We start from the raw sequence: 121,896 nt of genomic DNA on the forward strand, positions 1-121,896 counted from the left end.
AGGTGAATAGCGGTTATGCTCATTGTTCAGCCACATAACACATATTTGCAAATTTTGACATTGAAGCCGCAATTGTGGTTAGTGAAGAGGTTAGGCAGTTATTAATCTTCTTAGAGAAAGTTGGATCATAGACCAAACTTTATGCTATATTTATACTTCAGATAATGTCCGAATTGAAGTGTTGTTACTTATCTTCTGATCCAATGTATTACTAATATGTTGTATGTCGATATTCATCCTCTAACAATTAACATTATCCTTATTCATTGGTTAGAGCTTGATTAAAGGCTACTGAAGCCTTTATCGCTGGTAAGAAGTAACAAAAAGAAATAATAATAACTTGAACTATACTAAAAAAGAGTCATCGAAATCCAACTAGATATTAGTGGCATTACAAATGAAATTAGTCCTAGCCCATGTTCAATCTTTCAACCAAAACAAAAACGAAAGGAAACAAAACAAAAGATTTGAAAGCTAAACCGAAATTCATAGTTTTAAATCAATATTAATCTTCAAATCATTACATTGTTAAAACAAAATATCACATCTTTAAATTTATTTAGTTGTTTTTTTCCAATAATAATTAGTTAATAGAATACTTTCTAATATTTTCCACATAAATATAGTTGAATTAATAAAAGCATTATTTTTCTAGAAGTTGAAGGTCTGTATTTCTTCATTTTGAGTTGAACTAAAGACGCAAACTGTAAATTTAATAAAAAAACATAAAGGGCAATAATAAAATTTTCAGAAATCAAAAGAGTAATTTAACCTTTTTTTTTTCTCCTTTTTATCTCTCTTTGGTTTCTAAAATTTTACGATCTTGAAATAAAAATATTAAATATTGTTGGCGACCCCCGGAAATCAGTGGGCCACACCTTGCCATATATTTTCCTTTACATTCCTTTTCTCTTTTCTATTTTCAAGATTTGCGGCCGTCGACGAGTAGAGATCACACAGTTTGTAAAAAGACCTTTGACAAAAGGCCTTTGAATTACAACTCACAGAAAATTCTACCTCCCTCTCTCTTCATTATAATGTTTTGTAACAAGAATTATAAGGTCATTCTCTCCCCCGTAACACTTGTTTTCTCCGATGTTTAATGATTACGGTACTATAATTCTTTGTCATGTCTTATGGTTTACGACTCCACAAAAAAATTATTCTATTCTGTATCTCTCATTTATTCTCTATGTAATATACCCTACTTGTCAGAAGTTCAACGTTTATTAAAATATAAATCGCTTCATTATTATTGATAGAAAAGTTATATTATAGCGTGACCGACACTAGAAACTACTTCCAACGTAGTTTAGTGACCAATCTCGATCAATAACCTCTCCCTTTCAATCAGTATACAAAATTCGCACTTTTTTTATTTACCAAATGAGACTAGCTTTTAGTGGTCCAACCCATTTGCGAAACAAATTTCCAGTCCAATGTCGGTAAATTTGACACAGATGAAAAAGCATATATATAATTGAGATCTTCTGTACATGTCAAAGTGCCAGCCATTTTATGTATTGCATTAAAAAGTTTGTCGGACGATTAAAAGTTATAAAGCTTCATCATCTCTTTTTTGGATTTTTCTATGATGTAAAGTTTAGACTATGATCATTCGCAACATATTTGAATTTTGGAATAGATTATATCATTCTATTAAGTTTTATCATAATGTTAATGAAAAATGACCCGCTTACGGAGTTTACAGACACTTAGAAGATAGGTGATAATATCATGAGATTTGAATTTGTTTGGGGAAGGGAGTACCCTGGACACGTGGAGGACCCCTATTGGTGCTCCAAGATGGCTCATGAGTCATGCCCAGCTCGGACCGCCGAGATGGCCGCCACTAACGTCGACAAATGCTAAGTATGAGGGCCGAGGTGAACCTGGCCCAGGTCTGACCTACCGGGGAGATCGGTAGGGGCCGATGTGAGCAACTGTCAGCGGCGTGATTATCGGGTGTAACCGACGGTCCCGAGATTACCGAATGTAACCGTCGCGAGATTAGTGGGACTACCGCCCATAAGTAGAGGACCTCACTCCACGATCAGGTACGATGATTCTGGCCTCGAACTAAACTGAGAATCCGACCTATACTGACTTGATCGTCGGAGTGCTCACCTTTTTGTGCAGGTCCGCCCAAGCGTTCAGGTCGGTCCGGAGGCCGAGTTCGAGCTGCAATCTGGAACACACTGTTGTGCATATCCTTGCATAAACATTTGGCGCCGTCTGTGGGGACGACAATCTAAGTCATCCCAATTCTTTTAAACCAACACGCGAGCGAACATGGTTCAACCAGCGAACTCGACCAATACGACAGATCGAAGGACTCTAGCTGCCAGCGATGCCCACCAGAGGGAGGTCGGAGCAGCAGCAGTAGAGGGGCAAGGTCACGACGGCCTAGCAGCGGAACCCCTCCGCAGGTCGGCACGGATCACCGCGCCTGCCCTACCGCCTGCGCACCCGAGGACGTCCAAGGCCACCCGTGGCCGAGGTGGGACCTCTAAGAAGGGCGTCCGGGATCCAGCTCCGGCTCCAACAAGCGAGAACTTTGATGCGCTCAAGAGAGAGATGGAGGCAATGCGCACACAAATGCGCTCCATGGAGGAAATGTATAACGAAATGATGCTAGCTGCAGGCGCAGGGTCCCGATCTGAAAATCGAGTGACGCGCGTGGACGTACGCGAGCAAAGGGGTTCCCACCTCGGCCCAGCCGAGGAGGAACGTCCCGAAGACAATGAGAGCGAGGGGTACACTCGCCAGGGGGGAGACCTCCGTGAGCATCTCAACAGAAAGAGAGGCTCGTCTCTCCGAAAAGGGCAGTCACCATCCCGCTCACACAGGAGCTCCAACGAGCAGGCTGAATCCTCTCACAATCCCGCAAGGATAATCACAAGGGAGGAGTTCGACCAGCTGAGGGGGGAGCTCGATGCTCAGGTGGAGGCCTTAAAGGCCAAATGTGAGCAGAAAGACGATTCATTGAACGATGGCGACTTGGGAGAATCGCCTTTCACCTCGGACGTTTTGGAAGCACCAATCCATCCGAAGTTCAAAGCTCCTACCGTGAAGCCTTATGATTGGACGAAGGACCCCAAGGACTATGTTGAGGTCTTTGAAGGCCTCATGGACTTCCAAGCGGCATCAGACGCAATCAAATGCCGCGCCTTTCAGATCGCGCTTACTGGCAGCGCGCGATTGTGGTATCGGAGACTGCCAGCCAGGTCGATCTCGACCTACTCTCAGCTGAGAAGGGAGTTCCTCGCCCAGTTCTCTTCTCGGCACTATGACAAAAAGACAGCGACCCATCTCGCCACCATCAGGCAGAAGGAGGGTGAGACGTTGCGGGAATATGTCACCAGATTCCAGGAGGAGCAGTTGAAGGTTGCACACTGCTCCGATGACTCGGCCATGTGCTATTTCCTCACCGGTCTAGCCGACGAGGCCCTCACGGTGAAACTTGGAGAGGAGGCCCCGGCCACCTTCGCCGAGGTGCTTCAGAAGGCGAAGAAAATCATCGATGGACAGGAGCTACTCCGAACCAAAACCCGCCGACCAGAGCGAAAGATCGGCCGGGGCAGAAGTGGAAAAGATGTAGAAAGGGCAGATCCCAAGTCCAAGGACAAGGGATCCTTTTCCAGCGGCCGAACTGAGTATCGAAGGGCGGAGAACGGACCTACCAGGAGCCGACCTTACGAGCGCTTCACCTCGACCACGATTCCAATTTCCGAGATCCTAACGAACATCGAGGAGTCTGGAATGGAGAAACTACTCAAGCGTCCTGAGAAACTTCGGGGAGCCCCGGAGAGGCGCAGCAAGGACAAGTATTGCCGCTTCCATCGGGAGCACGGCCACAACACGTCGGACTGCTGGGAGTTGAAGAGCCAAATTGAGGATCTAATTCAAGACGGCTACTTCAAGAAGTTTGTGGGAAAGCCCAAGACCAGCTCAGCAGAGAAAAAGGAAGAGCGAAAGCGTTCAAGGACGCCACCCCGACGCACCGACCGACCTGCGGTCATCAATACCATTTTTGGAGGGCCAAGCGGGGGTCAGTCCGGACATAAAAGAAAGGAGTTAACCCGTGCAGCTAGGCGCGAGGTGTGCATCATCAGGGAGCAGGGGCCGACCTGCCCAATCACCTTCGACGGTGCAGACTTGGAGAAGGTCCACCTGCCCCACAATGATGCACTTGTGATTGCTCCTTTGATTGATCATGTGGTGGTCAGGAGGGTGCTGGTAGACGGGGGCGCATCCGCTAACATCCTGTCCTTACCGACCTACCTCGCCTTGGGATGGACGATGTCGCAATTGAAGAGGAGCCCGACACCGCTGGTTGGGTTCTCTGGAGAATCGGTTATCCCAGAGGGTTGCATCGACTTGTCGGTCACGCTGGGGCAGGACCAAACTCGGGTCACTCAAATGGCCGAGTTCGTGGTAATTGACGGTAGATCGGCCTATAACGCCATCTTTGGGCGACCCATCATCCACTCATTTCGGGCCATTCCCTCAACACTTCATCAAGTTTTGAAGTATCCCACCCCCAATGGCGTGGGCACGGTCCGAGGAGAACAGGCCGCTTCGAGGGAGTGTTATGCCTCCGCACTCAAAGGCTCATCGGTCTGCGCCCTCGAAACTCTCGCCGGCAGGGATGGGCCGCTCGAGTTCGAGGCCGACTTGCCGAGGAAGGAGTTTGCCGCACCCACTGAGGAGCTCGAGCTTGTTCCTCTGCTTAGTCCCGAGAAGCAGGAAAGCATAGGAACCAAGCTGGGGGCCACCGACAGAGAGGAGCTAATCCACTTCCTCAGATCCAACTCGGACGTCTTTGCGTGGTCCCATGAGGACATGCCTGGCATTGACCCGCGAATTATGACGCATCGCCTCAGCATAGATCCATCATTCCCACCTGTGAAACAAAAGAGAAGACCTATAAACAAGGAGAGGAGTGATGTAATTGTTGAGGAAGTTAACAAACTTTTGAAAGCTGAATACATAAGAGAAATTTCGTATCCCGAGTGGCTGTCCAATGTTGTATTAGTTAAAAAATCTAACGGCAAGTGGCGAATGTGCGTAGATTTTACGAACTTAAATAAGGCATGCCCGAAAGATTGCTTCCCACTGCCGAGGATTGATCAGCTCGTGGACGCCACAGCCGGGCACGAACTGCTCACCTTCATGGACGCCTACTCTGGGTACAACCAAATCAAGATGCATGTCCCAGATGAAGGTCATACCGCTTTCATAACAGACCAAGGTCTGTACTGCTACAAGGTCATGCCCTTCGGGTTAAAGAACGCAGGAGCGACCTACCAGAGAATGGTGAACAAAATGTTCGCCAAGCAGATCAGCCGGAATATGGAAGTGTATGTGGACGACATGCTTGTCAAGAGCAAGCAGTCTAAGTCGCATCTCTCCGACCTGGCAGAAGCCTTCGAGGTCTTGAGGGCATATCAAATGAAGCTCAACCCGGCTAAATGTGCCTTTGGAGTCTCCTCGGGAAAATTCCTCGGCTTCATGGTGAATAGCCGGGGAATCGAGGCCAACCCCGAAAAAATTAAAGCTGTGACCGAGATGGAGGCACCGAAGACGCTGAAGCAGCTTCAGGGTCTCAATGGCAGGATTGCGGCCCTGAGCCGGTTCATTTCAAGAGCGACAGATAAGTGCCTTCCTTTCTTCAAAATCCTACGAAAGAAAGGGCCGTTTGAATGGACAGCGGAGTGCGAGCAAGCGTTTCAGCAATTGAAGAGCTACCTCTGTTCGGCACCTTTGCTCGCCAAGCCCATGTCGAGGGACAAGCTCCAATTGTACTTAGCAGTGTCAGACAGTGCCGTCAGCTCGGTCCTAATCAGGCAAGAGGAAGCGCGACAAAACCCGGTCTACTACGCAAGCAAGGCTATGACCGAAGCCGAGACTAGGTACCCTCAGATGGAGAAGTTGGCTCTCGCTTTGGTCACCTCGGCCCGACGGCTCAGACCATACTTCCAAGCCCATACGGTGGTGGTGCTCACTAACTTGCCCCTAAAAAGCATCTTCCATAAGCCGGAAGCTTCTGGACGCCTAATGAAGTGGGCAATAGAGCTAAGTGAGTACGACATCCAGTTCGAACCCAGAACTGCTTTGAAAGGACAAGCAGCGGCAGATTTCATAGCCGAGCTCACACCACCTTCCGAGCTGAGCGAGTCCGACCTACCGTGGACAGTCTATGTCGACGGATCCTCCAATGAGAAGGGGTGCGGAGCCGGGGTCCTCTTGCTCGGACCAGGGGGCGAGCGATTTGAGTATGCCTTGCGGTTCGGCTTCCGGGCTTCTAACAACGAGGCTGAGTATGAAGCATTTATTGCCGGCCTGCAAATCGCTCGAGCATTGAGGGCCTCTTGTGTCAAGGTGTTCAGTGACTCCCAGCTGGTTGTGAGCCAGATCAAGGACGAGTACCAAGCCAAAGACACCCGAATGGAGAAGTATTTGGGCAAGGTCAGATCGTACCTCGCCCAGTTTCGAACTTACGAAGTAAGCCGGATTCCGCGAGCAGAAAATTCTAATGCTGACGCCTTGGCCAAGTAAGCATCGGCATACGAGACCGACCTGGCCAGGTCGGTCCCCGTCGAGATCCTAGATAATCCCTCGATCTTAGAGCCAGATCTGATGGAGATCGGCGCTCCAGAATCCTCATGGATGGACCCGATCGCGGACTTCATTAGGGGCAACTCACCACAAGACCCCAAGGAGCGCAGAAAGTTGGCAAGGCGGGCAGCTCGGTTCGTGGTCCGAGATGGGGCATTGTACCGACGTGGCTTTTCCCTGCCTCTGTTGAGATGCCTAACCCCTGAAGAGGGCCTGTACGTCCTCAGAGAGATCCACGAAGGAGTGTGCGGCAATCACTCAGGCGCCCGGTCGCTGTCAGCCAAAGTGATCAGACAAGGATACTATTGGCCGACCCTCAGCCAGGACGCCAAGAAGTTCGTTAGAACTTGCGACAATTGCCAACGCTACGGAACCATAATCCACCAACCTCCCGAGCTGCTCACCCCCATCTCGGCCCCGTGGCCATTCGCGCAGTGGGGGTAAGATATCATTGGTCCTTTCCCTTAGGGTTAGGGCCAGACCAAGTTCGCTGTGGTTGCTGTGGATTACTTCACCAAGTGGGCCGAGGCCGAAGCGCTCTCCCACATAACGGAATCCAAGGTCACGTCCTTCGTATGGACGAATATCATATGTCGCTTTGGTATACCGCAGGCCATAGTGACAGACAATGGGAAGCAGTTTGACAACGCCAAGTTCAAAGACTTTTGCAGCAAACTTGGCATAAGTCATCTTAGCTCGTCCCCCGCACACTAGCAAGCAAATGGGCAGGTGGAGGCAGTCAACAAGATCATCAAGCGAGGCATCAAACTTAGACTGGACTCCAAGAAAGGCAAGTGGGCCGAGGAGCTACCAGAGGTTCTATGGTCGTACCAGACCACCCAACGAGAGTCGACGGGTGAGACCCCGTTCTCCCTGACCTTCGGCTCCGAAGCTGTAGTCCCGGTTGAGATCGGCATGCCATCTGACAGAGTAGAGCATTACGAGCCTTCGACAAATGAGGAAGAGCTGCTCCTCAACCTCGACTTGTTGGAAGAAAGAAGAGCAATGGCCCAGCTACGCCTGGCGGAATATCAGGGCAGGATGGCCAGACATTACAATGCCCGCGTTCGACCTCGGGTCTTTCAGGTCGGACATCTGGTCTTAAGGAGGGTCCAAACGCATGTGGGTGCCCTTGATCCGGCCTGAGAGGGCCCATTTGAGATCAAGGGCATAGTCCGACCTGGGACGTACGTATTGGCCGATCTGAAAGGAGATGTCCTCGCGCACCCGTGGAACGCGGAACACTTGAAGCGTTATTATCCTTGAAATGCCAAAAGGGTTTTCAATGAATCTGTAACGACTGTTCCAAAAGCAATATGATCGGAATAAATGTGATGATTTAATTTCATGCTTCCGAGTTCGACCAGAAATTAAATGGGGGCCACGGACTCCCACGCGATCACATTCCAGCAGTTGGTTCAAATTCAATCCTCCGAAGCCTAAGGGTACGAGGTGCGATGCCAAAACCACTGACGAACTTAAAATTCAAACCTTCAAGGCAAAGGGGCGATGTGGAAAGTTCAAAATGATCAAGCCTCCGAACTTGGGGGTACGAGGAACGATATGAAGAATAGCTACGGACTTGGGATTTTAGCCTTTTAACCTTTTTTAAGTTAAGGGTGAAATGTTAAAAATCCAGAGTTGGTGCAATGTATTGAACATTAAGAGATTCAAGCTCAAACTTACAACTATTTTAACTAAAGGCGCGACCTCAAAGGTAAGAGGTGCGAGGTGACGTTGGCTGCAGTTCAAGAAAAAAGCAAAGAAAAGAGGTTGCCAACAACAAAGTAGAAACAAATGGGAGCCTCTTTATTGAATGAAGAGCAGAGCCAAGGCTTATAGACCTTGCAGCTCTGCCCTGACACTTACAAACAAAAAAGAAAAGGGAGGAAGAACAGCGAAAAGCCTCGTGAAGGGTGGCCGCCTAAGAGCCTGCTTGAGGAACGCCCTCTTGAGTGGAGCCGACCTGGTCCTCTTCGGGATCGGAGTAGTCAGAGTCCAGATCTCTGACATACTGATCCACCAACGCTTGGGGGCCAGGGGTGCCGCCAGGCCCAGACGCCCACTTCTCGACATACCTCCTTTTCAGACCGCTGAGATCGATCTGAAGGTCGGGCATGTCGGAAGCAATGCCCTTCATGAGGAACTTGAAGCCCGCGTCAGAGAAGTCTTTGGCAAATCCATCGAAGTCAGGATGTTGCCTAAACGATTCCTCCAATAGGACTCCGTTGCTGAGCCGCTCCTTCGTCGTCTCCAGCTCGGCAGTCGCATGCTCCAGCTCCTTATCCTTCGCTTCAAGCGCCTGGAGCATGTCGTCCTTCTCCTTCAGGAGCTGGAACTTCTCCTTCTCCAAGCCCCTGGTGATAGCGTGGGCAGCTCGGAGTTGGGCCTTGCGCCTGTCCTCTTCCTTCTTCAGTAGCTCGGCCTGAGACTCCACCTCGGCCTTCAAAGTCTCCACCTCAGAGTGAGCCTTCAGCAGCTCATCCTTCATGGTGGAGGAAGCAGCCTCTAAGGCAGCAGAGAACTCCTCTTTCTCCCTCGCTGCCAGAACCTCCCTCCCATCCAGCTCGGCCTTTACGGCCAGAGCCGATTGAATGGAAGCAACGAACGCCTGAGAAACGGTACAAGGAAAAAGTTAGACCAAACTACCTGTTGGGCGAAATTAAGCAAAAATGGGGACGCTAGTCTTACCTCGGCGGCGTAATCGATGGTCCTCTGCAGAACGGACCCAGGGTTGCTCACAAATTTGGACGGCCTCCTTAGGCAGCGGTCCAAACTTGCAGCTGAGATGCGGGACACCTGGTCCCTCATCCCGGAACTTGACGGCTCAATTCTGAACCGTGCCGTCACGTCGGACGTCCCGCCCATCCTGGCCGCAGGATCGTCCACCCGATCTGCGAAACTTGCAGGCAAGACCCTGCAAGCTCCGACCTCCGAGGGGGAGATCGCCTTCTTTTTCTTCCTTCTTCGCTTCAGAGGGGCTTCCTCCCTCACCTCCTCGCCCAAAGGCGGGGCGTCCACCGCCTCGGTCTGATCCCTGGGGCGCTTCTCCCTCGAGAGACCCTCAGAAGACTCCAGCTCGATCACTAGGGCTGGATCTTCCGAGGCAGGTCCTGCCACGGCAGGGGTGGCAGGTTTCGAACTCTGGGCGGCCTCAAGAGCATGGGCTCGGCCCTTGGACTTGCGCTTCACGCCGCTTGCAAATCCGCAAACCATGGCTGCGAAATAAAAGCAGGGGTCAACACAAGGTTAAAGGAAAAAGGGGGGAGGCAAGCTCGGCATACCAAGTTCAGAGTTCGGGCTTGAAGATTCAATGGGACGAACTGCAGGGTTGTAATCTAGCAGCCCGGACTCAAGCAGCAGCTCGTCGGTCACCAAGGTTCCGACCTTCCTACCCCTCGGAAAGCGCTCCTTGTAGTATTTCAGCGTGTCGAAGGAGGCTTGCATAAGCTCGGGGACTGGTCGGATTGAAACTGCACGAAGACAAAATCCGAGTTAGACCTGAATAACAGAAAAGAAAATTGCGAAAAGCAAGAACTACTCCATACCTAGGTTCCCAAACCTAGTGGGGACGTCAAAGAAGGAACGACCTGACTCGTCTTTTGCGAGCCATTCCCCGGAAGCGTAGAACCACTTCCTCACTCATCCCTTGATGGAGGTCGACCCCTTAACTATACCGCCTGCGCCTTTCCTTGCGCACATATAGAACCGACCGGGCTTCTTAGCTATCCTTTTTGCTTCGAAGCACGCGAGGAGCTGGTCTACGTCCAACAGCTCGGCCTCCTCACTATCCCGAGCTCGTAGCCAAAAAAGGATGGCCAAAGCGAAAATGACACCCTACCCATTGGGGGCCACTTGAGCCGGAGCCAACCCAGTCCGGAAGAGAAATTCTTGGACAAAAGGGTGAAGGGGAAGTCTGAGGTCGTACTCAAACATTTTGAAGTAGAGAGTGACCCATCCCTCTGGAGGATTGTCAGCTCTCTCCCCCTCCTCCGGAAGCCTGAGGAGGATGTTCTCAGGGATGGAGAACCCCCTACGAAGGGATCCGAGGTAGTGCTCAGGTATCCTGGAAGGGTATTCCAAACCCTGACCTGAAGTGGAGGCGTCACTATCCTCCCCGTCATCGGAGAGTCTAAAGTTTTCTACCTCCTCGAGCTCAGACTCTAACCTACGAGCTAAGTCGGATCCTAAGTTGCTGCTAAAAGAGGACGACATGGCAACTACGTTCGAAAGAGAGAGGGAAGAGACCGACCTACCAAGGGTTCGAGCTGCCTTCAGATCGAACTCCAAGAATTCAGGGAACGTAAGGTATGACCTGAAGGATTGGGGGCATTTATAGCCCGTCGGAAGAATTTCCCCACCGTACACGTGTAATCAACGAGCGGCTAGGATCCTCCCTGAGATCCGAAGTGTCGGAATATTTGAATATTCCGACGATAAATCTTCCGCGACGGTTGTATTTTCCCACGAATAGGAAGTCGCCATGTGTCCAAAGCAAGTCGAATGAACTTCTCTGCCATGTCGAGATCGGACCAGACAGAGAGGGGGCCAATGTTTGGGGAAGGGATTACCCTGGACACGTGGAGGACCCCTATTGGTGCTCCAAGATGGCTCATGAGTCATGCCCAGCTCGGACCGCCGAGATGGCCGCCACTAACGTCGACAAATGCTAAGTATGAGGGCCGAGGTGAACCTGGCCCAGGTCTGACCTACCGGGGAGATCGGTAGGGGCCGATGTGAGCAACTGTCAGCGGCGTGATTATCGGGTGTAACCGACGGTCCCGAGATTACCGAATGTAACCGTCGCGAGATTAGTGGGACTACCGCCCATAAGTAGAGGACCTCACTCCACGATCAGGTACGATGATTCTGGCCTCGAACTAAACTGGGAATCCGACCTATACTGACTTGATCGTCGGAGTGCTCACCTTTTTGTGCAGGTCCGCCCAAGCGTTCAGGTCGGTCCGGAGGCCGAGTTCGAGCTGCAATCTGGAACACACTGTTGTGCATACCCTTGCATAAACAGAATTCATTCCCTGTTAATTAATCCTGGCCTCTTTGGACAATGAGTCACTCATGATGGTTGATGTATCGCTTATTTGATGTGTGTTACAATGTAAAAGTTAATATATGATACAATTTATTTATTTTTTAAAAAAATATGAAATATGATATATATGCAAGCCATTAAGGTATCGTTCTTGTTTCTTGTTTCGGTTTTATCATTTTTATTAAAGAACAATATAATTACATGGCCCAATTACATCCATGAATTCAAGCAATATTTATATTTATGTGTTATAATAAATTGGAACGGAAACAAAAAAAGAAACTTGTTTTTTATTGTTTTCACAATTTCTATATAATTTTGAGAATATTTCTAAAAAATTAAAAACAAGAAACATAATTAATTACAAAATACTTATATTTCTTGATAAAATTGAAAACGAAAAACAGAAACATCATGAGACCTTAAATTGTGTCTTTAAACCTCAAAAATGTAAAACGTAAAATTTGCAATTATATTAATATTAGCAAGGGATTCTCTTCAACATTATATAAATATAGAGGAAAAATTACACTGTATTGTGGTAATCATTAAATTAAAGCTTAATTTATTAAGCTTTTAGTTTAAAAGATTTTGAGACTTTCAAATTTTTATATTGTAACTCATTTCCTCCCTCTCCCTATTTCATATTAATTACTAAGATCGTAAATCAAAATTATACCCTATACGCTCTAGCTTATTATACTGGGATTTATTGGTAATTTGATGTAGTATTAAAACATACAAATTTAAGCTGAAATTGTGTAAATATCATTTCCTTTTCATTTAATTTTAGTAGTTCTACCATGTTGAATCCTATCATTTGAGAACCTTAAGAATAGTATATATTTAATAATTAAGTATATTAGGATGATCAAACAAATTTTAACAAAACTTTAGACATCTTCCAATAAAATAACATGACCCGACACATAAATTTCGGACAATAGTAAAGACAAAAATGAAAGCGGTCGATGACAATCCATTTGATGAGTTACATGTAAATATGTTAATTATCAAATGGTGACTATCAATTAATTGCCGAAATTTATATTAATTCCTGGCCACATACCCTCACAAAATTATTAAGATGAAATTAAAAAAGAATTAAAAATTGAAAAAGAAAACATAACCAAAAAAATAATCCTATGATAAGTTGCAATCGACCCGTCATTAATTACTGTCGCCAACTATTTAGCCATGCATAAGATACGGGATAAAAGATTTGCCGACTCTTGAAGCCGACACCTGCTTGGTAAGGTTCCACGAGACGGACCAATAGGATTGTGCCGACACGACTCAGGTTCCGTTTCCGTTATGTAACTTTTCTACGTGATAGACGAAAGCCATCGCCCAACGTTTTGCCGTCAGATCTCTGGGGTCACCATCGCGGTGACGATAAGAAATTGACTTTCAAGGTAAACTGAAGAACGTGGCGGTAAAAGATTGGACGGTGATATGGTCTTTACGGTGAGAACAGAAGTAGCGTATGGACCCCACTGGATTTGCGGGGTCCACCAGTGTCGGGATCCTTTGCCCCCAAACATCTTTTTGGTTTCGGGTCGTGGCGCACGTGTAATTGCCTTGCACACGTATTTGATCTGCAATGTCGACGTGGCCTCTCTGTTTAACCAAAAAGAATCAATAGACCATCGTTCAACCAAAAAATTTAGGTTTGTGGGTTTGGATAATTGTACCAAACCCAACAAGTAGAAAGTATTATAAATCGAGAGGAAACAACAATGCATGCACGGGTTCAAATACATGACCTTTTGTTATGATACCAAGTTAAGGATGACAATTAGAAGAGTGACTCCACTTAGATGTTACGTCCCTTGTCTTTTTCAACGTGAGATCCTTAACATGCTCTCTCGAGATGGTGCTTAGATTTATCAATCTTGGTTAAATCCTATTTTTGGACTATATGCTCGTTTAAGCATTTTAAACTCCGATATCATATTAAGAATAAAATAAATCATCACTCAACACAAAAATTTAAACTGATAGGTTGAGTAACATCTAACAAAAATATATCGAGAAAAGTATTTTTAATATCCACTTATAGGATGGGGATTCAAATCTTTTAGATTGATTTTGCTAAATTAAATTTAGATTGATATTAGTTTAGAATTTTATTCTTCTATACTTATTTAATTAATATTAATTAATATAACATTGAAGTCTTATGAATATATATCTATTGCTTCGAGAAAAATCATCATATGAAAATTCATTTCCTGGCATTCTATTGTAAGGAATGTATTATGTGTGCTTCTTTTGACTTTTAGCGAATATCTTAACGAGATAAGACAGTGATTTAGGGGTGGGGCAAGGATAGAGGAGTAAATCTAGGCTTTGACATACTCCATAATACCCTCATTTGAAAAATATATTTTCAAGTATATTGATTTGTCCGGAATATTTTTTTTTTATAAATAAATTTCAAATTGTTCACCGTCGATTTTGGACCCAATTCGAAATTAAAAATATGAAGTTTTGATTTTAGAAGGACAAACAATTGATCAATTCCAGTCCTGCCACGATATTTACGCATTTTTTCTTTTGGGTTTTTGCCACCTGCACATGGTGAATATTATATTTAAATACTTAAAATAAACAAATTAAGGTTTTATTGGATAACAATTCTATTTTTTTTAATTAGGATTGTTTTCTCAAAATTTTCACCTTTGTTCAACAAACATCTAAATTTTCAACAAAATTTTTAAAATAAAAACAAGTTTTCGTGAACTACTTATTTTTGTTTTCAAAAATTTTAGATTGGATTTTTAAAAATGATTTTTCAAAGTAGAATACATAGTTGTGTTCTAAATAATGGTTGTAAGTTTAATTTTTAAAAAATAATTATTATGAGATGTGGCATAATTTTTTAAGATAATAGAAAAGAGGATTTTTTTTATTACAACAATCATGAAGGTGAGAATTTGAATTCATGATCTCTTAGTACATATGTCGCTAAATTAAATTAAGCTCGCGTTGTGATAGAAAGGTGAGCTGTAGTTAAGCTAAAACATTAACTAACTTTTTTTTTTCTTTCAGTAGATTGAAGTTTCGAATCTAATAATTATTTTCTTAATATTATATATAAAAAGAAAAAAAATTATTGTGATAATTGGCTCCGTATCCAATCCATTTCCAGGGAAACCAAGGAGCAATTCAAGTTGGGCCTGTATGTTGCCCATTTGATAAAGATATAAGCCCATGATCATTTTGGGCTCAAAAGTGGAGTTTTGCACGAAATTCATTTGGGCTTTTAATTGGAGATTGAGAATGGAATGGAGTATTTGCTTTCAAGTTTCTACCCCTCGCTTGAAATAGGGATTCTTTTTAGTACTCAAAAATATATATTCTTTGCTCCATTCATAGATATTAATAAAAGAGAGAGAGAAATTGAGATATATTAGATTATACTTAAAATGGATTATTTTTTTAAGAATCTGTAGACTAAGATTCATTCTCCCCGACACGATTTTGTATTGATGTAGGATAATTTTATTACTATTTATATGTTGGGATTTTGTAGCAAGGAGAATGTGAAGAGAGATGGACTATCAGGTAAAACAAAAAACAAAACAAAAAAAGCAAAAAGAAAAAAGTAAATTATTAATTTTTATGTTGATTAGGAAACAAATTTATTAATAAAACTTAAAATATATAAAAATGTAATGATTTTTCTTTTCACTTACTTATCATTATTTTGCAAGTGATCTCTATCACTCTTGCGACTCGAGACTTTCAAATTCTAACATTATGGAGTTATTTATAAAAAAAAATTGTAATTAAAAAAGTTAAAAGGCCACATATTAAAGAATGATTTCTCTTTTTTGAGTACAAGAATGATTTGTTTTTATTCTACTACAAAAATTGAGAATATTATTTTTTTCATTCCATCATATTATTCAAATGTTTGTTTAATGTATTTGACTTTTTTTTTTTAATATTCTATGTGTGTCATTTTTTAAAATTATTTTATTATATGTAATTCGCTTCCGATTTTATTTTGTTTTGTTTTTTTTTATAATAAAAAAATAATCCATTGAATCGAATGGAAATCCCGTTTGTCCATGTTACAAAACACTAAAAATTGGCTTCTCTTCCTATCCCCTGAAAAGTGACAATAGATTGCTCCATAACAATCCATAAGGTGGATAATTTCTTCAATAATCCATCGAAGTGCAGCAAACTGGCTACCCTGAAAAATCAGTTTCAATTTGAATTGCATTTTTCTTCAACCCTTCTCTAATTGCTAGGGCTTCCAACATTTTGATATTGCTAGTTTCAACTTGTTTCTTTGTAAATATCGATTAATTTTATTGTAGGTACAGAACCCCACTCGATAAGCATACTTGCCTCCCACTCTTGTATTGTCCAACATCTAAATATGTTTTTGAGAGTGATCGTAGAATCAATGATTTTTGAAATAGAGATTTAACCATAATTGATTTAAGCAACATTTTGGAAATAGAATTAATCATCATACAAGTGATGTTAAAATATGTCTCAAAACACACCCCAATCTCAAAACATCTAATTATTCTTCAAGCTCGAGAGCTTGGACATATCTTCCCTCTATACGCCAATTACGATATGAAATTTATTATCTCATAACACGTGGTCCAATCAATACTCTCGTAGATCATCTTGTTTTGCATAACACAATGAATTTCTTACCTTGTGTAGCATATGAGATATTTATTTAGGAAAATTACAGTGATAGCAAAAATCTTTTATGTATTTCAAAATATGTCACCTATTTTTTAACAATTTTAAATATAACGTAAATTTTCACTTATATTAATAGTATATAAAATACTCATATCAGTATATCAGACACTCACATAGTATGTCAGATATATGTCATGTACATATTGTACATATTGACATTCATATCAATAGTATATCAGATGTATATCACATACATTTATCATTAGTCATATATATTATAGATATATTACATATGTATATCATTTGGGTAAAACTGTCATTTTAAGATTGGACCTCTGTTTTTTTAGAGTGTCATATTTGAAAAAACTAAATGTGTTTGTTATTTTACTCATTTTACTAAATGTTTTTATCATATTTGCAACTACCCTATTTTTTGTTTTGTGGGAGTATAATAAAACAACCATTGTGCCAACATGAACTTAACTAGCGTTAATTGACACCTGTCGTTGACGAATAAGTTGTAAGTTTGAATCTCCCGCTTCTCTTATTGTACTAACAAAAAATGAAAATAAAAATAAAACCATCATGATTAACCATGCCAATATCAATTAAAAATGATATAAGGTCCCTCACCCATGAAGAACCATTTATAGAAAAAATTATAGTGTAAATGAGAGACTAGGTAGACTAGTACTGATAAGAAAATGTTCTTAGCATTTTGTAGATTATTAGCTTCGATTGTTATGCTTGAAAAATCAATTTAATTAATGGCCAAAATTTGATAATGTTATTAAAAAAATAGAAAAAAAGAAGCAAGACCAAATGGATTTTTTAGATTAATTAATCGTTGAATTAATCAACTGCTAGTGCTATGCTAATGTTCTTCCTGTCAGATTTATTCTTTTTCACACTGTCACCCTTGAAAAGGAGCGAAAAACCTCTCTCCCTCTCTCCTTACCTTTCCATCGTTGTTGAAAATTCTCTTGTTCTTGTGAATTACAGATTTCTGGTAGCTATTTCTGTTTCGTTTCTATGGATTTTCCTTGAAAACGAAGCGAGGAATTTCTCTGTCGTCTCTTACATCCGACGGAAGCTAATCGTAAATCGTAATTGACGAGAAAGAGAGAGAAAAGCGAACTCCGACCCCACAATTTCTCCTCCGATTCTTACCTTCTCGTCGATTCTTTGCCTTTTCTCTGTTCAAAAGTTGCAACGATGTCCCGTTTATTCAGAGAGCGATCACGAGGAAGCTCAAGGAGGCATGGTTCGAGTTCGAGCTCAGTGCTAGTTGACACAACAACTAACACTACTTCGGCCGCCGCCGCTTCCACCAGCGCCGCTGCGACCTCCATAACCATGCCAGTTTATCCGATTGACGAGATCCCTTCGCCGTTCGGCGACTTAGGCCTGCAACTGTCCGACTCGGAGCTTCGAGTAACCGCGTACGAGATCTTGATTGGATCGTGCCGGAGCACCGGAGGGAAGCCGTTAACTTATATCTCGCAGTCGGAGAGGGGAGTTGACCGGTCGATGTCGACGGCGCCGTCGCTACACCGGTCGCTGACGTCGACGGCTGCGAGCAAATTTAAGAAGGCGCTAGGGCTTAAATCGTCGTCGTCGGCGAAGAAGAGGACAATCGGAGGCGATGATTCGGGAAGTCAAGGTCGAGCGAAATCGGGATTGACGGTTGGGGAGTTGATTAGGGTTCAGATGAGAATTTCAGAGCAGATTGATTCGAGAATTAGAAGGGCACTGTTGAGGATCACTGCTGGACAGGTACGTTTTGAAACTTGGAAGTGAAGTCGAATGTTCTGCTTCGTGGGTTAGAAAGTTTCGGGAAGTGACATGGAAAACATAACTTTCCCCCCCTTCTGCTTCGTAATTCGTTTTGATGATAGATTATTGCTTGTCTTAGCAGCTTCCCGTGGAAAAAAGACGCGATTGTGATTAATTTGGATGAGAAGCTTTTGTGAACGTGTGTTATTACTATTTTCCTATATGCTTTGGAAATGCTTAGTATATTTAGCAAATGCATCTTTATTACATTATTTGAGGATTATGGATTCAAGAGTTTAGCCATTTGGGTGGCTTTTGTGGTAAAAGATACCAAGGCCGCCTCGAGATGAAAACTTGATAATTTAGAACTCTTTTAATCTCCCAGAGCTTGTTTCAAAGTAGACCAACCCGGTCTCAAAATCTGGTCCTAGAGTAGATGAAGCCTCCTAGGGGTCTATAGGTAGGCCATGGGCATAATGCAAATAGTGGAGTCCTCCAATACAAAGAGCCATGAGGCATTTCTGTATGTTGCAATCCATCTTTTATGCCATGTGTTAACGCTCCTTGTACTTTTGTCAGCTTGGAAGACGCATAGAGTCGATGGTTCTGCCCCTTGAGCTCTTTCAACAGCTCAAGGCCTTGGACTTTCAAAACAGTGAAGAATACATGGCTTGGCAAAGGCGGTATTTAAAGGTTCTTGAAGTAGGACTTCTATTGCATCCTCACATGCCGCTAGAAAAGACAGGTGATGCTCCAAAACGTTTTCGGCACATTGTTCGTGGTGCTATGGAGAAACCCATTGATGCAGGAAAGAACTTTGAAACAATACAAGACCTCCGAAGTATCGTGTTGTCTCTTGCTTGTAGATCAGTTTGCGAGTCTGATCCAAGCACGTGCCATTGGGCAGATGGGTTCCCTTTAAATCTCAGGCTCTACCAAACGCTGTTAGAAGCTTGTTTTGATGCTAATGATGCAACTTCTATCATTGAAGAGGTTGATGAGGTCTTGGAACACGTTAAGAAAACTTGGGTGGTGCTTGGTATGAACCAGATGCTGCATAATCTTTGTTTCTCGTGGGTTTTATTCAATCATTATGTTGGCACGGGGCAGGTGGCTAGTGACTTGTTATTTGCATCCAAAAGCCTGTTGGCTGAAGTTGAGAACGAGGTTGAGTCCTTCAAGGATCCTATTTATTCAACCATCCTGAATGCCACTCTTAGTTCGATTCTGGTTTGGACGGAGAGAAAGCTTATTGCATATCGCAGCGACTTTCACAGTGACAATATTGAGTGTATGCAAAACCTAGTTTCTATTGCAGTGTTATCGTCCGAGTTAATGCAAAATGGTCACAACCATGATTGGAAGAAGGTAGAAGTTGATGTGGCTTATAACAAGGTTGATAAATATATACGATCGTCACTTCAAACGGCTTTTTCTAAGGCAAGTGTGATCAGTTAAAGATTCTCTCCTATTAATTGACTTTGTTTAACTCTCTAAGGGAATGCTTGGGTTAAAGTTATTTTAGTTTGGATTTATGAAACTTGAGGTTGGAAATCTAAATTTGAATTTGTGTGATCTTTGTTGGAACTGTATAATGGAATAGGCTATAGAAACTTGATTTTATGTAACGGTTGTCTTTTTCTTTGTCTTGAAATTTTTTTGTTATGCTTTGGCAAGCCAGCTTCCTTTTTCCCTGCTTCATGCATTGTCACTGAAGACTCTTCTTGTCCTCATAACAGAAAATGGAGCAGGTGAAATCAAGCAAGTATTCCTCTAAAAACCAGAAAAGTCCAGTTCATGTTCTTTCCGTCCTTGCACAAGACATGAGTGAACTGGCCTTTGACGAGAAGGCGATGATTAGTCCGATATTGAAGGAATGGCACCCTAATGCAGCAGGAGTAGCCGTGTCAACACTTCATTCTTGTTATGGGAAGGAACTGAAAAAATTCATTTCGGGTATCGGTGAACTGACGCCTGATGCTATTGAAGTGCTGAACGCAGCTGATAAATTGGAGAAGGATCTCGTACAGATCGCAGTAGGAGATTCGGTAGACAGCGAAGATGGTGGGAAGTCCATAATACAAGAGATGCCTCCTTATGAAGCTGAAGCGCTAATTGGGAACCTCGTGAAGTCGTGGATCACTATGAGAGTGGACAGGTTAAAGGAATGGATTGGTAGATTCCTTCAACAAGAGGTATGTGGTTGTGACATATCTGGCTGTTATATAGATTTAGATTGGTGGTAGTTCTGTATATTGGAAATGGTTTGCCTCTAAATATAGGTCTATAGACTGGGGATAAACTCTGGCAGTTACATATTTGTACATTTTACTATACTTTTCATATTGATATTGAACTATCATTTATGAACACTTTTGATAGGTGTGGAACCCACGTGCAAACAAAGAGCATATTGCTCCTTCTGTCGTTGAAGTTCTACGAATTGTCGATGAAAGTTTTGAAGCATTTTTTCTGTTACCGATACCGCAGCACGCATCGTTGCTTCCTGATCTAATGACTGGTCTTGATAAATGCTTGCAGCAGTACATACTTAAGGCAAAATCTGGCTGCGGTGAGTGTCCTATTTTTACTACAGCAAGATTTTTTATTTTTTATTTTTAGAACTTAAAGGAAGTTATTGATCTTGTACAACCATCAAATGGATATTATATCTTTTCAGGTTCTCGAAGCACCTATATTCCTGCTCTTCCTGCTTTAACTAGATGTTCGAAAGGATCAAAGTTCGGCGTGTTTAAAAAGAAGGAAAAATTGCAAACAGGTCAGGGTAGAAAAACCCAATTTGGGATCACAGGCATGGACAACTCTTTGTCGATACCTCAGCTATGCGTTTGTATCAATTCTTTGCACCATATTCGGAGCGAGCTGGAAGTTCAGGAAAGAAAAGCAATTGCCCGTCTTAAGAATCTCGATTCTACTTACACAGATGCTGTTAGGAACCAAGCTGGGAAATGGTTTGAGCTCTCGGCGTCTTCATGTGTGGAAGGGATAAGGCAACTATGTGAAGCAACAGCATACAAAGTTGTATTTCATGATCTCAGTCAATTTTTATGGGATGGCTTATATATACGGGAAGTTGCATCTTCAAGGATTGAGCCATTCCTTCAGGAGCTTGAGCAATATTTAGAAACTATTTCATCAACAGTTGTCCATGACAGAGTCAGAACGCGAGTTATAACTGACGTGATGAAAGCCTCTTTAGAATGTTTTCTTTTGGTTTTACTTGCTGGGGGACCGTCTCGTACTTTCCTTAAGCAAGATTCAGAACTAATAGAGGAGGATTTTAAGTTTCTTACAGATCTATTTTGGTCTAATGGGGATGGACTGCCTGCTGATTTGATTAGTAAACATGCAGGAAACGTTAAGGGAGTTATCGATCTATTTTGTTCAGACTCAGAAAGTCTAATCGAACAGTTCAAATGTGCAATGGTGGAATCACATGGCACTCAAGCTAAATCCAGGCTTCCTTTGCCACCAACTTCTGGCCATTGGGGTCCAACCGAGCCGAACACCCTTCTCCGTGTCTTGTGCTATCGCAACGATGAGATAGCTGCAAAGTTTCTCAAGAAGACTTACAATTTGCCCAAAAAACTATGACAGATTTGCTGACGAACTTACCAATGTAAATGATTCTCTTCAAGATTAGAGCTGGAATAGAATTCCATGCCTCACCAATCCAATGATATACTGTACATAGAAGGCAGCCTTGTGCCAATTGTGGCAACAAGTTATGAGTTCGTGCATTGAAATTTACGGTCCTCAGAGAGAACATTCTTGCTTGATATCGTCGTAGGAAAGTGCAGTTTCTTGCATCCACAGTCCCGGTGCGAGATATGCAGACTTTTGTTCCTCTGGATCCTTACAGTTACAGCCTGTTCTATACATAGTTAGGTAAAAGGACAAAGAACACAGCATACTTGGTGAGGTTCCTCTGCTTTCTTCAACCATCTGATTGTGACACACTTCTTTTTAACATACATATCTCATACCACACCGTAAGAAATGACACACAAACTTCAACTTTAAATAGGGAGTTAATTTTCTTCTTTTGGCAGTTGTAATCTGATACTGATGATTTTTGTGTTTCCCTCCCCTGTATGTTCATTGATTGAAGTGTATGTCGTGAGTTTTTAGTTGTATATTGATTTAGGCTTGTAGATTTGTAGAAGAATGAGAAGGAAGATGGTGCATTTTGGGCTGATTATATTCATATTTGAGAACAGCGTGATTTTAAATCTTTCCCCACCTGCTTCGAACCAATAAATCATGTGCATTGAGATGGAAAATTTGTTAAATGTTGTAGATTGAGATTGTATACGTTTTTATGACAATAGTTTCTTCCTCTCTTGTGCTTCATTATTATTATTATTTGTAGTACATGTATAGCATTTGAACTTCCGACCTCAAAGGAAGAAGTAGATGCGTTAAACTATTTCGGACCTCAAATGAAGCAGTAGATGCGTTGAGTTATTTCAGGTTGGTTAATGGATGATTGATTTAAATATTGATTCATATCATCGATTAATATAGATATTATAATAGTTGTTCTAAAAATTAAAAAAATTATAATAATTTAATTTTTAGTTCCATTAAAGGTGTGAGAATTTGAGATGTTTTGATTAGTTGAGTTATGTTTATATAAGTAATCCTAATAAAATTTAAATACTATTCTGTTCCTTTTAAAATGTTCATTTTTTCCACTTACTTTTAACTTCTGCTTATTTTAGTTTACGTACTTTTAAAACATTTTCCCACTTATTTTTAACTTCTGCTTATTTTATTTTATGTACTTTCAAAACATTCATTAAAAAACTGATAATTTTAGTCTCTATTTGTAAAATTTTAATCTACATTTGGTCTTTATAATTTGAAAAACTAATAATTTTAGTCTCTATTTGTAAAATTTTAACTACATTTGGTCTTTATAATTTAAAAAACTGATCATTTTAGACTTTATTTGTAAAATTTTAATCTACATTTTGTGCATAATATAAATTTTTTAATACAAATTTAAGATTATATTTTAAGAAATTTAGTAAAGGTAGTTTCATGCTAAAATTTGGATTGAAATAAAATAGATGAAAGTAACAATCAAAATTAAAAAAAAAAAGTCAAATTTTTAAGAGTATAAAGACTAAACAAACGTATGTTGTAGTTGAAAATTTTATAAAAATTATTCAAATCACTTGCACAAAAAAAAAATTAAAAAAAATCATGAATGTTAGAGAGAAAAAGGGAAAAGGAAAACACATCCATAAAATTTGGTCATTTTGGACGTATGCTAGCTCTATGGTCAATAGTATCCTATACCGTTTTAGATTTCTACGAGTAGGATTTTAGTTTAATTTTGAATTTACCTTTACTTATTTCATTTTCATTTATAGTTTTTTTTAATATAAAATAGTTATTTCCATAAATTAATATCACAATCCTTTAATTAATGTGGGTCTCATATTAATTGTCAATTCAAATCTCTTAATTCACCCCTTCAAATCCTTCCAAAAAGATTGATTTTCTTTATTTATCAATATTATTAATTAAAAAATATTCAAATATCATGATCCTCATTTCTTCCAATTTCTGCTACATAAAACTAGAGATATAAATAATACATAAAACAATAGAACCAGAGATATAATATACGAGTATATAGTTCTGATTTCTCTGATTATGTGGTTCTATTTCCGTATGATATATATATTTATGTATTGTTTTATTTCTTCCGATTTCTCGATATTGTTCTATTTCTGTAGGATATATATTATATCTCTAGTTAAATGATACATAAAACAATAGAACAAAAGATATAATATATGAGTATATAGTTCTGATTTCTCTGGTTCTATTTTCGTATGATATATATTATATCTCTAGTTTTAAGAACTAATTTAAACAATAGAACCAGAGAGCAAGAGATGAACCTCGATTCTGTCCAAAATTTACACCTAAATATAGCATAAACTACGATATAATGGGAATCGATGGACTGAAATGCTCACGCGATGGAGGCCGGAGATGAAATTAGATGTTACCGTATAATTGAGCCGCCTGAGACAAAGGGAGACATCAACGATGTTACCGTATAATGGTAACCAACGGAATTAGATGCGACGGAGGCTGGCGGTGAAATGTTCTGCAAACAAAGAAATCAGAATCGCCAGAGACACGACGATGTTGTAGAAATGATCCGATATTTTTGTTAGGATAAGTGTAAATTGTATACTTTTTCACCATTCTACGTAATTAGGACTCTTAAATACTCTTAAATAGACGAATTATAATGGAAAACACCAGCCGTGGAAGGGTACAAATGGAAACTAAAAAAGTGAGGAAAAAAGCGGAATATCGTATAAAGAAAGGGGTAATAACGAGAATTCAAGAAGGGGCGGCGTCGAAGGTTGGTGCGTGAACTGCAGCATATATATATATAGCTTGCCCATTACCCCAAGCCGGAATTTCCGTCTCAGCGAACCCAAGTTCTCGCTGAGGATCGAACCAAAAACCATATCTCTCTTTCTCATTCCTTCTCTTTTCTCTCTGCTCAACCGAGGCCATCGCTGGAAGCTCACCTTCTTTACTCACGGAGCCGTCGCCGATCTACGCCTTTCGGCGTCTATTTCCTAGTTGCAGAAACAAAGTCGGTTTCCGCGTCTGTCGTGTTTCAGAGGTTCGCTACCTGTAAGTTTCATTTGTTTCGTGATTGATGGATTTTGAACTGGAATCTGGAAACAGGATAGTGTTATTCTTGTCTCTGATGGTGAGAATTATTGTGCTATAAGCTGTTTCTTCTCTTTTCCTTCATATTCGTGTGGAACGGAGAGATTATTTTAGCATTCCGAAGATCTATTTAATAATCGATCAAGAATGTTTTCTCCGTGAATTCGAAGTCATTGAGTTGAACATTGATGGTGTTTTTTTGTCTCTACTGGTGAGAATCGTGATTTCTTATGCTATAAGTTCTTCTTTCTCCTTTCTTCCTTCATATTCGTGTGGAGCTGGAGATTTTATTCTAGTATTCTGAACTCTGAAGGTCTATTAGTATTTTACAGTCGATAAAGAATGATTTCTATATGAATTTTCGGAGTCATTGAGTTGAATATTGATGGTTTGATTCTTGCTTCTGGTGATGAGAATCGTAATTTGATTTCTCATGCTATAAGCTATTGCTTCTCTCTTACTTCATATTCTTGTGGAACTGGAGATCTTGTTCTAGCGTTCTGATGAACTATTCGTATTTTAAAATCGGTAAAGAATAATTTATCTATGAATTTGGAGTCGTTGCGTTGAATATTGATGGTGTTATTCCCGTTACTGGCAGTGCGAATTGTAATTTATTATGCTATAAACTATTTCTTCTCTTGCTTCATATTAGTATGGAACTGGATCTCAAATTCTAGCAGTCCGAAGATCTTACTGTCTTCTAGAATCGATAGAGTATGATTTCTCTAACTTTGGACTCATTGATTTGAATATTGAAGATTCTTGGCATGCCAATAATTTCTGGCGTTTTATTTTATTTAACTTTTTCATCGATTATCTTGATTATGAAGTTGACTTCCAAGTTTATTTAGTTGGAATTAAAGTAGTGTGAAATGCAACTAAGTACTCTTTAACAAAGAACTCTCATAAATTGTATAGAAGACAAGTCCAATTTTGTTACAGTAAGAATAGTTTTTAAGTTTTAATCTCCTTCGCCTACTTAGAATCAATAAATTTATAGTCACAATCTCACCTCAGGTTTCAAGTTTTGAAATTCTATGGAAGTCAAACAATTTGGCAGACATCTGATTGACAGTTTCTCTTTGTAATTGTTGTTTATTGCATCAATGTCTCGACCTTTGGCTAGGGTTATATCAAGCTGGAAACTGATGTTTTTTCAAGCTTCTTTTCAAATGAATTAACCATTGGATTGAGCTGATGATCTTATTCTAGAATTTTAATGATTTATTCGTATTTTAAAATTGATTATAATTGAATTCTCCATGAATGCAGAGTCATTAAGTTGAACATTGAAAGGCCCTTGCCTGCTCTTCTTTTTTTTTCTTTTTTTTTGAAAAAAACTCTGTCATCAATTATCTGATCCTGAATTTGATTCCAAATTTCTCTGATTGGAAATAAAAAGTCTGTAACTAAATAATCTTTTATAAACAATCCTCAGAAATTGGTTATAAACGCAGGTCAAATTTTGTTATAGTTAGGTGAGGTTTCTCGTTCCAATTTCCTTCTTCTACTTAGAATCAATGAATTTATAATCGCGACTCACATCAATATTCGGTCACATTAGTTTCAAGTTTTGAAATTCTGTGCAAGTCAATCAATTTGGTAGCCATCTGGTTGATAATTTCTCACTTCTTCTATTGTAATTGTTGTATATTGCATCAATGTCCCAACCATTGGCTAGTTTTATATCAAGCTGGAAGCAAATGATCTTTTGATTTGACCCTTGGATTGGCCAAGGCCCCAAGCAGACTAACCCCTTGGGTTTTACTTGCTACTAAAACAAAATTAAATTAATTCAAAGGTTTTATACATAAGTTGTATCAGAAGCGATTGATGAGAACATCCTACTTAAAAATTAAATTGGGTTAATTTCATTGGAAATGTCAACAGAGTTTTCTGTTAAGGTAGTATTTATTGAAATAAGTTATCCTCCCACCTTATTTGCACCTGTTTTTGCGAGTGAACTAGAAACTTTTCCCCTCTTTTCCCTTATAGATTGAAACTTATTATTCTGGGAAGCTCTCAGCTTCTTCATTTTTTGCTAGCAACTATTATTGGTCAGAATTGAATGGATTCTCTCAAATTTAAAGCCCCTTGTTAGTGAGAGATCCTTTTTACTGCAGAAGTAAATTCTGGTCTGGGTTAATGGTATTTTAGATCAAGGTGTTTGTTAGTTTTTTCACTTTCAACAAATAATAACATTTCATACCAATTGATATTTTAGTCTCTGCAGATCCTTTTAGTTAGGCAAAAATCATGGCAACTCTGAAAGACCTTCTTCCTGCTGTAAAGTCAACGACTGTAATGCACTATGATCACTCAAATGATCCATGGTTCAAGCAGCGGTTTAGTACATCAGAAGCAGAGCAAACTTCTGTTATCAAACCCATTCCTGTGCCACCTTACTTGAAGCGTAGTGGATTTGTTCCACGGAAAGTAGAGGATTTCGGAGATGGTGGTGCATTCCCAGAGATTCACATTGCTCAATACCCACTTGACATGGGTAGAGACAAATCATCAAAGCCTGGATCAAAGATCCTTCCTGTTACAGTGGATGCTCGTGGAAATGTTGCATATGATGCTATTGTCAAGCAGAATGAAAATTCTAAAAAGATTGTCTACTCGCAGCATAAAGACCTCATTCCAAAGATTTTGAAAAATGATGAAGACCATGATGAGGAAGAAGATGAAGAGTTGCAGAAAGAGATTGAAGAAACGACCGAGGAAACAAAGTCTGCACTCGAAAAGATAGTTAATGTCAGATTGAGTGCAGCTCAGCCTAAAAATGTACCCAAACAATCATCGGATTCAAAGTTTATCAAGTATAAGCCATCTCAGCAATCAGCTGCTTTTAATTCAGGTGCCAAGGAGAGAATAATTAGAATGGTGGAGATGCCAGTAGATCCACTTGAGCCTCCAAAGTTCAAGCATAAGCGTGTTCCTAGAGCTTCTGGTTCTCCGCCAGTGCCTGTCATGCATTCCCCACCTCGTCCCGTCACCGTGAAGGATCAACAGGATTGGAAGATACCACCTTGTATTTCAAATTGGAAAAATCCAAAAGGTTATACAATCCCACTTGATAAGCGCCTTGCAGCTGACGGGAGAGGCCTTCAAGAAGTCCAAATTAATGACAATTTTGCAAAGCTATCTGAAGCACTGTACGTTGCAGAACAGAAAGCTAGAGAAGCAGTTGCAATGAGATCGAAGGTTCAGAAAGAAATGCTCATGAAACAGAAAGAGAAAAAGGAGCTGGAGCTCCGTGCTTTGGCTCAGAAAGCTCGGTCTGAGAGGACTGGAGCTGCACCTCCTTCTGCGATTCCTTATCCATCTGAGAGGAGCGCAGAAGATGCTTCTGAGGTGAAAGGGGATTTCGAGCGTGTAAGAGAAAAAGAGAAGGATTTACCAAGGGAGACGCGGGAAGAAAGGGAAGAGCGGTTGCAGCGCGAGAAGATTCGTGAAGAACGACGTCGAGAGAGGGAAAGGGAAAGAAGGTTAGAGGCCAAAGATGCAGCAATGGGGAAGAAGAGTAAGATTACAAGAGATAGAGATCGTGATATCAGTGAGAAGGTTGCACTTGGTATGGCTTCTACTGGAGCAGGTAGAGAAGGAGAGGTTATGTATGACCAGAGGCTATTTAACCAAGATAAAGGAATGGACTCTGGATTCGCCACTGACGACCAGTACAATATATACGACAAGGGCTTATTTACTGCTCAACCAACTCTTTCAACCCTTTACAGACCCAAAAAAGATGCTGATTCCGATATGTATGGAGGTGCTGATGAACAGTTGGACAAGATTATGAAGACTGATCGCTTCAAACCCGACAAGTCGTTTTCGGGCACTGCAGAAAGGTCTGGACCTAGAGACAGGCCAGTTGAGTTTGAAAGAGAGGTCGAGGAAGCCGATCCATTTGGACTTGATCAGTTCTTGACTGAAGTGAAGAAAGGTAAAAAAGCTATGGATAAAGTTGGCAGTGGCGGGACGATGAGAGCCAGTGGTGGTTCTTCGACGCGAGATGGTTATGATGGTGGCTCCGGTAGAACTCGCATTGGGTTCGAAAGAGGGCATTAGGAGGTACAATGCAATCAGTTTTATCATGTATTTTGACCTTTTATTGAGTGCCATTTTTTTACCCTATTTGTTTTCTGTATGCTTTTTCTTCTTGCGTTGGAAGATCTCTTACTCATCTGGATTGAGTTTCGTTGCGACAGGTGGAAAAGTTGGCATACTGATCAAGGGAATAATTTTCGGAGAAAATGGTGCCAAATTTTTCACATGTATATCTTAGATGCCTTGAGGTGACTTTTTCAATCTTTATCAATTTATCATTCACGAGATAATTTTTTCATGCATTTTTTGAATGATTTAAGATATTTCTGGTCTAGTTTAAAAACACAAAATTACGATTTTCTTTTCAAAATTTCAGGAAGAGTTGTTATAGATTAAGTTGGATGTATTAGTGAATTTTCATTTTCATCTGACGTTATTTTAATTTTATTTTTGTGTATTGCGATCTTTACTTTACACTTGAGATTTGAATCGGCCTAGGGAACAAACAATTGAGATTTGAATGTCACTTTTTTTTTTCTCTTTAATTTTCGATTGAAAATTTGTTACCTTCTTTAATTATTTGCTTATCTTCTTCTTTGTCGATCACAGGTGAAACGGTTCATTTAGGAAAAAAAAAAGGAACATAGAACCTACGCTGGATTTTCCTTTCCGATTCTCTTGCTTTGATTTATTAACCGAAAACCCTATTCGTGAGAGAGTAATGATGAAAAAGAATGATCGACGACGACCGCCACCAAATAATAAATTATTAAGAAAAATAGGAGAAAATGAAAGCTACCGAATCATGGATTTTGGAGGGCAAACACGTCGACAGGTATTCTCTTTCACCCATTTTGAAGCACATATAATAAAAATTCGACTTTTAAATGTTTGATAAGATTTTTGTTTCTGGTCTTTTATCTCCTGTTTATAGTTTTATTTTCGATGTCTCTCACTTTTTTCTATTTTTGAAAACTATGCTTGTTTTCTTCAATTTCTATGAATATTTATAACATAAGAAGGCAATAAGAGTTTATTAAGATAGCAAGTTACTACGTGAACCTAATATCTGAAAGACACAAATGAAATTTATTAATATCATTTAAGGAAAAGGAAACTTATAGAAATTAATTTTATTGAAGGATTAATTTTGTAGAGAGAAATAGAATACTTTAGTGAGAAACACGATAAAAATAAACATGATGTTGGGGGAGCGGGGGCTTGATTATAAGGTAAGGGCAAAGTCGAGAGAAATAAATGCTCAAAACATGAAGTTGGGGGAGCGGGGGAAGTATTTTTAGTCTCTAAATTTGCATAAAAATTTTCTATTCAATTTGTTAAATTTGCTGTCTTATTTGTTGACTTTGGTTTTGTATTTAAAAAATTAATAAAAGTGAATCTATTAATCACTTCACTTAACAAAAATTTTGAAGTGAGAAAAATAAGGTACAGAAGTATATGAGAGAGACATTGTTGAAAGAAAGTGGGCTACCTATCGTGTCGGAAAAAAAAAGATTTCGAGAAGTAGAAAATTTTTTATTTTTAAATTCACTTCTAATTTCATAAACATCTTTTCAAAATCTTAGAACTGGAAATTTAATGGACCACGAATCAACCATTCAACAAAAGAATCTGAAGTTATAAAATTCGACACCCAATTCTAAATATTTATCCATTTAGAAATGTACTCTGCTCAGTTAAATAATAAATAAAATACGTATTATTCTGTTAAATATCTCTTACTTTTCTGTATTTTTTTTCCTACCCAGCGAAAACAAAAATGATTTTTTATTCACCAAAACCCTGGACTCAAAACAGCATCTAATCTCCAACTAATTACATAATCAATTTATGATAATTAAAAGAAGAAAGTTTTTGTGACAGAGAGCATTCACCTGAACCAGACCAAGTTAGGTTGCATTCTCGCATTTGACAGCAATTCGTAGCACTTTTACGTCTCTGCCCTTAGTCTTGTGGCTTCTGCTGCTGTTTTCCTTTGTGTGCCAAGGGGCAAGAATGACATTTTCAGCTAACCCATTCAGAAAAATTCACAAAGACATTTAAACTTGAAACTGACTTCAATCCTCTAAAATTTTCTTAGAGATACTTTTAGACACAGCTGGGATATCGTTATCTCTACTAACTCTCAAATCTCAAACTTTACAAGAAGTGTTTGGAACTGTTCGAACAAGATTAGAACAAGGTTTTGCACTCAAAATAACATGCAAAATTTGGTCGGATAAAGAAGAAATCATTTAAGAGCAAAGCAACAATAAATATTGGTAAAGGAAAAGAGAGCAGGGCAGAAATCAACAAACGAATATTGTATTGCCCCCTCCTGTATAACATTTGATTGATAATTTACCTGCTGAACAGACCCACAAGAAAGAAAAATAATTAATAAATTGCGAAAATGGCCGATTTGGCTTCACTAAAACAGTGAAAGAGCGGATAGTGGAGTAAGTATTACTTGCATATTATGGCTGTCACAACAAGAAGTTGGCTGCTGCTCTCAGAAGTTCTTGGTAAAGACCTCCGAATCAATTTGCTGAATGTTCGGAAAAATCTGTCTTAGTCTGGCGAAATAGTTGGGAGACTTTGCCTGCAAACAGTGACGATTTTAAATTTAGATGGTGTCAAAGAAAGTTGAATATGTCTAACAACTTGGACGAAAATTCCAAATGCAGAGGTCCATCAATATGAATAGCTGCAGGATATTACATCGAATAAAAATTTTAAAAACTGATTTTGAAATCTCAATTTTTTTAAATGAAAAAACGAACCAATTTTTTAAAATGAAAATCTCAATTAATGGTTCTCATTAGCCTTTATTTCTTTGACCAACCCCGCAAGAGAAATCCTAGCTTAAGAGGAGATGCAGGGCATTCTCTATTATTTTAGATTTAAGAAAAATATCAGATACATGCTGATACATGAGGTATAGCATATACGACACAAAACTTCTATTTGATCCATTAAATTCCTGTTCTGAGTCCTCTCATGTAAATTATAAGATAACTAGATAACAATTTCAGATAGCTGATTATAAATAGAGTGAGTAGATGTAGCAAGCATGCCAAATAGAACAATAATTACGCATAAACCTATCAGGGAATAATTACTAAGAGAAGTTGCCAAATTGATTAATTCAAATAAAGCTCATTTGATAATCATTTTTTTTTTAATTTTCCGTTTCCTAAAAACAGGCTTGTTCAGGAACAATTTCTTTGTCTGTATGCATTTTTAAACTGTTTTTAAAATCCTAGTAAAATTTTAAGAACTAAAAATACTAGTCTACAAAGTTTAATAATTTTCAAAAGTGTCTTTAAAAATAAGAAAATTAAACAAATAATTATCGGTCAATAGCTTTATTCTTTAAAAACCAAAAACTAAAATAACTTTTTATCAAATAAGGTCTCAGACACTTTTTCCTCAGAAGTTAAAAAGCTGAAATACGGAATATAAAGAAATGTAGACCAAAAAGAGATTATCACACAAGTGAAGCACCAACGAGCCAGAAGCAATTAGTCGATGAAACATTAACCAGTTTGGAAACTTACACATGGATTGTTCTCAAGGTAGATGGTTGTGAGCTTCTGTCTTGAACCAGCAACATCCTCAGAAATGCTTTCAAGTGATTCTATTTGGTTGTCGTTAAGCCACAAATCTTCTAAACTGGAAAGATAGATCCAATGAGGAGACCGGATTATCACCCTAAAAAAGTTAAGCATGTTGTACAAGACGGAGCTAGGGAATTCGTGATACCATGTCAGATTTTGAATGTCACTCACACTCGTTAACTTATTTGATGAAACATCCAATATACGAAGATTGACTAAGGTTGACATGCTTTCAATTTTTGAAATTCCATTATGGCTCAGATATAGTTCTTCCAAAGCAACACAGTCCTGGAAAGTTGGGGCAAACAACGAAGATAAAAGTTCACATTGAATGCAGCAGGAGGTTTATCTTGCAAGTGCAACAACAAACATTTGCCACATTCAGTTATCATCATACCTCAAATCCTGTCATTGAAGTCAAACGATTGCTCTGTAAACTAATTTTCTTGAGACATTTTAGTCCGCAGAGGTTAACTGCCTTGATCCGGTTACGACCTAACCAAAGCTCCTGTAAATTGGTCAAGTTTTTCAAATTCTCCATTACCTGTCAAGCAGCACAGGAACTTCAATCGCAATACTATTATTCAAGAACCTTCATATCTGTTGAGCAGAAACAAACTAAATTCTCATTCATTTACTTCTTCAGGACTCTTATTTTTGAGCTTTTTTGTTTCACCATGTGCATTGCGCCTTCAATATATAAAGAATACTGTATGAAATAGTAAAGCATGGATGATCATATATACACTTCATAATATACCTATGACTACTAGTTGTAATTACAGCTCATAAAAACTCATATTGTAGACTAGTTGATACAGCATAGATTAGATATAGAGAGCAAACCCGCAGTCTATTGGAACCAAGCTCAAGAATCCGCAACTGCTGGAAGTGGTCTAGCTCTTCGATTCTAGCAACTTCATTCTTAGATACATAAAGTTCCTTCAGTGAATTGGAGACCTTGGATAAGCCATGTAACGAAGTGATTTCGTTGAAAGAAACATCAAATATCAAAAGCCTCTTGTATATGCTCGCATCAGGTATTTTCGTCATTTGATTGTCTCTAAGAACAAGCTCCTGCAACAACGAAGATAAAAACAGCAAGGTGTTGGATTATTCTGGAGTTGTATCACTCTAACGATCATCAAGCGACATTTTCGATAATATGATTAAGTGAAAACAATCACATAGCAACATAATAATATAGATATAGCTTTAAAACTCACACTGTACGCAGTCGACAGCAAAGAATATACATAAGGAGCTCTCTAAATTGAAATGCGAAGCAATATTCCACCAATTCCGAAGTATTTTTCTAAAACCGAACACGAAGAGGAACGATTGAATACCTCGAGACCTGACAGTGCGTTCCAGCGAGAAAGCGATTCAGCGGCAGCATCATTGATCAGATTCTGACGAATAGAGAGCTTCTTCAGGTTCGAGAGCTCTCCAATTCGAGAGTCCAAACTCGAAAGTCGATTCGCCGTCAGGTCCAACTCCGTTAAACTAGAAGGCAGCTCGATAGAGTCGAGGTCGTGGAGCTGAAAGCTGGTGAGATCTAGAACCGTAGAATTGAGATCATCCTGTATCGTCGGATCATCCGCCTTCGATTCCGGAATCGGCGATGATTCTGCTACAGCGTCCATGCAAAACCTAGAAATTGCAGACCGGGGAGAAGCTGAAGCTTGTGTCGCAGAGAAAATGGAGCTTCTGCTTTCTTCTGATTGATCGGAATTCTGGGTTTGCGTTCAAGAAACGACCTCTTAAATTCTTAACGAAGGGATCGGGCCCCGCAGGCCTCACAGTTTGGGCTTCAATAGCGAATCGGTGTGGGGGCCCAATTCGTGACGATGGGCTTTTTAAAATCAGATCAAGGCACTACAAGGCCCAAGCTTCTTCTTTGGGCCATGGCTTATGAAGGCATCTTGGGCTTTATTTCAATTTGCCTATACTTGGACATTTGTGTTTATTTAGATCCTGAGTTTAAAAAGTTTTACCTACTCCCTTGTATTTTGAATGAAATTTTATTTTCATAATATTATTAACTAAATGAAAGGATGGTATGATATGTCTGATTAGATAAATGTTAACTAATTTATTACGACATGAATCACAAAGTTCAGAAGGGAGTGGACAATTGGATAAAATTGAAAAATTTCATCCATCAAATAAATTTTATACAGTACTTTAGAAAAATTAAAACATGTACAGAAAGAGAGAATCGGTAACAATCATATTTCCAAGTCTATACATGGAAGGGCTTAAAACTTTTTCTTTTGATCTATGATTTATTAAGGAATTTTGAACTTTGTTTTATCTTAGTTCTTTACGAATGCAACAAAGGTGAGGGATTGAACTCTTATCGAGTTTTTCTTTTAATATTTTATCTGATCTTTACCAATTGACTTGTTGTCTTTGCCAATAGATTTCAACATGTTAAATTTTTAAATCAAAATACTTTGAAACACGTATAGAATTCCTTTTTTTTTGTCAAATTAAAATTTGTTACTTAAGACCATAGAATATATCGTACATAGATATAGATATTAGAGGACTATAATTTAGAAATTCTAATTAGAGTATTATCAAGAGAGATTAGAGAATGCATTCAATGCTATATAGTTCTTAAAATATAACATGTTCACGTTACCTCAATTTAAATTTTCAATTACACGTAACTTAGATTCCTTGAGAGTTATATATTCAAATGTCTCTATAATGCATCACTATTCATTGATGGATAAATGAAAAGGATTTGTCTATGACTCATCAAAGATACTTGATGTGAATTGTGTAAATTGTGATTATTCGTGTGTAGACTAAAATAACAAGAATTTGATCTCTCCATCATGACTTCGCTACTACCAAGATCATGGCAAGTTTATTTGCTATAAACACTACTTAATTATTTTTTTTAGAAAATAATTCTTATTTAAAATAATTAGCTCATCTTTTATTTTTACTTTTTTGTCATGCCTATATCAAGTTTTTTCCTTTCTTTTTTTAAGTACAATAAATTGGGGTGGAGATTCGAACTTATAACCTCTTAATTAGAGAAATGTACCCATTAAGTTAAGTAACTAACCTATTCAAATATGAATACTTGCAATTTATGGTGCATCGCCATAAAATCAAGACCAAATTTAAGTACATCTTGATTGGGAGGAAATATAGACATCGTGAGACCTTTAAGAAAGTTTGAATGTAGAAATATATATGTCTGGTCTACATGTTTAAAATAAAAGATGGACCACCGAATAGTTAGAAATCAAATATCATTAATAAGGTCATTCTTTAATCTTTAATTAATTGTGGTAGCAAAATCATCAAAATAGATAAAATAATTCAGTTCGTTTTTTTTTCTTTTTTATTTAAGAAATAAAAATGTATGGTTTCTTTGATTCTGTTCTTTTCTATATTGCAGGATTAAGTTAAAAAAGATAATTGAACATGCCACTGAGTAATATTGGGGAGGATTTGGACCATTTTTGTTCTTCTTTCTTGCCACTCGAACTTTGAAAGATTGATAACTAAGTTAAAAAGATAATCGAACATGCCACGAGCACCTCGACATCCCCATGTCGATATTGAGATATTCGACACGTCGACATGTTGCAACGTATCGTTCGAAATTTAAAACCCTGATCACAGATACATGGATCTCCTTCTTTGATATTATTTTGTCTTCTTGAATTTTCATAATTGTTGTGAGGTTGGGTTTGTTCCATCATATTATATAACACTATATATATGGAGGGAGAGAGAGTTGGGAGGTCAATATCACAATTAAAATTGAGATTTTATTATTATTAATTATTATTATTATTTGGCGCTAATGCATTAAGATTGATTTTTTCTCCAAGAAAAAAAAAAGATTGAAAATTACAGCTGTTTTGATTATTTACAATTATTACACAAGGAGACAACAAAAACAAAGAAATAGAGATATGTTTTCATAAGGCATTATTTGCATTAGATTAAGTTTTGTCGTGCTTAAATAACTCAAAGAAAGTAACTTGTGGTATATTTATTTCGAGTATATCAAATAAGTTTGAAATCTTATCCCTACCTGAAAATAATTTAATTTTGTTATTGATTATTTTGTTTTAACAATCAAGTTTATATACTTTTTTTTGGTTTAAAATTTTTAATAATAATTTGAAGTTTTGCCAAAAATAGTTGTGAAAAACTTATTTTTAACTTTTGAAATTTAGCAAAAATTTAATGTTTTCTTTAATGTGGTTTTTTTAAAGAATATAATTGTAAGTATTCGAATATTCGATATACAAGAGAGGTTATCAGTATCTTAACCAGTTGCATTATAATTAAATTGACTGTAAAATTGTAATTATTAGCCTCATTCAACTAATATTCTATAAGAGCACGAAAATCGAAAAAATCAAATTAGATAAAGATAAAGTGAGGTGCATATGTTAATGGAATATATTACAATTGATAAGTCTATCAAATTCTATTTTTAATATTGCTAAAGTGAAAGGTAAAAATCAAAAAGGGGTATGTCACAAATGAAATATTTATTAAAATAAATAAATATAAACAATATAATATTTCTTATTGATTGCTTTTAAATTTATTTCCTCTGAATTTATTAGTGAAAAGCTAGGAATCTCTAGCTAATGGAGATTGCTTTACAATGAGTTTCCAACAAAAATTTGACTTTGGTCTCTCTTTGGAAGCATGCTTAGCCAAGTAATGATGATGTCCCAAATAAGTAACAGTTTGGTTTCTCTTTACCCTGAAAAAGTTAGCACTTTAATGAAAGAGCCAAGTTGTTATCCAAAGTTGAATTGCTCAATAATTATATCATAATGTTGCATTAATAAAAAAAAAGTGTATTACCTTCATGATGGTTTTTGCCTTTTGGTTAATTGATTGTGATTGAATTGGCTGGTGGAAGCCAATCCTCTAGTAGTGTTTGGATAGTTTTTCTCTTTTTATTTATTTATTTCTTTTGGAAAGCACTTTAAAAAATTAAGATTAAGATTAAATATAATTAGTTTTAAGTTTTTATGATCCTAGTTTAATGGTAGAAGAGTAGATGCTCTATTCGAATTCTTGGTTAAGAATATAAATAAAAGAAAAAGAAAAACATTATTTTAATACTTTAATATTTGTATTTTAGCTTTTTGTAATGTTTAAATACTATTTTGGGCCATCATATTTCAAGGAAAAAAAAACTATTTTGGGGTCGTGTGTTGTTAGCTTTAGTTCATCTTGGTACTCAAAACTTTTATTTTGGTCTCTTTAATTTTAATTTTTGTTCTCTTATACTCTCAAAACATCCATTTTAATCGATATGCTTTAAAAAAATTACTAATTTGATTTTTGTTTACAAAATTTTAACACAAAATTTATACACCGTAGAAATCCTTAAAGATAAATTTATAACTACATTTCAAGAAATTTAGTACCATATTGAAATTATGATATGGAAAGAAATGACATAAAAATATAAATAGAATCAAAATGGTAATTTTTTAAAATTACATGAAACTAAATAACCAAAGCTAGAAATACATGGTGGTGAAGTTTAGACTATAAAAAGCACTCTTTTTATGACGTCTCTAGGTTGTTTCTTGAAATTATGCTATGTGTTTCGAGATTATAAATTTATTGAAATGTAGAAATCAACTGTTTAACTGAACTAACGTGTTATACTTTTTATATGCAATGCGTTGAAATTGGCTGAACATGTTTTCAAACTTATCATTTGATCTTATCAAGAATTTGTACAATATGATTCATGATTATCCAATTTTCTCATAGATGACAGAAAAAAAAAACCCTTGCAAAAGACAAGTCTTTGTGGGGTTGCATGAATGGAATCGAGAATCCTATTTGAAATACAATTAGGAGAAAAAGCTTGTTTTCCCAAAATTTGTTTTGAGACGGAAAATAAATATTTTGCTCTAACTCGTCTCCTTTCTAATCCAAAATCTAATAATTATCAAATAAAAATTTTCTAAGATTTTTTTTTCTTTTTTTCAAAGAAAAATATATATATATATAGTAAAAAAAAAACTCTAAGAAATTAAATATGAAGAATGTGTTCATAATTCTCGTTATAGGTAGGTTATGAGTCTGCCACATAAGTAGGTTATGAGTCTGCCACATGGACCACTCATCTTAGAACATGAATTTAAACCTCAACTTAGTCACTTGGGGATAAAGTGGGACCGACAAAATTACTTAAAAGACAGTAGAAAGTAAAAGGATAATATCTTAAAAACCTGACTGACATGTTCTAAAGAAGGTTGATAAGAAATCTCATACACTAGACTATAAAATGTGGAGTCTCACATTTTTAAAGGCACGAAATCTCTAAATAATTTTATTAGGCTGGATTTAATTAATTTAAGTTTCATTCTACTTGACCGAAGACCACAGTAACATCTCGATGCCATCTCCAGATTTACTTGATCATGACTATTTCATTAATGAAATTTTCTTTTAAAAAAGAAACCACAAAAGATTCGAGAGATGCCTCGGGATCCTCCTCCACTGAAAATGAATATTAATTTATTTAAGAATATTCAGAGAACAAAAAAAAAATTAAATAAAAAAAATTAATAGTGAAAGTGGCCCCGCCAGCCAAACGGTCCTGCACGCATTTTTTACTTTATTATTATTATTTTTTTAAATACATATATCTTATACTTAGTGGGGAGAGAGAGGGAAAAAATGGTGGTTTTCCTTCTCTCTCCACAACTTCACATTCAAAGCCAGCTTTCACTCCCATAGTCCCATTATTTTGTTGCCCCTCCAAATCAAATTTTCAAAATTAACTTTCTTTTTTTATCATTATTATTTTTTTTCTACTTATCATTATCTTAATTTTAATTATCTATAATAAATAAATATTATGTCAGACCTTTTTTTAAGAAGAAAAAATTCATTCATGGAAAAATGTCTCAAGGACTACAAAGGAAGAGTTGTTCGTGTATTCAAAACTATCCATCAGATTTTTAAATACTAATGTCGCAAAGCTGTCTTCATGAAAGGATTTGCTTGCATGTTTCACTTGCGATTGGTGTAAGAAAAGACTACTTTAAGAAAATTCAACAAAACATCAATAATATCCTTTACACAAAGAATATATTTTGTATGGACTGAATGTATGATATTTTTTATTTAATAAAAACGATACTCAACAATTATTTGTATAGAAATGAAAGAAAATTGAATAGTCACAAAAATGAAGATTGCCTCAATCCAACCTCCTCAACTTCACATGAGGTAATTCTTAGTGTCTTATCTCATAAATTATACTCAAATTTATAACTCTATTCATATTTTTAACAAAAAATTAGCATCGAATATTTTACGTCTACAAATAATTAGACATATACTTCTATGGTTGTTTAGATTTTAAAAGACTTATAACAAAATTTAGTAAAAGATAAGAATGATTTCCTAAAAATAAAAAATAAAAAATAAGAATGATGGTCAAATATCTAGAACTATTTATAAATTAAGTTGAAATTGAGTCTAAAGTATATAGATAATAGAATTGCAATTAAACCTCTAGATTATGGACGAAAACCAAAAGTTGTCAAATTATAATGATTAAAATAAAAATGGAGATAAAAATTAAATTCAAATTTATATATAAATTCAAACTATATATAAATATATATATTTTAACTCCTAAACTTTCGTATATTTTCATCATTAACGTTTTCAAATAATTTAATTATGTAATAATGTTACATGAAATACTATTTTAATTTTTATAATTTAATTTTTTCGCTAATCATTGAACAAAAGCCAGACTTTTTTGAAAGGTTGAACAAAAACATACTACTATATAGGATTTAAATACCTATTTCATGTAAATATTTGTCCATAAACAGAAGATGTGTCTATTTGTAAATCTATTTAAATTTTAAATAATGAGAATATTCCCACCCCAAACAATAAATTTACATGTACTTAAAAGAAACGTCAATAACGGTATAACCGTATAAGTGCGACCTTTTTCTTGGTATGTATTCTATATTTTGCAATTGAAAATATTTTCAAACTTTCTAAATCTATGTTTATTTTCATCCTATTTATATAAATGTCTCTTAAATAGTTTTATTTTAAAGATTAGGACTGTATTGGCTTTCCTAAAAAATTTAGAAATCAAAACCCATAATATTTAATATGAATTTAAATAAACAAAAAAAATGGTTTAGCCATCATGGATGGAGTATAGAACTCAAACTTTTTCTTTCTAGGCATTATTTATCTGTCTAAATATCAAGATTAATAAATAATCGATTAAGATTAAAATATATCAATATTCATGAGTTTCATCTGAAAATCAATTAGTAAGAGAGGTCTCTTATCTTTTCACAATATGTCTCTCAAGATAGTCACTCTTTTGGGCTCACCAATCTTGATTTGGATGTTCGTTTGAGTTTATCGGACTCTGATATTTGTATCATCAAGTTCATCTAAAAATCAATTGACAATGAGAAAAGTAATAATTCAGTTATATATTTGTTATATCACTTAGGATATATATGTTTGGTAGAGAATTCGAACCTTGTTTATTTTTTCACTAAATCAAATGGGTTCAATGAATATCTATTTTGGCATTGTTGTTTTTGGATTATGTAATATAAACAGTGGAAATTCTGAAATTTTTTATTTTTTATTTTATATTTTTAGTCTTTTCAGATTTTAAATCTAAAACTTTAAAATAGGTTTTATTTAAAAAGATAAAAACTTTGATTAATACTTTATTTTATGTTACAAACTAATTTCATTTTAGTTAAAATTAAAACATATAAATATAAGATATTATAAATTATATAGTATTTTAAAATACAAATTCTAACCAAATTTATAACATTAATAACCAATTAATAATATTTTAGATGAAATTAAATATTTAATTAGTAACCAATTAATGACTTACTAATACATTACCAAACATCTTGAATTGATTTTTTTAAAATTCAAATTCAACTTTCAAATATGGTATCAAATATATATTTGAAAACAAAGAATACATCCATTAAATCCGTTGTTTTCAGATTTGATCACTAACCAAACACATCTTTTATCTTTTCAAATTCTCACATAATACAACAAAAACCTACCAGTTGTTTTATGCATTGGATGTCATTATTTCACAATAATTAGGATGAAAATGGATGGATGTGTGTTACGTTGGTGATCACACATACGATATTATGGAGTTTCAATGTCGTAGGCCGCCGTAACCAACCGGGCCCCACGGCGTCGTTCCACTAGCCGAAGACTTTAAACTCAAACCACCCACCATGAAAGACGATTTGGTATATTGTACTATATATATAAAATATTATTTAATTTCGTTTTCTTGGTGTCATGAATGATTAATATTTTTCTTTGAACGAAGAGACTTAATTATGGACAAAATCAATTCTAGCTATTATTTGGTGGCGCTGGAGAGAGAATTTCGTTCTAATTACGTATTTATTTATCTACGTATCTATAACAATAAACGATTAAGATGAGTAGTTGAGTCAACCTTACTCAACCATAATTGACATATATCTCCAACTAACAGATTGTAAGTTTAATCTTTATCTCCACATGTTATGAGAAAAAAAATAATTAAGATGAGTACAATCAGATAATAATATATCTAATAGAAATGAGTGTTGAATTTTAAAAAGTAGTGTGTGTTTATGTTGTCGACTAAAAAAACCCTGAATCTTTAGAAGAATTATTGAAATTATAATTCGTAAGTTATTCAATAATATTTAACTTTTATGTATTTTCCGATACTAAATATCGTAAAGTTAAAGTGGTTATTTCGTGAGATGAGTCGATGTGGGCACAAACTGACGTGGACACTGACAGATATCAATAGAAAAAAGTTTATTTAATAATAATTAAGTAACAATAACTATTTGTGTATAATTTGTATTGAAAAAGTAGAAAGAGTTAAATCTATAGGTTATGTCATACTACATAACCTTTTAACTCTGTGATAACAAGATTCACCTAGTTTTAATCTTTTCTTGGACTATATGATTCGGGCTTCAAATGTGTGACTCTCTATTTAATAAAAAAGTACGATATCAATAGATAGTCATAGTATATTTTGGAGCTACATAACTCCATTTTTTTTTAATATATGGTAGCCATAATTCACAATTGATCCTTATAATTAATTGCGTTAACATCAACAAACTAGCACTACATTTTTTCAAAATAAAAATGAGACAGTACCTTTTATTTTATATCAACGAGAAGGAGATGGAAGAGAATTTGAACCTCAACTTTAAGAGATTGTAATGGCTTAACCATTCAGCTAAATTGGCAAAACGAACTAGTACTTATTCAGTACGTCCCGCTTACTAATAAAAAAGATATGAAATGAAATATCGACTAATATGTATATTAATTAAATAGACTAAATGGAGCTATCTTTTATATTGTTACTTGTCAATTAATTATTGAATTAAATCTGACATGTATAACTTGAGAATTTAATAAGATTTAGGCATTGAAAGATAGAATTGAATTTCTTCTTCCCCATTCATTTTCAGGCTTCGAAGAATTAAAAATAGATTTTTATCTCAACTCTCAAACTGTTGCCTACTTTTAAATTAATTATAAAATAGTATTAATCTTGACTAACAATAACGCAACTTTCTCTTTCACATATATATTGGGTTCTTAACTTCTAACGATTACCAAAAATAATTCATACATAACATGCAGTAAATTGTAATCATAATTTCAACCTTAGAACAAACTATAATTGAAGTAATAATAAGAACAACAATAATATTAATTGATTTCCCCTAATATGTAAATGCATTAAAATAAAACAAACTCAAGATGTAAAATGAGAGAATTTCCAGTACAAAACTTGTACTAAATATTCAATACCATTTTAAATAGCAGTATGAGTCAGAAGAAAAACAAATTTATTAATTTTTATGTCATGAAATTATTTAAAATAATTATATAAAATTTTAGCAATACCATAATGTTTTTAAATATTTCCGTATAAATAAGTAGCTCCTCAATAATGTGACACGTGGTCAGCAGGGAAAAATTGTATCGTGACACGTGTCAGTTCGTTAGGTAATGCAATTCATTCCTGCCAACTTTCTCAAGCTGGCTGCTGAGGGCGGCGTGTGGTACAAAACGAAGCGGAGGGCATTCTCTAAGCTTTTATTAATTATATATATATATATTTATACGCGCTTGCATTTATGCTGGAAAATGAAGTGAGTTGGTGTCAAGTCTCTGCCCTATTGAATTTTGGGATTAAAATTTGCTTCACGTATTGAAATTATTAAGTAATTTGAAAGAGTATACATATTTGGTATGTTCTTAAATTTCACATTGATTATTTGAAGTTATTAAGGTGAATTGAAATTAATTGCATTTTGTCAAATATTATCATTTCTGGCAAATCATGTACCGGTAAATCTTGTCGACAAATAAATAAAGGGAAAAATATATGGTAAATTATATATATATATATATTTTTTTTTGAAGTGACTATTTGAAATGGATTTTTTTAGAAATAAAGTTTAGGTTTAAATCCTATTTTGATTTCTATATTTTGGACTTTGGTTTATTTTGATTCATGTATTTTCTAAATGTCAAATTATGTATTTTTCTATTTTCATTTAATTCCTACCCTTTAGATTTTGAAAACATTTGTTTCAGTTTGACAGCTTTCAAAGAGTGGTCATTTTGATATATTTGGTAAGATGTAGAAACTATTTCATACAAATTTATGGTTATTTCTTAATAAATATTTTATAGTAAATAAAAAACATTTTTATCATAATATTTACCCGATTACGTGATAAAATAATGTATTTTAAAATATTCCATCATTTATACATATATATATATATATTATATTTTAAAATATATATTATATGGTTTTTAATAAAGAATCTGACTTATTTTCGATTTTGTATTGTATCCTCTTTTTTGAATTAAAAAACGGGGTTTGCTGATTTTGAACTCTTTGGTCTTTAAATAAAAAATTAGTATTTGTTTATAAAAGTAAAAATTAGATTCCCTTCACTTCTAATGCGTAGATTTCCTTTTTTTGAGGTGCAAAAGGAAAAATAAGAAAACAAAAGCAAAATACAAAATTGCACTTTTTCCATAGTTGTCGTGTAATGTGTGTCAAAAGACTCAAAACCAACCTCTCTACGTCAGGTTCGGTTAAAACATAGCCTTTGCTACTTTTTTTCAGAGTTTTTTTCTTACCTTTTTTTCTTCAACATTATTAGTATCCAAAGTTAATCAAAGTAATTTTAGCCCAAAAGTTAATGTCTTAAAACTAATTTTAAAACGTATTGTTTTTTTTTTCAAAAAATTTTAAAACGTATTGTTATTGGCTGTTTCATAATATTTTTATTTATTGTTTCTTATTTTAAAATTTAAGTATTTGCTAATTGTTGTTTCTTTGTTTCTCATCTCTTTAAAAGATATGTTTGCAAAATTGTGTATATATATATATATATTTTAATTTTGTAGAGAAATTTTGGAAAGAACAAAATTAAATTTCTTGTATTTTGTTACTATTTCTATTTTTTTTAAACATAGACAAAATATTGTTTTATCATTCTTTACCTACAAAATGCATAATCGATATTAAAAAGTAATAACAACATTAAATATTTAATTTAAAATTTTAGTTTCCATATAAAATTTTTAATTTTTGAATTTAAAATTTTAGAGAAAAAGTAAAAGAAATTGTTACCTTATTTTTCAATTAAAAGAATAAAGAAATCAAATATAATTATATCTTTTTGTTAGAAAAAAAATGTAATTATATTTTTATTTATTAAATGTTAAAAACCAGAATCTTAATTTGTTAACTCTTAATTATCTAAGACAAACATAAGAAATTATTTTCTTTAAAATTTTTATTTATTTTTATTCTCTTTGATGAAGTAACAAAATAAGAAATTGAGGAGATTGAATAAAATCGTAGGATTATAATGATCTTAATCTCCATTGATAAGTACTATATATATATATATATATATCTCCATTCATCATTTAACGAAAAAATAAATTGTATTTTAAAATTCAATTCATAACTAATGGAACTTCACGCATGTGCCAAAATTCAAAGATAAATAATTTTTTTAGTTCAACCCTAAAAATTGAAATCTCTCGTATTTTGGTTGAAAATATATACCTCAACTAATTATGTTAATTTATTAAAATTAAAAAACTAAACATGTAAATATTCACAAGTAAATAAAAAATTTGTTGCAAAAGTGAGAATAATTCAACGTTAATTGAAATATATCTCTAACTTTAGTTTGATCCTCACATTCACATGTAATACTAGAAAATAAAAAATAAAAAAAAATTTGTTGATATCCACCTTTTATTAAATCATTTTTTTAAAATGAAATAAATAATTATATACACACAATTTAGAGAATAAAATAAAATGTCAAAGATTTTTAAAGTAAAATGACATAAAAATATAATTTTGGGTGACAATTTCGAGAAGCTAATCATCTAAAACTTAAACTTGGAACTCATGTCACCTAGTAACTTGATTTTTGGGCAAAGGTTGATCATGATATATGTAATCATTGGGACACAAATCAAAGCAATCCGGAATTTTTGTTTCATATGGAAGGAAATTTCAATTTAATGTCATCTCAATTCTTTTAAGGAAAAAAAAAAACTCCCAAAAAGTATTACTTTATATTAGATATTTATTTCTTGGCTTTTCTTATTGAAACGGAAGACAACTCTCGCCCCCAACGCTCCGGCGTAGCGCGTGGAAAAGAACCAGAAATTTCAATTGGGTCTGTTCCCGCGGTTGAAGACACGCGCTAAGACCGAGAGTGGGCCACCCTTCCTCTCCAAGTACCACTCATCCCCTTTATATACCCTTCCCTGTAACCGCTCAAGATCAAGCGCTCCTCCATCGAGAAAAAGAAAAAGAAAAAGAAAAAAAGAAAAACTCTCTCTCTCTCATCCATTGGAACGAATTAGAACGAGGAATTGAAGAAGAAGGCGGAATTGTGAACTGATTGTGAATTCGCTGTATGTTCGAAATGGAAATTGAGGCGAATCGGCCGGCGGTGAAGAAGAAGCTGTGGAACGTGGTGCGAGCGATTGTATTTATGTTGAGGAAAGGGCTGAGTAAAAGCAAGATAGTGTTGGATCTTCATTTGATGATCAAACAGAGCAAAATCGTCGGAAAAGCGATAGCGAATCTGGTGGAGTTCCACCACGGCTCCGCCTTCAGTTGCCAGACGATCGACATCGCCAATTCCTACATCTCCACTCGCGATTACGAGTTCAGTTGCAGCAACAGTCCGGCGCCGGCGTATCCGTTCCGTTACTTCAATAAGCTTCGAAAACACCAAAACCACCACTATTTCTCCAAATCCTACCGCTACGACGATTTCTCCACCGTTACGGCCGTCCACAGAGTTCTGGATATTCTTCACAGCGATCAGAAGTCGGAGGCGTCGCCGTTAGTGCCGTTACCGGGATTCGGAAAGAGTCCGCGGTCAGTACGGCAGTTGCGCGTTACGGACTCGCCGTTTTCTCTGAAAGACGACGGCGATAGCCAGTTCGTCGACAAGGCGGCGGAGGAATTTATCAAGAAGTTCTACACGGATCTACGGCTGGAGAGAAGTTTAGCAACTTTCGAATCGCCGTATCGGAACACGCTGTGCCGATGAAGATATGAACAAGTTTTCCGATCGCCGTACGACGACGAACCTGCGGAATTTGCGACAGTTGAACATCATAAACGAACGTCGAATCGAATCACAATTCACACCAGTATTTGCCTCGAGAGACGTGATTGATCCTCAGCCATATCTGTTGAAGCTCTCGAGCAAATACAAATCTAACTAAGTTTAGATAATTTCTTCATTTTCTTTTTTCTTTTTCTTTTCCTCTCAAAGTAGTTTTACTAAAATTTAGCTTGGAATTTTAGATCTTAGAATTTTCATGTTTTTTCAGCCACTGAACCTAAAGGTTCTGTTTTAATGAGATGTGACAGCTTTTTTTTATTTACTTAATATATATGCAATTTGTCTAAGTTTTTATAGTTTTTGGTTAGATGTTGAGTTTGTTGGAAATTGATTTCGTTTTATATAACATGATTAATAAATAATTAACAAGCACGATTAAAATAGATTTTATGTAAGAGTGTAAATATTAAAACGAAACAATTGAAAGTATTGAAATTTCAAAAAATTAACATAAAATAATGATGAAATGAAAGTTCAAGCGTATTTGCTTTATTTTAGTTAGTAATGCTATAAATCTTGCGTTTAGCTTTCGAGAATTTAGTAGAATAATGCTAGTTTTATTTATTTATTATTATTATTATTATTATTTTTTTAGGAAAAGTGCTAAAAAATTAATAAATAGTATAACAATTTTCAAATGATTCCTTTTGTTTTATCTACTGGTTTTGAGGTAGAATGATTGAGGTAAAATGATTGAAAGTGATGTGCCCGGAATGATTTTAAGAAAGAAAATAGTATTTTTCTATTTGCAAAATAAAATACACCGAAGATGATATATGATATAATCTTTTTATGTAGTTTTGGATATCACTCCTATTTGATAGGAAAATACTCCGGTCCTAACATTAATTCTCAATATTTAAGACACCAATCTAAAACGAGATAATTTTTTATTTAAAAAATATTGAGAGCTGTCCATTTTGAATGGTAGTCAGTATTGAGATAGATCTTCGTTTGTTAAGACTCAAGTATTTTCCTATTTGATATATGAGATATTTGTTTTTTAATACAACAATGTATAAGGATGGAGGTTCAAACATACGACTTTTTAGTCGATGATACATTTTTTAACCAATATCTCAAGTAATAAGAGATTGGCACAATATCTTAAAGATATATATAAGAATTCACAACTCAATCTCTCCAACAAACAAATTGATGTTTATAAATCGAGACATAAACATAAAAGAAATATATAATTTTAAATTAGTCAAAAGTTCAAATTTTTACTAGAATGACATGGTTAAATTCAAAGTCAAACTTAAATGTAACATAAAATATATCGAGATTAACACAGAACGTGATCATGTGATGAATGATAAAATGATAAGATCAGTGATATACAATATATAACCCACTCTCTCATACATATAATTGATTTACCGTGAATAGTAGAACAACCTAACTATCAATTCCAACAAACTAACAAACACCCCCCTCAAGTCAATAGTAGTCAATAGAAAGAACAAACATTCAAGAGGCAGAAAACGTGAAACTATTAAATACTTGATGAGAATATCAACAATCCGAGAAGCAGCAAACAAATGATAAACACTTCGTCTTAATAGCAATAATTAATTAACCACATATGAAAGATAAAATTACTAGTGGGATATCTTAACACCCCGGGTAGAAGAACACACATTGAACTTTGTTTATGCAAGGATATGCACAACAGTGTATTTCAGATTGTAGCTCGAACTCGGCCTCCGGACCGATCTGAATACTGGGCGGACCTGCACAAAAAGGTGAGCACTCCGACGATCAAGTCAGTATAGGTCGGATTCCCAGTTTAGTTCGAGGTCAGAAATCATCGTACCTGATCGTGGAGTGAAGTCCTCTACTTATGGGTGGTAGTCCCGCTAATCTCGCGACGGTTACACCCGGTAATCTCGGGACCGTCGGTTACACCCGGTAATCTCGGGATCAACGGTTATACCCAATAATCACGTCGCTGACAGTAGCTCACATCGGCCCCCACCGAGCTTCCCGGTAGGTCGGACCTCGGCCAGGTTCACCTCGGCCCTCATACTTAGCATCTGTCAACGCTAGTGGTGGTGATCTCGGCCGTCCGAGCTGGGCATGACTCATGAGTCATCTTGGAGCACCAATAGGGGTCCTCCACGTGTCCAGGGTATTCTCTTCCCCAAACAAACTTGAATTTAAGAGATAGGAAAAAAATGTGAAACTGATAGAAAGCTAGAGAAAGTAGCAGACAAATGACAAACACTTCACTTTAATACGAGTAATTAACAACCGATAAAAATAGATTAGTAGTGTGGTATGTTAACAAAATGTACTAAGAAATCTAAAACTTATGCCATACTATATTTAAAAAAAAATATGAAAATTTATGACAAAAATGAAATTAAAATAAATTGGTCACATTTTAAGAATTTTCATATATATATAAATACCATGCAAATGTTGCTTTTTCATAGTTGTTGAAAGGTAGCCTTTGGATTTATTACAGGTCTCTTTAGTTTCTCTACTCTATAGAGTGATGTGTTCAATTTATTATAATTAGGTGTTCTAGTGGTTCTCATTCTTTTGCGTGGTTACAAGATGTCATCTATCCAACTTTTTTTCCTTCTTCTTTGCCCTAAAAACAATTTGAGGAGAGGGACATTTGAATCGACGAGGTGGTGTTAGAATTTATTAGATTTTATCTGTTGAGTCATAGACGTCACAGGTCGTTATACAAGATCCTCTTGTTCGCCCACTTGGCATAACTATTTAACCGTAACCATTTCAAATACTATTATATAACCATTACGTAGTGTTTGATCTGAAATTGTTGTAGTTTTGAATAATGAAATTCTACTTCGTATTCCATCTATTTAGATCACGTCGGTTTAAAAAAACAATTCAACTCGAACACGACAACACATGTCTCCTTTTTATGATAGCTACGTCATTTAAAGATGCATGCTAAATTCGCTTTTGGAGTCACATGTCTCATCATCAACTCTTCTATAAAGGATTTTCTTGTCCATCATGATTGTTTCATATCAACTTTTCTTTCAATGGATTATTAAATATTTGAATTTACAAAAAGTAATTATAAAAGGCAAATCTTACTATTTTAGCTTGCATGTAAACATTATTGTTATTCATTTAAATAGTAAAACTTTAAAATTTTGCACTTTTCCACCTAATGATTATTCATTAAAAGTAAGATTAAACATAATAATTATGAGTAAACACCAAGCAACAATGGAAAGCTAATTTTCAGATGTTTGACTTCTTACTCGACATGAGTGCAATTTAAGTTTAGCTAAATTTTGGCCAAAAGATGTAAGAATATTATTTTTCATTTTTCATTAATTTTGGCTTGGATAATGTGGATATTTAACTTTGTATATATATACACGTATATATATATGTATCAAGTGTAGAAAATAATATTACCCCGAGAAAAAGCTGGTAGAACAATATGTTTTTGTTTTTTATTTTTATTTTTTTAATACAAAAAAAAACATTTTAGTACAAATAGTTGTGCCTTTAACACTTCATGATTCTCTTGGTTAAAAGAAATAAGGGATTTGTATTGAGGGGGGTAGGAGATTCAAAATCCACCAAGTAACAAAACATTTTAATAGAAGGATATTGTTAAATTCATGAGCCAAATTTGAACTATAGTAATCTAGTGTTGTTACCAAATTTTAAAAGTGTATTTATTTATTATTTATATTTTTTTGCAAACTAAAGTGAAAGTGAAGTGATTTCAACTCTCCTTTCCTTTTCTTTCAGAACTGCAAATGAGAAGTGGGCTGGGCTGGTAGTCCAGCCCATTTGCATTGAGCAGTTGAGGGGTAATTGGGCCGATGAGCAGTGGGTTGATATCCAGCCCATTAATTCAGACAAGGCCTATGTTGACTTTGGTTTGTCACTATGCAGAAAAAGTAAAATGTAATCGACTAAAAACGATCGGTTGACATCATTTGTAGGCTAGTTTAAAATAATTTATTTTAAAACTAATATTTTTCAACTCAATGGTTAATATTGAAATATTCATCAAATCCAATCGATTATTGTAGATAAATGCTACCAAATAGACAAAGGTACATAAATATATTCAAAATAAAAAATTCTAACAAGATTTCTACCGATTACCTAACTTGTTTTTGCCATCTATTTCGTCAAATCAATTAAAAATTATGTAGTGAAAAGTTAACATTAATGTGATGTGATGTTATCTCAAATTTATGTTAATAAAAACCCAACAACATAAATTAAATTAATTTGTTAGAAATACGATATTAAATAAAACTTAGTATTCAATAATATAATCGAAACTCCTTCCAAATTTAAGATTGGAATTTGGATAGGCACAATAACCACAATTTAGGCTAAATTTATAATTTAATGAAATTTAAATTATTCCCATAAATTTATATTATTAATAAAATTGTAGTAATTATCTTTATATCAATTGGGGATGTAGCTCAGATGGTAGAGCGCTCGCTTAGCATGCGAGAGGAACGGGGATCGATACCCCGCATCTCCATTTGTTTTGTGGTTTCATTTTTTTATTTTTATTTTGACGATTTCTTTTGGTGACGTGGAAGGTATACATTGGTGGAACACGGAGGGCGCCAAAGTCGTTACAGCACATGATTATTCTGCCGCGTTTCCTTCGATTTCACTCGTCGATCAGAAGATTCAGAACAGGGTCCTCAACTAACGATTCTCTTCGTCGGAAATTCTCATTTTTCACGATCCTCCGCCGCACTCTGTTGCCGATTCTCAGAATTGCCGATAAACTAATTCCGCTGAAAATTCACCGCCATTGTGGTGCCTGTAGAGCTTACAGTGTCCTTTGGCGAAACAAGATTTCCGTTCGAGCTACCGGAACGTTTAGAATCTCATACTTCGGTTCATCCAATCTCCGGCCACCGCTTGGTAGGGCTTGGCATTGTTTCCGATCCGAGTTTCGGCTTCTTAATGGCTTCGTGGCTCAAAGCTGCTGAAGGTTCGAGGTTCTTCTGTTTCTCTTACATATATGTGCTCGAATTATCGTTCTGATCTGAAGCGTTTTTTCATTAATCTTGGATTCGTTATCAAATTAAAGCTACTACGTTTCCGCATAGATTCTGAAATTCCACGAATTTGAGTTTGATGTGTTACAGTGTGAGAATTATTGCCTGAGCAAAGATGTTTTAGAATTATTGTGATTGAAGAACGTTTTAATTCGGAGGCAAGTTTCCGATCTGATGCTGTAATTGAAAAGTTTCAGAGAGTACATTTTGTACCCCGCTTCTCCATTTCTAGGTCGTTTAAAGTAAGGCTCAGGCTTTTGGTACTGGGTTCACCTGGTTTGCAAAATAATGGATTTAGGTTTTTGTTAAGTTTCAACTATTGTTTGTTCTGATGGAATTATGTCGAGATCTCGCTCAACGTTAATTGTGAGCATCTAATGACAAGATCAAGATCGCATATGTAGCAAATTAAACATCTAATTTGGCACTTCTCTTTGTTTCGAATATATTTATGATGGTAGACAATCGGGGATTCCAGTTTCTCAGTAGTCCGCCTTGGGATTTAACATTCAGGTGGCGAACCATGGGTAGAAGTTTCATATGAATTAGCTGCTTCTGTGTTTTCTTTTAAAATAATTTTTTTTCTCGGGCATTTTTTTTTTCCTTCTTCTTCGTCTCTCTTTTTGGGGCAAAAGCCACCATTGAACGGTAGGAATTGTTACAATCACACACTAGCTACGAGATAATAATCATACTGATATAACTTAACTGAGCTATAATATCGGACTTGGGCGGGTGCAAGGGCCCTTGGTACGAGGGAGTAAAGTTCCTACTCCCAGTTATAAAAAAAGAAAAAGAAAAGAAAAATTAAGTTATAACATCAGAATTTAATTGCAGCGGTCTCATAAGTTCAATGGATAATTGCTTAAACTGAAAGTTTGACGGTGCTAGTGTGATAACCTCTATAGTTCGGGTTGGTTTTTAAATTTTTACGTTTTTTTTTCTTATTTCCCTTCTATATTTCTTACTAAAGGTACCTTTAATGAGAACTTATTTGTACTCTATTAATTGATTGTTACTATCGAGTGTTGGCTATAACTTTTAATTTCTGAATATCATCGAGATTTTATTTTCTGTTACATTAGTATTACTGTTGCACATACCTATGTTGATTTTGTGGAGGAAAGGAATTCACATTTCACGTTTTATAACTTGGAGAATTTATCCATATCTGTGGAGATAAAGAGAAACTGCAATCTAATGGTCATCACTTGAAGGTTAAGATTTTTCTGCTTTAAGAGCAAAAAGGTTTGAAGTCTAGTGCTTCACTCTTATTGTCTCTCGGAGCTGGACTTCTTAGTTCTTGAGGTGGGAATAGCCTCTCCAGGAATTTTAATGGGAGTGGGCCCATTGGTGGCACCCCAGTTATCGGAAAAGAAAATCATAAATTCCCATGAATGTCTCGATTTACTCATCTATTATCATAGCTTCCCCTTGCAAAGAAAATTCCTAAAAGTCATTTATGATTGTCAGGATTGTTTGAAGTTGTAGATCGAAGGGCAAAGCTTGTCGTCAGTGAGTTGTCAGAAGAGCAGTCCGATATTCAAACTCCTGGTATGCATCTTGATTTATGTCATTTATGTAAGAATTGATATTTTACTTCCTGTATGTAGGGCAACATTACTTTCCGTTGGAATTGTAGCTCCCTTTGGAATTGGGTTTTCTAGAATAATTTAATGACTACTGGTTAGGCCATAATTATTGAAGCAGATCTTCTTCAGAAGAACCAAGAATTTCGTTCAAAGATTATAACTGAAATTGATTTCTGGACTCGAAATGGTTTTTTACCTTCCCATAAGTAGTCATTTGTTGTGATAATATTGATCATATGAATCCTTTTCTTTTTTTCAACTACCGTTGGATGAAGCTTCTAATGGCCAAGGATCTCAAACCAAGAGGACAAAGTCAAAGAAAGAGGTGGGTTATGGCTCACTTGTTGGTGTCAAATAGTAGCATTATACATTATTTTCACGTCTTAAAATATATTTTGGTTCTACATTTGAATATTTTTAGGCAAAGAAACCATCCGCGAACGAACCTTCTAAAGCAAATGACACTGCAGAAGAGCAAACAAGCATATTATCATCACCGGCAGATGTGGGATCAGTGCCTGTACCTGGAACAGACGGAATTGTTTCTTTCAATGAAGACGACCGGACTGCTTCTGATAAGTCTTTGACCCAAGTAAACAAAAGGAAGCAAGATGACGATGACAATAATGTCCCTGAGCTAGACAGTCCTTCAACAGATGCCCTGGTAGTTGAAGCCGTAAAACAAATTCCTGATGGTGTGGATGCTTCAGCAGTTGTTGCTGATGTTGAAGTTACTGCACCAACTTCTAAAAATGAGGTAAATAATGTGAACGCCGTGGATGTTCAAGAGGAGAATTTCTCGTCAATACCCATTAAAGAGATTGAGGAGATTAAAAAGGATCATCAAGATGATGGGCAGAGTAATCCATTGGGAGGTGAAGAAACTATATCAAAGATAGATCAAGACACGTCTGAGTTGGCAACTACAGACTTCCAGGCTAATGGGGAAAATCAAACGAAAGATGATTCTAATAAGGTTCAATCACCAGTGAATCAAAAGGAACAAGAGAATAAAGCTGACCAGTCTTCAATGAAAATGCAGGACCAACTTGAAGAGGTATAATAGTGATTTTGTTTGTATGTAGTAGGATCGTATTTTTTGTTTTCTTCAGCTTTCACTGATCCTGTTTCTACTACTAGTTTTGTTAAAAGTTCATTTAGTTGGTGTGCAGGCACAAGGACTGCTTAAAACTTCTAGTTCCACTGGTCAGTCAAAGGAAGCAAGGCTAGCTCGGGTATGTTCTTGCGTCATGCCTCATTCTTGAACTTTTATGATGCAGATTTGGTCAGAATATGTCAGTTGTAGAATTTGGATTCCTCATGTAGCACGGGCTACATGATATATTTTGAACTAGCTGTTATCTTGTGTCATTTTGTATCCCTTGGATTTTACGATTGTCCTATATCATTATTGATATGATGATATTACAAAGGTAAAATTCCACAAAAGTGCATGTGGCTCAGAAAATCTTGACTGCATATCTAGTTAACAATCTCGGTTTGTAAGAATACAAATTTCAATCAGAACGGTTATCTTATATTAGTTACTTAAATAGCCAGACATCTGTTACTTTGTTGGATGATTTACCATTTTCTTATTGAGGCATAGGTCTGTGCTGGACTTTCGTCACGTCTTCAAGAATACAAGTCTGAAAATGCACAGTTGGAGGAACTCCTTATTGCAGAGGTGAGAGTTATCAGTTATCACATCTGGATTAGGTATTAAATGAACTCTTAAGCACCTTCTTATTGTTGAGAACTTATGCATTCAGTGTTCACGGTCTACACTAAACCTATTTTGGTATCAAATGAAATGTCTTTTATCCAAAAATAATATGTGCATTTGTGTATATAATGCTTTTTTTTTTTCTCTCTTTTTGGTAGTCAATAGTTGATGTATTCCATTAGCTTGTTTTAGTTTCAATGAAAGCACTCGTGTAGGGTGTTAATCAGTAAAGATTGGTTTTGATGGTAACCTGGCGAGTAATCATATATATATATTTTTCTTATTGGAATTTATTCATGATAGTCTAAACCATGCCCACAAGAATTAGTGTTTTCTATTGTTCTTGATACACTCCAGCCATTTCCCCCCTCCTTTTCACCACTTAAGTTTGTTCTTTGACAGAGAGAATTGAGTAGATCATATGATGCTCGCATAAAGCAGCTAGAGCATAATTTATCGGAGTCCAAAGGTGAAGTATCAAGAGTAGAGTCAAGTATGGTAGAAGCTTTGGCAGCAAAGAACTCTGAAATTGAGGCTCTTATTGGTTCCATGGATGCACTTAAGAAACAAGCTGCCTTATCGGAAGGAAATCTGGCCTCGATTCAGGTTTGTCATTTTCACTATGTTCTTTATGTGCTGATATGTTAGAGTATTAATGAACGCAAGAAATGGGAGAGGAGGGGAGCTCTTTGATCTCCCTTGGCTCGTATCTGTTGATTAATAAAATTGAGGCTGTATTTCCTCTATTGTCCTATTAATACTCTAACAAAGTTAAGATCTCAATTATATGGGGTTACAGCCTGCTCCTTTGATCATTGGGCCAGTCCTGGATGGTTTCAAGCATGGCTGTAAAATAAGTCATTTCACTTTTATTTATGCTAGTATTTTGCCATTTAGTCGTCCTTATAATACTTCATTATGCGAGACTTCTGCCTTGATTATTTTCTCATGCATTCAAAATCCCTTGATTATTTTCTCATGCATTCAAAATCTTGCTCGCCTTGTAATCGGAATACAATTTGGCTACTGGCAATGTTATCATTTAGTTCTATCATATGATTTTTCCAGGCAAATATGGAGTCAATGATTAGAAATAGAGAACTAACCGAGACAAGGATGATGCAAGTGAGCTAGTTCTCCACCTTTGTTTAATAATAATTTCTATATTTTTGTTAACCAAGAAAAGCCTTCTATTATTTGAATTTTTTTACTCGTTGGTCCTGATAAAGTTTACTCTTATAGGCTCTTAGAGAGGAGCTAGCTTCTGCAGAGCGTAGAGCGGAAGAAGAACGTTCTGCTCATAATGCTACAAAGATGGTATATATGCACAGGCCAATTGTGATCCATTTCGTGTTCGTGTGGTGTGTGTTTTCTCCAATTTTCTTCAAATAGATGATCTTTGGTGTCTTCAGGCTTCCATGGAAAGAGAAATGGAATTGGAACATAGAGCCGTGGAAGCTGCATCAGCTCTTGCAAGGATCCAGGTAAAGCACCAAGTCATCAAATTGAACTTGCAGCTCGTAGTCACATGCATTTTTATCATTAAATCTTAATAAAGGAACCTGAAGGTGGTATTTTGATGACTATTTTTTTTTTAAATTAAATTTTAATGGCTGTTCCATAAACCATTCAGATTTCAGTTCTAAACTGAATTTTTATATTTTGGATCTCTTTTTGGAAATTATTAGTATTTTTTTTAAAACACGTTTTTATTATTATCATTTTTTCTTCACGATACTATCATTTTCTCTCCCAAACTTACCTTTCTCTCTAACATATTTCCTTCTGCCAAAAGTTTCTCTTTTTGAATTTTTTCTCTGTATTCTCTCTCTCTATCATATATATTTTTCTTTAATTTTCGCACTCTAATCTTTTCTATTTAAAATTTCTCTCTGTAATTTTTCTCTTCTCTCTCTCTATCATATCTCTCACTAAGTAACAATCTCACCTTTGTATCACCTTTAATATGTATCCTTCTCGTTCCATGTGATTATTTGTTTTCCCTTATTAAGAGAGTAGCAGATGAGCGGACAGCTAAAGCAACAGAGCTTGAGCAGAAGGTAGCGCTGCTTGAGGTAAGATAGTTATAGATTATTTTTGTAATTATCATTATGAATCTGCATTTCTTAGTTCAACAGATTTAATCTTCATATAATTAGAAAGTTCCTTACTGTAGGTTGAGTGTTCATCTTTGAACCAAGAATTGCAAGATTTAGAAGCTCGTGCTCGCCGTGGACAAAAAAAGTCGCCTGAAGATGCAAATCAATTGATTCAGGTAAATATTGCCCGACTTTGAAGATGGTTTCTGGTATCCATCTTTTACTTCTATTCATCATGGCTGGCAACTTAACTTTTAGCGCTTGTATTGTTATGTAACTATATGAACAAATTCTTGCTCCATCATTTCTCATACATATTCTCTTTTCGAGTTATGCTTATATCTACAGATAGCTAACTGTGCCAATTGCAATACCAATTGTCTTTCAAGATTCATTTTTCATGCCCGTATTTTCTTGCAATAGCTGTTGTGTTGTTTCTCTCTAAATTGAAATTGTCTAATGTTAATCATCTCTTTTTCCCACCTTCCACTTTCGGACATCAAGATGCAGGCATGGCAAGAAGAAGTGGAACGTGCACTGCAAGGTCAGAGAGATGCTGAAATCAAACTATCTTCCATGGAGGCAAGTGTCTTAAGCTTTGTGTCTACTGTCTAAGACTCTGAGTGTTGGCCATTTAGTTGATTGAATTTAGTCTCTTCGGAGACATCCGATAAATTTGAATAAGTTAAATTGAATTAAGTGCAATGCCTTTGGCCTTGCCCTCTTTATCTACTCAATTTCAGGCTGAAGTGCAGAAAATGAGAGTTGAAATGGCTGCTATGAAGCGAGATGCTGAGCATTATTCACGTCAGGTTCGTTACTGCATTCTATAACTTGTACATGTTTTGCCAAGCAGACAATGCTCCATGGTTTGGAATATTATGGTTAGCATTAGCAGTTAGAATTACGATTACTGTAATTGTAAACCTAACAAAGTCATTGTTTTCACGTCTAGTGAATCTTGAGTTTCTTCTCATTTTATTGCATCCGTACGACTTTGGAGGTCATTTTTCCTATTTCTTTTTCCCTCAAATTCAAAGAGTTGTTATTATTATTACTATTCTTATTATAATAATAATGATGATGGTTTGTATGCTGTGACTTGGAGCACTTGATATTATTTGAAATACCTAGAAAATATGATATTCCTAAAGTAGAAACATAAACTGGAGGAACTATCTTTTCATGTGTAGTATATCTGCTATCAGAATCAACTCGGATGAAATCGAAAGCCTTTGATACTGATAAAATCTCATGATCTCACTGCATTAGTCTTGTACTGTTCCTTTAGGCTTTAGCTCATATTTAGATGTTTCTTTCTTTGTTCAATTTTGACTAACCAAATCATCAACTCACTGATTATAGTTTCAAATGACCAGGAGCACATGGAACTTGAGAAGCGTTATCGTGAACTGACCGATCTATTGGTAATGAGTTTAAGTGCCCATGTCCCCTATTTTTTCCATGAAAGAATGTCTGGAGTCTTACTTATATACGAAGTTACATTGTTATGGTAGTACTACAAGCAAACGCAGTTGGAAGCCATGGCTAGTGAAAAAGCTGCTGCTGAGTTTCAACTGGAGAAGGAAATAAATCGTGCTCAAGAGGCACAGGTCTGCCTCTTGGTGCTCTATACGTTTTCAAAAATAATCATTCCTTTTCTCCTATTCATTGTTCAAATAGTTTATTGAATCAGATTATAACTTGGCTGCATTATTGAAAAGGTAGAAGTAGAAAAAAGTAGAGTTTCACGTCGAGCTTCTGCATCTTGGGAAGAGGATTCTGAAATCAAATCTCTCGAGTATGTTCCTTGTCCTAAATTTTTACAGTTATTTGTAGATACTTGTACTTCAACCTAACTGTTTCAACTTTATAATCCTACAAAGAAATATAGTTTTCAAAATCGGACCCATTAAACATTTGAATGTTTTGATGTAAAAGGGTGGGTATAGCACGTGATATTACTTGCAGAAAATCAGGTTCTTGATTATGCAAAATTATTATATTTAATCACATGAAACTGTTCTATATCATAAAAGAATGAGGTTTCTTGTGACTTCCATAGCCGTCCCAAAACTGCTTTGTTACTTGAAGTAAAAGGTGAATGTAGGTCCACTTGTTGACAATTTTAATGAAGAATCTGGCGATTTCCAATTGTTTCGATTTCTTTAGTATTTCAACATCTTGCATTACTTGAAATTTCCCTTACAAAGTAATGATTTCAGGCCGCTCCCCTTGCATCATCGATATATGGCCGGGACGAGCATGCAGGTAAATCTCCTGTCCATTCCAATGCTTACCCTTTGTTTGCCGGGCTTTATCTTTACCTTCAACTTGCATCGTGCAGCTGCAGAAAGCAGCAAAACTGTTGGATTCAGGGGCAGTCAGGGCAACAAGATTTCTCTGGCGGTATCCCACTGCAAGACTCATACTACTCTTTTATTTGGTAAGAGTTTCTTTTGCCTTTGTCCAAAAAATGTCTGAAGTATGATTAATAAGGTTATTATCGGAGTCGGACTGTAACGTTGAAAATCTGTTTGCAGGTGTTTGTACATCTTTTCTTGATGTACCTATTGCATCGTTTGCAGGTATGTTTGGTATTCACTGACCTTCCTTTTCCAACCCCAAATCTCTTATCTGAATCTGGTTCTGGATATGTGAAGTTCGTGTAACATGTCATATGCATGTATCTACATCTTAGGTTAGAAGTCATGCGAGATGAAAGTGACATGCTTAGTTTTAAACGAGAAAAAAAAATATTTTGGGAGTAGCTACTTTAACTTTAGCCACTCATCATCAAATGAATGATGTCTTTTAAGGGTGTAAATGGGTTGAGTCAGTTTTTGGTCGAAATTGATGTCAGAGCCGATCTTTTATTAAAACTTTTTTTTTTTCTTTTCTTTTTGCAAAGGCTTTTCTAAAACATCGAATCAACCCACCAACCAACTCAAACCCACACAACAAACCCAAACCAAAAAAATCGAACTAAACAGACCGTGTCCAATAAGAAATGATTGTTTTCTTATACATTGAAAAACAAAACTGACGAATAAAATACTTCAAAGTTCAAACCAACTGAACGAAGACTTGGTTCAATCAGTCTCGTTGGCCTTTTTTTTCTCCCTCTACTGAACCCTCCCTAAATCTTAGGGAAATTCTAGTTACTCTTAGCATGATGATATTAGATCCGTACACATATATTTAACCTCGAAACGTGCTAAGTTTTGCAGGCGCAAGCGGATACTTTTGCTGCTAGAGAAGTTGCAGAGTCCATGGGGCTATCCCAACCCAAATTGACCATAAAAGACGAGTAATTGCATCTCCAACTTTTGTACAAGCAGGCAAATGACAGTAGATTGACGTGAAGAAATGAAAACTCAACTGAAAAGTTGAAGCCTGGGTTCTATTTATCTATTGTCAACTGCACAATGAATTGTTTACTTAAAAGAAAAAAAGAAATATACAATTTTAGTTGTTTATCAGAGAAGATAAAGGCAATTGGTTTAGAAATAGAGTGGCTGATACAGATGAAAGAAGTCGCATCGCATCGAAAATTTTCTTTATCGTTAATTTTAACAATAACTTAAATTTTTTTTTTCACGTTGTTTTGCTAGAAATGGGATCAGTTGACCACTGTCGATACTTGTACCTAGTAGAAAATATTGGATATTGTGAATCTAAAGTTTTCCATTTGATTTTATAAATTTATGAAATTGTGAGGATAAATGTCTATTCAGGGGATATTTAGCTTACATTGTACTTCTATTAGTTTGTATTTGAATTATCTGGAAGAATGATGATAATTTGGAAGAAACAAATTAACATATCAAGTTTATATATTCACCTTCATAACTTTATCTATATAAACCTTCGTGAGCAAAATGCCTCTTTAAAAGTCAATTTAACTATAAAATATTTTGGGAGTAGCTACTTTAACTTTAGCTACTCATCATCAAATGGGATCAATTTTCTTAAAAATGGTTTCTAAACTAAATAAAAATGGTTAGATCCGTGTGACATTTCATCTCCCAAACATCAACTATAAAAAAACTCATAGCATTTTGAGAAATATTTTATTTTTAAAACTATTAAAAAATTGTGACCAAGATTAGTAGAAACTAATGTTTTTGTGTAGAAGACAATCAACAAATTTTGTCATCTATTATAATACACTCAAAGAAAACAAGAAAGATACAACTTTTAAACCAAAAAGTTTCCACATATTTAAAATATTAAAGAACAACAATTTCGATGAAATATATTAGTAAATATTGATTTCTCCCTAAAGAGATCAATGAAATCTATTACAGACATTAGAGAATAGAGATCACTTGAAAATTACTTACATTTTATATAAGTAACTACAGCCCTTGAATCCGGTGTGGAGTTTTGGTCTATCTTCCTCAGCCATCCACCGTCTGCCTGTCCCTGTTAGACTTGGGCATTTACAAGTGACTTTATTATGTATCATATTACTTTACTAGCATTACTATTTTCATAACATTTCTATCAACTTTTATTCTTGATCCTTTCTGTATGTATTTAGATCAACATGAGTTTCTTGGTAACGCTGACTTAAATATGTCTTGCATAGAATCGGAGGAAACCTAACAATAGAATATTGTCATAAGAAAAAGAAAGAAAACTTAGAATATTATTTTCAATGTTCATTTACGAAAATGTTGTAGTTCAAGGCAATAAATCTTGAAGGGAGAGGTGACTAAGATGTGTAAACATAACTGTAAAATTTCAAAGCTTGATAAGTTTGAATAAATTTAATATTTTAATAGATAAAATTAAAGGAAAGAAGAGGAAGGAAACTAAGCCAAATTTAAAATAGAAACTGAGCGTAGGGAGGATCGAGTTGGTTTGCAACAGAGGAGTATATATTTTTTTAGTAAAAATTCTCAAATTATAAATTAAAGAAAGAGATTAAGAGGAATATTATTATGCCTCCATGAAACAGAAACAATGGAATGAAATGAAGAACAAAACAAAAGGAGGTAAACTAAATTTTACACAAAATATCTACTTACTTGGGAGGGTTTTTCTCTGACTTGCAAGTTGGCAAACATTCCACAAGACAATCATGACTAGGTTCCACAAAATATGCAATCTGCTCTCATAAAAAAAATAAAAATCTTACAATCAATATTCAGAGGAATTTCATGTAACATGCACCGTTGCTACTAATAGACAATGGTTTTTCTCTTCTTTTTTGTATATTTGAAAATCGCTTGACCAATCAGCTCCCATTTTTTTGCTATTTACCATTAAATTTTTATTTGATAGATAAGATTGAGAAACAGATTTCTCTTAAAAAAACTAAAAAACTATCAAATTTTTATCGATGGTTGGTATTAGGGATGGCAACGGAGCGGGGACGGGATTGGGATTCCCCGATTTTTTTTTATTTGTATTTTATCTTTTTTTAAAAAAATTTATAAATATTTTAATTCTTTAGAAAATATAACATTTTTTTATGGAATAACGTAAAATTTAATTAAATACAACTACAATATTTAAAAAAATAAAAAAGTATTTATAAAAAATAATATATATTAATATTATTTTATATATATAAAATAAAAATTAATAAAATATTAAACAGAGCGGGGACGAGGTGAGGAGATCTCCCCATCCCCGTCGGGGACCCCGATTAGGATCCCCGATTTGACCCCGTCACTAGTTTAATCGGGGATTTCCGACTCGACGGGTCATGTGGGTTTTTTTGCTATTCCTAGTTAACATAAAGATGGATGCTGATTGATAGGTATCTAAGTATTATTCTTTGAGGAGAGGAGACGACTCCGTTATTGATGAACTAAATAGTTTTGCAAAGTTTTGCAAGGCTTACAGAATATCTATCTTGACCATTCACCAGAACTCTGTGTAATGTGGACCTGAGATCGAACATAAGAAGAAAAAGAGTTAGGTTATGTTACATCCAAAAACAAATATTTAAAAGATGCTCAAGTGAAGTATGACTAATTAAATATTTACAACTTTCATTGTAACATTGAATGCAAATAAAAGCAACAACTCATATAGTCTCATTCAAGATTCTTGAAGGTATTAGGGAAGGCAAATAAATACATCATTATTGCATATTGAAAAACAATTTAAAGCATATGATCAGTTCATAAAATCTGAGAGAATATCACATTTGAAAGTTCATCATGCTTCAACATACATCTGGATTAAATGTTAATGACAAATAGACAAATGAAAGGTTGAAAATTTTTGTATCTTACTTGAATATGCAGTTGCTCCATCGCTCCAGCATGTCTCCAAGGTTCACCACAAACGCCCTGTTAAATACCATACAGACCGAAATCATGAAGCCAGAAAAACACAATATTTTTTGTTTGCTCATCTAAAAATAGCTTCCTTCTCTGTATTTTTGTCATTTTTTAAACTCTGGAGTGGAATTTTAGAACACGAGTATAATCTATGATGCACACTGAACAACTCTGTGCCATTTTCATGATCGTCTTTTCAAACTTTATACATGCAAGAATACTAAATGAAAATGATATCATCAAGCATATGATCAACTAGTTCATAATAATTCCATAGAACTCACCCTTTGAGTGGTGCTACATATTCCCATATCTGAGGTTTAGCATCTTTGTCCTTGCAAATCTGTTCTAATTGCAAATACTTTCAATGGCTAATCAAATCATATGGCATGCTGATGATGAGAACACAATGGAATTGCTTACTTGGAGACCGAGGTTCTCGTCTGTCGCCAAGAGTGTGATTAAACCATAGTCTGAATGAGCTCCAGCTCCAAATATTCCTTTTGAGGGTTCAGAAATTTGGGCTGATGCAGAAACAGGACAGTTTATGATTTATATATAGCCATAATATGCCACAGAACCAAGAGTGAAGAAAAATGTTCGTTTCACACCTTCATAGTGTAGTAGGCGCAAGACTGCAATTGGCTCACCAAGCATTTCTGGCTTGTCAAAAAAATCAATCTCAAGATCAAGCGCAAGAGCAATGATCCTTGAGATTGCTCTAGCAACCTCTCTGATTTCACATTTTTTATAAAAGAAATCAAGATATAAATATTTTTTAATTGATCTATTGGGTTATGCCAAGAAGAAAACGCTGAATATGTGAGTGGGGATTATAACTCACAACTTTTTTTTATCAAATATGGGTGCCTAAACTAAATATTAATAAATCAAGACGAGGGATTGGCAGAACTCTTATTACCATTGATCGGACGCTTTGCAGACTGGAATAACAACTCTATTTAAATAAATTTGTCTAATCACCAGAACGATAACATACAGTGCTTGTGTATGAAACTTCTCCATGATCTCCCTCCAGCCAGGTAACAAATCTAAAAGACCAAAAAAAACATATTGAGCGAAAGCCAATATACATGTACATTTTTTTTGCTTTGTTTTTGAGGGGATACCTTCTGCAGGCCAAATATTTGGACCATAAAATGGCCTTTCTCCATCTGGATCATCTCCAGGAATCTTCTCCTCGATTCCTATGTAATACCCCTCCTTGTAATCTCCTACTTAAATAGACAACAATATACAATTGAGAATATCAAATTCCAAGCATTTGAGGAAGAAAACTGTGCAGCAATTTTAATTTCTCTTTGCAGTGCTCATAGACGAATTGCGAATTGCAGAAAACATACTTGAGTGTAGGAGTGTAGCCTCTATGCTTCTCGTTTCTCAGAAGCTTCATTTTATTGCTTAGCGGCAGACTAAAAAGCTTTTTGCTCTGAGCAAAAACCTCATCCATAAATTCCTCCGCGATTCCGTGATTCACAGCATAGAAGAATCCGGTATCCAAACAAGCCTGAACGAATCAAGAGCTACTTCAATCAGTATACAAAGTTCGGTTTCAATTTCTGTGTAGAAACAAAAATCGAAATCGAAGATATCAACTACTTTCGTTATCAAATTGAAGATTACCTGTTTGAGTAACGAAACCGATTGATGAATATCTGAGCTCGAAAGGTCGATACGATTGAGAGCGAGAAATTTCGGAGCCGGATCATCTTCGGCCCGAATCTCCATGTTCGCCGAGAAAGTAAACTTGAATTGATAGATAAGCTATATTGTTTCACGAAGATGCCACATCAAATCTTCAGAAATGAACAACAATTTGACAGAAAAGAGAGCAAAAAGTTCAAAAGTAATCGAGCATTGTAATCTGTAATTGTGGGGCATGGTTTATGATTACCGAATTGAAACAGAACAAAATTTATAGCGGCGTTGGGCATCTTTAAATCAATTACATTATTGTAATGAGTCGCTACTTGCGTGGGCCGTGGAGTATAAACTTTAGGCTAAAGTACCAAAAAAACAAAAAAAACAAAAAAACAAAAAAACTCCAAAACCTTTTTATTTGTTTCTAAAACATCCTATTATTTCAAAAGTTTTAATACTAATTTCAATCTTTGCTAAACTTTTTAAAAATATGTAAGTTTAATTAGAATTTAACAAAAAATTCACATTGCAAAATCTAAAACAATATAATAATTAACGTGAGTTGTCTAGATTAAGTTTGAAAAGAAAAAAATATGGAAGAAGCTATCAATTTTTAAAGAGGGAATTAAAGTATAATTGAGTCGACAACGGAAAAGCAAGTTATCTTGATAAAATGAAGAAAAAATTTTGACAAAATTATGACATTAATTGTAAGTGTTGTTTAACCTTTTCGTTTAAATTATTAACTGATACTTACTTAAATAATATTTTTAGAACGTTAATAAAATGTGAAGGAACGTTAATAAAATGTGAAGGATAATATTGAAATTTTTGAAAAGATAGGATAATTTTTTAAACAAATGACAAAATCCATAGATTTAACTTAGAACATATTTAAGTTTAAATTACATAAAAGCTTTATCATTAAAAAAAATATAAAACATAATTACGTTTTGAAATATCAGCAAAGTTCAATTCGTCAAAGTATTTATTTCCCACTTAAAAAAATCTGAGTTTAAATTCATGCCTCCAAATGTTGTATTAAAGAAATAATAATAGACGTCAAATTTTTTTTCTTTTTTTTTCCCTTTTTCTTTCTTTCTTTCTTTCTTTCTTTTTTTTTTTTTTTGAGGAAAAAGTATTCAAGTTTTGTGGCTCTCCATGAAATATTGGGCCTGTTGTAGCTCAGCCCAACGGATTCTAATTTTTCAACCCACGAGCATCAAGAACCGATTTAATTTTTTTTAATAACGATTGTGCTTTACATTATTTCTAAAATTAGAACTTATTTAGAAGTGTTATTAGCTTGTATCAATCGATTAATTTAAATACTGTTTCAAAAATAACAATTAATTAACTTAAATACACAATTTAATAATTTTTAAAATATTGTGTCTTTGAATCAAACATAAGTTACTTGAATAGTCAAGTAATTTAATTAAATTATTACCATTATAAGTGAATAAATGTTCACAACATAATAACGAAACAAAACCACGTGATGATGGGATGAAGTCTACATCAGACATGAGTGAGATGGAGCTCACATACCTTTCTCTATGCAAGAGACAACATACTTCAGAATCTCCAACCTTAAATAACATATTAGAAAAATGTAGACTATCCGTATATGTTCTCACATGTTTCCTAGTAAAGTAATTAGGAAGTTACTCAATCGACTTTAGAGTTCTTACGATTGAGTTACCGAAAAGGAAGGTGTACTTTGTTAGTATAGGTAGTAACTATCAATTCTTTTAAGTCTGTTTTTAATCATGCTTTCATGGTCTCAGGATCGCTCTCATTCGGATGTGGTATCAGTTCATTCATGTACCCCTCCTTTCTAGTCGGGTCGTAAGGGATGCAGGGAAATACGGAGACGATTAAAGCCAAATCCAAATTCTGAATCCTGGTCCGAATCTTGGACCTGAGGCATTACACATAATCATTGCTGTCAACACCACCTGGATCTAAATATTAATTTTGACACAACAAACTAGTGTGTGAGGTCGATCGCCCTAACTAAGTTATCACAACCTTGAATCTAAACTTGGTAAAGTTCACATGTATTAGAATTATGCATCATAAATTAATTTCTCTTGAAGGAAACCTTATTTATTTATTAACCTAAATACTTTTCAAAATGAAATTTCAAAAAATTTACAAAAGTCTTCTTCAAAATATGTTTACTTTTATTTATAAAAATTGTGGTTATCTTACATTGTTGAAAATAATGAAAATTATTACAACCGTAGGGTTATGTTTGGAATATACCTTCAACAAAAGTCACATGTATTGAATGTTCTTTTATAAACCAGTGGCTTACAAATTCATCTTCTAATGAATACGACTCCTATAACATTGGACACGTAAGCTTGAACTATCAAATGAAGGTTTTTTTTTTTTTTTTTTTTTTTTTTTGTGTGGAGAAATTCAAACGAAGGATCATTATTGTGGAATTTCTCTCCTCTTTATTTTTCCAGCATGTAATTGTCATTAACAATATTTTTCTTCCACTGACAATTTTAGAATTTGTGTTATTTTTATTGTAGCTTTTTTTTTTACAAAATAATGTATTTTAAAAAATATTGAGTAAAAATATCCCATGTATATTAAAAAAAAAGGCACATTCACTAATTAAATATTAGTTAATGAATCTTTTCAAACTTGAAGTGAAATAGAGAGGAAAGACAGCTAGGCTAGTATTTTGTTTCATATTTTTTGCAAACTGCTTGTTTACAAAATATTTTTTCATACTCATTTTAAAATATAATTTACAAAAACAAAAAGATAATCTATCTTTGAATTATGTTTCATTATTGTTATGGTTATTAAATCGTAAGCATCAACATCAAGGTTCCAGATCCAAGTGGTAGTATCAAGGCCCATAGTTATTGTTCTCTAGAAATGATCACCGCATTTTAATAAACTAGGTAAACTTTTTAAATAAAAACAACCTATTTATAAGAATATCTTTTTCCTAGTATTTATATTAGATTTATACTTTCTTGATTTGATTAAACTTATAAGAAGTTTTTCTTTCCACTATTTGCAATCATTATTATGTTTTCTGAGTATTTATATTAGATTTATAATTATGTTTTCCGAGTATTTATATTAGATTTGTACTTTCTTGATTTGATTAACCTTATAAGAAGTTTTTCTTTCTACTATTTGCAATCATTATTATGTTTGATTTGACGAGACAACGTTAGTATATTTATATTATTTCAAATGTGTCTAAAAACTTTTAACCACAACCGCCTACTCCAACGTGCCACCTAATTATATTTTATTTTCATAACAATTACAAATAGCACTTCTATAATTTATAAATCAAACTTTTATGTTAATTAGCTTAAATTGATGTGTAAAACAGGCATCAATTATGTTGAAAATAATAGTAAAACTTAATCAATGACTATGATTTTTTTTTTTAATTTTACAAATTACATTTGGTGTTTTGAAACTACTTTTAACATATAAAAATAGGATTTATACAACCGATAAATCATAAAGATAAGATTCATAATCATTCACTAGATACTCTCCATTAATGGTACACAATTCAATCATTCATTTTTCTAGAACCTCTCGAGTATGTATAATTTTAAATTAATAATTTTGGATAAAAAATAACTTCTTTCAGTTTGCCCTTTTCCCTAACTTGAAGGGGCCGCCACCGCCACAATAATACAATTTTGGATACAAGTCACTCTTGACATTCTTGCCCACTTGATTGTGACACGTTGCCCCCACACACATCAATTTTATTTGACAAGACAGAGAGAAAAAAAAAACAAAAAACAAAAACAAAACAAAACAAAATTACAAAAAACACCCCGACAATAAAAGTTATTACAATACATTTAAAATTTCAATTTGGGCCCTTATCCTTTTAAATTTGTAAAATCAAAGAATTAAACTCTGTCCTTAGAGCTATGTCCACAAGTTCCTAATTTTTAAAATATGCGATTGCAATAATATTAAACATTTTCAACAAGTTACCTAAGTTTAGCTCGGCACTAATTGACGTCCCTCCATGATCAAGAATTTATAAGTTCGAATTCATCAAACATCTAGTCTCTATTAAAAAAAATATATTTTAAACATTTTAATCTAAAATTTTTCAATCTTTATCCTTATATTTACTATTTTATATTCCACACAAAAGAAATTAACCATTTTTGTCCAGACGTAAGTGTCATAATTAATCAAAAATGCAAAAATCATGTTAGGCCTAGTAATACTTTTTGAGACGTCTTGTTCATCTCTATTATGTTAAATTTGCGATCTAATACCAATGATGTGAGCATAACTCAACACACCTATTTTAGAACGGAGATTAAAGGAAAATTTTGCAGTCTAATTTAATTTTACATGGGCGAAGAGTCGCAAATCAGAATTATGATTATACACGATTTGATGGCGAACCTGATCACCAGAAGAAAGAGGTGTACAAAAAATTGAAATCTAGTGGGGAATGGAAGTGGAAGGAGGAGGAGGGGGTTCCACTCGGCGGCGGCAGAGGGGGCAGCAGTCGGCGACTGCGAGCCAGGAGGAGATGCAAGGCTCATGGTACACGTGTCCGCAGGGGATTTGCTTTCCGCCCTCGTCTGACCGGAAATCCTCGAAGCAAACGGCGCAAACGTCGGCCACCACCGTCGGCAAATCCGCTACAATAGAATCGGAGGAATTAGCCGCGGTGACGTGGCAGCAACCGAAGTCGTCGTCGCCGGAGAGAACCATGTCCAGGTCAAATAGAAGCTCCATTGGATACGCCGCCGCTAAGTTTCTTGTCGTCTCGGCCAACACAGCAACGGCAGCCATTACATAGAGAGAAAAACAGAGTGGTTTGGTTAACTATGGAGATGGAGCAGATACAACAGCTTCAACTGTGATTTCAGATTTGTGAGTTGAGTTCCACGGACTACACGCCTCATTTTATATCCATAAAAAATTTGACAAATAGTAGCCCGTAATTATTTTTTATCTTTATAAAAAATATAAATATCATGTGATGTAATATTTCTACAATTATTAGATTATTTTTAACAAAATACTAATCTATAATACAATCAAAAGTAAGATTGGTAATTGATATATGTCTCAAATTAAAGAGTCGTGAGTTTAATCTCCACTATGTATGTTCTATTAAAAATAGAAAAAATTACATAATATAAAGATATAACATTTTTTAATTACTAAGCTCTCCACCTCGTCGTATTCTGGAACAAATATCTAATTGTAACTAATTTAAATATAGAGATTAAATCTTTACTCTAAATATGTTTTTTTAACATAAATATGATCTTATTTTTTGGATGATAGGGTTGATGTTATCGAAGGGGTCTTTTTTAATTTAGGTATTATATGTAAATAAAATTGATTAGCACTAAATTCAGCTATTATTGTTGGACTTACCCAACCTAAAATTTCAAACTTCCTCTCCCTCTCAATCTATGCAAAGGAATTATGGATATTTGTCTTTAGTGTCTACTGGTCTGGACAAGTAGTAGGACGGATATTCATGTCGACAATAAAGTTACAGAGGTAGATATGGAGAATCGAGCTATGAGTCCACTTCAAATATGAAGCATCTCATATCGAAAAGATAAAAAATTTAACAAGATTACAAGATTAATAAAATATATGGCTTGTTCTTCTCATTGTCAATTAATTTTGAGATGGAACAAGGAGACGAAGTTAAATTCCGTGCCAATTTTATTCCACGTCCACCTTTTATGTACCTGATTAATTTTAAAATTATTTCTTTACCTTTTATTAATTATAAATAAAATACTAAACCTTTTCTAAAACTAATTGGTTCAACTAATAAATAATATAAATAATAATTTTAAAGTAAAAAAGTTTATTAATTATATATTGTAATACATATATATTTACTTAATTTATTTAAAAAAATAATTAAAAATAATAATTATTATTTTGATACAATATGTGGGGTGTGTGCTTTAACTATTTGAGCTATGCTCGGTTTGACATGAAATCAAAAGTTTTCTCATGGGAACCAAGCCTTATTCACTGATTTAGAAATTTTGGGGTTGGGAATGAGAATTAGAAATTCTAGCGAAGTTGATATGGTCGGTTTGGAAATGTTTTGATGTTTCATTTTTGTTTCCTCTTTTATAATAATAATATAGAAAAAGAATTACATGGCTCCAACCCAATTCTATGTTCAATAATGATAAAACAACATTTTTATATATGTTTTGAAATAAATTGGAAATGAAAATAAGAAATAATAAACTTTTTTTTATTCTTTCTAAAATTTCTATACAATTTTGAAAATGTTTCTTAAAAAATAAGAAACAAACAATATAAATAATAGTTAAATGCTTAGATTTCTTAATAAAATTTGAAAACGAGAAACAAAAAAACAAAAACCTTACCAAACAGACTCGAAGAATATATATCCTCAAGAATCCAATCCTATCATCAACTAGCTAGCTATGAATTGTTTAATAGTTCGTTAATAATAGAGTTTCAATTTAGTAAACGTAATTAATCCTCCATGAAATTTTAAGCAAGGATTTGGAAAAGGAAATCCACAATCTTCTCTCCTTGTAATTAAAGATTTTTTTTAGTACAATATGTGAGGTGAAGAATTAAATTTTTTCACGTTGTCTAGGTTGTATCGTGTTATGTTTTGTATTGTAGTATCGTGTTATGTTTTGTATTGTATACAACTTGATAGGGTCGTTTTCACTTCCAATCCAATAAAACAAAGCAACTATATATCATTACTTCTCTCTCACGAGGGCCAAATTCAAAGTGTGTTAATCTCCTTATTTACTTTTCTTGCATTTCTTAAAGAAGACTTTTCTTGCATGTTTTAGAGAAACTTTTGTTGAGAGAATTAGGAAAAACTAGCCATATATTTTAGTGGACAAATGTCAACACATGCCCCTGTTTATGGTAGGACGAGGTAGATCCATATCGATTGTAAAAGTCTCGAACATCTAATTTCATTCTCGAATATCATTTTGTGTCATAGTTCACACTATAGAATAACTATCTTCGTGTAAACAAGTTTAAATCGATTCAACTATCACATGTATTTGGTTTTTTATTAGAAGACTCTTTTCATTTTAAGACGCTCGTATCTCATCTAGAGTTCTTATCTCACACGTTTAAGGGTCAGCTTGTAACTCTCTACTATGCCAACAACAATATTATTCATTAAGTTTAAAGCTCCTATACCTCGATAAAAAAAACTCCCAGTAATGAACCTCTTTTATATATTTGGAAGACTTTAGATATAATATATCTACTTAATAATAAGCCTTTGTCACTAATGGAACGCTTGAGGCGAAACATGTCTATTAGTTTGTCTAGGTATTTGCCACATTATACACAAACTCAAATAAAAAATATATCTTATTAGTTATATCACCGTGCCAATATTTTGTTAATAATCATGTTAATGTTAACAACGAAGATTAAATAAACTTATATTAGATAAATACTAGAATACCTCAAACATATATGGAGACTAAGTTAATAATTTGGAGGACTTACCATTTACAAATAAAATTCAACCCCCATTTCTTCATTATTTTAGGAAAACAAATGGAGGAAAAAAAAAAAAGAAAGAACAAGAATAGAAAAATGCTCCAGTGTTCCCCTTATTAAGCTAACGAAAATACGACACGTCAGCAGGCATTCCTAACGACTTCTTCCTTTTATTGAGATCAACATATTCATTTGTCTCCATGTTTCTTATTTTAAAACAATTACTATTCTTCTTGAAAAACGCGAGGTTTGCGTTTAACTATACAAATGAGTCATTTCACCGAATTAATAATAAGTTAAAAATAATATTATGTTAATATTGGTACTATTTTATTGATATTTTGTGAAACTATTCATTCTTTATACCAATATAAAATACATGTTTTAAAATATCGATAAAAATATTAACGTACCGAAATAAATGTAATCCGTTAAATATATAAGATTGATTTTTATATGCATCTAAGCTGGCTATGACAAAGTTTGTCTTTGACCAACTTTGCCAATTACATTGCTTACACGTTGGATTCCTTCAATAATTTGAAAAAGTTTTTGGACATAAAAAAAGGAAAACGAAATCTTCCATCCAAGGACTTTTTCATAGCTTAATAGGCCTTTCTTTTCTTTAAATAGTAGAAAAATCAATGTAACAAATCAACAATTAATACAATTTCCTTATTTTCCGTGAAGAAAAAAAAATATTTTTTTTCTTATTCTTTTTTAGCTAGGCAAGAAGATTCAAACACAAAAATTGATAATGTCTCGATCGACTTGAACTATGTTTATGTCGGCAAACACATTTTGTAATTTAATTCTATTCCTTATCTATCTTCTCTATTTTCGTTGTAAAATTTTTATCTTTAATCATATCTTAATGAGTGGTCCTTGAGTAGATCCCACATTCATTCGATTGCATTAATGAGTCATAAGTTTATTTCTCAATATATATAGGTGGGTAGATAAAATTTAAATAAATGGGTAATAAATTATTAGTTTTTAGTAAAAACTTTTTTTCTTAATACAACATGGCCATGTGGGGTGTGAGATTAAACTCACAACTTTGGTGGAGATATATACCAATTATCGCACAACTATACTTGCTTTGACTATTTAAAACATTTAAAAATGATTGAGTTTTTTTTAGTATAACAAATTTGGAGATGTTGATTGAACATCCTAGAAAATAAGCAAAATACCATAATCATTGAACTAAAAAATGTTATTTATGAAATCTATGCCTTGAAAAGCTTGAATTTGTGTAATCTCCAAAACAACCATGCAAATTAAATTTATAATAACTTGTTTTAAATTTGGAATTTTACAATCAAAAGTTAACTCATAGTATAAAACTGTCGAAGTGAGCATAAGCTCATAATATAAAACTGTAACTTATATTTATACAACTTGTGCTAGCATATATAGTTTGGGACTAAAAAAGAAAAACTAATTAACGTGTATATATTTTTACCTTTTAACCCTAAGTGAAGATGAAACGTATTCTTAAAGGATTCTAAAAAATGAAGGAAAAAGAGAGAAAATTTTGAGGGAAGGAAGAATCATTGCGCCAGCGAAGGCCCATAACCATCCGTTGAATCAAAACCTTCAGCCATAGCCAAGCTTTTGAAAACAGCAATCAATGGCGTCGGAAAAATCCCATATGGATAAAACTCAAGTTTCAAATTAAGGGGAAAAAAAAACGAACTAACTAAACTTGTACGGTCTTCAGCGCCTCCGCCTTGTCGCCGGAGGAGATATGGCGGCGGCAGAGAGGGCAGCAGTCGCCGACGGAGAGCCACGAGGATATGCAAATTTCGTGGTAAACATGGCCGCAGCGGATCTGTTTACCGGATTCGTCCGGCCGGAAATCCTCCATGCAGACAGCACATATGTCGTCGGCGGTGACCGTCGGCAAGGCGGCGACCACCACTGATGGCGGCGCCGGGATGACGATGTCGTCGTAGTAGCCGAAGTCGTCGGCTCCGGTGAGAACGGTGTCGAGATCGAACATTTGTTCAATGTTGATGAAGCTTGCTGAAGCTGATCTCATGGTTTCAGCCATGGAGAAGTAAACCGGCGAAAGAGAGAGAAGAGAAAGATTCCGGCTTGCAATATTTTGCTTAGCTGCATATGAGTTACATATATTATTATACAAAATTGAAGGGAACCCCCACTTTGACTTTTTATGAGGTTAAATTAGGATGGTGAAGTATCTGTCGGTTCTTTTTTTTTTTTTTTTTTTTTTTTTAATTAGCCCAACACAACAACTTGGGTGGAGAAATTTATCAAATTACAAACTCAATGTGACGAGTATTTGTCGCTACCATCTTTATTTAAATGTGTCAAGTATATTTTAATCGGTTAAAATATATATCCTCCTTTAAAAGATTAAAGATTCGAATCTCCCCTCCGATATATTGTTGGACTAAAAAAAAAGAAGATATGCTAATTAAACTACAAAGAAGTAAGACTAGCGTGACAAAATAAGATAGAAGGAAAATATATTAATTTGATGGGACGAACAAGCATAAAACATTTCAAATCGATGAGTTTTTTTTTTTCCATCATGTATATTGTTTTATACAAAATACTTGGCTCATTGATTATTAATAAGGACATTATCCTTGCCACCATTAAATATTTTACATCTCATTATTATTATTATTTTGCATTTATCTCTATAGTTGTCAAACATTTTTAATGGTACGGTAATTAATTAAGGACAACATTGGTCTTAGTTGTAAGAAGTCAAGTATTCTCCTTATTTTATTCCATTGATCTAGTGTACTTATGCTCCTCGTTATTCTTCACTTACCTCCGACCGAAGAGTCGGGAGTGGCTCCATCCTTATACGTTGTACTAAACAAAAGTTCATATTAATTTTTTTTCGAAAATCAAAAGTCCATATTAATTAAGCAAATATTTAAGTAATTAATTATGAGATTAATATAAATTTATTAGAATAAAAAATTAAAAAATTTTATGGATTAAATAGAAATAATTATATTACGATTTAGAGACTAAATTTGTTATTTAACCGTTTCCAAAGGGTCAAATAGATTTATATGATATTTTTTATTTAACAAAAATGAATTTGGAAGTAGGGAGACAGTCTCCTTTGTCCTTTCTATTGCGGGGCAATAAAGCCGGGACGTTGATGAAAGAGATGTTACAAGTTACATTATTCAACTTGTTTACTCATTCATCGTATGTGTATATACTATTTTTATTTATTTATAATTTTTTTGTTTTTGAAAAAGATGTATGTATACTAATTTATTTTTAATTATAGATGAAAGTATATATATTGATTATATATAAATTTTTTTAATTAAGTTGTAAAAATATTGTGTTTAATATATATTACCTATTTCTAGCTCTTTAGAAGAGGGCTTATAAAGAGACTATGCATTACTTTGTAACTATCTTTTAACTTTGTTTTTTTTAGAACTTTCTATAAATTAACCTTTTCCAAAGCAAGAAAATATTGAAGGTGTAAATAAGTTAGTTTTATTTTAAAAGATAATTATAAGAAAAGTAATACCTTTAATAAAAATGAGACTTTAAAGTTTGAATCTCAATTTCATTATCATCTTTAATTTGTAAAAATCGTTGAAAAAGATACAATTATTATAAATAGCTGCAATTATCAATTATATACCAACACTTTGATACTATAGTATTACAATATTATTGTTTTTACTATCTCAAAGAGAAAAATTTACAAATACAATATTGTTTGAGAAAAAAATGTTTTTCTGACGCCAATGATTTTCAATATTAAAGTGAGGATAAATTCTAGAGGAAATATGGAGGGATAATGACAAGAAGTATCTTTTAATTGGCCAGTTTTTCAACTTGTATTGCAACATTCAAGTTGCCAATCGGAGCATATGAGATTTCAAAGTCAACTCCATGTTTTGTCCCCACATTAGTGTTGCTTTAAACAAACTCAATTATATTGATTTTATTTTGTATAATTTCCATTTCTTGCATTTATTTGCACAGTTAATGTTATCCATGAAGTGGTCCATATTATCCCATAATTGAAAGATTTTATTACTAGTAGGATAGTTAATACAATTTTTATAGATTATAATTAAATAATATCAGCTTGAACTTCAGCATAACTCAATCGATTAAGACATATATCATCAATAAAAAAAGTCGTAGATTTGAATTTCTACTTCCACGTAAAATATTTTATGCTAAAAAAAAAGAAAATTGAACATAATTTGAATTTTGAATACGACCCTCTCATTTGTAAAGTAATGTTTATAAAATGAAATTGTAGAGACCATACAATTTTAACATAAAAATTAAGCTTTAAAAAATTGCCTTTGATTTTGTCATCAGATTTTATTTTCTTGATTAAACAAAATGGTTGGACAACTTGAATTATTGGATACTGCTACATGACTATGTCAAATTGATATGGATGGGATATGCCATTGGATTATTAGACTTAGCTAAATTATTTATATATACTTTTAAAGAATATTTCCTTTGATTGTTTTTTGTTTCTTTTGAATTAATCTTTTGTTTTAGGCTGACAACAAAAGATGCTCATTATTTTAAGTTTAATTTCATCTGATTTTATCTTGACTAAACACTCTAAAAAAGATAGAAAATAACCTGGCGAGCAAATAGTTTCGTCCATGATGTTAAAAGATTATATTACTTACTAATTTATTTTAATTTTAATCTGGATGTTTAAGGAGTTTTATGTCCGTTCCTTAGTTTTTTTTAATAGTAAACTATAAATCTAATAAACCTAAGTTTTAAAAAGTTCTAATTACGTCCATAAACATTTTGGTTTTACTTAATTTTTGTTATTAACGCAACACTAAATAAATTTTGGTTGAATTGATGCTTTTAGCAAAATTTATTCAATTTGCACCAACTTAGCCCAATAATTAGTATGTCAAGTAAGTGTTTTTTGTTAAATTAATGGCAAAAAAATATGCACAAATATAATTTTAGAAAATAAAATAAATGTAACTGATACTTTATAAAATTTATTAAATATATATATATATATATATATATATTTTTGCGTTTTAGAAAAAGTTAGATATATTGTAAGTAAAAAATGTTCGATCTCAGAGTCTGAGATTAATGCCCTAAAGTAATAAAGAGACTTGCAAAAAATGTTGCACCTGGAATATGAACAAAAAGGTAACATCATATTGACAACAGATAAAGAAATACAAAAAAACACAACATACATCATAAACTAGAAAAGAAAAAATCCTATCAAAATTTGGGATCTAGAACGAACGCTATTCTACCAAATGGTAGTCATTCGTATAAACATTATTTTGAGCAAAATGTAAAATAATTAAAGTTGGACGAAAACACCACCATAGATTCTTGAATTATGTACTCTTCAAATATGAGATATAAAATCGGTTCAAAAAATCCTTCATACTCTACATTTACGTGAACAAATTCTATCAATATGACAAATCTGTACTACTCTATATCTCACAGACTTGTCGAGAAAACTTATAAAATTTAGACACTAAAAGAAATAATGAACTAAATTAAATAATTTAATCCAAAACAATAGTCAAACAATGACCACATATCTTGAAAAATAAAATTAATTTTTCTTAGAGATAAAAGGCCAAGCAGCGATCTTTGAACACAAAAATAAGCATCTTACATGCTTTCATTATTTAAACTATTTCAATAAAACTAATGAAAATATAAATGTTTAGTGAAAAGTCATACAAATTAAACAAAAAGATTATAATTTAAGAAAATAAATCAAAGAATCGACAATTTAATATTAACAACCATTACAAAATTTCAACTTTGAACCAAATTAGTCTCCAAGCCTTGATTAAACTACTAATTATAAGAGTTAGCAAAATAATTAAACACACAATAATGTTTAGATTACCAACGGGTCCGGTGCCTCAAACTTTCCAAAAAATAGTTAGTACGACGTGTAACTTCTATTATCCAATCAAGATGTGCCACGTGTGAGTTGAAATCTACCTCCAACAATGACTTTGTTTTTTGTTTCACCCAAAATACTTGATACCGATATAGACATAATTGTCTTCATCTATATACGATAGATCACTTTCTTTCCTAACTAATGTGAGATTTTGTTGGAATATTTTGCAACCCCAACAAAGTGTTGAACATGTGTTATATCAGTACCACATATGCCTTTGTCTCTTAGTATGAGCTTGACATGCATATAGAAATCTAGTATTGGTGTGTGGTGCTATGTCGAATATATTCTATGCCTACGCTACGACAACTTGTCAATGTCAAGTAGCTTTGTAACTGTTTTTACAAACCTATCCGTGCTCTTGCAATACCATTCAGTGTGCTTGACACTCTCCTCTTATTGTACATGCGAACTTCACATGTTTCTCTCTGATATGCCACATGACGCTTTATATTCACATGCCGCTCTATATTCACCCCAATAAATCACATTACTACTGGTTCGAATTCTATAATCAAAAACTCAAATCCCTATAAAATATTAGATATATCTACATTATAAAAATATAATCTTAATCCTTAAAACCAACCTCTATTTATAATTTAATCCTTAAGGTCAAAAATCAAAAATATAATCTTAATCCTTAAAACCAACCTCTATTTATAATTTAATCCTTAAGGTCAAAAATCTTTTTCTAAATTTTAATAAAATTTAAATTTAGTCCTCCATCTTCAATGAAAAAAGGGACATCAACTTATTCTTTTATTATCTAATACCTTGAATGCTCAACCCTTTTTTAATAAAACTTTATTTTAGTATTTCAATTGTTTAAAATTATTTTCTCACTAAAGAAAAAAAAAAGAGAAAAACGCTTACATATTTTTTCTTTTACAATTTATGTGCAAATTTTCATTTATATCATTGTTTTTTTTTTTTGAAAATCATTGAAAATACAATTTCTCGAAAACAAATTCCCCCCCAAAAGGAAGCATTGAAATGAAAAAGAAAAATCTCCGAGCAGCTAAGAAGATGCGGCGGTGCGACGGCGACAGATGGGTGAGCGGTAAGCCGGAACTGAGACCGACGGCAGTCTGCAAGATAGTTATTGAAATCATGCAGACGGGTTTTCATGTGGGCAAAAATCTGTGCTCTAGCTAGCTTAAAGACATTCAAATGATTGGTTACCAAAATCCTTGAATGAATATAACAATATCCCTGGTTGAATTACATGGTATGCTGGACTTAGTCTATTTTAAGAACGAGGAAAATATATTCCTATGAATCCAAAATCCTTCTACTTTTGGCATGATAATTATGTCTTAGATTGTAACGCCACGCTTTAACTTTTAAATTCTTATTATTGAGCCACTGAAAAGAAAGATGTATTTTATTAATATAGATAGTACCTATCCATTCTTTTACGTCTTTTTTAACCATGCTTCAATTCCATGATCTCCATATCCCTCTCATTTGGATGTGGTATCGGTTTATTTATATACTCCTTCTTTCTACTCGAACCTCACATGCCAGCTTCTGCCTTGGTTTTTTCCTTCTTCTTCTCTTTCACATTACTAGTTTTATGTTCTCCCTTTCTCTGTTCCTTCTCTAATTATTATTTACTATTGTTTTCCTTGTGAATAACAATAATGTGTAAAAATTAAATGACAGCGAGTGTACTTTCTTATGTTGGTCCACTTCATTTATATTTGCTACCATATTTTTTCTATTTTTTCTAATGAAAGAAAGGGTTCACCTTTAAGTGACTTTTTTTTTTTCACTTTTGATCAGTTTTCTCTCAAATTTTTTCTAATGAAGGAAAATTTGTCTTACAAACTCATGAAAATATAAAATATTTATGTATTGGGATGGTTTCTTATAGGATGGAGAATCAAACCTTCATAAAGAAGATAATATGTACTTTATTTACCGAGCTATGCTCAAATTGATATTGTGATATCTATAATACAAAGTGAAGGTATAATTTGCCGTTAATATTCCAATAAATACACTTTGCTTTGGAGAAGGTTTTTTTAGTTCAATAAGTGCAATTTTTTTATTATCAGATATATATGCATTATCCAGCTGTGGAAGAGAATTGGAGGACTTTTTTGAAACCTCCCTTCCATTGGGTTTGGTTCACCTTATATTTTATTTTTCTTTTTGGTAATTTCACACGAATAGTGGAATTGTCTATTTTAGTAATAACATAGTGGTGGAAGTACTCGCGGTGGCGGGAGAATCATTCACTCAAGAAATCTACTAATATTAATTTGCTATAGATTTCTAGATCTTCAAATTGTCTATACAACAGGGTCATAAATGAAACTGAAAATACTGGAATCTGGGTTCATTTATTACAAGATCTGGTAAGATATGAATTTGTGATCCTTTCTACGAAAAAATTTAATTTTTCACTGAAAGATAGATTGGATTTTACTCTTCAAGTTATACTAGTACAGGAATGATTCTCGTGTAAATTTTTTGTTACTATTCATTTTATAGAATTGCATGACTGCAACTTGTCATTCCTGTGATGATTACTGCCATTCAGAAATATCTCTACTTTTTTCCTAATTTTTTTTCAGATATTGTTACCCATTTTTCGTCATTCCTTTTACTTTTGTTTTGTTGAAATAACGATTTTGTTGTTAATTGTAGTTAAAATTTTGTAACGACGAGTCTTGGACTAAAATATGAAACGATTTATTCTCAATAGTTTAAAAGTTGTAAGTTTGTATATCCTATCATGACAAATTTTAAGACCATATATGTTTTTAATCTACAATTTTTCATGGTAAGACTAAATCATTACAAAGTCTAAATTATAGTGATTAAATTGAGGGATTAATTAGTTTCAAGTGACAGTCCAGTTGGTAAGGACTTGTGGTCTCTTAATCATACTTATTTAAAATTTTCAAGTTCGAACCTTTTAGTGAGTTTAATACCAAAGACCTTTGATGTCTCTCGAATTTAGACCTTGGGGCGGGTGCGGGTACTTTTGAACGTAGGAGAGCAAAGCTCCGACTTCTGATTATAAAAAGAAAAAAGAAAGTTGGGGAATTAAGAAAAGTAGAGGACAAAAATGTGATTTTTAAACCTTCCTTAAACATACTTTCTTTGGCTGGCTATATATCTTGGAATGCAATTCGAGTGAAGCATACAATTTTCTCTCTCTGTGTAGTGTTGCAGAGTTTACCATTTTGACTCCATGACGAAAACTTCTCTGCACCAACAGATTGCGACCATGAGACAGTCATTCTTCGATGAGGTAAATTGGTCTCTTTTGTTTCATTTTGAAATACCGTACCGTTGGTTTTGGTAATATGGTAGCTCTCTTTTGAAGTTGTCTTTTATTTTTAAACATCTGATCTCATACATAAAACTTGATGGTTTGCCTCTGAGACAGCCTTAATGTTGTCAATACAAGCTTTTCTTCGACTTTCATCCATCGCTAGCTTCTTGTTTTGCCATTTTTCTCCCGATAACAGCTCAATCAAGATTCACATTCTTTGCTAGGAAGATTTACGCTATATGTTCAATGCTCGTTTGGTAAAGTTACTTGTTTTCTAAGAAGAAAAAAGTTAAAAGAAACTCGTTTCTTGTATCTACTCCTCGCTAACTTTTAAATTTTAAAAAAATCAAAGTCATATGAAAATTAATTTTTTAAAATTTAAATTATTAAATTTTATTTATTGTGCATCTATTGATAAAAAATGATAATAAAACATGTATCCTTTCTTCTTTTTTTTTAATGTTTTTGAAAACTCGGAATAGATTCTAAATTTTGTATACCATTTGGAAATGTTTCTGGAATGTGAAAGCGAGAAGAATATTTACCGAAATCCAAAAATTGAAGACAAAAATGATAAATTGAAGCGTTACCAAACGATACTTTGGTGTACTTTGGTAGAAATTTTAGAGCAAGAATCATACAAAATCCTGTGATGATTTTAAAGATCCATACATATTAATGATTTCCATTTCCAAAAAGTGTTTCCCACACGTATTTTATCTGGAAAATTGCCTTCCATCTTTATTCAAATAATCAACAAATATTATTGAATATTGTTGTAGGAAATTCTGGGTGAACACTTTGTCCAGGTTGAGAAATTAGATGATGATAATCCACACTTTCTGGAGAAGGTTCTGACTTCGTATTTCAGAGAATCATCCGAGGCTATAGCTATTCTAGATCAAGCACTGTAACACATCATAAAATAAGATGACTTTTTTTTTTTTTTTTGCATAATTTATTCATAATATTGTCATGAACATAAAAATACTAATATCAGCTTTCTTGCTTACAGAGAGAAGCCTTTCTGCAATCTCATGAATCTCGAAAGACCAATTTATAAGCTCAAGGGAAGCAGTGCCAGGTTTTCTTTTTCTTCTTTTTTTTGACTTTTTAATAGGATGTTTCTGGTTAAAGTATCAGTAATCTTTTCTATAGAAAGTTTGAAAACGGTTCTTAGTTGAAGAACAAGAGAACCCCCATGGACTATAGGTTGGCCAAGCCATATGGTCATTGTGATAAACAAAATAGAGAAAAAGTTTAGAGACAACGAGTTCAAAGCTCAAACCATAGTGGCTACCATATACTTCGGGTCAGATAATTGTCTAGTGAGTTTAGATGAAACAGAATTGAAATTCTAATTTTTACTGTTTATTCCAATTGTAAAGGTAGATTGCCCATTTCTCTGTTCTTTGGCCAAGATTTGTAACTTGAATGACAACTGCTTCAAGTATTTTTTTTTTTTTTTTTCTTGTTGTTTCTCAATTATTCCTCCTGGATACAGATTAACCATTCAATTGGTGCTGATTTTTGCAGTATTGGTGCCATTAAGGTGTGCAAGGAAGTAAATCATGCAATTGAATGCTGCAGAGAGAGAAACATGGAGGGGTAATATTACATTTTACCCTTCATTTTTTTTTAAATTTTAAATTGGACATCGTTTTTACCTTCTAACTGATGTGAATGTCAAATGGAGTAGAATTAAAATATGCTCTGTTGTAACTCTCGATTAGGAAGAAACTTTGAGCTCTAACTCCATTAACCAATGCATACAAACCCCACAAAATCTCTTCAAAGGGTCGAACTCTGAAAATAGAGGTTTTACTTTCGATAACATGTCGGTGACTAACATGTGTTGGACGATTGTTAGCACAATAGGCATGTCTCATACACTTTCTTAAACATAATAAATGGACATACAGGACAAAATAATAAATTTTGAAAATAAAATATATGGAAATCTATTATTTTAAGCAATGCTATATATTTGTTAAAAACGCTATGTTTTAATTAACATGTCGTTGTCATGTCTGTGTCCTAAGGTTTTTAGAAATAATATGTTGACATATCTACATCGAGTCATGTATGTGACTTTTGTTCGCGTCCGAGCAAATTTTTGGGGTCGAAAGTCATCCAAACAAATTCATATTTGATGATAGGGTCAAGGCTGCTATGGAACGAGTAAAAAACGAGCATAACATCTTACGCAGCAAACTTGAGCCCTACTTCCAGGTCTCTCTCTTCATGTGTATATTAGATGTCTTAATTGCTGACTAAGCTCAAATTAATGTGTATATTTTATATAATAGCATCTTGTAATATTCTTATGATCTTATTACATAATCAGATGCTGCGACAAGCTGGGCCTTCGGAGAGAGCTGATCGTCCCAAGTGAAGTGAAGTGAAGCGTATACTCAATTTTTCATTAAGTAAATAAAAACAGTTGTTTCTTGTTTCTCTGGGTTCTGCTCCTTTTTATTTCTTTCAAAGGGCAAAAAAAAAAACAACTTTTATCAAGGACAAAACCCCGGCTACACAAAAGGGGTTGACAAATATTATTGGAAAAATGAGGTTTTCACTGATTCAACGGTTGAAGCTTCGGGTCTCCACCTTCATAATCATAATACTATATTCTAAAACAAGCAATAGGGTATTCACAGTTCGGTTTGGTTGCCAAGAGTAATAATATTAAAGCCCCATTTTATAACTTTTTCGTTTCTTATTTTCTATTTTTTAACATGAGAACTAATTTAATGACTAATGAAATTGTACAAAAAAAAAGAAAAAAAGGTTTTGCTGAACATAACTTCTTATTTAGTGTTGCGGTTGTGACATTGTGGGTATATTTGATAACAAAAAATAAAAATAAATAAAAAAAATTCAGCTGATGTACCTTTGTCATCGAATAAAGTCAACATCGCCAAGCAAACACATATGCTAATATCTTCCCCTGCAAGTAAATAATACAGAGACCTCTTAGCAAAAGTTTCACAAGTGTCAGCAAAAAGCTTTCGTAGAGCTATTAGCCCAACTATTCAAAAGACAATGAGAAACTAACATTTTTCCCCTTCTGTCACCTTCTTTAGTAGATTTCCATCTAAAATATGTGAATTTATTGTAGTTGTTGTTAAATAAATGGTGTTCTCACCATTGCTACAGCAAATTAGAAGTCTTTTCCCTTGGCTAAGATTCAACTTTGCAAAATCTACTGCAGAAGAAAGATTTCTTGACAGGGAAAAGCGATCCAGTTTTGACATCTGACAAGCAGAAACTATTAAATAAGTTGAATAGATACTGCAGACTTAGATTGGCTTATAATTTTATTTTCCCGTACTCACCACCATAGGTAGATGAAGATATGCTTCAGCATTTGGAAGGCAAACAGATACAGACTCTTGATCACAATTTACCATGCCATCGACGACGTCGGACGCAGTCACTGCTGCACACACAAAAACAGAAAGTAAACAATGGATGACTGAAGTGAAGAGACAATAATGCAATTCTTGAACCACAGAAAACACACATCTACAGTTGTTGCTGAACTCATATTTCCATAGTACCATATGGCATGATATAACTCGCACATATAGTAAGGATCATTTTTTGGATAAGAAAACAATGTGTTACAAGCAAAAGCAGATCTTTCCAATCGTCTAAAATCATAATAGGTTGTAGTTACAAAAACAATCCTGGTAGTTTGAGCACCACCGAGAATTAGTATGCTGTAAACTATTCCAAAAAGGATCAGTGGGATAATATTACAAAGAATCTCTTGAATAAATTTGGAAAATGACGAGTGAAATCATGTTCTCGTCAAACCATCGTTGATCATTATTCTTGAATAATGACTGAAATTGTATTCTATATCTCAACATACGGTTAAGCATTTCAATTATTTCGGCTCAGGATATTTTCTTCCTTCGACCTTCTTTTCTGAGATTGATGTACAAAGTGAGCGAGCATTCTTCAGGATATTAAAACCAATAACCATCTACTGTAAATAATTTTGATCCTCAATACAAGCAACATTGGAGGTAAATACCATTGAGATGAGCCTACTGCAAGATTAGTTGAACCAAGCTAAGATGATGCACAATTTCCATTAGAGGATTCTGTATGTAGCTCCGCATCAGAGATATCCAAAGATAATATTTGCTCAATAGGTGGGACTTGAGTTGAGGATCCTCCCACCTTCTGAGATTTAACACTGATCTGAGGCGCATCATTTCCCCTTGGAGCTCGATATACTCTGTCCTTTTCGACTATTTCAGCTACCTTCTGATCACGAAGGTCAAGTCCGGAGCTCATAAGATCATGTGCGTGATTCCAGAATAGATTAGGAGACAAGCCTCTTGCTCAACTTTCCTCGTTGTCTCCGGCTCCAGCGATGTAGTTCCAGCTAAACTCTGTGGTGGTTCTCTCTTGAACCACACCGGTGGAGAAAGAAGCAGGAACAAGTATAATGGGTGTGAAATCCCAAGAATTATGATCAGGGACTTCGTTTAACCAGATAACGGATCTCTGTGAAATCCGTAAGGGGCGCAATGGTTTTTTCTAGGTGGATGCTAGTGTGGACACATCAGCTCCGCTATCATCTAACTGTTTTGTCCATTCTTCAAGGTGTTCTTCAATCACAGCTTTCTCAGTGCCAGAAATCCAAAGAGGAAGATGCAAGGAACAGTCCCAATCAGCAGCAGGTTCCCTTCCATTTTCAGAAGCACATCAGAAGTGGAGGGATCCTGTTTCTGCTACGAGCGACACTGCACACAGAAGATGTGAGAATTTGGCCACTTGAGTTTCACCTTGAGAGGTAGGGATGTAGGTGGGTTAGTTTAGATCAGTTTTCAATTTAAGGGAGAAAAAAAAAAAAAACTGACATAGAAACCAATTTTTTGAAATCCAAACTGTCCACTTAACTCGAACCAAGAACCAAACCAATTAAATCCGAACTGAACAGACTGAAATCGGGAAAATCTATCCAAATGTTCAAGATTGAGATAATTGAACTGATCAAACAAACTTGTTACAATCAATTTCATCGATTTTTCAGTTTCAGACGTACACCCGACTGAGAAAAAGGGGTGAGGGGATTTAGGAGTTACCACTACAAAGAAATTATAAGCACGTACAAGAAATTAGAAAAACCTTCCCTTTGTGCTTTGTGACATGAGTAAACTTGCACAGGATAATAGACTGTAACATGGTAGCTAGGAAAAATGAAATAGCAAATACTCACCCCTAGCACCAATGAACTGCCATGGATTTTGTTTAAATGTTTGCTTATAGACCGATTCAAAACACAAGTCAAAATGGGAACTGTTTTGTTTTGGACATGCTATAAGGAAACAGCTTCCCTCTCTGAGTGGAATCAACTATAATACACCCTCCCTTCTGTCCCACCCATCAAACAAAGAAGCGAATCATACATACAAACACTTCTGAACTGTAAACGCGCATTTAGAAGTCTTCACTATAAACATTCAATGTTGGCAAAATTACCGAAAATTATACTCTCTCAATTTTCCTCTTCATGATTCCATTATCTTAATTACTTGGAAAATGGAATATAAACAGATAGGGGAAAAGAGGATGTACCAGCTAAAAGCGCGACGTGAAGATTGAGGCGGGAAGTATTGAAAGAGTAGTTGTTGGTGTGGCCGTCGGTGGACTTAAAGTAGCAAGTGGAGTGAAACATTGGGGAATACCAGAGGCCGCAACGTAGATTTGTGAGAAGAGGAAGCTCCGGCCATAGCTGAGAGATCTCGCGGACGAAAATAGAGTCCTCGTAAATTGACCTAAGAGCGTTGTAGAGAGTATTATCCCTGCCTTTTATGTTCCTCACGGCCTTGTATATACTCAACTTCGCGCGTCCTCCATGGATGAATCACTCCATGGCAGTGGAGACTACAGAGAGTCGCCGTCGTCGTCGTCGACGAAGATGAGAAGAACGCAGCTCCGGCGGCTCCAAAATTATTAGCCACCTGGAGCCCAAGCCGAAACCAACGTCCGAAGCCAAGGCCCAAGATGAAACCGTAGCCCAAGCCGAAGCGGAAACCTAGGCCCATGCCGATTTGGAAAAACAGGCCCAAGCCGAAGTGGAGGCTCAGGCCCAAGCCAAGTTTAAGAGCAGGCCCAGGCTGTAGCCCAAGTCGAAAGTACAGTCCAAGCTGATATGAAGCCCAATCATAAGCGGAATCTTAGGTCCAATCCATAACTGAAACCAACATTCCCAATCTGAAGCCCAATCTGAAATCAAGTGCAAGCCCAAGCCGAGTTTAAGCGCAGGCCCAGGCCGAAGACCAAGTCCAAAGTACAGCCCAAGCTGAAATGAAGCCCAATCATAAGCGGAATCTTATGTCCAATCCATAACCGAAACCATTCCCAATCGCAAGCCCAATCTGAAGTCAAGTGCAAGCCCAACCGGAGTTTAAGGCAGGCCCAGGTCGGAGCCCAAGTCCAAAGCAGCCCAAGCTGAAATGAAGCCCAATCATAAGGGGAATCTAGGTCCAATCCATAACCGAAACCAACATTCCCAATCGCAAGCCCAATCTGAAGTCAAGTCCAAGCCCAAGCCTTTGCTAAAGCCCTGCCTGATACAGTAGACCAGACCCCTGCCGTAACCAAACCTCAAGCCCAAAGCTTGAGGTCCAGTCCAAGCCCAAGTTTTCTTTTGTTTTTTTTTTTTTTTAAACGCATTGAATTAGATTCCCCGAAACCCGGTGTATAGCATGGGTGACCCGTACCCGATGCCGGAGATGAATGCAAATTTGAGAATCCGATTGCAGATTCTGCCAAGTATTCCCCCGGCTACTTCATTTTGGTATTTAACAGTCGATAATCTCATTGCTCAATCTGTAAATCAAATCGGTACTTGTTCAGGTAATCCCTGATCGTCTCTCTTTATCTGGGGAATCTTTGCTGGACTTCCGCTTTCTGGAGCATTTTCTTGGTTCCCGAACAGATTTTTCCTTTCTTTTAATTTGATGAAGGGTGTAATTCTTACACAATGTCTTATTGAAACCATGAGATGCTGATTGGAGAGTGGATGTACATCAAATTGGTGGAATCACTATAAACCACTGTGTTCTTCTTCTTCTTCTCTCATAAATTTCTGGTTTGTTTATCCTTGGATTGTTTTTAAAGTATTTACTGTGAATCTGATTTAGCAGTGAGCTACATAATGATGATAATCGTAGCGGCATTGGTTCTTGGTGTTTTTTTGGGAGCTCTAGTTTTAATCCCACGCAACAGTAAGTTTGCTGAAGTATATTTCTTTCATTTCATCAGTCCTCCATAAAATCACACGGATTTGAGCTAACCGTGCTGTTATATTATTCTGGATGCAGGAAATGTACAAGAGGTTCAATTAAAATCAAATAAGGTACTTTTGATACTGAGATTTTTTACTCTTTTTACTGAAGATTTGAAGACTTAGTTATCTTTTAGTTTTAATTTTATAAACGAGCTTCCCTTTGGTCGCTGAGAAGCTGAGACATCAATGTAATTCAGCTTCAATAGTACAAGAAAATTACCATGGCTTTTCCAATTTTCTTTTTCCAGACTCCAACAATGAAGAATGTATTCATTTGCTATTGGATCCTATTAAAAATTTGATTGTAGTCTTCAAAAGTTTCGTGTCCAAACTATTCGACCTTCTCTCAAAGGCAAATTTGATGGTCTAAGTGTTTTCAATTATGGTTCTCTTTTACTGTCCAATTTCTTGTTACTTGGGGTGACGATGTTCTGTGGCTTCGAATGTTGATATTGATTAGGATTATCAAAAATGGCTATGCACGGGATATTTTCAGCACTGCTTTCATCACTTTCCTAAAATTTAGAAACAGAAATGAAAACAGTAGTATATAAGAGATTTAGTGAAACTATCGTAATTTATGTCTTCATTCATCATACGAATAGTGTTGTACTCCCACATTTAATACTCAAATGGGTGAAGTACCTACAAAAATTATTAACTATCTTATGGATACCTTTCCCATTATTGATTGGATTACTGAGTTCTAGCATTGTAAAGCTGGTCTGTTAATGATGTACAGTTTGGTGATAGACCTTATTTTTGTTAAATTAAAGAATCCGTGTCAATCTTTCTATATCGGTAGGAGTATTCTTTTCATTGTATATTATATCCTAAATGTCATTTCTTGCTTTTAGCCGTCAAAAGTCTACAATAAAGCTGAGGTCTCGGTTCATAACAAGAGGACAGATTGTTGGATTATTATCAAGAACAAGGTATAATCTTCTCTCTTTCTGGTTTGATGTCCAAGCTCTTTGCAAAAGTTGGAATTTGCTTGTATATTGTCGTACTTATAATCTATATTTTCGGTTTTCTTCATGCATAGGTGTATGATGTTTCCTCCTATGTAGATGAACATCCGGGAGGAGATGCCATCCTAGCACATGCTGGGGATGATGCCACCAAAGGGTTTTACGGGTAAAGCCCTCTCTCATACATTTTTAGGATGCTATAAGCTGTATTGGATGTTGGATCATATAATTTGATCTGTCCAAATAATCTTAATTGGATGTTGTCCCTCGGGTGAGGACTTGGGTGGGCAAGATCTCCTTCGGGATTAGAGGGGTGGCCCCATGAGCATAATGCAAAGAGTGTGGCCCGTTATACCCTCATTATACATATTTACACTAGGCTACAAGATCAAGGATGTGAATAGATAGAACTTGGAACAGCGGCATATAAGATCCTCATCCAAGTAACACCCCAAAGATCTCAGGTAAAAATCTGTCAGTAATCTGTATAATGTTGGTTTTACTTCACATTTTACCTCTCATCTTCCTTCTATACGAGCTATATTATTAGATTCCATCATCACAATTATAGAGGAGAAGACTGGGTACGCTTTACGTACGCGTGTAAGAAGAAATGGAGGAAAATCGCCGAAAAGTAGTTTAGTTCGTGTGGGAGTGTGTTGCCTTCTCGACCCCAATTTCGTAATATGACTGTGGATGGCCATAGGTCGTGTTGGGAGGGGTTTATTTGCATGGTTTAGGAGGAGGGGAATGGTATCTTTTTGCATTGGATTCTTTTGGCTTAGACTTGTTCCAAGGGGAAAATTCTTGGCATGTTTAAGCGCCAGGAAACAATTATTCTCTGTTTTGGTTCTGATAATGTGAACGAAAATTAATCTTTTGAACATGTTAATTTGAACCTCAAATACTTTTTGTGCAGACCACAACACGGTACTAGAGTCTTCGATGTGATTGAAGACTTCTGCATTGGAGATCTGAGGCTGTAACACCCAACTAATGACTTAGAGGATGTGTTTATATTCGAGATCTCGAGCTCAAAGTGTCATTTCGGGGAAGATATATGCGAATTTGTAACATTTATATACTGTACAATTTAGTTCAGTTTTTCTTTTTAGTTTGAACTCTTGGACTTTTCATTTTAGTGTTGGATGTTCTGATTGAAAGGGGAGAGAATTTTCATAGTAGCCTTGTTTGATGTTATTTTTTGAACTGGAATCTTGAAGTTTCTAATTTGCATTGTTTAGTAATTGCTTCTATGATGGACTGTTTCCTGATTGAATAGATCAGGTTTGTGGCCAATTCAATAGATAATCAAATTGTGTGGTCTGGTTTGAATGTTTCTGAAACCCATATGGGACAAATTCTTTTTCTTTCATTTTTTATAACGTAAGGTTTTTTGCCAATAAATTAATGTCATATCGGAAAAAAAAAATAAAAGAAAGAAACTATGAACTTTTTAAAAATAATAACTTGCTCTATTTAATAATAAAAGTCATAACTCCTACGAACTTAGTTTCTTAAATTTATAAATAAAACTATAGGTTTTTTAGTACAACGAATAGGTGAATTTAATTGGTTTTATGAATATCTATTCTATCAAATAGCATTATATTTTTAAAAAAATAATAATATTTTTAGTTATTTTAAACCTAATAAGTTTTAACGTTTTAATTAATCAATCATTTCCCAAAAGGAAAAGGAAAAAACTTTCAAATAAATAATTAATTATTTATACCAAAAGAAAAATCTTAAATGAAGTTATATATATATATAGTTAAAACCCAAGGCTCTTAAATTCCCCTCTGCAAAAACCTACCTCTGAGTTTGGCGGTGGCAACTAAACGCAGAGGACAGAAAAAGAAAAACCCTAGAGTGATCGGATCGACGCCATGGGAACGCCGGAAACTTCTAGGGAACCTTGCCCCGATCGCATCCTCGACGATATCGGCGGCGCCTTCGGTATGGGAGCCGTCGGTGGCTCAGCTTTTCACTTTATCAAAGGTCTGTACAACTCTCCCAAGGGATCCAGGATTATCGGCGGCTCGCAAGCCGTCCGGATGAATGCGCCGCGCGTCGGCGGAAGTTTCGCCGTTTGGGGCGGCTTATTCTCTGCTTTCGATTGCACCATGGTCTACGTCCGCCAGAAGGAGGATCCATGGAACTCGATTATCGCCGGCGCAGCTACTGGCGGGTTTCTCCAGATGCGTCAGGGTCCTGCATCGGCAGCTCGCTCGGCTCTGTTCGGAGGCGTTTTATTGGCTTTGATTGAAGGAGCTGGGATTATGCTCAACAAAGTTCTTAGCCAGCAACAGAATATGCCTGTTGTAATTGAGGAGCCTGCTGGTATGGGCGGTGTGCCTGGGTATCCTACGGGTCAATTGCCAGGACGAGGTCCTCCCCTGTCTCTACCACAAACAGAGTTGGCAAATATTTCTTCTTCTTCTTCTTCTTCTTCTTCTTCTTCGTCTTCTTCAGATTCTCGTAATGGTTCGTGGTTCGGTGGTTGGGTTGGTGGAGGCAAGAAGAAGGAATCTGAAGTGTCGAGTGGAGGAAGCGAGACTACGATTTTGGAGAGCTTCGATGCACCGCCTGTGCCAAATTTTGAGTACAAATAAGTTTTTTTTTTTTTCGGTTTTAAGGCTTGTTATAAGCTGCTGGCATTTTGAGATAAAAGGACAGTGGATTCAATCTTAGAATGTATGGCCTGTGTTATAGGTTAGTTCTTATTCAATGATTATCGTGCAATCGACTGACATTGTTCCAAAGTAATCAAATTATCATTCAGATTATACTGAATTGTACAATAAGTTCAGGTTATATTATTAACATTATCGGCTGCTGTAAATATCATCTCTTTTTGGATTTGGTTCGTATGTTTTCTAGACATGATTATAAATAGATTTTGGTTGGTAGGCTCCTTTGGTTCACGTTCAATTTCTATATCTCGACCTTTTACTGGCAATGGCGCTTGGCTTTGAAGTTTGAGGTGCAGTTGGAAAATCTGCATTTTTTTTACTCATGGCAATTAGTTGGCTCTGAAGGTTGAGGTGACAATAAAGGATGTGCACTGCGTACCCAATAAAAGAAAAAGCAGCAAATATCCTGCTCCATAGTTAAAATATTCCTGTTCCTGAGGTTTTCTTTCCTCATTTATTAGGATAGAGCCATTTTCATTTGGTATCAATGAGTTATCCAAGTGCAGATACTTCTGATGTTTATTGCATGTGCTTTCTTTTTATTTGTTTTAGTTTGATAAAGACAATAGTTTTCCCACCTAAAGGCGTCCTTACCTTATATTAATCCTGCTTGATTATTTTCCTCTGAATTCTGGAATGCTTGCCTTTGCAAAATTCACATTTTATGTTGCTCCCTCTCTAGGTGGTCATGGTGTATGGATGATTGAGAAGTTCAGCATAATTATTATTGATTTCTGATTGTTTGGGTTATACTGTCAATATCTAGCATTATATTCATACTCTGCATATAATAGTTTTTTCGCTTCCTTCATTTTCTAGCATTAAGTTGGCGTTAACATGTTTCGGGTCCCATCCAATGTTATAGTTTGCATATTGGTGGGCTGGTCTGCTGTCGGTGTTGTTGAGCATGCATCCTATGCTTCAGTTAGTTTGCAACATTAATCTAATTTCTGGTTTTTGTGCAAGAAACAAGCTGTGCTAGTTCTATTGCATTTTAGGGTCTTCACCATGGCTCTTGGAAGGTACTAAACATTCTGATCACCGTGGGTTCAGTAATACATATTTAAGAATTTGAAAGGTGTTTATTGCCTGTCATTGAAAATGCATTCAGATTAATTATTCTACTTGCATTCCAGGAAGAGGAAATGTCATTACCTTCTTATTGGGTTGATATATATGCTGAATTTTTCCTGCATTACATTGACCGTTGCCTTTCACATTGACTGTTCACCTTCAAATTTCATCCTAGTTCCAACTGTTCCTTGGATCTTCTTCACTGAATGAATTTTCAGGTTTCACATCCTCGTTCTTGAACAGGGATCTATTCTATAGGTTGTATAATTTTGTCCTTCAATTCTATCCCAAATTTCTGCTGTAAGAAGGGTTTCAGAATCGAAATCCATCATCATTCTTCTCATCTCTCACTTAAAGTTATGTGTCTAATAGGTCATCATCGTTCTTCCCAAATTTCTGCTGTAAAAAACTTGTGTCCATGAGTTCTAAGGTTTCACATTCTAATTTATGACTGATTTCGTTTTAAGTATTTCGTAATCTAGGTGTACTGTGTTCAGGTGGAACTGACTGATTTTTCCCTCTTAGAGTGATGTGTGTGGCAACCCCATTATAAACAATGAGAGAGTTCTAAGTATGAAAATCTTCAAGTGTAAAAAACTTGGGTTTATCCAAAAATGGAGGTGTGTTGCAAAATATACCTTACAAAAGGCTCGACATGGAAGTGTAGATCGATTGATCTTAGATGTCTGAAATCCTTTACCTTCTAAACCTTGCAAGGTGTAACCTCTCATTCTTTGAATCTTGTCCTTGTTTCATGTTAGGGAATGAGGCTCGATGATCTTTGTTTGAAGAAAGAATTGTTAAAGGTATGGGATAAAAAAGTGGATGCAAGTGTTTGAAATGTTCACTTGGGTATGAGAGCAAAGCTAACCTAAAAAGATTGCTGATATATGAACAAGAATAAATAGGCAAAACTAAAATACAATGTTCAATCTCTCCAAATTGACCCAAAAATGGAAGAAAAGGGGGAAAAAAAATCTTCAAATAGAATAGAAAAGGGATGCCACTGCAAATCTCTCTTCGCTCGCTACACGCTCATTCCCTCACCCTATCCGTTCAATTGGTCTCTCTCCTCCGCCGCACGATGGCCACTTCCGGCGACATCCTCAGCCCCTCAACCACCCGCGTCGGCTGGATCGGCACCGGCGTCATGGGCTGCTCCATGTGCTCCCATCTCATCAGAGCCGGCTTCAAACTCACCGTCTTCAACCGCACAATTTCCAAAGCCCAGCCCCTCCTCGATCTGGGCGCCGATTTGGCCTCCTCCCCACTCGCCGTCGCCGCCCAATCCGACGTCGTCTTCTCCATCGTCGGCTACCCCTCCGACGTCCGCTCCGTTCTCCTCGACCCCACCTCCGGCGCCCTCGCCGGCCTCCGCCCCGGCGGCATCCTCGTCGACATGACCACTTCCGAGCCTTCCCTCGCATCCGAAATCGCCGCCGCCGCCGCCGCCAAGGGCTGCGGGGCAATCGACGCTCCAGTCTCCGGCGGCGATCGCGGCGCCAAGAACGCCACGCTGGCAATCTTCGCCGGCGGCGACGAGGGTCAAGTCCGGCGGCTGAATCCGTTGTTTGCCCTGTTGGGGAAGGTGAATTACATGGGAGAGAGCGGGAAAGGGCAGTTCGCGAAGCTGGCGAATCAGATCACCATAGCTTCGACGATGGTGGGGCTGGTGGAGGGGATGATTTATGCGCACAAAGCGGGTCTGGATGTGGGTTTGTTCTTGAACGCCATTTCAACGGGCGCTGCGGGGTCGAAATCGCTGGATCTGTACGGGAGCAGGATATTGAAGAGGGATTTCGAAGCTGGGTTCTTCGTAAACCACTTTGTGAAGGATCTGGGAATCTGCCTGAAGGAGTGTCAGAATATGGGGATTGCTCTTCCGGGATTGGCATTGGCTCAGCAGCTTTATCTGTCGCTTAAGGCTCATGGGGAAGGGAATTTGGGCACTCAAGCGCTCATCTTATCCCTGGAGCGCCTCAACGACGTCTCGCTTCAATCTTCCGCCGCCGCATCTTCTTGAATGTGCCGCCGTTTGTGGTCTATTTGGCTGTAAATTGTGGTTGTTTTGTGGCCATTTTGTTGTTCGTACAGTTGCAAATAACCAACTTGTGAAGGCTTTCCATGTGAGATTGCGTTCAGTTGCTTGGGAAATTCTGTTTACTACTATTGCTTCAGTTGATAAGCCTTTATATATTTCTGCTCACTGAAAAGGTTTTCGTTCAGTTATTATTATTTCTTTCGAGTTTTCAGTCACTTCTCAAGACCCATAACTTCTCTCTCAATTCTCTCCCATCAGATTGGTTTAAGGTTGTTATGATTTCATTTTAATCTTTGATCATTCTAAGCTCAACTCTCTGGTTTTAGTTGGTTAGATTTGTTCGAACATCTTCGCCGTTGCTTAATGAGGTAAAAGGTATTTTCAATTGATTTTATTAGAACGTAAATTGTACAACAAATAAAAAAATCAAGTGGGATTTTAGCAAAGAAAAAACTAGTTGAGAAACACATTTAGCCTCTATTATAGTATTAATTTTTATAATATAACAATTATTTACACATCTAAGAAATCTTATTCAATCTTTAAATTGGATACTAATGCTTATGAACTAAATTTTTACCATTTTGAAAGTATAAAACTAAATTTTTACTATTTTGAAAGTATAAAAATTAACGATTTTTACTATTTTGAAAGTATAAAAATTAAATCGTTAAGACCAACTCATCAACTCCAACTTATCACTGGTTAACATATCATAAATACTTTCTAACGAGAACAGTTTTTTTGTAAAGCTCAACGACATGTGAGGGTGGTATTTCAAACTCACGATTGTTGAACTATGTAAGATTGGCTATAAAAACGATTCTTTAAAGCCCTTAAGCTTTACCTTTGTATGAAAAGATAATATGCAAAAGACAGTTGGATGTTTTGATTACAACACCCAAATTCAATAGAAGTACAAACACATAGCTTATGCTTATGCCTGATAATATGTAAAATTGATCCTTGGAGACCCCCCCCATCTCTTCTTTTATTGGCTACTTTTAACGGTTAATCCGACCAAAAACTTTACTTAATTTCGTATGCTCTCAATAACCATAAATAAAGGATGGGGAGAGAAGGCACCAGAGAGTGATATTCTGCAAAGGAGAGCAGAAAATTCAACAACAAAAAATCTAAAGCTTCTGCCTCTCCGTAAATTACTATCTCCAATTTTGACCCACCTTCCCCTCAGGACTCGTCTACCTCGAGATATTGGGAGTCTACCTCAAGATATTGAGAGTGCGAGGCTGCAAGCAGTGCAGCTCCAATGCCCGAGCCATCATTTGAATGCTCGATGACAATATTTCCAGCAACATCGTCACCGAGTAGCTCATTCAGCGTACTCTCCATTGCGGTTCTGAATTTAGTGTAGTGCTCGAACAACCCTCCATCCAGTGCTACGACAGACTTCTGCTTCTCCTCCCGGACTGTATCTCTCCCCAGTTTCTTCAGAATTCCAAAGATACCAGCAGCAGACAGACGCGCACCCCGTGTGGCAACAATGTCACAAAGTTCCACTATTATTTTTCTTGTTTTCAGGGAGGTATTAGATATCTGGCAGTAAAGCAGAAGATTAAGAGTGAGTAATCTATACCTACGGAGTTCATTTCTATAATGTCCTCCTGTTTAAAGATTATGAAATAGCATAATTAAGTTCATTACAAGCAAAGAGATCATTTGAGGTCACAGATTTTCTGGGTGAATGATGTCTCACCTCTAAGATATCCTTCAGTTTGCTGCCAACAATTTTGAGGTCCGGAGATGTGTCGTGATGCATGGCAGACATGTGAGGTGTCCTGGATATTTTTGGAGCAACTAAAAGTTACATTTGCAAGTGGAAAGTGAATTTTGAAATTGAACTAAAATGGCACTATAGGATAATTATCTAAGCAGTCCATTCGAATACGAAGTTAACGCTTCACAGGAAGAAAAGACATGCACATTTTTTATAAGGAAAAGTTGATGACGACCATACTCGATACAAATATGTGTAGTTCCTAAAATTTGAGCTTGCTGCACATACAAGCCAAGTATGTCAATACAAGCCAAACTTTAAAGACCATAATACAGTTTTTAACCATAAATAAGGGAAAAAATTGGTTTAAAGAATTAGTTTTCGATCCATCATCAGCCAGAAACAGAGAGGATGGCAGGTCGGTATCTATTGATCAGTATATGAATGCAAGTTCCAGCCAACATATAAACTAGCAATAATAATGGTTTCAGATTTGGAATGTCATTACATTACAGAATGTGAACTCCAAAATCAGCCAAGGGGTTTTCAAGGAAATATCATCATGGATATTGGAGTGCATGTGCTCACAAATGACCCAGATAAGATAGGGTATACCTCAATATAAATGGAATTTTGAGTTTGGGTGGAACCGTATCGCCAAAGAGAGCTGCTTCGTCAGCCATCTTGAACAATACTCTCCGTACAATTTCTCCCAAGTACATACCAGAAATCATCTTTTCGAAAATCTGAAAGTAGTAGTGGAGAGAATTATTCAATGAATATTAATAAAACCATTTCTTCTAGTTCTAGTGAGTTGAGATGAAGAGTGTATTAAGAAATGATTTTACCTGTTCTCCAGGGTTCAAACTCTCAACATCCAATGCGTGATCATATTCTGTTAGTGGCAGATGCGAGGACCGGAAGTTGCCCCATTCCATGTTAATTACCTGCATTAGTACATGATATCCCAGGTATTATTACATCGACAAAGTCAGGCACCCAACATAGATTGTATAACTTTAATGATCAAAGAAAATTGAAGGGAGAGTGCAGGAGAAGTATAGAAGAACACTAGCTTGTCAAAGAACAAACAACAAATCTCACAAGCCACTAACCATTTCTCCTGATTTAGGAAGGAGACCATGCCACTTAGGAATAGCGTGGACTCGCTCTACATAAGCTGCATTTGTCCCAGTACCCAAAATCACAGCAGCAATTACATCGTTATTATAGTATCTACCTCCCGCTAACGTTCCAATTGTGTCATTTACCTATATCTCAAGAAGGACAAAGTCAGCACAAAACAATGCATACACCCACCCACCCCCCAACCCCAGAAATATAAAATTATACAATTGTATTGCAAAATTGTATATCAAGCATTAGCAAAGGAAAAAGGAAAAGGGGAAGAAAAACAAAAACAAAAACTTCAAGTTGAACAATCAACAATGGGAATTACCAAAGCTGTTACACGCATGTCAAGTTTCAGTCTTTCCATGGCTTTGGTTAATTCACCCACCACATCTTCCCCAACCTGAAATGGTAACAGTCAAGACACAACACACAACTGAATGTCAACTTCACAGAAAATTTTAATTAGTAAAAGCAAAATTTCACGGTACATAGCATAGCAAACTCCTTGTGAAATATATGAAGGTTTCATACACTTTAATAAGGATCATTTACTCGTATCCATTGAATCATTCAATCAATGAATGGTCAAGATAAAATGTCAATTAACTTCTCTGGAATATCGATTCTAAATCCCTGGCCCTATCACAACCCCTTAAAAACAAACTAATAAGTCTGCATTTAATTTCAATGGAAATAATAGATTATTTAATAATAAAACTATGTTGCCAGCATGACACATCGTTGCTAACGAAGAATGGGTGTCTTTTGACCAAACCTAGCATTGCAATGCGGGCACAATCTGTTTATCTTTCCTCATCCCAAAGAACTGGGTAGCAAATAATTCCATACCATGGACAAGAGTATCATTCTGCCAGATAACATAATGCATATTCAACACAAAAGAAAAAAACCCCTAATGAAACTAATCAAATGTTCTTTAAAATGATAATGGAAATCTTCTGTATGGTTTTAATGCCATTTTAATCTGGAAAATGATGAAACAACAATATTACATAAACAAAAATGGTTAACAATCAACATAAAGAACGATAATAGAACTCAAGTAGTTAGGATTAACCGTGTCTTCAATGTTGAAGCCTTTTGTCCATTTAATAAGTGTCCCTGATGATATTGATGTTTGTCTCACAGGGAAGGAGAAAGTAAAACCAAGTTCCCTTTGCCTTCCCGGTGCTGGGTGAAAGCCTTCACCCTCTTCAGCAACAAATTTTGCAAGAGCTTGAGCTATAAAATCAAATAGTGCCTGACAGAATCAGCACCAGATACTTCAGCATATGCTCCATCCTAAGGAAATCCAGACTATAAATTTGAGAGGAAAATACTAACTTCTGAAGATCCAGTCATCAAGTGTGGAGGTATCGAAACCTCCTCAAATTCTTGCTTAACAACTCGATTGTCTCTCCCTCCCAACTGCACACGCAACACTCGAAAATTTGTACCGCCAAGATCCAATGCGTAGAAGAGCCCTTTTTCATCTCTAAATTTATGAGGAAAACAAACTGTCATTTTAAAAGACATCAACCATGGAGGAATATGCCATGTAAAATTAAATTGGAACTACTCTTAAAATTTCTTGAATCAATAACTGCCCATTTGAATTTGAAGTGTAGATATCCAACTGCTATTCGGAGTAAAAGGATTCAACTGAGATTACTTTAAAAGGGTGAAACCAATTGAGATCTAAAACAACTTCAAAAATAAAAATAACAATAGGATGAAAGATAGAACAAGTTCATAAACTATTGTCTCTTACAACAGAATAATTGCATAAACTAAAAGTACCATCCATAGAGGTCATAGTAACAAAATGAAAGAATTGATGTAAACTCGACAGACCAATAATTGATAAGGAGATCACCATGAATATTATATTAAAACTTCAAGATAGATCTAGGAAAGAACTCCACAATACTAAATATAAAATTTACAAACTTCGAACTCTCGAGATCACAAAATGAACCTGAAATACAAACAAAACAACTAGAAAAAAAAATGTTTCGTCGTCTTTTAAGCCTTTGCATGAGCTCAAAAAACAATAAGTTCACAGCGAAACATTTAAATCAAGATCAGCATACGAACCATACACCAAAGGTGGGAACTTTTAAGAGGCTTCATTATCATAAAACATCTCAAACAAAACACCAGTAACAGACGCAACAGCCGAACAAATAGATCTAATAATATTCATTAGGAAATCGAAAAGGTAACCGAATAAAACATAATTTACAGTACCCGGTGGGGAGATTATCGACGTAGCTAATCAGCATCTTGAGCTTGCTACCACCTTCCGATGCGAGGCCAGCGTGCATCTCGACGGCCATGGCATCAGCAACTTGCCTCAGTTTCCCGATAGGAGTTCCACACTTTTCCTCGAACTCCCGCAGAATGACCATTGCTCGAGCCCACTTCCCGGAGTTTCTCATCCGGTGGCGCACCACTAGCGCCGCTGCCGCGCAAACCGCAGCTGCGCACACCACCGCCGCTCCCACCGCAACCTTGCCCATCTCACAACCAACGAAAACACTCCAAACTCCAATTCAATGAGAAAAGTCAGGCTCGTAAGCAAAAGCCACAAACTTTGTTGTTCTGTTCCCTTCCTACTCTTTCTCGATTAGGCAAATTCTTGATTCACCAAAAAGAAGCTTCGCATCAGCTTATAGTTTGCAAGTTCCTACGTTAAATTTGCGAGTCTGAAAAATTAGTAAAAATGGGAAAAATATGTTATTTAATTAGAAAAGAACAGTAAAATTAGGGATTTAGAAGGAAACCCAAAGAATTTGAGCGAGTTTCCAGCAAAATCAACTTTTTTCTCGGTGATATCAACACCTCACAAAACCCAGTAAAGTGATTTATCAAAATCATTCTACCTTTTTTGGGTGCAAAATTAGCTTGTGCAAACACATGCAAATTCCTACCCTGTAGCTTCGGTTTGATTTCAACTTGGTAAATTACGAAAACCGCATTACAAAATATATTTTTGTATAAAGCTTTCAACTTTTTGTATTTTAAATTAAACTTGATGCAAATTTCAATTTTGATTCTTTTATTATAGTTGTTCTTTTATTTGAGATAAGAATATGACTCCACTTACAGAAATTATCTGTTCAAAATAAAAATGGAAAAATTAATTTAAAGAAACGAAAGAAATTGATCGTGATATTATACTATATCACCACAAAAAAAAAAAAAAAATCAAATTCGACTCCAATGACAAATAAGTGGAACAAAATAGAAGTTCTTTTTTTTTTCTTTTTTGTCAAATTTGTTGCAATTGGATCATATGACTCCGAGTTTTTTTTTTTTAATAATGCTTTATTTTAAATTTATTCCAAATATATATCAACCTCAAACTATTTTCAAGAACAATGCTTAAGACGACCTATGCTCGCAATTTTGTGGTGGCACGTCTGCTTTTTAATCCAGAGAATCTAGAGGTCCTTGATTTAAATCTTTATAAATCTTTATATTTGGAATAAGTTTAAAATAAAGTATTATTAAAAAAATCACGTGACTCCGGGCCAAAACGCCAATTGGTAAATTCATCCCTACATGCTTGTCATTATATGACCTATTAATAGGACAATTTATTCGTGTTTTAAAATTACTCATTTATTCTTCATTTAAGTTGTAAATAAAGTGGATAAATTTAAAGAACCTTTTGCTGGCGTATAAACCAGGATGGATATAAAAGTGACAGCTTAGAAAGTATTTTTCGCTATGATTTCTACTTAAATTTTGAATTTCAACAAAATTATATGGTTTTGATTAAATGCTCATTCTAACCATAAAGGTTAAAGGAAAAAAAATGATTGGGTTGCAAAATTGGAAAATAATGATACTTTTCAATAATTTATAATTTGGGTATTATTAAAAAATCATTTGATTGGATATGATTTGGGCTGTTTTAAGAAAAAAAAGATCATGCAACTAATAAATGTCAATTTTGAATAAATCTAAAAGCAGCCTCATTGGACTTTGAAAATGAATTTTTCTTTTCCGCATATAAATGTTTATCTGAGCACATTAGTTTATCGGGTCCAGTTATTTGACTTGAGCTTCTAGAGTGTCTAGAATGTCCAAATTATGAGTAAAAAATTTCTATATAAATCATTGAAATACCTCCTACCTACCATCATAGAGTTTTTAAAACTCTTTTCAGACTATATCCAGAGGTATCATTTCATTATTTTGTTATTTTGGGATCAACTTTAATTAACACCCAATTTGACCTTGACAAAAGATGAACATAATCACACCAATTCTAAAATAGAAAATTTACATACAAACTAATTTTTTATTTGCAAAAACAGTATCACAATCTAGACACTGTCTTGAAGAAAGACAGGACGAAATAGATGTCTATAAGAAAGTAGACCATTCCATCTAAAGAGAGATTCTATGAACTTTTACAAACCATGAGTTAATTTGAGATTTCTTTGAGGTGTGAAGAAGAAGAAATCGATGGTAGAAGAAGTTAATCTTCACCACAACTATGAAAGCAAAAATTAGAACTGATAGCAAAGTCTTGTAAAGTATGATCAGAAATATTGTCAAGAAATGAAGGAAGGAAAGACAAAACATCATATACAAATTTGAAAGAGAACACAAGCATACCATTTTGCAGTCTCTACAATATTTTATTGGTGGAAGAACTCTTGAAATACTTAAAAATCTAATATGGCTATGATGTTCTATATAATAAAAAATTCTACCTCCACTTTGATCCAAATTTAAAGACGGTTGTCTTCTTTGTTAGTACAACATGCGAAATGAGAATTACATAATATTTAACAATAAAAATCACTGACATATTTAATATCTTAATTAGGCCACTAAAGAAGATATAGGAAAAATTCAAGTACTATGAGAGTACCATACTCTCTTTGTTCGCATTATGATTTTGTCTCCATAAATAATTTTTTAATGTTTGTGGACCATACATCATCTTTAATACGATGTTGGTGCAGGCAATGAACTAAATGAGTATCCATACTCTTGTACTATCAGAAATTTTCCAAGCGAGATATTGAGATGAAGACAAATTGATTGGACGTTAGAGCCAAAGAGGCCCTTTCCCCACCACTACCCCAACCCAAGAGTTGTTAACCTGAGGTACTTCTTTTCACCATTATGTTTATACCTACCAATTGAGGTAATGTTTCCTTAAATTTTAGGGGCCAACTCTTAAGGACCTCTCAGAGTTAGGGGCCTTTGCCACGCAGCCCCTCCATTAGGTACTTGTCATTCCTTTAGTTCTAAATCCAAATAGAAATCAGATTCCTGAACTACTTGTTGTTCCTAGAACAGTAGTTTTTTTTATTGGAAAAACAGGTTGTTAAGTACCACATGGCCACGTTCTTTTGCTTGGGGCATCCAACTCTCAAATCTTATCCATCTCGAATGGTTCTCAGATGCAAAATAAGCATAATAGTTTCCCCTTTTTTCCTGTCAATACTACATTGGTATACTCGCAAGAACCACACACATGGAGAGGAGATGGGTAGGAGGAATCTGCCCAACATAGTGATCAGAATTATGTATCTTTTACATGATATGATTTGACGTTTATACCCGAGAGTTCTCAGTCCACCACCGAATAGAAAATTAAAAATATCACACTACTGGGCTTTCAAAAAAGAGTTGATCTCCATTAACTCTTGAAGTTATAAGCTAAAAGCCATGCCCAATCACTCAGGGAAATGTTATACTAACAGAGAAAATATATCCATTGGAGAAGGTTTGGAACTCAGATTTTCTACAGTATTCATATCTCAATCATACAAAAAAGTTCAACACTCGCAGAATCATATCAGCTAGCAAAATCTGGTAGAACCAGTATCAGATTCGAAACTACTATTCAACGAATTCTGCGGGAGAAGGAATAACAGGCAAAAGAAAATTTCCAAATGGGGAATCAAGGATCTTAAAATTACCAGTGCAACCATCTTGTTTGGCCTGTGCCACAGCAAAACTCTTAGCCTGTTGAATCCTGAATTCACTTCCAGTAGCAACAGGAAACTGTGCGAATCCAAAATTTTCATAAGAAATCTTATGTCTGATAAATAACCATGGCAGTTTATAAGGAAAGCAAAACCAAGGAAAAGATATCCTCACAGTCGAGCCTTTCGTTGATGCTGAAACTCTCTCTCTCTCTACAGCAGCTGAAGATAAAGTTCTGCAATCGACAGGTTTTTCGAATAAACTTAACTCAAAATTAAAGCAGCGAATACAAAAGTCCGCTGTTGTTTTGATCTTTCCTTTCATAGTTGAAAAGGTCAATTACGAAGGTACGATTCAATCCAGAATTCCAGATTATTATCCATTATCCAAAAATAGAAAATCAAAACTACGTACTATTAAAATCTCTTGATCGAGAATTTCATTCAATCCTCCAAACTCAATACAAATTCCTGCAATTGCCAACGAAACCATCGGCAGTAACTAACATCTACGTCGTAGTCTCAAACTTTTAGATTTTTAACCCTCACATCCGTAGTGCTTCATCAAGAACAACTCATGGCAAAGAAAAATAAACTGAAAAGTTTCGTTTAGCGAACAGAAAAGACAGTATGCATTTATCCGACGGCGGTGGCCGTAGAGGAGAGGCAAGAATTACCGGCGAGACGGTGTTTGATCGGTTTTCCGCCGCTTGCTCTGAGACGACGGCGCCATAATTTCCCGGTCGTTTCCCGGCTTCGAAACTTTCCGTTCCATTTCCAAAGAAGCCCAGTGGATCAGGGCTGTGGCAAAGTTTTAACGAACGAATAAAAGAAGATTAGTCTGAGCTAGGCCCATTTCTCTAACCCTTTAGATAATAGTATTGGACTTTACTATATTTCGGCCCAAACAGATCTCTAGGTAAGTTATGGGCTTTCAGCCCTAGGCAAAGTTTAGAAAACAGTTATGGACTATTTCGGCCCATCCAAGCCCATTTCTGAAAATTATTCTGCGGCGAAGTTAGAGAACAGTTATGGGCTCTATTTCAGCCCAAATAAACATCTAGGCCTGCTAGAAGATTAGTTAATCAATAGTTTTATTTTTTATATATTCAAAAACTTACATTAAGCTATAGTAAGTATTGAGATCTCTTGTACAAGAAATAAATCTCAAGTTTCGTAATTAATACTTATAAAATTATTAGACAGATATATAAAATATAAATGAAGCCACAATGTAGAGAACACAAGAGTTACTTTCTTTATTAGTTGATATAGTGAGTATATATACACATATATTTTAGAATATTACAATTCTTCAAATAAGGAGGAAAATTCAAATATATAAGAATAAGGGATTTTTCTCCTTTTGTTTCACATATACACATTGGAAGTTATTAATGTCTAAATTAGCTAAATTATGTTCAAGTAGCATATCTGCATTTTTTTTTACTTAGTTTATTTATAAATTTTTTGGGTGGGTATGATTTTTTTTTTTCAAAGTGAATTTTAAAAATAACAATGATTTTTTTTCTTACTCCAACAAGAGATTCAAACATCATGAGGATCCCAACAAAAAATCCTAGAGATTTTTGTGGCCAACCCCACATGGGATTTGCCTCATTCAAAATAAAACATTTTCAAAGGCATATACCATTAAAATATATTAAATTAGTATCACTTTTGAGGATTTTAGCAATGATTATTTTTCAACTGACCCACCACTTAATTTTCCCCCCTATGATCTCTCTTTAATTTCAAAGAAATGAAATTACAGTATGCAAATTAATTAATGAGATTTGGCCATGGAAAAAAAAACTAAATCTTTAAGAAAGTAAAATGAAATGGAGTACCACATCAATTGTCACTCAATATTAGATAATTTTTTTTTGTTTCTCAAAATTAATTATATATATAATAATAATAAAACGAAGAATAAAATTACTAGATTCTCAAATTTTTTCAAATTTAACTATTTTATCTCGAAATAAAGAATGTGTTAAAATTATGAAAAATTTAAAAAGTATTACATGCACATGACAAAACATCCATTGAGGTAACATAAAGTAAGTGAAGCTTACATTTATAATTTCACTATCATTAACATTGTTAATGGTGTGGGACTCAAGCCTCAAGGTGGTCAATGGTGACTCGATCATTTTCTCATTGAAATTTGGTAACCAAAAAGAGTAACAAGGCCTCAAAACTTTCTTTGAAAGTCAATGAATAGAAACCCATTTACTTTTTTGTATATTTAGATTGAAAATATTGGTAGCTTGTTAATATACATAAATTGGTCGAAAATTTTTATATATATAAAAAAAAAAGCAACAACGATAAGAAAATTATAAAAAAAAAATAAAAAAGAATGAGTTCAAATTCCCATAATACCCACAAGGTATTGACCCGATTGGTTCCGTTATTATAAACATTTCCTACCAATGTATATACTTTATTGGTCTATAGTCTATCAACTATGAACACAAACTTCAATTTTTCTCACATAATACTTTCAAGTTTTTGCGTCGGTATAAAAATTTAGGTCAAGCAATTAATTGTCGAGCGCGTTTTCGACTTGTTTAAGCTAAGGGATGCACACATACTAGGGTTTCTCTTTTGTCTTTATAAGAGAGAATTTCCCCCTCCAAACATTGTGGGTGTACGAAAAGTTGACCCAATAAAATCAAATGAATGTCCATTTCCTAATCGCTCAATAAATTGGCTTGTGGGGAATTATATTGAACAACAGAATTACCCTATTCCCTATTTTGTCAACTTAAGATAAGGTTTTATATTTAGTCAAGTGGTGATAATGGGTGTTTTTTTTTTCTCCTTTTTGACTTTTCTCCCCCTTCAATTTTACCTCTCTTTAGTATTTGACCCATTTTAATTTTTTAAAAAAGGTACAACACCGAATTTTGATTTATTAATCATGCATTGAAATCATTATATTCAAAAAAAAAAACCGACGACTTTTTATTGAATTCATTAGGGTTGGCCTTAATGGGCATGTAAAAAATTAAACCACAAATGATTGTGGGTCAACAAGTCTTTGAGGAACTATGATAAAATAGAATGTGGGTGTATGTGTGCAATCTTCTATTTCTATTGGAAAATCTATTTTCCATTATGTGTATGTTAATAGGATCTTTTTGGTTATTACTCTCCTAATTAATCTTCTTAATAGCAACTTACAGTGGAGATCTGTGTAGATATTTAGAGGTCATTCCACAATTAATAATTGTTTTAAAAATGTATTTGATAATTGTTTTTTTTGTGTTAATTAACTTTAAGAAAATAGAAAATTAAGAATAAAAACATATGAAATATAGCTCAACTAACTGATAAAACATATATCATTGACCAAAAGTCAAAGATTATAATGAATTGAGAAATTAAATTAGAAAATTGCTAAATATAATGGGCCATTATGCTTTCATTTGTTTAAAACTTCCTTTTACATATTTTAAAAGAATGATCAATTTTCAAACATATATCTAATTGCGTCACTTAATCAAATGAGCGAGGTGGGATTATTCTTTTATGGAATTTGTTGCTTTTGGGTCTATTATTGAGTAAATTGTTGGAGCCCAAAGTAATAATTAGTATTGGATCAATATTCTTTTTTACTTACATGTGCATAAGAGTAACTTTGGGGCACAATTAATTATTGCTTAATTATCATGTTTTTATTGGAAAGTAGATGTGAAACATTATGATTATATCCTATCAAGATTGAATAATCCAAAGTGTGTGTAGGAGACCACTTCTCAAAGAGAAGTCCATCTCATATGAATTTTTTTTTTAATTTCGATTTTTTTTAACAATAATTATTGCAAACAAATGTACCGTGTCAAAACTTTAATTAAAAATGAGAAAAAAAGATTGTTAGGCATATGACTTTTGAATTAATCTTGAATAATTATTCAATATTTTAGGGCTCAGCTCGTTGGATAACACTTTTATATATTTTGTTTCTCGTTTATATTTCCTCTTTTTAAATAAAGAAAAGTAGAAAGGTACTCGATAACTATTTCTTATTTATTGCTCATCTTCTTTGAACCTTTAAATTTTATATGAAAATTAAAATTTTTAAATTAAATATTCAAAATTTTTACGTTAGATTTTGTTTTTAAATATTATTTATATGCATTTACTAAGTCAAGAATGATGGAAAAATATATTTTATTTGTGTTTTAGAAAACAAAAATAATAATAATAATAATGAGAGAAAGAGAAACTTATTTTTCACGTTTCAAAATTTCTATACAATTTTAGAAACATTTCTAAATAATGAAAAATAAAAACTAGAACCAATTATCAAAACACTTATATATATTTTTCAAAAATTGAAAACCAGAGACGAGGTAACCTTGAAATGGATGTCTGAATTATATTGTTATTGAGATATCTAATTCATGACAACCACATATCTTAATTATAAGAGGATATTGAAACCATAACATAAAGGCTCTATTTATAATAGGTCAAATATCATAATTCGAAAATAATATTGTAATCTTTATAACACAACAATATCCTACCCGGTAGGAATTTGTAATAGTATTGAAAAATTATTTTCTTCACAGATATGGTTTTCTGTTTTGGCTCCATAATCCCAACAGTTATTGAGATATCTAATTCATGACAAGCTCATCTAACTAAATTGTAATCATAAACCATCACCTAACTAATTAATGACAAGAACATAAAATTCGGGTTCTTTTTCTTCAAGAGACAATCAAATCATGAAACTTCTTGGAAGCTTTAGGTTCATGCTTATACGTACGTACATCATCCTCTTAAAAGGTCCACGTTGATGATAAAATACCATGGAATTTAAACATTTCATCTCAAATTCAAATACTCAGTCATCATGCTATCAAGGGGAAGCAGTACTGAATAATGTTATGCATCTTAAATGGCAAGGAGTCCAATTATAGCCAAAAACATTATTATTTGTCACGCTTTAACTCGAGTATTGAAATAGAAAATATGCAGAACAGAAAGGATCACGCATCGCAAGGTTAAACACTCTTAACTTTTAACTGACCATATTGGAGTAGTAGAATAAGTCAATGAGTGAAATCACGTACATCAATAACCATCAAGGATAAATACTTTTAGATGAGGTGAAAAGAATCGGGTAACTTAAAACTTAAATCATTTATGGATCACATCTAATTACCAGCTAGGTTTTGAAACATGAAAAAGAAAAAGAAAAAGAATCCCATAAAACAACAGAGAACAATTTGAATTTGGTGACATAAACCTAAAGTTTGTAAAGCTATTATAAATAATTAAACACATTTTTCAAAGCAGATTCCCATTAAGAACAACACAGCACAGATTTAATTTGTTCATGGCAGAGATTCATCCCTTTTTAAAGTTAGATATATAGAGAATCCAGCAAAAAAAGAAGGGCCAAATTAAAATTAATAAAACTCAATAACCTGACTGGTCTATTTTTATTGTTTAATTTGGTTTTTTTGAAGAGAATGTGTGTCATCGCACATCCATGTGCGGAGATCTGCGCCCCACGTGCGATATGGCCATCTTCCAATATTGCCCCTAGTGGCCTCACCAGCAACAACTGCAACAGCATGCAACAGCAACTCACTGTTTCAATATATTTTCTCTTAACTTCAAACTTTGACAGTTTTGGAAAGCCATGCAGAAAACAGAAAAAGAAAAAGAAAAAGATTGAAGTGGCAGCTGAAGAAAAAGTTTAAAAAAGATTCGCAAGAGATGGAGATATTATTATTCAAAGACAACGTTTGGTTGGTGATCCCACGAAAATATAAATCTGGAAATAATTCATTCTAGCTAAAACTTTAATTACCAACTAAATATTTAGTTCAATTTAAAATAGTATTAAATAAGATAAATTGGGGTGGGTAGTAAAAATCTTTTTTATATTTCAAAATATATCACTTGTTTTTTAAAATTTTTAAATATAACACAATTTTTCACTTATTATATCAGTCGTATATCATATGTATATCACATACATATTATAAGTATATTAGTAGTATATCATACGTATATTACATACATATATCAATAGTCAGATGTAATACAAATATATTACCAGATATATTACAGATATACATTATTTGGGTAAAGTTATCATTTTAAAATTGGATCTCTGCTTTTTTAAGTGTTATATTTGAAAAAACTAAATGTGGTTGCTATTTTGTTAAATATTTGTGCTATATTTACAACTGCCCCATTAATTAATCTATTAATATATATGTTACAATTTTTGTAGAATAATTATTTTATAATATTATATAATTTTACATATTTTAATTTTAATAAAAAATAAATTTTGTTTATACCATGAAATAATATATTTTTTGTTATGTCAGATAATTCAGCAGCTTCAAATTCAAAATCCAAAACAAATATAAAAATATTGTTTTTAGAATTTCTCAGTCAAAAATAGTTTTAAATATGCCAAATAGATGTTTTAATTAATCTGAACACAAAAATAAAATACAGCATATATACTAAAGTAGCATAATTTGCAAAAAAAAAAAAAAAAAAAAAAAACTGTTTGTAATTCTAAAAAACATAAGTGTTTCGTAACTATTTTATCTCTTATAGAATCTTTCATTGAAAAAGATCAAAGAATCAATAAGGTTTGTAAAGCACGTGGTAATGTTTTGAGATGAAATCTATGAGTGCGGATGCTTCCTTATTTTTAAGAAAATTTTCAAAATTGTATATACAAGTTTTTTAACTAGCAAAAGCAATTTTATTTTTCAAGCCTACGACACTCGATTTTGAATATCTTTTTTTTGCACTGGTTTTGGATTATTTGGCTTTTCTTTTGAACCTTTTTGTGAGCTTTCTGGAAATGAAGATGAGCTGTGCGAATAGCTGGCTTTGGCATTGGCTGTGTAAGAATCTGATGTATCACGTGAAAGGCTATAGTTTTTTTTTTTTTTCTTGGAATTTTTATGGATGGTATTAAAATAAGCAATCTGAGGCTGCCTTAGGATTGGCTACCTCCGATTCTATTGTTTTATGCTAGAAGATTAAAATAATAAAATGATTAAATTAGCACTGATGATTAACATGTGCGTTAAATGATTGAAGAAGGTGTGTTTTTGGGATTGTTTTTTCAATGAGTACAGTGTATGCTGTTAAAAAGTATTTTGATTATAAGCATTTTAGTGAAAAATATTCAATGATCCATACTTGGATGTTTGGTTTTACTTTCCTAAAAATGCTTGACCATTTGACGCAGAAGCTTTTCATAGAGTAAGCATTTTTTTTATATTTTTTGAAAGAATACATAAATCATGTGATCAACGTTTCAAATGAAGAGAAGTACTCATAAGTCGTGTCAAAAGTACTCCCAACGTAGCTCTCAAATCAATTACCCTAATATTTATGTTTACACAGTGCTTATTTAACATGATATGTAAGTAGAATTGATATTCTTTTCGATTTCAAATGATAATGTATTAAATAATACGATACTAGCCAAAATGTAATTCTAATTAAGATCCATTAGTTTCCTTCTTTAGTTAATATGGCTGGAGCGGAACAACAAAACGTTTTCAGATTCTTCAAAGTCTTCTATCAACCTTTGGGAGGACATTAAGGTTTCTGCATACTTCACAATGGTATAAAAAATCCTCCCTTATTTGTAATTATGATGTACCACCATTTCTTTAAATTAGAGTGTTTTTCTCTAAGTCCCCTTTTTCATGTATACTTCTCACACTAATGAACCTAGACATTAGGACTAAATTTAACCAATGAAAATATGAATATTAATTAGATAATAAATGACATTATGAGAGCTCCAACTTAGAATCTACAACGTTAATACCCTATTAAACTACCACTAATATGCCAATTTGAATATAACTCATCCTCGATCAAAAATTGGAAGTTGGAAATCTCTACCCTCACACATTAAACTAAAAGATAAAAAAGATAATTCTAAGGGTGAGGATTTAGGAATGACAAATTGGTGGAAGTTTGTACGAGGGGCAAGTATACCAAACAAAATAAAAGTGTTTTGTCGGCCGACTTTCAATATTATTCTTTGGGCTCGAGATAATCTAAATTAACATAGATTGGACATAAATCTTGTTAAGGATCCTACATTAAAAAGGGAAGAGACCTTATAATAGTTTATAATGGACATGAGCTACTCCTCTCATTGTCGATTGACCAAATTCTCATTTCTTGAATATACATTACCGAGGCCTAAAACTATCAACACTTTCGACTCACTCTAAGGATCAAAGAGTTTATCCTAATGTCGTTGGTGTACCTTGGAACAGAAGAAATCGAGAGTTATGGACAGTGTAAAGAAGGTTGTTGGAATTGGAAAATAACTTACATTTCTCCATTCATGGCACAAAATAAAAGAGGTTATTAACTCTTCAATCGTCTCGTCCCCTCTCTCAAGGCTTAAATGTGAGATGGCTTCCTCTACAGGGTGAGAAAATCACACAAAAAAAAAAGGAAATAAATAGGGCGCTACTTTCCCGAACTCTGAAGGCGAAATTGTGTACCTTAATGCAAATGATTTCGCATGTCACTAATGTAGGTGTGGTTGAAAAGCTTTTGCTGTTCGTTCGTGAAAGTACGATCGTTGAGGTGAAGTTAATTTAATTTAGTGAGCGTGAGAATTGACTATGCTAAATGATAGTTTAGTAAAATATTTATCATATAGAAGTAGAACTCATAATTTGAAAAATTTCTCTAACTGTCTCATCAATTTTTCTATTTTTCTTCCTTCCATTTTTACTTCGCGAATGGAGAGAATATTGTGTATTCCTCGAACTAACAAAAATGGAGGTAAAAATGAGAAAGACAAGCTGGAGGAATATGATTTTCTTTCAATCTCGTAACTTTAGTAGCTAGACGCTTTTAAGGGTAGTCTTCTATGGATTTGAGGGATTTACAATTAAGTATTGAATACATGTCTGAATTTTAGACGAGCTGGATGAATGTGTGATCGTAACTTGGGTGATATGTTGTTATTTTGTTGCCAACTATGTTTAAAAAAAATATAAATAAATAGAAGTTAAAAATTAAAATTAATAGGTTACGATATATACACATATTCTAAAAAGAAATTCATCGAAATTCTGGAAGGCCAAGACGTGTAGTGTAGGATGGTTTGTCCAAAAAGCTTCTTTTCCAGCTTGGCACTCCCTTTTCCAATATCCTGGAGCACTGCCACGTATTCCCATATTTTTCTTCCCAACAAAATTAGCAGAAAAAATGAAAATCTAAATTTTCTCATTAAATATTGGAATACTAGTTTGAAACTCAATTAATTTCTTATAGTTTTAGGGAAAAAAATTCGTACCCAGCATCTAAATTAATTGTCATAATTTTATTATTGTAAAAGTTGTTATAAAGTTATAACATTGTTACCAATCAACTTTGAATATTACTCAATTAAGACACATCTTCGATTAATAAGTTGTAAGTTCTTTAGATCCCTACGTCAGTTTTGGTTTATTAATGGTAATGATAGTTTTTCTTTTTCTTTTTTCTCATAATTCTTTCTGAAAATAAACTAATTAAAATAGATATATATACTATAGACAGGAGTCAAACATAGAAGGGCCTGAATGAGTCATACACAGCAGAGTTAGGCAGCTGGATCATGTGCCCCCATGATCACCACACACCCAACTAGCAAAGCCCATCATCACCATTAAAATATCCCCCGTGGGCCCCACTACCAATTTTCATCTGTGGGACCCACCCCACCACCCACCCAATAAGAATCAAGATATTCCTTCCACGACAGTCTGCTTTACACAATAAAACACCACTGGGTATTTTTTTCCCCCACTTGGTTAATAAAATAAAAATAAAAATAAAAATAGCCCGTTTGGTTTATGCTTTTATTAACTTTGCCATAATAAGTAGCCTTTTGGTCACCGTCTTGTAGTGCAAATCTAGAAAGCCCAAATATTCCATTGTCCTAACTCCTAAACTAATATATTCAATATTCTTTTAATAATTTAGAGTGTTCAGGTTTAAAAAAAAAAAAAAGATCCTTAAAAAAGTTGTATAATTAATGCTCAAATCCTAAGTTTCCAAACTATAGAAGTAAATATTTATAATATATCCCTACAAATATTGTTAATAATGGCAATAACTTAAATGCTTGATATCCATATTGGTATAATAGATTTTGTTATATTTGTTAAATTCATACACTAATCACTCTTCAATTGCTATAATCAAAATAAGTAAATTTCTATTGTTTTCTTTACATACATGTAGGAATTGTTTCAAGTCAAAGGTTTTGGAAAGGTCAAAAAGGAAACGAAATCCCAAAATCCCTCATATGTAATGTATGTTATATTGAGTATAAATATCAAGGAGAAATTACAAATTTTTCAAGAGTAAGAAAAGAAAGGTATATACTTCATTCAAGGAATCAAATGACCTATGTGTAGCCTTATCCAAAATAAACCTATTGATGAAGATGGTCTTCATTTGGTAGGAATCTTTAGGATGATATAAGTTCATCTAGGACCCCATCAAAATAGAGAATTCCTATTCATATTTCAATTATTCAATCAATAATTTTTTAAACCCACCCGTGACTCTCCAAAATTAAAATATGAGATGGGAAGGAAGGATTCAAATCTTAGGATATGTTTGGGAGTGATTTAGGTTGCTATTATCAAAATCACTCCCATTTCCATTAATCATGTTCGGCAAATTTAAAAATTGATTTTCAAGGTATCACATCAATTATACTTATATTTTTTTTTCAAAATTATTCATTCTACTATCACTCTCAAAGACACCCTCACTCCTTTAAAAAATGTTAACATATAAATGAGAGAGATAATTCTCAAACTCAAAAGTCTTCCAATCCTTAGAGTCAAAAGTAAACATGTTAGTAATAAAACTTGTCTTAAAAAAAAGTCCAAAAAATAATACGTTACATAAACAAAATATATATTGATTTTTTCTTCAATTATGATAGGTCCAATATGTCATACATCATCCTTCATAACCATCAAGACTAGTAAGTCTATACAATTGTCTACAATTCCATATATGGTTAGAAAATTTAACTCAACACCGACTCTGTTTCCTCGAGTGGAACTCCCGAGGGAAGAGTTAATGAGAATGGTGTCAAAATATCAACAAATGCACGGAATGCATCTCACATCTCAACCCACAAGTTGTCTCATGTAATAAATTCAAAATTGTATCATTCAAATCAAAATGAAAAAAGGAAAAAGAAGAAAAAAAGTAAGAAAAGTAGAAGAGAGTTTTTAGGGAAAATGCTGTGAATCCCAATGGCACAAAAACGGGGAACAAACAAGGTGCTCCTGTTATAGAAACAAGGAAGTGACGCACCAAGAGCCAAAAACATACTTGTCAGAATGGCATTTAATTTTTTCTCTCCCAATTTTCTTCTGTGGGTCTCTCTCTTCTCTTGTTCACTCCAAGGAAGCTGCCTCTCCTCTTCAAAACCTCACAACCTAGATAAGAAAATTCTCTCTTTCTCTCTCTGGAACCTATTTTGTATGTTTAGTAAACGACAATAGAGTCTCAGACAGAAGATTGGATAAATGGGGTTATCAAGGGGAGAGTGGCGCTTTAGGCCACCCAAATTCTGTTTCCCTCCTTCCATCTGTTTGATGAAATGCCTGTGAGAAAATGACCTCTTCAATCTCTTCTCATTTTCCCTCTCTGCGTCCATCACGCCACCCCTCCCCCTTTTGGGTCGTTGTTTTGACCACTTGTTCTTGATTATATGATTGTGATTGGAAATAATGATTCTAATTATTCCAAATGGGAAATTTTGCTTAATGACTTGATTTACTCCCTTCCCAATATTGGTCAAATTATGCATTGGAGACAGCCATGTTCTGTCCATTTGGGTGTGTGGGAGACATCCAGAAAAGGATAAGTTTGCAGTCAAGTTTCCAAATTTGATCCATGGGATGGCTTTCCTTTTGTTGGTGATGGTGGCTTTCTTTCTGCCCATTGGTGGTTTGCATTTGAGAAGAACCACCAAGACTCGTGGGTTTTGTGTTGGTATACAGTGGGACTCGGACTCTCTATAGCTTCAATCATGGTTTGGACACGTTTCTGAAAATGGAAGAATATGATTGTTAAAAATTAGATGTTGCTCAAATTGATTAAGGTATTAAGAACCTCTTTCAAAAGTCAAAAGTTCAAATCTTCTGTTGAACTAAAATAAATGTTTTAGATGTCTCGAGACGAAGGATATAGTGTAAAGTATGAAAAGAGAGATATTAATATAACTTGTTCGATAAATAGGATAATATATTTGATTGCATTGGAAAGGTCTAGGGAATGATGTGGAAATATGAGAATGAGATTCAAATTCCAAGTTTGTGAACAAAATGCTTCTATCTCTATGGTTCTATTCCTCCAATCAGATGAAAGGAAAACAGGCTCTTGGCCCAGAGCCCATCCCCCATCATGGCCTGTGGGGGAAAAATGAAAATGCAATTTTCTTTCCCAAAAAATCATAGTCAACTGATTGGTTTTATGAAGAAAAGAGAAAAGGAATGGTAAACAGTAAAAAGTATAATTACATGTGAAAGTTTTGCAGGAGAAAGAGGCAGAGAGGACAGTACTTAGAGAAACAAAGGTAGACAGTTTTCAGGAACATTCCAATTGTGCTGATGACTGATTTTTACCATACAATACAATATTATGTTGTCACCGTAACTTTAACCCCTTTGAATCTGAATCTAATTAATATTATTTCATCTAATTCTATATATATATATATATATATATAAAAAGTTAGTTCCTTTTTATATGTTTCAAGCATCAATCATTTATAAATAGTGAAAATTGATCGAAACCGAACTCAATTTATACATTTTTACAAAGTGATTTATTTTCTTTTTCTAGTGCAAGGAATATGGAGTATAAAGATTTTAAAATAAAAGGTTCTTTTAACTTTTGACATAGTTATTTTCACTAAAACTAGTTTAAAATTTTCAATTCGTGTGAACCCCTTTCAAATTTACAAGACCTCAAAAATCACTTATAAACTCTATGGTTACTAAATGATATCTAAAAACTTAGAATTGTTGCAAAACTTTCAATGATACGAGTTGCAAATTTTCATTTAAAAGAGGAAAAAAAGTTGACATTTTTCTTTAAAAATTTTCAAAACTCACTCTTTTGCCTCCCTCTCTTTTCTTCATGGGAAATTGAACCATATTTCAGAACACAGCTGACAAATCTGAACAGACAAATATTTTTTTAAATCTCAACCAACGTAAAAGAAAATGAAAGAAATAAAGGGTATCACACAAACACAATGAAGTTCGCCATTGCCGATTCAGTCACAGATTCAAAGCTATATTCCTTTAGAGAGAGAGAGAGAGAGATGGAAAAGACTTGAAAAAAGGAATGAAAATAAATTTATTATGGCAAGTTATGATCCAATATGTAAAAAAATCCCCCCCTTCTCTCCCTTTTCCCTTCTATTAATACCTTATCCCATAAAGCCTCCCCATTCCCTCGAGCAAGAGAAGAAAAAGAAGAAGGAAAAAAAAAACAAAAAACAAAAAACAAAAAGGAGTGCTCTCTACGGGGGTATCTCTCTGAGCAATTCATGTACCTGATTCCCACAAACAAGTACTTCTTCAATTCATTCTCCTTCAATCATCATGTGTGTTTCAATCTCCTCCTCTGCCCCTGCCCCTGCCCCTGCCCCTGCCCCCACTCTCTCTTCATCCAAATTCCCGCCGCCGCAAATATTTCAGTTGTTTGATGTTTTCCCCAAAAAGCAGACGGAGCAATTTTTTTCCTGGGAGATTATAAGCGAAGCGAAATCTCTGTTCTCTCTGGCTTTTCCAATTGCTCTGACGGCTCTCATAATTTACTCTCGTTCAATCATATCCATGCTTTTTCTCGGCCGGCTCGGTGACATTGAACTCGCCGCCGGTTCTCTCGCCATCGCCTTCGCCAACATCACCGGCTACTCTGTTCTCTCCGGGTTGGCTTTGGGAATGGAGCCACTCTGTTCTCAGGCATTCGGAGCCCACCGTCCGAAGCTTCTCTCTTTAACCCTTCACCGCGCGGTGATTTTTCTCCTCGTTTCTTCAATACCCATTTCTTTACTCTGGGTAAAAATGGCGAAAATTTTACTGTTTCTCCGTCAAGATCCGGGGATTACAGAGATGGCGCAGACTTATTTGATTTTCTCTCTCCCGGAGCTGGTGACGAATTCGTTTATTAACCCAATCCGCATTTACCTTCGCGCTCAGGGCGTCACCGTCCCTCTCACTTTAGCATCGCTCGCCGGGGCTGTCTTTCACGTGCCGATCAATTTGCTGTTGGTGTCCCATTTCGAGTTTGGCGTGGCCGGCGTGGCGGCGGCGGCGGCGGCTACCAATTTTCTGGTGTTGGTTTTTTTGGTGGCGTACGTCGTCGTTTCGGGGGTTCACGCTCCTACTTGGACGGCGCCGAGCCGGGAGTGTCTGAGCGGCTGGAAGCCGCTGCTGGAGCTAGCCGCGCCGAGCTGCGTCTCGGTTTGCTTGGAGTGGTGGTGGTACGAGATTATGATCGTGCTGTGTGGCCTTCTGGTGGGCCCCAAAGCAACCGTCGCTTCCATGGGGGTTTTGATTCAAACGACGTCGTTGATTTATATTTTTCCATCGTCGCTTGGCTTCGCTGTCTCCACCCGCGTCGGAAACGAACTCGGCGCCGGCCGGCCGCACAAGGCGAAATTATCCGCCGTGGTGGCGGTGTTTGTGGCGGCGATGTTGGGATTGGGGGCCACGATGTTCGCGACGGGGATGAGGAATAAGTGGGCCCGGATGTTCACCGACGACGCGGAAATCCTGCGGCTTACGTCGGTGGCGCTGCCGATTTTGGGGCTGTGTGAGCTCGGGAACTGCCCGCAGACAGTCGGGTGCGGCGTTCTGAGAGGGAGCGCGCGGCCATCCACGGCGGCGAACATAAACCTCGGCGCGTTTTACGGCGTGGGCATGCCGGTGGCGGTTGGGCTCGCGTTCAGGTTAGGGGTTGGGTTTTGTGGGCTTTGGTTGGGCCTATTGTCGGCCCAAGTTTGTTGTGCTGGGCTTATGTTGTATGTAATCGGCACCACTGACTGGGACTTCCAAGCTTGTAGGTCCCACATGCTGACGTGTACTGCGGGTGAAGAATTACCCTTGATTTCTCCGCCACATAATTCATCTTAATTTACACCAAATTGTAAACCAATTTTATTGTTTAGCTCCAGAAGAAAAACCTTTCTTTTTTACCTCTTCGAGATCCTATCTGCATCAATTTTTTTTTTCCATATTTATTTAATTAATTAATTCGCAGTATCTATCGACTTTAATAACTATAATCGTATGACAAAAATTTCGTTATCATATATTATGAATTAGTCAAAATTAATTCAGTTGTCAATATAAACAAATACGAAGTACAACTTATTAGAGTGTGGACAAAATTTCAACGTTCTATCCATGTACATTTTTCTATTTATCTTAATCATTGTTATCTTTTGTACTAACTATTCTTGTATAATCATGAAAAATTTTAAATCAATCGTCACTATTAATTTATAATATCGAAGTTATTTAATTTAAAAAGATCTCCTAAATATTGATGTTCTTCTAATCCTTATTTGAATATTTTATATTATCCATCCAGGAAGACAACTTCAAACCCATGGAATTCATCTTCCTATTGTATTTGAAATTGGGATAAGACTTTGATTATATTAGAACAAAATCTTATCACTAAGGGGGTGGGGGGTAAAATTTGTTAGAAAAATGGCATTAATGAAGGGGGAATTGGAGTTGAGGGAAATGTCTCAAAAATTCAGACATGTTTGGTCTGTTTCTTTCATAAGTTTTGTTTTTGGTTGGATGTTCTAATCTAACGCATGCATAGTAGCACCCATCACCATCACAGACCTATGGTAGGTCAGTACGTGCACAAAAAACATCATGGATCTGTTTCTAACAGTATCACCGTTTTCCTTCCATTCCCATTATGCCCCTCTCTCCGCCCATTTTTTTCACCCCCATTTTTTTCCTCAAGCAAATTATTGAAGAGACCACAACAATGTAGTTGGTGGTTTTACATCCTTAAATTCATAAGAGAGATATTACAAAATGTATTTTGAACATATATCTAAGGGTTATAAGAGCACGCAGATTTCAAATCTAAATCTCCAATAATTATTAAAAGCATTCATAACTGTGTAGCAACCATATTGAATAATTTTTTTTTTTTTACTTGTCCTCCTCATACGAAATGTTAGGTCCCCTCAAGATCCGTTTGAGCTTTTTGGACTCTGATACCATATCAATATTCATGGGTTCCATCTCAAAATCAATTGGCAATGAAATGAGTAATCCATGTCTATTATAAACCATTGTTAGGTCCCCTCTGTTTTTAATGTGAGATCCTTAACA

The 121,896-nt window shown here is 34.9% G+C and overlaps 14 protein-coding genes, 1 non-coding gene and 1 pseudogene across 34 annotated transcripts; 10 read left to right on the forward strand and 6 right to left on the reverse strand.

Moving 5' to 3' along the window:
- The first annotated feature begins 17,233 nt into the window (after positions 1-17,233).
- On the forward strand, positions 17,234-22,492 carry LOC111021900 (protein unc-13 homolog). The gene is made up of 5 exons (XM_022299018.2): positions 17,234-18,127; positions 18,707-19,567; positions 19,867-20,322; positions 20,510-20,699; positions 20,808-22,492. Exons 1-5 carry the CDS (start codon positions 17,567-17,569, stop codon positions 21,740-21,742), a joined length of 3,003 nt encoding a protein of 1,000 aa, XP_022154710.1. The 5' UTR covers positions 17,234-17,566; the 3' UTR covers positions 21,743-22,492.
- Positions 22,493-24,590: 2,098 nt separating this feature from the next.
- LOC111021906 (SNW/SKI-interacting protein) lies at positions 24,591-29,816 on the forward strand. 5 transcript variants are annotated; one of them, XM_088127355.1, is made up of 4 exons: positions 24,591-24,823; positions 27,090-28,942; positions 29,080-29,166; positions 29,528-29,816. In XM_088127355.1, the coding sequence occupies exon 2, from the start codon at positions 27,122-27,124 to the stop codon at positions 28,937-28,939; it is 1,818 nt and encodes a 605-aa protein (XP_087983481.1). In that variant the 5' UTR covers positions 24,591-24,823; positions 27,090-27,121; the 3' UTR covers positions 28,940-28,942; positions 29,080-29,166; positions 29,528-29,816. The 5 variants fall into 5 exon arrangements, with proteins under 5 accessions (XP_087983481.1, XP_087983482.1, XP_087983484.1 ...); XM_088127356.1 differs by having other exon boundaries at positions 27,099-28,942; XM_088127358.1 differs by having other exon boundaries at positions 24,591-24,812.
- Positions 29,817-30,688: 872 nt separating this feature from the next.
- On the reverse strand, positions 30,689-34,286 carry LOC111021907 (Leucine-rich repeat (LRR) family protein). Of its 3 annotated transcripts, XM_022299029.2 has the most exons (7): positions 33,888-34,285; positions 33,385-33,615; positions 32,936-33,082; positions 32,684-32,826; positions 32,479-32,593; positions 31,389-31,520; positions 30,689-31,283 (listed from the first exon to the last, which is right to left on the reverse strand). In XM_022299029.2, exons 1-6 carry the CDS (start codon positions 34,182-34,184, stop codon positions 31,431-31,433), a joined length of 1,023 nt encoding a protein of 340 aa, XP_022154721.1. In that variant the 5' UTR covers positions 34,185-34,285; the 3' UTR covers positions 30,689-31,283; positions 31,389-31,430. The 3 variants fall into 3 exon arrangements, with proteins under 3 accessions (XP_022154721.1, XP_087983486.1, XP_087983487.1); XM_088127360.1 differs by having other exon boundaries at positions 32,479-32,826; positions 33,888-34,286; XM_088127361.1 differs by having other exon boundaries at positions 30,689-31,286; positions 32,479-32,826; positions 33,888-34,286.
- A 12,163-nt stretch (positions 34,287-46,449) lies between these two features.
- Positions 46,450-47,583, forward strand: LOC111021911 (uncharacterized). Its single transcript, XM_022299039.2, has one exon. It carries the CDS (start codon positions 46,599-46,601, stop codon positions 47,241-47,243), a length of 645 nt encoding a protein of 214 aa, XP_022154731.1. The 5' UTR covers positions 46,450-46,598; the 3' UTR covers positions 47,244-47,583.
- A 4,175-nt stretch (positions 47,584-51,758) lies between these two features.
- TRNAA-AGC (transfer RNA alanine (anticodon AGC)) lies at positions 51,759-51,831 on the forward strand. The gene has a single exon. It is a non-coding gene; the product is annotated as a tRNA-Ala (tRNA).
- A 135-nt stretch (positions 51,832-51,966) lies between these two features.
- Positions 51,967-61,506, forward strand: LOC111021892 (golgin Putative 1). Of its 3 annotated transcripts, XM_022299004.2 has the most exons (21): positions 51,969-52,296; positions 53,837-53,917; positions 54,231-54,280; positions 54,377-55,012; positions 55,128-55,190; positions 55,565-55,642; positions 56,084-56,287; positions 56,750-56,806; positions 56,924-56,998; positions 57,094-57,165; positions 57,694-57,756; positions 57,858-57,956; positions 58,285-58,362; positions 58,524-58,592; positions 59,160-59,207; positions 59,298-59,393; positions 59,505-59,581; positions 60,006-60,051; positions 60,128-60,226; positions 60,324-60,368; positions 61,011-61,506. In XM_022299004.2, exons 1-21 carry the CDS (start codon positions 52,269-52,271, stop codon positions 61,092-61,094), a joined length of 2,148 nt encoding a protein of 715 aa, XP_022154696.1. In that variant the 5' UTR covers positions 51,969-52,268; the 3' UTR covers positions 61,095-61,506. The 3 variants fall into 3 exon arrangements, 2 of the variants coding, with proteins under 2 accessions (XP_087983497.1, XP_022154696.1); XR_015792773.1 differs by lacking the exons at positions 60,324-60,368; positions 61,011-61,506 and having other exon boundaries at positions 51,968-52,296; positions 59,509-59,581; positions 60,128-60,154; XM_088127371.1 differs by lacking the exons at positions 60,006-60,051; positions 60,128-60,226; positions 60,324-60,368; positions 61,011-61,506 and having other exon boundaries at positions 51,967-52,296; positions 59,477-59,572.
- Positions 61,507-62,012: 506 nt separating this feature from the next.
- On the reverse strand, positions 62,013-66,019 carry LOC111021931 (2-oxoglutarate (2OG) and Fe(II)-dependent oxygenase superfamily protein). The gene is made up of 10 exons (XM_088127372.1): positions 65,727-66,019; positions 65,382-65,610; positions 65,213-65,317; positions 65,083-65,134; positions 64,694-64,815; positions 64,506-64,606; positions 64,367-64,425; positions 64,035-64,091; positions 63,638-63,683; positions 62,013-62,896 (listed from the first exon to the last, which is right to left on the reverse strand). Exons 1-10 carry the CDS (start codon positions 65,829-65,831, stop codon positions 62,813-62,815), a joined length of 960 nt encoding a protein of 319 aa, XP_087983498.1. The 5' UTR covers positions 65,832-66,019; the 3' UTR covers positions 62,013-62,812.
- Positions 66,020-74,982: 8,963 nt separating this feature from the next.
- On the reverse strand, positions 74,983-75,336 carry LOC148209953 (uncharacterized). The gene has a single exon (XM_088127033.1). The coding sequence runs from the start codon at positions 75,334-75,336 to the stop codon at positions 74,983-74,985; it is 354 nt and encodes a 117-aa protein (XP_087983159.1).
- Positions 75,337-82,325: 6,989 nt separating this feature from the next.
- On the forward strand, positions 82,326-85,143 carry LOC111021845 (pseudo histidine-containing phosphotransfer protein 5-like). The gene is made up of 6 exons (XM_022298933.2): positions 82,326-82,510; positions 83,317-83,444; positions 83,550-83,618; positions 84,071-84,142; positions 84,694-84,766; positions 84,882-85,143. The coding sequence occupies exons 1-6, from the start codon at positions 82,451-82,453 to the stop codon at positions 84,927-84,929; spliced, it is 450 nt and encodes a 149-aa protein (XP_022154625.1). The 5' UTR covers positions 82,326-82,450; the 3' UTR covers positions 84,930-85,143.
- Positions 85,144-85,217: 74 nt separating this feature from the next.
- On the reverse strand, positions 85,218-89,051 carry LOC111021869 (uncharacterized). Of its 5 annotated transcripts, none has more exons than XM_088127775.1 (4): positions 88,133-89,051; positions 85,873-85,976; positions 85,683-85,791; positions 85,218-85,484 (listed from the first exon to the last, which is right to left on the reverse strand). In XM_088127775.1, exons 1-4 carry the CDS (start codon positions 88,230-88,232, stop codon positions 85,345-85,347), a joined length of 453 nt encoding a protein of 150 aa, XP_087983901.1. In that variant the 5' UTR covers positions 88,233-89,051; the 3' UTR covers positions 85,218-85,344. The 5 variants fall into 5 exon arrangements, 2 of the variants coding, with proteins under 2 accessions (XP_087983901.1, XP_087983900.1); XM_088127774.1 differs by having other exon boundaries at positions 85,593-85,791; XR_015792907.1 differs by lacking the exon at positions 85,218-85,484 and adding an exon at positions 86,580-87,297 and having other exon boundaries at positions 85,753-85,791; positions 85,873-85,973; positions 88,133-88,275.
- Positions 86,483-87,739, reverse strand: LOC148209954 (uncharacterized; annotated as a pseudogene).
- A 155-nt stretch (positions 89,052-89,206) lies between the features above and the next one.
- LOC111021935 (cytochrome B5-like protein) lies at positions 89,207-92,076 on the forward strand. Of its 7 annotated transcripts, none has more exons than XM_088127777.1 (6): positions 89,207-89,332; positions 89,417-89,787; positions 89,884-89,918; positions 90,707-90,784; positions 90,895-90,986; positions 91,740-92,076. In XM_088127777.1, exons 2-6 carry the CDS (start codon positions 89,718-89,720, stop codon positions 91,804-91,806), a joined length of 342 nt encoding a protein of 113 aa, XP_087983903.1. In that variant the 5' UTR covers positions 89,207-89,332; positions 89,417-89,717; the 3' UTR covers positions 91,807-92,076. The 7 variants fall into 7 exon arrangements, with proteins under 7 accessions (XP_087983903.1, XP_022154762.1, XP_022154761.1 ...); XM_022299070.2 differs by having other exon boundaries at positions 89,256-89,416; positions 89,707-89,787; XM_022299069.2 differs by having other exon boundaries at positions 89,257-89,416; positions 89,704-89,787.
- Positions 92,077-92,602: 526 nt separating this feature from the next.
- Positions 92,603-93,609, forward strand: LOC111021914 (mitochondrial import inner membrane translocase subunit TIM17-2). Its single transcript, XM_022299041.2, has one exon. The coding sequence runs from the start codon at positions 92,710-92,712 to the stop codon at positions 93,433-93,435; it is 726 nt and encodes a 241-aa protein (XP_022154733.1). The 5' UTR covers positions 92,603-92,709; the 3' UTR covers positions 93,436-93,609.
- A 1,859-nt stretch (positions 93,610-95,468) lies between these two features.
- LOC111021913 (6-phosphogluconate dehydrogenase family protein) lies at positions 95,469-96,846 on the forward strand. The gene has a single exon (XM_022299040.2). The coding sequence runs from the start codon at positions 95,591-95,593 to the stop codon at positions 96,611-96,613; it is 1,023 nt and encodes a 340-aa protein (XP_022154732.1). The 5' UTR covers positions 95,469-95,590; the 3' UTR covers positions 96,614-96,846.
- A 608-nt stretch (positions 96,847-97,454) lies between these two features.
- Positions 97,455-106,295, reverse strand: HXK1 (hexokinase 1). Of its 2 annotated transcripts, XM_088127580.1 has the most exons (12): positions 106,138-106,295; positions 105,636-105,696; positions 105,446-105,539; positions 101,754-102,027; positions 100,848-100,998; positions 100,582-100,764; positions 99,829-99,903; positions 99,485-99,640; positions 99,218-99,316; positions 98,985-99,115; positions 98,349-98,430; positions 97,455-98,188 (listed from the first exon to the last, which is right to left on the reverse strand). In XM_088127580.1, the coding sequence occupies exons 1-12, from the start codon at positions 106,233-106,235 to the stop codon at positions 97,823-97,825; spliced, it is 1,770 nt and encodes a 589-aa protein (XP_087983706.1). In that variant the 5' UTR covers positions 106,236-106,295; the 3' UTR covers positions 97,455-97,822. The 2 variants fall into 2 exon arrangements, with proteins under 2 accessions (XP_087983706.1, XP_087983705.1); XM_088127579.1 differs by lacking the exons at positions 105,446-105,539; positions 105,636-105,696; positions 106,138-106,295 and adding an exon at positions 102,290-102,430 and having other exon boundaries at positions 101,754-102,192.
- A 12,557-nt stretch (positions 106,296-118,852) lies between these two features.
- On the forward strand, positions 118,853-120,738 carry ADS1 (MATE efflux family protein). The gene has a single exon (XM_022298973.2). The coding sequence runs from the start codon at positions 119,131-119,133 to the stop codon at positions 120,664-120,666; it is 1,536 nt and encodes a 511-aa protein (XP_022154665.1). The 5' UTR covers positions 118,853-119,130; the 3' UTR covers positions 120,667-120,738.
- Positions 120,739-121,896: the final 1,158 nt, after the last annotated feature.

The sequence above is a fragment of the Momordica charantia genome (assembly GCF_013281855.1).
Source record: "Momordica charantia cultivar OHB3-1 chromosome 8 unlocalized genomic scaffold, Mcharantia_2.0 BLBB01000008.1, whole genome shotgun sequence".
NCBI classification, from domain to species: Eukaryota; Viridiplantae; Streptophyta; class Magnoliopsida; order Cucurbitales; family Cucurbitaceae; genus Momordica; species Momordica charantia.

Excerpts from the sequence above, each read along its gene's own strand:
- LOC111021845 (XM_022298933.2), top strand. The coding sequence starts at position 82,451 with ATGACGAAAACTTCTCTGCACCAACAGATTGCGACCATGAGACAGTCA. Across the intron at positions 82,511-83,316 it reads GACAGTCATTCTTCGATGAG|GAAATTCTGGGTGAACACTT; the intron begins GTAAATTGGTCT and ends ATATTGTTGTAG. Across the intron at positions 83,619-84,070 it reads CTCAAGGGAAGCAGTGCCAG|TATTGGTGCCATTAAGGTGT; the intron begins GTTTTCTTTTTC and ends TGATTTTTGCAG.
- HXK1 (XM_088127580.1), bottom strand. The coding sequence starts at position 106,235 with ATGGAACGGAAAGTTTCGAAGCCGGGAAACGACCGGGAAATTATGGCG. Across the intron at positions 102,028-105,445 it reads TGGTTGCACTGGTAATTTTA|AGATGGGCAAGGTTGCGGTG; the intron begins AGATCCTTGATT and ends TCGTTGGTTGTG. Across the intron at positions 98,189-98,348 it reads AACTGAAGGATATCTTAGAG|ATATCTAATACCTCCCTGAA; the intron begins GTGAGACATCAT and ends CTTTACTGCCAG.
- LOC111021913 (XM_022299040.2), top strand. The coding sequence starts at position 95,591 with ATGCCACTGCAAATCTCTCTTCGCTCGCTACACGCTCATTCCCTCACC.
- LOC111021869 (XM_088127774.1), bottom strand. The coding sequence starts at position 88,232 with ATGTTTCACTCCACTTGCTACTTTAAGTCCACCGACGGCCACACCAAC. Across the intron at positions 85,977-88,132 it reads TCACGTCGCGCTTTTAGCTG|CAGTGACTGCGTCCGACGTC; the intron begins GTACATCCTCTT and ends TTGTGTGTGCAG. Across the intron at positions 85,792-85,872 it reads ATCTTCATCTACCTATGGTG|ATGTCAAAACTGGATCGCTT; the intron begins GTGAGTACGGGA and ends TCTGCTTGTCAG.
- LOC111021906 (XM_088127355.1), top strand. The coding sequence starts at position 27,122 with ATGGCAACTCTGAAAGACCTTCTTCCTGCTGTAAAGTCAACGACTGTA.
- LOC111021892 (XM_022299004.2), top strand. The coding sequence starts at position 52,269 with ATGGCTTCGTGGCTCAAAGCTGCTGAAG. Across the intron at positions 57,166-57,693 it reads CAGCTCTTGCAAGGATCCAG|AGAGTAGCAGATGAGCGGAC; the intron begins GTAAAGCACCAA and ends TCCCTTATTAAG. Across the intron at positions 60,227-60,323 it reads TCATACTACTCTTTTATTTG|GTGTTTGTACATCTTTTCTT; the intron begins GTAAGAGTTTCT and ends ATCTGTTTGCAG.
- LOC111021931 (XM_088127372.1), bottom strand. The coding sequence starts at position 65,831 with ATGGAGATTCGGGCCGAAGATGATCCGGCTCCGAAATTTCTCGCTCTC. Across the intron at positions 64,816-65,082 it reads AAGTTTCATACACAAGCACT|AGAGGTTGCTAGAGCAATCT; the intron begins GTATGTTATCGT and ends ATGTGAAATCAG. Across the intron at positions 64,092-64,366 it reads TATGTAGCACCACTCAAAGG|GGCGTTTGTGGTGAACCTTG; the intron begins GTGAGTTCTATG and ends GGTATTTAACAG.
- LOC111021900 (XM_022299018.2), top strand. The coding sequence starts at position 17,567 with ATGTCCCGTTTATTCAGAGAGCGATCACGAGGAAGCTCAAGGAGGCAT. Across the intron at positions 18,128-18,706 it reads TGAGGATCACTGCTGGACAG|CTTGGAAGACGCATAGAGTC; the intron begins GTACGTTTTGAA and ends TACTTTTGTCAG. Across the intron at positions 19,568-19,866 it reads TTCAAACGGCTTTTTCTAAG|AAAATGGAGCAGGTGAAATC; the intron begins GCAAGTGTGATC and ends TCCTCATAACAG.
- LOC111021914 (XM_022299041.2), top strand. The coding sequence starts at position 92,710 with ATGGGAACGCCGGAAACTTCTAGGGAACCTTGCCCCGATCGCATCCTC.
- LOC111021935 (XM_022299069.2), top strand. The coding sequence starts at position 89,266 with ATGGGTGACCCGTACCCGATGCCGGAGATGAATGCAAATTTGAGAATC. Across the intron at positions 89,417-89,703 it reads TCAAATCGGTACTTGTTCAG|CAGTGAGCTACATAATGATG; the intron begins GTAATCCCTGAT and ends AATCTGATTTAG. Across the intron at positions 90,785-90,894 it reads GGATTATTATCAAGAACAAG|GTGTATGATGTTTCCTCCTA; the intron begins GTATAATCTTCT and ends CTTCATGCATAG.
- LOC111021907 (XM_088127360.1), bottom strand. The coding sequence starts at position 34,184 with ATGGACGCTGTAGCAGAATCATCGCCGATTCCGGAATCGAAGGCGGAT. Across the intron at positions 33,616-33,887 it reads ACGCACTGTCAGGTCTCGAG|GAGCTTGTTCTTAGAGACAA; the intron begins GTATTCAATCGT and ends TCGTTGTTGCAG. Across the intron at positions 31,521-32,478 it reads ACCTTGAGAACAATCCATGT|GCAAAGTCTCCCAACTATTT; the intron begins GTAAGTTTCCAA and ends CACTGTTTGCAG.
- LOC148209953 (XM_088127033.1), bottom strand. The coding sequence starts at position 75,336 with ATGGCTGAAACCATGAGATCAGCTTCAGCAAGCTTCATCAACATTGAA.
- LOC111021911 (XM_022299039.2), top strand. The coding sequence starts at position 46,599 with ATGTTCGAAATGGAAATTGAGGCGAATCGGCCGGCGGTGAAGAAGAAG.
- ADS1 (XM_022298973.2), top strand. The coding sequence starts at position 119,131 with ATGTGTGTTTCAATCTCCTCCTCTGCCCCTGCCCCTGCCCCTGCCCCT.